The sequence below is a fragment of the Salmo salar genome, chromosome ssa13 (assembly GCF_905237065.1).
Source record: "Salmo salar chromosome ssa13, Ssal_v3.1, whole genome shotgun sequence".
NCBI lineage: Eukaryota > Metazoa > Chordata > Actinopteri > Salmoniformes > Salmonidae > Salmo > Salmo salar.
Window position 1 is genome coordinate 38,582,270 of NC_059454.1, and position 144,179 is coordinate 38,726,448.

The 144,179-nt window shown below is 42.4% G+C and overlaps 3 protein-coding genes and 3 pseudogenes across 4 annotated transcripts; 2 read left to right on the forward strand and 4 right to left on the reverse strand.

Moving 5' to 3' along the window:
- Positions 1-43,298: 43,298 nt before the first annotated feature.
- Positions 43,299-52,377, reverse strand: LOC106567147 (caspase-9). 2 transcript variants are annotated; one of them, XM_014136108.2, is made up of 11 exons: positions 52,294-52,377; positions 50,355-50,520; positions 49,960-50,164; positions 49,730-49,855; positions 49,581-49,645; positions 49,135-49,311; positions 48,948-49,037; positions 48,702-48,849; positions 45,640-45,831; positions 45,393-45,502; positions 43,299-45,240 (listed from the first exon to the last, which is right to left on the reverse strand). In XM_014136108.2, the coding sequence occupies exons 2-11, from the start codon at positions 50,484-50,486 to the stop codon at positions 45,115-45,117; spliced, it is 1,371 nt and encodes a 456-aa protein (XP_013991583.1). In that variant the 5' UTR covers positions 50,487-50,520; positions 52,294-52,377; the 3' UTR covers positions 43,299-45,114. The 2 variants fall into 2 exon arrangements, with proteins under 2 accessions (XP_013991583.1, XP_013991584.1); XM_014136109.2 differs by having other exon boundaries at positions 50,355-50,582; positions 52,294-52,364.
- A 49-nt stretch (positions 52,378-52,426) lies between these two features.
- Positions 52,427-58,790, forward strand: LOC106567146 (dnaJ homolog subfamily C member 16). Its single transcript, XM_014136107.2, has 15 exons — positions 52,427-52,609; positions 52,931-53,119; positions 53,247-53,313; positions 53,438-53,762; positions 53,978-54,162; positions 54,253-54,357; positions 54,725-54,883; positions 55,131-55,261; positions 55,387-55,570; positions 55,827-56,009; positions 56,213-56,289; positions 56,387-56,467; positions 56,564-56,653; positions 56,825-56,995; positions 57,203-58,790. The coding sequence occupies exons 2-15, from the start codon at positions 52,941-52,943 to the stop codon at positions 57,657-57,659; spliced, it is 2,394 nt and encodes a 797-aa protein (XP_013991582.1). The 5' UTR covers positions 52,427-52,609; positions 52,931-52,940; the 3' UTR covers positions 57,660-58,790.
- Positions 58,791-69,639: 10,849 nt separating this feature from the next.
- LOC123726156 (serine/threonine-protein kinase PINK1, mitochondrial-like) lies at positions 69,640-73,384 on the reverse strand (annotated as a pseudogene).
- Positions 73,385-79,044: 5,660 nt separating this feature from the next.
- On the reverse strand, positions 79,045-82,954 carry LOC123726140 (cytidine deaminase-like; annotated as a pseudogene).
- A 1,233-nt stretch (positions 82,955-84,187) lies between these two features.
- On the reverse strand, positions 84,188-92,733 carry LOC123726157 (trypsin-2-like; annotated as a pseudogene).
- A 9,038-nt stretch (positions 92,734-101,771) lies between these two features.
- LOC106567328 (trypsin) lies at positions 101,772-108,025 on the forward strand. Its single transcript, XM_045692754.1, has 5 exons — positions 101,772-101,787; positions 101,973-102,132; positions 105,066-105,207; positions 106,801-107,067; positions 107,352-108,025. Exons 1-5 carry the CDS (start codon positions 101,772-101,774, stop codon positions 107,520-107,522), a joined length of 756 nt encoding a protein of 251 aa, XP_045548710.1. The 3' UTR covers positions 107,523-108,025.
- Positions 108,026-144,179: the final 36,154 nt, after the last annotated feature.

The following is a 144,179-nucleotide window of genomic DNA, read 5'->3' on the forward strand; positions in this document are numbered from 1 at the left end:
GTGAGAAACACTGTTATTCCACACCTATTACACTGACTGAGAAACACTGTTATTCACACCTATTACACTGACTGAGAAACACTGTTATTCACACCTATTACACTGACTGAGAAACACTGTTATTCCACACCTATTACACTGACTGAGAAACACTGTTATTCCATACCTATTACACTGACTGAGAAACACTGTTATTCCATACCTATTACACTGACTGAGAAACACTGTTATTCCACACCTATTACACTGACTGAGAAACACTGTTATTCACACCTACTACACTGACTGAGAAACACTGTTATTCACACCTATTACACTGACTGAGAAACACTGTTATTCCACACCTATTACACTGACTGAGAAACACTCTTATTCTACACCTATTACACTGACTGAGAAACACGGTTATTCCATACCTATTACACTGACTGAGAAACACTGTTATTCCATACCTATTACACTGACTGAGAAACACTGTTATTCCATACCTATTACACTGACTGAGAAACACTGTTATTCCATACCTATTACACTGACTGAGAAACACTGTTATTCACACCTATTACACTGACTGAGAAATACTGTTATTCCACACCTATTACACTGACTGAGAAATACTGTTATTCCACACCTATTACACTGACTGAGGCGAACAGGAGCAGCACAGGAGACAGACAGAGAGAGAGAGACGTCCACTGGTGATGTTTGACAATGATATAAAAATAAGATATCAAAATAAATAAAGAGAGTCGCACAGTCTCTGTATACATACAGTTGAAGTCGGAAGTTTACATACACTTAGGCTGGAGTCATTAAAACTATTTCAACCACTCCACAAATTTCTTGTTAACAAACTTTAGTTTTGGCAAGTCGGTTAGGACATCTACTTTGCATGACAAGTAATTTTTCCAACAATTGTTCACAGATAGATTATTTCACTTATAATTCACTGTATCACAATTCCAGTGGGTCAGAAGTTTACATACACTAAGTTGACTGTGCCTTTAAACAGCTTGGAAAATTCCAGAAAATTATGTCATGGCTTTAGAAGCTTCTGATAGGCTAATTGACATCATTTGAGTCAATTGGAGGTGTATCTGTGGATGTATTTCAAGGCCTACCTTCAAACTCAGTGCCTCTTTGCTTGACATCATGAGAAAATCAAAAGAAATCAGCCAAGACCTCAGAAAAAGAATAGTAGAACTCCACAAGTGTGGTTCATCCTTGCAATTTATAAAACGCCTGAAGGTGCCACATTCATCTGTACAAACAGTAGTACGCAAGTATAAACACCATGGGACCACGCAGCCATCATACTGCTCAGGAAGGAGACGCGTTCTGTCTCCTAGAGATGAACGTACTTTGGTGAGAAAAGTGCAAATCAATCCCAGAACAACAGCAAAGGACCTTGTGAAGATGCTGGAGGAAACAGGTACAAAAGTATCTATATCCACAGTAAAACCAGTCCTATATCGACATAACCTGAAAGGCCGCTCAGCAAGAAAGAAGCCACTGCTCCAAAACCGCCATAAAAAAGCCAGACTACGGTTTGCAACTGCACATGGGGACGAAGATCATACTTTTTGGAGAAATGTCCTTTTGTCTGATGAAACAAAAATAGAACTGTCCGGCCATAATGACCATCGTTATGTTTGGAGGAAAAAGGGGGAGGCTTGTAAGCCGAAGAGCACCATCCCAACCGTGAAGTACGGGGGTGGCAGCATCAAGTTGTGAGGGTGCTTTGGTGCAGGAAGGACTGGTGCACTTCACAAAATAGATGTCATCATGAGGGTGGAAAATTATGTGGATATATTAAAGCAACATCTCACGACATCAGTCAGGAAGTGAAACCTTAGTCACAAATGGATCTTCCAAATGGACATTGACCCCAAGCATACTTCCAAAGTTGTGGCAAAATGGCTTAAGGACAACAAAGTCAAGGTATTGGATTAGCCATCACAAAGCCCTGATCTCAATCCTATAGAAAATATTTGGGCAGAACTGAAAAAGTGTGTGCGAGCAAGGAGGCCTACAAACCTGACTCAATTACACCAGCTCTGTCAGGAGGAATGGGCCAAAATTCACCCAACTTATTGTGGGAAGCTTGTGGAAGGCTACCCGAAACGTTTGGCCCAAGTTAAACAATTTAAAGGCAATGCTACCAAATACTAATTGAGTGAATGTAAACTTCTGACCCACTGGGAATGTGACGAAAGAAATAAAAGCTGAAATAAATCATTCTCTCTACTATTATTCTGACATTTCACATTCTTAAAATAAAGTGGTGATCCTAACTGACCTAAGACAGAGAATTTTTACAAGGATTAAATGTCAGGAATTGTGGAAAAACGGAGTTTAAATGTATTTGGCTGTATGTAAAGGTGTATGTAAACTTCCGACTTCAACTGTATAAAATGCCAGTGATTTATTGGGTAAAACACCAACGGGAAGAAGGCACAGTGATACTGAAACATTGGTGTTTCACCCAATAAATTACTGGAAGCTTATATAGAGTGTGCGATTCTCTTTGTTTTGATAGCGTCCAGTTTATTCTCCGTTAGTCAGTGCTTTAGCTCCAGCTTTTTATTGACAATGGGAGTATGACAACATGATGACTCTGTGCCTGAGTGTGTGTGTCTGTGTAAATGCATGTGCATTTCCTGTGTACGCTTAGCCCCTTGAACAAAGTGGTGGGGGGATTGACAAACTGCCACTTGTACCATTAAACCGCAGGCTGAGACCCTCTTGGATAAAGAGGATGATGAGAGAAGCCCCTCTGCTCTCTACAGAGCTCTACACAGGGTCCAATACAAAGTGATGATGGGACAGGAAGGAAGCATACGAGCCTCTTTCAACAGACAACAACTCTCTGACAACTAGCTACAGTATTATCTATTTTCACTGTTCCATACAGACATTGACACAAACAGGATCACAATATTTCTAAATGGTAAGAGGGTTAGGGAGAGAGAATTTGTGTGTGTAAATGAGTGTGACCACATAGTGAGCTCTCACCGGCGGGTGTTTTAGTGTATGGGCAGTGTGTGTGTGTGTGTGTGGGGGGGGGGGTCCATTGTTGAGATAAAATGAACAGAAATATTAGAAACACTACATTCTGACTGCATTACTCAGAATGACTTCAATCTTCCCCCAGGCCATTCATTCTCTCCTACATACAGGATGCCATGCATGCTAACAGCCCCCCCCAAACTACACATTTTGCCAAAGGGCGGAGACAAGTTTAGCAATTTTATAAGAAATGTCATGCAATTCTACAAATTTTGCCAACACTTAAGCCATGTAAATGATAACTTAGTGAGAGTGACAAACAAAAGTGTATCTTAGTGACTGACATAACAAGAGAAAAACTGCTGGTGCACAACCACATTTTGAAATTGCACCTTGTGCATTCTACTATTCTCATTAAATTGAGTTCCCCCCCAAATCGTTTTTTGCTTCTGCCTGGAGCCAGCCCTGCATGCTACAATAAGTCACCACTCCCACAGGCATTCCAGTGTGTACCAGGCCCAGTATTTCTCTCTAGACACACTTGACTAACTTCTTGGAAGTGTCCAGAGTCAGGCCCAGATTAGCTGATCGTCATGTTGGACACAGCCTATAATCTCCTAGTAGTGTGAGGAGGTACTTTGTTGCCTATGTAGAGCTGGGTGATATGGACAAAAATCCATATTGCGATAAATTGCCTGAATTGATAACAAGTTTTTTTTATGATCCTTTAAACTACTACTAGTTTCATGTTGTAGCCATCAATTGTCCCATTAACAATCACCCATATTGCAAACCTATTTCATTTCCAACTTCACATTTCTGTAGTATAGGCTACTTAGTGTAATGAGCTATATCAGCAATGTGCCTGCGATAAGTGATTGGTATGGTTGGAGTCGACAATTTTTGGTTTATCGACCCAGCTCAAAGCCAATGTACAGCCCCTGGTTTGAAGTCCACCATGTGTTTCACATTACATCTACTTAACAAGTCATTGCGGGTAGCGCCTTCTGCCTCTGACCTTTAATGTACAATCTTGTATTTTTCATATTTGCTGCATATATTGACTGTATGCCTGAATAACATGAAATAGGCTGATCAAATGGGAAGTGTTCCAAAAAATGATCAAGGGAAACAAAACAAGAACACAGTTGTAATTGAAATGGTAACTATTGAGAGTATGAAAAGCTCAGACTGTAAACAATCTGCATGTAATTTAGCATTCATGCTAGGTGTGTGCAACCCTTTATTGTTCTTTAACCACGGCTGATTGAGTTAAAACAAGAGAAAACTATGGCCCTATATTGTGCCAGTTTTCCCTGTAGTTTTTCCACACAAGGCCCTGGGAGGAACACTGTTAAAACGACTTCTGCCTCAGCCTGCCAAGCAGAGACTTCAGCCTTGCAAGGGCAGCGCTCCGCTCCACAGTGTGCCACACACACACACACACACACACACACACACACACACACACACACACACACACACACACACACACACACACACACACACACACACACACACACACACACACACACACACACACACACACACACACACACACACACACACCTCTTTATTTACACCACAGCTATTGTTCAGGAAGGCATGTCAAAAGAAGTGCCTGGCTTGTATGGACTTGCAAGGTGAGACTGCTGCAGCAGCAGAGCTATGCAAGTGAGGAGAGAAAGGAGATATCCAAACCACAATTAGAGGGAGGGTGTGATTAGAAATGAAAAAATGTTTGGCTGCTCCGTGTCTTGCTGGGCTGGGGAGATGCTTTTCTCTTTTTCCCCAGGGACAAAAGGAACAGTGGAGTAAGCCAAAGGAGGGGAAAGAATAACACACATGTACACACATGTACAAAGAGACAGACAAATTCTAACAAAAACATTTTGTAGATGAAACATACATACAGAGAGCCAAGTATGGAATACTTATAAAAACAGAGAAACTCCATCTGGGAAGTGAGGCTCTGTGAAATTAAAGATGCTGGACTGGCAAGCAGGCTTTTGCAATTATTCCTGTGACAAATGTAGCCTAAAATACGTATTGGTTAACTGGCAACTCTACAATTTGAAGCACATCTCACCTTCCTTTACTGTATATGAAAACACTAACAGCCATGCTGCAATATCGTAATTGACTCAGAGTGGTGTTTTTGGAGCCAAAGGACCTACTCTGTTACAAGTGGCTGGCAACACAGAGACCAGAGGTCACTGTCAGACACCACCCTAATTAAAACATCTAAAACCAGGAGAACCATTTTCAACCTTGATGATAGCAGAATCATGAGACACTGAGTACATATTATTAACATATTATGTATAGTGAACAAGGCATTGGAAAGACCCAAGCTGATATGTATTTTTCCCCCATGTGTCACGACTTCTACCGAAGGTGGCTCCTCTCCCTGTTCAGGCGGTGCTCGGCGTCGCCGGTCTACTAGCTGCCACCGATCCTTTTTCCTTTTCGTTTGGTTTTGTCTGTCTTGTGTGTTTCACCTGTTTTGAGTTTTGGTTCATTAGTGGGTTATTTATTCTCGCACTACCAGTTTGGGTTCGTGCGGGATTGTTTTGTTTTACCTGTTGTGGTTTTGGGTTGCGTTGTATTTTCTGTGTCTTTATGTGGACAGGCGCTCTTTCTGGACTGCGTTCCGGACCTTTTTGGTGGACTCTATTTCGGGTCATGTGCCTGTTCATTTTGGTTGGACTCAGGAATAAACGTTCTTCTCTTGCATATTTGGTCTCCTGCGCCTGACTTCACCCCCCCCCCACCTCTCCTAGGGAGATCTGACAGAATCCCGCACCCGTTATATGGAGTCAGCAGGAGCAGACGCGCCCCTCCCATCCATGGAGGAGCGTGTCTTACAGCATACAGCCGTGCTACACCGTCTGGGGACGGGCATGGATCAAGTGTTGGCGAGTATGGAGAGATGGGAGAGGAGCGGTCTCCCTACCCCGTCGTCAGCCATTCCCCAGCCTGCACCACCACCATCTCCGACGGCGTCCAGCCCCAGCGGGATTCGGCTCGCGCTCCCGAGGGAGTACGATGGAACGGCTGCCGGATGTAAGGGGTTCCTGCTCCAGTTGGAGCTTTACTTGGCGACCATTCACCCGACTCCCTCGGGAGAGGAGAGCGTTAACGTCCTCGTCTCCTGCCTTTCGGGTAAAGCCCTGGAGTGGGCCAATGCGGTCTGGGAGGGTCCAGATTCAGCGAGGGACCATTACCCAGAGTTCACACGCGCCGCGCATGTGTCTCTGGTGCGCAAGGTGCTTAGGCGACTGTTGGAGCATGACCTGTACATCAAGGCCGAGAAATGTGTGTTCTCCAAACAAGCCGTCTCTTTTCTGGGGTATCGCATTTCCACATCTGGGGTGGTGATGGAGTGTGACCGCATTTCGGCCGTGCATAATTGGCCGACTCCGACCACGGTAAAGGAGGTGCAGCGGTTTTTAGGGTTTGCCAATTACTACCGAAGGTTTATCCGGGGTTTTGGGCAGGTGGCTGCTCCCATTACCTCACTGTTGAAGGGGGGGCCGGTGTGTTTGAGGTGGTCGGCGGAGGCGGACAGAGCTTTTGGTCGTCTGAAGACTCTGTTTACCGATGCTCCAGTGCTGGTGCATCCGGACCCCTCTTTGCCATTCATAGTGGAGGTGGACGCGTCCGAGGCTGGTGTTGGAGCCGTGCTATCACAGCGCTCGGGCATGCCCCCGAAGCTTCGCCCCTGCGCTTTCTTTTCAAGGAAGCTCAGTCCGGCGGAGCGAAACTATGATGTGGGGGACAGGGAGTTGCTGGCTGTGGTAAAAGCTCTGAAGGTGTGGAGACATTGGCTAGAGGGGGCACAACACTCTTTTCTCATCTGGACTGACCACCGTAATCTGGAGTACATCCGGGCGGCGAGGAGACTGAATCGTCATCAGGCTAGATGGGCGATGTTTTTCACCAGATTCCGTTTCACCATCTCTTATAGACCAGGTTCCCGTAACGCTAAGGCCGACACACTGTCTCGTCTCTATGATACCGAGGAGCGGTCCATCGATCCCACTCCCATACCACCGGCCTCTTGTCTGATGGCACCGGTGGTATGGGAGGTGGACGCGGACATCGAGCGGGCGTCACAGTTAGAACCTACTCCACCACAGTGTCCTGTGGGTCGGAGGTACGTCCCGCTTGGTGTTCGCGATAGATTGATCAGGTGGGCACACACGCTACCCTCCTCTGGTCATCTGGGTATTGAGCGGATGGTGCGGGGTCTTAGAGGGAAGTACTGGTGGCCCACATTGGCAAGGGACGTGAGGGTTTATGTCTCCTCCTGCTCGGTGTGCGCTCAGTGTAAGGCTCCTAGACACCTGGAACTATACTGAACAAAAATATAAAAGCGCAACAAGCAATAATTTCAGCGATTTTACTGAGTTACAGTTCATATAAGGAAATCAGTAAATTTAAATAAATTCATTAAGCCCTAATCTTTGGATTTCACATGACTGGGCAGCGGCTGTCAAGTCCTGACCAGCAGAGGGCGTAATTGTGTTAGTTTTGGTCAGGATGTGGCAGGGGTTTTGTGTGTTAAGTGTTGTGTTGGTGATTGGACTCCCAATTGAAGGCAGGTGTGTTGAGTTGCCTTTGATTGGGAGTCCTATATAGGAGTGTGTGTTTTTCTTTGGGGTTGTGGGTAGTTGTTCTTGCACTGCGTTTAGTGTGCCTGCAAGACTGTTCCTGTCGTGTGTATTGTTTTTTGTCCGGTGGATGCTTTACTCTTTTTTTTAATTAAAATATGAGTATCCACATTCCCGCTGCGCCTTGGTCTTCTCTCCAGTACGACACATGTGACAGCGGCACACATGACTGGGCCTATGGTATGGCATAGGCCCACCCACTCGGGAGACAGGCCCACCCAGTGGGGAGCCAGGCCCAGCCAATCAGAATGACTTTTTTCCCCACAATAGGGCTTTATTACAGACAGAAATATTCCTCAGTTTCATCAGCTGTCCGGGTGGCTGGTCTCAGATGATCCCGAAGGTGAAGAAGACGGATGTGGAGGTCCTGGGCTTACATGGTTAGACGTGGTCTGCAGTTGTGAGGCTGGTTGGACGTACTGCCAAATTCTCTAAAACGATGTTGGAGGCGGTTTATGGTAGAGAAATTAACATTAAATTCTCTGGCAACAGCTTTGGTGGATATTCCTGCAGTCAGCATGCCAATTAAACGCTCCCTCAACACTTGAGACATCTGCAGCATTGTGTTGTGTGAAAAAACAGCATATTTTATAGTGGACTTTTATTGTCCCCAGCACAAGGTGCACTTGTGTAATGATCATACTCTTTAATCAGCTTCTTGATATGCCACACCTGTCAGGTAGATGGATTATCTTGGCAAATGATAAATGCTCACTAACAGGGATGTAAACAAATTTGTGCACAAAATTTGAGAGAAATAAGCTTTTTTTGCAAATGGAACATTTCTGGGATTTTTTATTTCAGCTCATGAAACATAGGACCAACACTTTACATGTTGCGTTTATATTTTTGTTCAGTACAGTTGACAGGACAGAGATACAGTAACAGAAAATATAGGCCAGGGGTAGGCAACTAGATTCCGGAACATAATTATAATCATTGTACACTGCAAATTGACCGCAACTAAGGCCCAAGTTTTTTTTGCTAAAGTCCTGGTGATTTTAGTATTTTATTACCAAAACTGAAATCCTAAAAACTCTGGGGGGCACCAAAAAAATCACAGGCCGCCTGTTGCCGACCCCTGGTATAGGCTAATCCATGTGTCAAACACAAGGCCCGTGGGCCGAATTCAACATTTGACACATTTCTATCCGGTCCAAGCAATGATTTGGGTTGTGAATTCATTTTGGCCTGCTTCCATACAGCCCGCCGTGCGCTCCACTAAAAGTCACAGCAAGCACTGCCAACATGCTGCACACCAAACGGCAGTGCATTGCCACACACATACACCCCTTGTCCCAGACCCATACACACAACCACACACGAGTCAGCCAGTGCTCTGTATCATATCATCACTAATGGCACTGACCCAATCTTCTACCAGACCAAAACCTGCAACAAAACACCATGCAAAGGAGAAACATGTAGGCCTATTACAGCAACATTTAAGCAGGAGCCTTTGCTGGCTACTCAACTACAAGACATTTTGAGTGCAACATACATTGCTGTATGTTGCACTCAAAATGTCTTGTAGTTGAGTAGAAATACTTTTTGATTAGGTTCGCAGCACATTATGCACGTCGGCAAGCATACCTGCAAAGGCTGGACAAACATTATTGATCTCTTCTTTTGTTTTAATATGTTCAAAATCCAATATAAATCATCCTACGTACATAAGTGGACATTACAAAGGGCCATATTTAAAAAAAATAAAAACATGGCCAGTTTGAGCCATTTCTAATGGACGTTTTTTTGGTAAAAAAACAAACATAACAGGCTATGTTTGGCCCACTTACATCTTGTGTTTTTTTAATATGGCCCTTGTGCTGATTGAGTGACACCCCTGGGCTGATTACCCTGAATGGAAAACATCTAAAGTATATGTTACAGAGGTAGGCAGATATTCCATCTAGTAACAGTAGATTGTAACTGTCACGCCTGCTCCCGCTCTACCCCCCGGCTCTCGAGGGCGCCAGGCTGCCCTGCTTTACGCACACCTGCCTTCCCTCGTCACGCGCATCAGCAATATTGGACTCACCTGGACTCAATCACCTGTTTATTACCTCCCCTATATTTGTCAGTTCCCCAGCTCTGTTCCCCTGCTGCTGCATTGATTGTCATTTATCTTTGTGTTTCCCAGTTCTGACGCTGTTCCCGTCCTGTTGCGTGTCCGTTCCAAATTAAATGTCAACTCCCCGTACCTGCTTCTCTTCTGCAGCTTCGTTCCTTTCAGTAACTGTAATCTGTGGGTGTGTAGATTGAGTGGGATGGAGCACATTCCAAGACAACTTTCCTTCCTTGACTGTGAGTGTGAGAGATGGCCCCCCAGATGGCACCTTCAGCTCCCACACCCCCTCCCTTCAATTATCACCACAGCAGGGGTACCACCAGGGTACCTCTCTCCAAAGAATACCAAGGCCTCTCCTCAGTCTAAACCCCCACTGTCAATGACCGAGGTGGCTGAGACAACACTCCACAACTGTCAAAACAACCTAGTGAGACAGATTGACACACTTATCAGTCCACTGTTAAGATCAGGATTCAGACCTATTCTGGATATTATTCACAGATTATGGCCACCATAATGTTATGCGTTACTGCTTCGGCCTACTATCAAAAATAACCCACTGACGTTGCCAACCTGAGCTGACCCCAAAACTCAAAAAATGAATCACCTTGACTTAAAAAAAAACAAAGCACGAAAAAGCATTTTTATGCGTCTAAAAATAGCGCTCCATTTCCGGTAAGGAGCTTTAGATAGTGACCCAGCAGGCCTCCAGGAGACAGCGGCAGCATCCCAAAGAGCACCCTATTCCCTACATTTTGTACCTCTTTTGGGTCCTGTTCAAAAGTAGTCCCCTGCATAGGGAATATGGTGCCATTAGGGATGCAGACTGATCCTCCCTGACCGTGTCCAGTTCCCTCAGACGACAGCTGGGACAGCGAGGTGCTGAATGAGGTGGTAGTCTGGCAGCTCACAGGGGAAGAGTAGCTAGGGTTATTTATAACGGGATGGAAGAGCTCCTAGCCCCAGGAACACCACACTGTGTCATTTAAGAAGCCCCCATAACATTTCCTTCCCCTGGATAACTCCTGACTGCCAGGCTCTGTCAGCCTACCAAAGGAAGGGATCAATAGCTTCGTAATGTAAAAGGACTGACTCACTGATTGACGCTTGGCTAGGTTTCAAGTACCTAGTGCTGAATACTAGTGAAAAGGCCAAATATATTTTATTCAAGGATTATGGACATCATTCTATAATCAGACAAAGTATAGGATGTATCTTACAATTTGTGTTCATGGTTGTCAACAATAATAAGCAGCAAAGTTAAAAACACTTTCATTCAAATATTCACTCAAGATCTATTTGAATTCATCACAGATCTTCAGAAGATAGCAATAGCACCACAATTCTCTGCTGGATGGTCTACGCTTCTCATGGTGTGTTTAAGCCAAGTAAGTCAAGCTCTGATATAGACAGCTCATCTGATTTCAAGCTCTGCAGGCCAGGAGGAGTTATGAAGGAAGTAGCGGCAGCTGTTTGATGACTCTGATAAAGCTCTGGTTTCTCACACCAGCAGCAGCACCAGCAGCAGCGGCAGCTTTACATTTAACCTCCACTCTGGCTCTCATTTTCGCCTCAGGAGCAGCTAGTCTGACACTACCTGTTGCCTCAGCCAAGCCAGCTCACACTGTGCCACGGACCACCAGGTCAAAAGGAATTAAATGAGTTAACTCACAGCCTTCTGAGTCTTACCATAGGAAATGTCTCATTCTCATAGAAAAAAATCTTTGCAAAGCAGGAATAGCAAAGAAATGTCAAGAAAACTGTAAAGTCAAATTACATATTTTAGTGCAAAACCTGAACATTCTCAAAAATGACCTTGTTTACAAAGTTTTGTGAGAGATTGTGAGGTAAAAGATAAGTCTAAAACTAGAAGATATCAGTCCTACATCAACTTTTTCTTTGCTAAACTGGTCAGTGTAAACGGGAAAGAACATCCTCACGGCCAGGGGTAATTTCACATTGCAAAGCCACTTCCAGCCAGTTCCCAACTTCACAAGGTATTGCTATTTGGGACGGCTATCTCATAATTAACTGGGAATTGGCAGGGCACCACCGTGGTGAAGCTTTTGGAATGTCGAGCGAGCAGTGAGCAACGACAACATGCCGATGCCGAGCATGTCAGACCACAAGTTCAACCTTTTTGTTTGGTAACCTAATACACTCCTTTTCAGCGAGGATCACAACAAAAACCTCATGCTAACAGGACAGGCCACAGAGCTTTGTGGGGGCCCCATCTGCAATTCAAAGACGCAATGCTCTTTCTACTTGAGACCTTGCAGTAGAGATTTCAACAGACTGACAAACATGGTCATTAGTTATCTTCTGTTGAGGGATATACAGTAGGCATTATCAGTCGATAAACAGTACATAAGATGACGAGAGTAATGTCCAGATGTTTTATGTAGCAACGTTGAGCATGACACAGAAGAGGTTATAAAGACTCATGTTGACAATATCATCAAAGGCCTGGGGGATGGAGAGAGGGGAGAAGAAGTATCCAAAGGTTATTCACTCCTTTCAAAAGCCTGCTCCATCCTCTACTCTGGAAATTACCTAACAGCTGTTTTATTTAGCCTGTGCTCTGTGGGAAAGGCAACACTGGGATGAGAGGAGACAAGACGACTTGGGAGGGAAATAAGATCTGGCTCGACACACACACACACCACAACGAAATATATCCTTGGGCCTGAGGTCAACTTCCATTACAAACCCCAGGAACAACAATAAGGAGAGAGTTTACAAATGGATGTCTTGTAACTTTTAAATGACTACCACAAGTCAAAGAAGTCTGCATTTTCAGAAAACCTTCCCTGTTTATGAGAATGAACATGTCCTAGCCATGTGCTCATCAATAATTACAGTCCATCGAAAGTTCCCAGAGGGGATTTCTGACAGAAAAGTCTGGACATCTCTAATGGATGATGTCTCAGTGGATGATCATCTGATACCTTGGAGTTGGTTAAGGTTTACATTACATTCTGATGATAGTGCCTCTTTGGCATCAGGCCTACAGTACACATGGTTGTCATTCCCTGTACGTGTCTGTCACTTTGATTGGTTCCCATCACTGTTGATTTGCAGTGCTGGTGTTATTTATTCAAATATCAGTCCAGTAATTGTATTAGAGGGCTAGAGGATGAATCACTGAACCACCATCCTGTTCTAAATGACAATATGAGTTACCACCATGGGATACTACAAAAACCCTGCAGGTAAGAAAGTAAGCAACCCATTCCTTGGAGAGGGACGTGACTGTCTGTAGACTGCGGCGCAAACTTTGACTTTGGTTGAATGAGTCATGCATAGAAGAAGAATAAGTCTCAAAAGACTTTGGTAAACCTTTTGAAATGCCATCAAGAAGCGGTACCACATACAACAGGCTAAGGGAAAGAGAAGTCATCTCGTCCAGTGACAAAAATGTCACACAACACACAGATCTGACTGAAACTGACTGGAGCTATTCTGGAGCTATTTTGAATGCAATGCAGTCTCCTTTGTCGAGATTATTATTCACTTATTAAATCAACACAGGACAAAAATGATTTCAGGGCAGGACCTATCCTTTGCATACTGTAGCCTAACGTAACAACAGTCATGACTCATGACAAACAATGCAATGATAAATGTCTGCAGCTGTTTCCACATTACAATGTGTGTTTTGGCAGGAACATCATAAGTCAACTCCACATCAGCGAACTAAGGTAACGGCACCAGTTAATTAATCACGTCACCAGGCAGCAAAGGTGTTTCATACAGACCAACCAGCATGTTACACAATCCATTTTCCATTCAAATCTGAATTTAAGTAGTATGCACTTTCCTTACCTTCTAACCAATTAGGCAAAAGCTGTGTTCCAAAATGCCTACTTGTGTTCTATCTAGAGCGTATAGCGAGTACGGAAGTCAACTGTCTTTTTTTTCAAGTGCAATTCCAAACATAATAACTCGAAAAGGCAAGTATGCACTAAGTTTACTGGAACTTCTATAAGCGTACTTGGGAGATCTGGAAAACAATGCATGCATGGGAGCATACTTTTTTGTTCCCTTCGCCGGGGAGGCTATCCCATAACACCTTGCGAAGCTAACTTTCTTCTCGCCACTATCCCCTACCCTCTTGTGTTGCATATCAATAAAATGTTTTTAATAATGAAATTACCAATTAAAAGTAAATGACAACTTGATCAAGGCTATGCATATGCAAAACTGTTAACAAAACCATTGCACATTAACAAAGGGAGCTGTGGCTCTCAGCAACTTGAACCAGCACTGACATTTTAGCAGTGAGGTTCATTTCTCCCCCTTGGCCTTAGGTTTCTGCTCTGTTCTCCACAGATTGAAGCACATCCCACCCCATCACCCAGGCAGTTTTAAAGATCTTGGGAGCCTCCTGTCCAACAGAAAAATCCCCCTGTCCCAAGAGTTTATTCAGCAGTGTGCTACATCACTGTTTGATGTAGATCCACATATGTTATTCTCTATCATGCAGAATGGTCAGCTCATTTTAACATATAAAGCTCATTCTGAAATACAGATGTGGGTGATTTCTGCCCCAGGGTACCGCATGTGTGCACATTTTTATTCCTACCCGGCACAAACCCCATGTTCAACTATTCATGGTCTACAGTTCAGACCACAATTAGTTGAATGAGGTGTTAGTGAAGGGCTGGAACAAAAACCTGTAAAGCCCTGTCCTGTATATAAAAAACCTGTGGCTGTCATGACAAAATGTGTCCTTATGTACTGAACAAGCTTTTGAACGTCCATCTCCTTAATGTCCCTCACTTGGGGATGCACATATTTTTATTCTATTCAACTGAGCCATTTACTCTATGTTCGTATTATCTTGTATCATTTCTTATTGTTGTTGTATTGTCGAGAAGGAACCTGCAAGTAAGCAATTAGTTGGAGCATGTGTATACTATATTAATAAAACTTGAAACTTGACTTTGGTACAATGTGCTATGTTCTAAGGATTCATGAACAGATACAGGAAAACCAATAAAAGGGTTAATAGTTATAAAAAAGGACAAATGTTCTCCCCACTGTTCTGGTTTTGAGGATTGGGCATCTAGGGGTTGCAGTTCATCTGTCTAATCCCCTGCAAGGAGAGAGAAAGGCGTTAACAAACATTGACGTATGATAAAGGAGAACATTGGTGTATTTATTAAATGTTATATATATATTCCTGTTTGAGATGCATGCATATAATTCAATTGGACATGTTCTCCTTTATCATATGTCAGTGTTTGTTTGTATCCAATGCATTTAGCTTACATTAGGATGAAGTAGCCTTCTAATCTAGTTGTACCGCATCATATTGCCTATCAATATTAGTTATCAATGCAGAAGGTGAACATAGAAGCAAGCTATGTTGAACACCAGTGTCATTTAATAATATGCGCGGGTGTTCTAGTTGGACGAATTTATCACAATGCAAGCCTATAAATTGCAAAAAAAATGCTGGCAGTCCTAATGCAACGCAATAATAGTTTCACAATGAAACATCACTATTCTGGCTATTTATCATTCTTGAACGGTAAGCAAAATAGCTTACTTCGCTATTTCAAATATGTTTAGCTTCAGCCTCTGTACAATACATAAAAGCTTACCTGTCCTACGTCCACAACGATGTAGCAGCAGACCAAGCACTTTGTGAAAGGAGGATCCTACATAAAATGATTAAGGCCACTCCTGTGTGTACTTGTGTGCATAATTGACTGTCAGAAGTGAACACAATGAAAGCTTTGAACATGAAAATGTTTCTCAGCTACTTCAGAACAATAGTCAACACATCAGTGTATTCTGTAAAAGTCGGCCTCCTTGTTGCAACTACAGCTTCGCTATACAGAATTCCAGTGTATGATGCTGTGTGCAGATTAAGTTTATTCAAAAATGTTTTCGTTAATAAAGCCTCCCTACAGCCTATTTTTGCAAAACCGTTTCCCATTTCCCAGAACCAAAGACATTGTCATCTTTACATAGCAGCCTGCCGTAGGCTACAGTAAGGAGCACACAGCTGCTCTGAAATCCTCAAACCTTGCCATTTGAGGTCATTCCACACTAAAGAAACATGCTTTACAAAAACTCCAGTTGAAAAGAGTGGGACACAAAGCCAGCCAACGGTTGCGCAGCACTTCGGGACACCCACTCCCATACTCTTCACACACAAGTGGACTCCAGGAATATTTAAATAGGTCATGCTTTCTCTTTGCTGTTCATTAGAGCATGCATAAGTATTGGGCACATTAATAAGAATTCAGAAGGCTGTATTAAAACATGAATCATTTATAATATATATTTTTTTTTAACGGAATAAAAAAATTGCAGCAGAGAACTTTTCAACAAGTGATTAGTGTCATGACGCATATCCACCCTTGCTAGCCGTGTGACCCTAAGCTTGGGGCTAACAAGAACTTTCCAGGGTTTGGTATTTCCATGTTTTACTATTTAAGGAAGTGATTTACTTTCCTCGATCCGATTTGTGATCATTTGAGAATAATGGTGGCAAGTCTTCTTTATTTATATTTTATTTAACCAGGAAGGCCCTTGAGATGCGCCCAAAAACACCACCAGTAGTCTCTTTAAAACCATGAACCAACGTAAAGCAGGAAAAATGTGAACATTCCTGAGGCCAATTATATGGGTTCAGCATGTGAGAAGGGATCAGGTGCACACTTTGTCTGCATGAAATGCTTTGTCTCTGATTGGCTCTCCTCGGCTCTATTCTCTGGTTTAAATCCTTGGATTTAGACTACCCCTGTCACCCACTGACAAAGGATCAAGGAGCTGGCCACTCGTGGACCGACGGACCACAGGATTATCTCTTCTAGAGGCTGGGTCAGAGACGAGAGGAGAAGGGTCTGTCTGGATGAGAATCCTGGGGATATGAAGGTTGGATTTCACCCTTTGACGGGGGCAGTTAGGGAAGATGGTCTTCTACAGGTCTGACTCTACTCAAAAATAACCATACAGGTCATTATATTCTAACAAACTTTGACATTCTAGGCTGGAGTCCTGAGTTGAGCATAACTTGAACTTTTGCATAAATATATTGAAGCCAATGGGAGATTTACATAAACATACACTACCGTTCAAAAGTTTGGGGTCACTTAGAAATGTCCTTGTTTTTGAAAGAAAAGCACATTTTTGGTCCATAAAAATAACATCAAATTGATCAGAAATACAGTGTAGACATTGTTAATGTTGTAAATTACTATTGTAGCTGGAAACGGCTGATTTTTTGTGGAATATCTACGTAGGCATACAGGAGCTATTCTGGTTAGAGCATTCTGGCTCTAACCAGAATAGAAAGAGGAGTGGGAGGCCCCGGTGCACAACTGAGCAAGAGGACAAGTACATTAGAGTGTCTAGTTTGAGAAACAGACCCCTCACAAGTCCTCAACTGGCAGCTTCATTAAATAGTACCTGCAAAACACCAGTCTCAACCATAACAGTGAAGAGGCGACTCCTGGATGCTGGCCTTCTAGGCAGAGTTGCAAAGAAAAAGCCATATTACATTTACATTTACATTTAAGTCATTTAGCAGACGCTCTTATCCAGAGCGACTTACAAATTGGTGCATTCACCTTATGATATCCAGTGGAACAACCACTTTACAATAGTGCATCTAAATCTTTTAAGGGGGGGGGGTTAGAAGGATTACTTTATCCTATCCTAGGTATTCCTTAAAGAGGTGGGGTTTCAGGTGTCTCCGGAAGGTGGTGATTGACTCCGCTGTCCTGGCGTCGTGAGGGAGCTTGTTCCACCATTGGGGTGCCAGAGCAGCGAACAGTTTTGACTGGGCTGAGCGGGAACTGTGCTTCCTCAGAGGTAGGGGGCCAGCAGGCCAGAGGTGGATGAACGCAGTGCCCTTGTTTGGGTGTAGGGCCTGATCAGAGCCTGAAGGTATGGAGGTGCCGTTCCCTTCACAGCTCCGTAGGCAATCACCATGGTCTTGTAGCGGATGCGAGCATCAACTGGAAGCCAGTGGAGAGAGCGGAGGAGCGGGGTGACGTGAGAGAACTTGGGAAGGTTGAACACCAGACGGGCTGCGGCGTTCTGGATGAGTTGTAGGGGTTTAATGGCACAGGCAGGGAGCCCAGCCAACAGCGAGTTGCAGTAATCCAGACGAGAGATGACAAGTGCCTGGATTAGGACCTGCACCGCTTCCTGTGTGAGGCAGGGTCGTACTCTGCGAATGTTGTAGAGCATGAACCTACAGGATCGGGTCACCGCCTTGATGTTAGTGGAGAACGACAGGGTGTTGTCCAGGATCACGCCAAGGTTCTTAGCACTCTGGGAGGAGGACACAAGGGAGTTGTCAACCGTGATGGCGAGATCATGGAACGGGCAGTCCTTCCCCGGGAGGAAGAGCAGCTCCGTCTTGCCGAGGTTCAGCTTGAGGTGGTGATCCGTCATCCACACTGATATGTCTGACAGACATGCAGAGATGCGATTCGCCGCCTGGTTATCAGAAGGGGGAAAGGAGAAGATTAATTGTGTGTCGTCTGCATAGCAATGATAGGAGAGACCATGTGAGGATATGACAGAGCCAAGTGACTTGGTGTATAGCGAGAATAGGAGAGGGCCTAGAACAGAGCCCTGGGGGACACCAGTGGTGAGAGCGCATGGTGCGGAGACAGATTCTCGCCACGCCACCTGGTAGGAGCGACTTGTCAGGTAGGATGCAATCCAAGCGTGGGCCGCGCCGGAGATGCCCAACTCGGAGAGGGTGGAGAGGAGGATCTGATGGTTCACAGTATCAAAGGCAGCAGATAGGTCTAGAAGGATGAGAGCAGAGGAGAGAGAGTTAGCTTTAGCAGTGCGGAGAGCCTCCGTGACACAGAGAAGAGCAGTCTCAGTTGAATGCCCAGTCTTGAAACCTGACTGATTAGGATCAAGAAGGTCATTCTGAGAGAGATAGCAGGAGAGCTGGCCAAGGACGGCACGTTCAAGAGTTTTGGAGAGAAAAGAAAGAAGGGATACTGGTCTGTAGTTGTTGACATCGGAGGGATCGAGTGTAGGTTTTTTTCAGAAGGGGTGCAACTCTCGCTCTCTTGAAGACGGAAGGGACGTAGCCAGCGGTCAAGGATGAGTTGATGAGCGAGGTGAGGTAGGGGAGAAGGTCTCCGGAAATGGTCTGGAGAAGAGAGGAGGGGATAGGGTCAAGTGGGCAGGTTGTTGGGCGGCCGGCCGTCACAAGACGCGAGATTTCATCTGGAGAGAGAGGGGAGAAAGAGGTCAAAGCACAGGGTAGGGCAGTGTGAGCAGGACCAGCGGTGTCGTTTGACTTAGCAAACGAGGATCGGATATCGTCAACCTTCTTTTCAAAATGGTTGACGAAGTCATCCGCAGAGAGGGAGGAGGGGGGGAGGGGGAGGAGGATTCAGGAGGGAGGAGAAGGTAGCAAAGAGCTTCCTAGGGTTAGAGGCAGATGCTTGGAATTTAGAGTGGTAGAAAGTGGCTTTAGCAGCAGAGACAGAAGAGGAGAATGTAGAGAGGAGGGAGTGAAAGGATGCCAGGTCCGCAGGGAGGCGAGTTTTCCTCCATTTCCGCTCCGCTGCCCGGAGCCCTGTTCTGTGAGCTCGTAGTGAGTCGTCGAGCCACGGAGCAGGAGGGGAGGACCGAGCCGGCCTGGAGGATAGGGGACAGAGAAAATCAAAGGATGCAGAAAGGGAGGAGAGGAGGGTTAAGGAGGCAGAATCAGGAGATAGGTTGGAGAAGGTTTGAGCAGAGGGAAGAGATGATAGGGTGGAAGAGGAGAGAGTAGCGGGAGAGAGAGAGCGAAGGTTGGGACGGCGCAATACCATCCGAGTAGGGGCAGAGTGAGAAGTGTTGGATGAGAGCAAGAGGGAAAAGGATACAAGGTAGTGGTCGGAGATTTGGAGGGGAGTTGCAATGAGATTAGTGGAAGAACAGCATCTAGTAAAGATGAGGTCAAGCGTATTGCCTGCCTTGTGAGTAGGGGGGAAGGTGAGAGGGTGAGGTCAAAAGAGGAGAGGAGTGGAAAGAAGGAGGCAGAGAGGAATGAGTCAAAGGTAGACGTGGGGAGGTTAAAGTCACCCAGAACTGTGAGAGGTGAGCCATCTTCAGGAAAGGAACTTATCAAGGCGTCAAGCTCATTGATGAACTCTCCAAGGGAACCTGGAGGGCGATAAATGATAAGGATGTTAAAGCTTGAAAGGGCTGGTAACTGTGACAGCATGGAATTCAAATGAGGAGATGGACAGATGGGTCAGGGGAGAAAGAGAGAATGTCCACTTGGGAGAGATGAGGATTCCAGTGCCACCACCCCGCTGGCTCGATGCTCTAGGGGTATGCGAGAACACGTGGGCAGACGAAGAGAGAGCAGTAGGATATCATATCTCAGACTGGCCATGGACAAGATGGACAAAAGAACACAGACACTGGACAGAGGAACTCTGCCTAGAAGGCCAGCATCCTTTAGTCGCCTCTTCACTGTTGACGTTGAGACTGGTGTTTTGCGGGTACTATTTGAAATGGTTCCTCCTCCATATCATAACACATGATCATAGCACCTTTTGCATGTATATAAAGTATAGTACCGTACACACAAGGATATGATGGACACCTCTTGCTGAGTCACTAAAATATACATTCCTCTTGTGGGACTTAACAAGAGCAATAACATGACTAAAAGTAGAGTAAACTTTGAACAGGTTTTAGCAGATGTTTCAACAGTAGGACATTCAGAAACAAGAATTCCATCGCACTGTTGTAATACCTCCAAGAACTCCATGCAGAAACAACTCCGGAACTCCTGGCCAAGTGTGGGGTTGGAATGGAAGACGCAGACAGCGTTTTAAATAGCAACCTATTCCCTACATAGTGGACTACTTTTGACCAGAACCCATAGGGCTCTGATCAAAAGTAGTGCACTATATCGGTAATAGGGTGTCATGTGGGACTTAGCCAGACAGTGGATAAGCAGGTTGTGCTGTCTGTGAGACTGAGAGTGCAGGATGGAGATATGGTTATGAATGAGAGCTAGGGGGAAAGCTGTTAGACTGCAGATTAGACTGGGGACAGCAGGCCAGCCAAGGTCAACATGGGATGTCTACTATGTCATATATTATTTTATTTGGCAGCAGTCCAATTTAATATCTGACTTATTACTATGCCAGCTATATACCCCTTGCTAAAACATACAACTACTGCATTGAATTTACAGTTTTCATATCAATATTAATTTGGGTGTGTTTGTATTCATTAAAAGGCCATTTTTGTGAAGATGCCAGTCTTCTGAGAGAATATCTCCATTCTCTCCCGGCTCTTCCTCCCTGCTTTTCAGATATAGTCCTAGTCTCTCAGAAAAAGGCCTTCAGTATTACACACAACAGAAACACCAAGACAACACATCAGGCTATTGACTGTATAACCACATTACTTGAGACAATTGAGACATGGATTGTGTATGTGTGCCAATCAGAGGGTGAATGTGTAAGACAAAAAATGTAAGTGCCTTTGAACGGGGTATGGTAGTAGGTAGGTGTGTGCCGAGTAGTCGGACAAAAGAAGTATCGTAACGGATATGGGCAATTTTATGGATACGATTATGATACAAGTATTTTTTTTTATTATCTGCTGCTCTGATTGGATAGAGTGAAGCTGTATTTCTCCTTCTAATTTCACTGGATCACTTTCTCGCATGTTTTCGGTCTGATCATTTAGATTGCTGCTGCCTGCTACTATGATACATCACATGAAGAGGACATTTGCTACCAAGCTATCAATGTGCATCATATCTAACAAGTTGGGCAAGGTTAGGAAAAAAAGATGAAACGCTAATTCACTTTCTGACTGAGTGACAGCAAACTTGGATGCCCACTGCAATTGAGGACACACATACACACCATTAATATGGAGTTGGTCCTCCGTTTGCTGCTATAACAGCCTTTACTCTTCTGGGAAGGCTTTCCACTAGATGTTGAAACATTGCTGCGGGGACTTGCTTCCATTCAGCCACAAGAGCATTAATGAGGTCGGGCAATTATGTTGAGTGATTAGGCCTGGCTCGCAGTCAGCATTCCAATTCATCCCATAGGTGTTCGATGGGGTTGAGGTCAGGGCTCTGTGCAGGCCAGTCAAGTTCTTCCACACCGATCTCGACAAACCATTTCTGCATGGACCTCGCTTAGTGCACAGGGGCATTGACATGCCTTTCCCAAACTGTTGCCAAAAAATTGGAAGCACAGAATCGTCTACAATGTCATTGTATGCTGTAGCGTTAAGATTTCCATTCACTGGAACTAAGGGGCCTAGCCCATACCATGAAAAACAGCCCCAGACAATTATTCCTCCTCCACTAAACTTTACAGTTGGCACTATGCATTAGGGCAGGAAGCATTCATCTAAAACTCAAAGATTAGGCCTATTCAAATCCAGGTAGGCTTAAGCCGCTTTCCTCCTATTCAGAAGCGCAGATGCAACCTAGTCTGACTGAAGGTGGCAGAAGCGGAAACCTTCCAAAATATTTAAGTATAATGGTGTGTGAAACTAATGAGCAATAATCCCACCATTAAGAAACTCGAACCACAAACCACACTTTAGGGTTCATCGCTACAGATGTGCAATAAAGCTGACATTCTAGCCAAGAGAGGGATCTGCTGTAAAACGAGCCTCTGAAAGTCTGCTTCTGTGCTCTGCCCCGGTGTAATGTGCTGCTCATTACAATTAGCTAGCCCACATAGGAGCTGGACATGAAAGAGTGCAGTTGACCAGAAAGTCGGGTCAATTTAACAGGAAACCACATCCCATGTCTTAACTGCTATCCCCCAACGTTGGCACATATTCAACGTTGATCATAATTATGTACCTAGTGTGGTGTACCTAACAGTTTTCTCTCCTTGGATATTTTCTTCCAATCTAAAAAGGATTACAAGAGGATGAAACGTGTACATACAGTACTTACAGGGAGCATATAGGGGTAAGCGCAAAAAGCCTGGGTAGATTACTAATAACGTTAAATCCCAGAGAAGTGTACCCTTACTGGAAACAGCGAACAACATTATGGTATTTATGTGGATTACACAACAGACCAACAGGCTGCCATCTCACTGCCAAGAAATAAACACACTCTGAACATCTCTTCAGTCCGCCACCATTTGACAGAAACATTTCACATCACCTATCCTTTTCATTCAAACACTTGGTATAATTTAAAAGGGGCATTGCAGACTTTGCGCACCAACACCAACTGCTTCTTCGCCCCTTACCTAGACATCTGTTTGCCAGAGGTTTATGCAACAATACAAGAAAGCCGGAGGCCCATTGCTGGGCCCATTCATTGAGAGCAGATGTGAAGCCTCCATTTCCTACTATAATAAGATGTAATTACAGGAATGGGAGGATCTGGGTGTCCGTGAAAACATCTCCCGAGCTCTGGATTGCAATCAGTCAGACAAGTCAGGTAGACTAGAAAGCAGTGAAACTAACTACAGACAGACACATCTGTCTGTTCTTATGTGACTCACAGGCATTATTATCACCCAGACAAGCCCTCATCATGAGCCAGTTCACGATCTTTCTTAAAGGAAAATGACTCAAAAGAGTCATCTTTCAGCCTAGACTTTCACAATACTATTTTAATAAAAAGTGTCACTTTTTTATATTTTCCCTGTAATTTCTCTGGCAAGCATTTCCTTACAACCCAAATATATGAGCAAACATTCTCTTGACATGATTCTGGCAGTGTTGGGGATTGGACCAGGAGGGGCAGCAGGAGAGGAGAGAGAACAGAGCTGACTGGTTTTAAGAGACATCACACTCTGGTCTGGGCTGATCAGAGTATGAAAACTCTGAGCCTGCCCTCCCCCTGTCTGTCTCATCTGGCCTTAAAAAAACAAATATGCATGAAAAAACAGCTTTGCCCTGCATTATTCTGTTATGTCTGTAAATCTCCCCTTGATGCAATCTTTTACATTAGTTCTGCACAAGGGAACCCTAACCCCTGCCTGGTGAAATAACAGCGCTGTGCCCACAGTGGGCAAGGCTTGTGTCTGTGCCAGGCAATCTGACTGCAGTCTCACATCTGTGCCAAATTGCTACCACTTTTCCACCCCTTGTGCCCAACGAAAGGGCCAGAAAGGGCAGACAAGGCCAGAATAGAGGCCCAGCGGGAGTAGTTCTGGTGGGGATTGGGGAAAGTCTGCCCCCCCCCCCCGGTACAACTGGAACGGCCTCCTCCAGAGGCCCTCCAGCAAGTTGACATAAATCACAAACTCTCACAGTTAAGGGAAGAACCATTTAATTACCCATTTAAAAGCAATAATTGCTTGACTTGGCTAGAGGGGCTGTTAGCTGAGTGAATTCGAACTGTGAAGCCTCTAAAGGTCTACAGTAGATGGTTGTGGGAAGTTTAGAATTGATAAACAAGAGCTGACTGGACACATAGATTACATTGAACTGAAACATTAGACTCAGACATGAAACATTAAGCAGGTCTTTCTAGAAATCCATGTGTTAACTATATTCTCTAATAAACAAACATAGGATTCCAAGACTCAAAACTGTAGTAACAACAATGACATCATAGTTGTTAATTATGAATAAAAAGCATGTGTTAGAATGAGTTGCAGCTGCTGTGCCCACAAGCCCATGGTTCTCATTGTGTTTACCATCAACGGTGTTCACTTCGACAGAGAAAGGCAAGCAGGCCAACCGCCCACGTGCTTCCAATAAACTTCTGGTGGGACTCTGCCATCATTTTTTACATTTTAATCATTTAGCAGACGCTCTTATCCAGAGCGACTTACAGTAAGTAGTGAGTGCATACATTTCATACCTTTAAAAAAAATATATATCTCCGTACTGGTCCCCCGTGGGAATCGAACCCACAACCCTGGCATTGCAAACACCATGCTCTACCAACTGAGCCACACGGGACCAAAAGATCATTATTACTAACCTGCTAAGGTACAACTGAATCTTGTAATGAGTAAAGCACAACTTTAGTGTTTTAGCCTGTTGTGTCATTCTGGGAAGATTCACAGAGGTAGGCTATATTTACTGAGAACATCTGCTCAAGTCTTAGCACTGAAATATGAAATAATGAAGCCCTTAGAGTCATAACTCGTGATAAAAAACTTCTGAAAGCTGTGTAAATTTAACCTACAGGTATGTTATCTTAATTGGATCACTCTGTTGTCGCTGAGAATTTTCCTGCGCAGGAGAAAATGCAAATTGTAGTGTATCCAAGGTTTAAAAAGGCTTCTAAAAGTTTGTAATTTCCACTTTAACATTGCAGACTTCATTTTCCCTAATGGAAAATGTATCAACCCCTACAAAATGTTCCTTTCATTATAATCCACATAGTAATTCGCATTTCATGTTGTTGCAGGATTATTTTCCTGATGTAAAAAATAAAAACTTGATAAAGGGCCTCATTGCCAAAACCCCAAAGTATCGCTTTAAGATAGATTATCTATAGGCAGGCAGAGTGTGTTTGGGTGATACTACGCAGCCTAGTCCCAGCATGAATCAACAGATGGTTAGGGTGTAGAGAAAATAACATATAACCCCTTTAGTCTGCAAGCCACAGAAATTCCCCTCATGACTGGTAGTCAGTACTGGGTAAACCGTTCCTAAATATATAGCCAATTGTGCCCAACTTCAGTGCACACGATAGAATGTCCCAAAAACGTAATGTTAGTTGGGGCTTATGTTGGTGATTATTTTCATTAGATGTGTTTGCCTATAATATTTTCATGAACGTAAAGAAAAACGTAGGTATGAAATAATTCAGTCCAATGACTTGACAGTCTCCAATGGACACATTTGACATTAGGGAAAGTCAGTCGTACAACTGAATGCCTTCAACTGAAATATGTCTTCCGCATTTAACCCAAACCCTCTGACTCGGAGAGGTGTGAGGGGGCTGCCTTAATCGACATCCACGTCGTCGGCGTTAACTGGGTTAACTGCCTTGCTCAGGGGCAGAACAACAGATTTTTACCTTGTCAGCTCAGGGATTCAATCCAGCAACCTTTCGGTTACTGGCCCAACGCTCTAATCACTAGGCTACCTGCCGCCGCATAGTGAGTAGAACATGTCTAACAAGCATGGATCAATGGTCATGATTCTGATCTAATGAATTTTTGTATTTCTTTTTTTATTTCACCTTTATTTAACTAAGCAAGAAGAAGAGGAAGAGGAAGCACTCGGCCACACACAGGATCCACATTACATCCTTACCCACAACTTCCTCCAGTAGCCTGTGGGAGACACACTCCATCCAGTCTAAATAACAATAACAGCCCACCTTACAAGGAAAACTTGACATTGGCCTGAACCTCAGAGACGTTACTAGTTAGTAGGCACATATGTTTGCCAAGTGGAAGAGGAAATAAAATGTTATTGGTCACATACACATATTTAGCAGACACAAATCTCAAATTAAAAGGCTGGAATTAAGAAATTCATAAATATTAGGATGAGCAATGTCGGAGTGGCAATGACTAGAATACAGCAGGATACAGTGTATACCTATGAAATTAGAAAAACAGTATGTAAATATTATTAAAGTGACCAGTGTTCCATTATAAAGGTGACCAGTGATTCCATGTCTATGTACATAGGGCAGCATCCTCTAAGGTGCAGGGTTGAGTAACCGGGTGGTAGCCGGTTAGACACAGTGACTAAGTTCAGGGCAGGGTACTGGACGGAGGCTGGCTATTGATGGCTATTTAACAGTCAGATGTCCTTGAAATAGAAGCTCTTTTTCAGTCTTTCGGTCCCAGCTTTGATGCACCTGTACTATATCTTTTTGGCCTTCCTGTGACATTGGGTGCTGTAGGTGTCCTGGAAGGTAGGCAGTGCGCCCCTAGGGATGCGTTGGAGAGGCCGCACCACCCTCTGGAGTGCCCAGCAGTTGTGGGCGGTGCAGTTGCTGTACCAGGCGGTGATTCAGCCCGACAGAATGCTTTCAATGGTGCATCTGTAAAAGTTTGTGAGGGTATTAGGGACCAAGCTGAATTTCTTCAGCCTCCTGAGGTTGAAGAGGTGCTGTTGCGCCTTCTTCACCACAATGTCTGTGTGGGTGGACCATTTCAGATTGTCAGTGATGTGTACACCAAGGAATTGGAAGCTTTTCACCTTCTTTACTGCGGTCTCAACGATGTGGATTGGGGCGTGCTCCCTCTGCGATCTCCTGAAGTCCACGATCAGCTCCTTTGTTTTGTTGACGTTGAGGGAGAGGTTATTTTCCTGGCACCACTCCACCAGGGCCCTCACCTCCTCCCTGTAGGCTGTCTCGTCATTGTCGGTAATCAGGACTACTACTATTGTGTAGTCTGCAAACTTGATGATTGAGTTGGAGGCGTGCATGGCCACGCAGTCATGGGTGAACAAGGAGTACAGGGGGGGGCTGAACACGCACCCTTGAAGGCTGAGCTGCATTATTTGCAGACAAAATTTTACTATATCTAGACAAAGAATCTCAATCGCTCCAAATGCATTGAAGATCATAGATAAATTCAGCTTCATCTCAAGTTATAAAATGAATCTAACCAAATCAGACCTAGTGCCTCAAGACCCCGATGGAGGATTCCATCTCTACTTACGGAATCCCAATCTTTTCCCATTTTAAATATTTGGGAGTAGATATATTTCCTTCTTTAGATAAAACCATTGCCAGAAACTTTAACAGAACTCTAAAATCATTTCAATCCGACCTCAGTAAATGGAATAAAAACCCAATAGCTTAAACCGGCAGAATATCTATTGTCAAAATGAATATATTGCCACGGCTGAATTTCTGTAGTTCAGTTCATTTTATGGCAAGGTAAAAGATCCCGGATAAAATGTATACTTTTACAAAGAGGGAAAGATGTAGGAGGACTATCCGTACCAAACTTTAAATTGTATTTCGAGGCTTTATCAATTCGTCCCATCCTAAATTGGTTTAGACATGATTCTTCTGACCCCTGGCTGAGTATAGAGAGAAATATGGTGCCTCCTACTGCCCTGGATGAGGTGGACTTTACTGATATATCCCTTAAACAATGTAAACTACGCTTTGGTCCTACATAGTTTATATTTGGCGCAAAATTGAAAGGCAATGTAACTGGGAATCAAAATGGCATACCCATACTCACATATTTCACAATAACGCATTGTGATCTGGAGGGCGGCTTTTTCGATCCCCCTAATGGTCTACATGTGGAATCCGGACCCTTACCGATATCATGGACAGTAATGGTTTGAGAACATTCCAACATTTCAAAGATACATACGCATTACCAAGCAACTCCTTGTTTCTATATTTACAAGTTAGATCAGCTATGCTGGCCTATGGAGTTCGTTGGGAAACACAACTACCTAAACATCCAATGATATGATTTATAAATATATTGAACAAAAATATAAACGCAACATGCAACAATTTCATTGATTTTACTGAGTTACAGCTCATATGAAGAAATCAGTCAGTTGAAATGAATTCATTAGGCACTTATCTATGGATTTCACAAGACTGGGAATACAGATATGCATCTGTTGCTCACAGATACCTTAAAAAAAATGGGCCTCACAATGGGCCTCAAGATCTCGTCACTGTATTTTTGTGCATTCAAATGCAGTTGTGTTCGTTGTCCATAGCTTATACTGTACCTGCACATACCATAACCTCACCATGGGGCACTTTGTTCACAACTGTTGACAGCAAACCGCTCGCCCACACGATGCCATACAAGTGGTCTGCGGTTCTGAGGCCGGTTGGATGTACTGCCAAATCCTCTAAAACGACGTTGGAGGCGGCTTATGGTAGAGAAATGAACATTCAATTCACTTGCAACAGCTCTGGTGGACATTCCTGCGGTCAGCATGCCAATTGCACACTCCCTCAAAACTTGAGACATCTGTGCCATTGTGTTGTGTGACAAAACTGCACATTTTAGAGTGGCCATTTTTCTCCCCCAGCACAAGGTGCATCTGTGTGCATGCTGTTTAATCAGCTTCTTGATATGCCACACATGTCACAGGGATGGATTATCTTGGTAAAGAAGAAATGCTCACTAACAGGGATGTAATTAAATTTGTGCATAAAATTTGAGAGAAATACTCTTTTTGTGCGTATGGAACATTTCTGGGATCTTTTATTTCAGCTCATGAAACATGGGACCAACACTTTACATGTTGCATTTATATTTTTGTTCAGTGTAAATTATATGGGCTCCCTAAAGGACAATGTTTGGAAAGCTCATATTCTGAGCTAGTCATTACAAAAGTATGGTCCACAGATCTAACAACAAAAGTCTACCAGTAGAGGGTAACACAAAGGTGGGGCATCGGGATTCCTTCTATAAGTTGTTTTTCTAATGATGGAGATATAGTTTATTACAATTGTTGCATTACTAAAGAACATTTGCTATGAAGAGCATTCATGGTATAATGTGGGCAGCCTCGTTTTGAAGTACAGTAGCCTTGAAAAAAATCTCCTTTTAATTTAAATATATTGACACAAAGAAGTATGAGTAGACCTCTCATATCGAATCACTACAAAATAATATCCAGCAGACTGCCATCAGCAGCAGTACTCTCAGTCTTAACTGATGCATAATGTCTCTCTCATTCATTTATTCCACATTTCTTCATCTCTGGCCAACAGATGCAGGCCAAATTCCAGTCCGATACTCTGGAATTCATGCTCACTGATATTCTCTTTTCATTACATTAGCTAACACAGTGAGTGGTTATCATTTGGTTCAAATTAAGGGTTTTTCCATGACAAGATAATTTGGCTAATGCCGATGGAACCTGCTGAATGAACGCTAGGCTAACAAACCTGTATGGAAAATATTATCTGACTGGGTTGAAGCTGTGATGGAAATCAAAATATCACATGCGGCCCTTCAGAGGGAACTATTAACAGTGAAGTATGTAGTTCTGGCGAGGTTTGGCACTATGGGGTCCTAGGCAATTAATTAATTTCCAGGTTAAGACTTACATGGTCCCACTATGCAGCTTTGACTGTGACCATACAGTATATAAAAATCTCTCAACAGTCGACAGTTCAGTTCTGTTTGCTTCATGTTTCCACAGATCACAGCAACTGAGTTTCAACTTTTCTTCTGAGAACGAGATTGAATACTTGGAATGATGGTGCGGTGGGTTTGTGCATGTTCACTCTACATAAGGAGATTATGGGAAAGCGGGGAGCACTATAAACCGTGTTTTGAGTCCACAGATAAGGACGCCTGAGAGGAAAAACAGGCATGATTGAAGATCTTGGGGATTTTCTAATCCAAACACACTTCAGAGAGCAGATAGTTCCAGGGAAGAGAAGAAAAACAACACATAGGGTTACTGCTATGGCTATGTAGCCTAGGCCCTATAGGACAGGACAGACAGGAATGGTCTGACTGCAATGCGCCCCGCATGGCACAGGAAAGCCTGAATAAACTTTTACTCCGGGGAAGTGGGGCTTGACATGTCCTGCAGATAAATCCAGGTGTCATTTCCCCCAACAGGACGATGTGTCAGCACCAGAGTGGCCCCGTTCTGTTCTGTAGACAATCACAAACAACTAACCACCACACCAAACAATGGTCTGCTAGTTGAAGAAAAAAAATGAAATCCTAAATCCCAACCCTCTGTCGCCTGTTGCTCTAAAGATACCTCATGATGAGACCAATCACTTAGCCAGATTTCCTCCCTGGTTTCTCAGGATGCACCAGAGAGTGCTGTGAGTAGCAAGGCTCAAGCCACTAGTTTTTCTATTTCTATGTTGGGGTTGATCTCCAATTGGAGGCAGCTGGTCCTCGTTGCCTCTAATTGGAGATCATATTTAAGTAGGGGTTTTTCTTCCTGGGTTTTGTGGGTGATTCATTTTTGAGTAGTGTGATTTCGCTCTGCATCACGGTTTGTTGTTTCAAGCATTTGGTGTATTGCAACGTTTCACGGATTAATAAAGATGTGGAACTACGAACACGCCGCGCCTTGGTCCGATCCTTTAAACAGCCGTGACACACGCCCACCCGGTAATACACACCTCTTTGCCATATGTTGGCTGTATTTGAGAAGTGGATCATCTATTTGTCAACTAATTGCCTCTTTACCAATTGCTTTCAAAATAGAAACTGACAATATTCACACGATTACCTGTGCAAACCACCTTTTCTCCTGGACTTTACTATCAGGAAAATGTATGAAACGATGTCTCAAAAGGACAGGGGTATCGCTGGAAATCGTTGACATGGGACAAAACTGTTTTGACCCATGTGTTTATCAAAGTTTATATATCAACCGGGAATTAAATGCACTGACATGGCAACTACATGACAAGAGAGAAGCAAAAATGGTCTACTTGCAGTATGTGTTCCCCTTGGTGGGATAGAAAATTGTTGATGTTTGATTAGACTATAAAGTAAGGGCCTCCTGAGTGGCGCAGCGGTGTAAGGCACTGCATCGCAGTGTTGCGGTGTCACTACAACCTGTAGTCCCATATGGCGCTGCACAATTAGCCCCTTTTACTCCCCAATTTTGTGATTACAATCTTGTCTCATCGAGTCACGCGTCCTCTGAAACATGACTCGCCACGCTTCACTTCTTAACACCCGCTCTTAATCTTGAAGCCAGCTGCACCAATGTGTCGGAGGAAACACCGTACAACTGAAGACAGCTTGCAGGCGTAACAAGGAATTCGCTAGAGCGCGATGAGCCAAGTAAAGCCCTCCCCCGGCCAAACCCTCCCCTAACCCGGACGACGTTGGGCCAATTGTGTGCCACCTATGGGACTCCCGGTCACAGCCGGTTGTGACACAGCCTGGAACTGCAGTGACACAACCCCAGGCTGCAGTGACGCCGCAAAACACTGCGATGCAGTGCCTTAGACCGCTGCGCCACTCGGGAGGCCCCTCTAACGATATATTCTATCAATATAAAAACAAAACATATAAAAAAGGTCCATATGGGGTTTAAAAACCTTGGCATGTGTAATTTCAAGGAAGAAAAAATAAATGTAACATTCAATTGAATATCAGAAGTCCCCCCAAAATGCCTAGATTACATTAGATTTTCGGTCTCTCATTATAGAGTACAATTGTTTAAGTGCTGTAATACAGTCAATATTTGATGGATTCTTTTTTATAAATAAAAAGTTGAGTATCTTACTCCATTCTGCAGCTGTTACATTTATCAGAACTTAATTTTTTTTAACCTTTTATCAATTTTGATGACCGTTGCTACTGTGAGTTAAGTCACACAGGGTGAAAATCACACTCAGGTGGCTTGGAGATGCAGCCAAAGAGAAAGGCTGTAGTGAGCACAGTGTAATTTAGTACAGCACATCCTACTGTGGCTTAACCCAGCGTTTTCCGAACTATGGGGTCACGACCCCATGTGGGGTCACTTGATTTGAAAATGAAGGTCACGTGAGAAACTCTGAAATAAAATGTTAAACATCATTTCCCTCTACAATGCCCACAAGCCTCGATAGAACAGTGTACATGACCAGAGACTAAATCAGACTGGGGGAATAAGAACATCATCAATGATTGTTATTATCCACAAAGAAGATCATAAAAAAATATTACATGATGATGTTTTGAACTTTCCAATACCTTTCTGATGCATTTCAGTCACTTCAAACCATACTTCCTATCGATTTAAATACTGTCAAAAGTACTGTCAGACTGATTTGTAATAGATTGTCATAGCCCCAATTACATCACTTTTTTTACATGGTGAGGCCGCACATTTAAAAAAAAAAAAAATGGGGTCGAGGGACAAAAAAGTTTGGTAACCCTTAGCTTAACTAAAACCCTAATCCCACTACAGAGGCTGGTGGGGGGTGCTATAGGAGGACGGGCTCATTGTAATGGCTAGAATGGAACGGTATCAAACACATCAAACATATGGAAACCACATGTTTGATTCTGTGCCATTTATTCAATTTCAGCAATTACAATGAGCCTGTCCTCCTATAACATCTCCAACCAGCCTCCTCTGCCCCACTAGTACCCCACACAAGGCAAATACATAGAAAGCAAAAGTGAAATTACATATAACACAAGGTATATTCTGTAGAGTCTAGGGGGAAAGAGAGAGCGACAGAGAGAGAGAAAGAGAGAGAGTGGTTGAATTGTCCATTCTCATAGGAAGGCTGTTGACATGCGAACTCCGAGCAGAATCCTGCTGGCCTCTCAGGGGTTTATCTCCTAGCTGCTCTCGCCAGTCTAGTGGGCTGTGTAGGCTAAGAGAGAGGCTGAGAGGGGTTCAGAGCAGAGGCCCTGGGTGCTGACTGGAGAACTGAACACTACCAGGCACAGGGCTACAGGGCTACACAGAGGCAAACTGAGACATATTTTGGCAGGGGCTTCAAAAGATACCTGTTTGCCAACAGTGCACTAGCACTGTACATTACAGTTACTGTGTCCTGGCTGCGTCCATTAGGTCAACTGTACTGGGTCAGGCGCAAGCTCTATTTGGATTTTGCATCCAAGTAGACACAACTGTATCCAGCAGACCTTTTTATAAAGTATCACTTTTTACAGGTAGGATAAAATGACAAAGTTGTCACTCACAGTATCAACAGAGGCCCACGAACCCAGTAAAAAAGGAAAAAACATAACCAGAAGTTACAAGTCTTTTCTCTCTCTTAATTATGTTCCTTTTGCAGTGAGGCAAAATGACCCAAGGGCAGTGAAATAGCCTTTGCCCGTTTCCTCAATAAACATCAATGATTTAATAACACCCAGGGAGAATGTGCATTTTACTGGAGACAGAAAAAAAAAGTATTGATAAAACAGAAATTTTCTTCTCGGGACAGGCAGGGGCTTGTCTGACATTGAAGGAAAGGACAGCATGGGCCTTTTAGTCTCTGTTCAGTGGTTTGGGAATCACCAAATAAGGAAGCGGAATTGTAATCAACAAACCACAGGATGGCAGGGTCACTAGGAGTTAAAAAAGGGTTAGGTTAAAAAAGAACAATACTTTCTTAATAATATACTTTTGACAACAAAATAGAGGCTTCAAGCACATCATTTCTTTAGCCAAAGAAGCCTTGGTAAATAGGGTAACTAACCCACTTCAATGTTGCAGAGAAGTCTACAACCAGGGAGTAGGAACCATACATAACAATGCATTAACTCCTCTGGACAATAAGGAGGGCATTCAAATGGCTTAACGTTAATGCAAGGGGAAAAGACAATGAGGGAGATTCTAAAGAACACAGACGACGATAAAGAGCCTTCAAAGGGAGAAAATGTCATACAGTTAACTTAGCATTTCAATGAATCTCCAATAAGTGCAGGCCAAGAGACAGGCAGCCGGGAGAGAAAGTCTACCAGCAAAATATGAAGTATGTTTCCCAAATGGCACCTTATTTCCTATGTAGTGGGAAACATAGGGCTCTGGTCAAAAGCAGTGCACTATAGGGAATAGGGTGCCATTTGGGACAAAGGGGAATAGTTTCCCCCGCTGAGGCCTCCGGCCAGTGGGTGACCTTGTCATGAACTCAACTGGCTCTCTGACTGACATACATAGTTCCATAAAAGAGGTATGAGGAAGAATCCATCCAGACTAAAGCTTATTCACTCAAGCTGAATCCCCCACTAAACAGTTACTGGCATCAGGTGTATTAGACTTCACATTGGACTGTTTATGTCTGGAAGGACTTCTTAGAGGCCATTCCCACTGGGCACACCAGGTAATTTTAACGTGGAAATGTGGGTAATATTTGGTTGAAATGATTGATCAATGAGATTTCAATCTTTATTCACCCACTTGAAAAGAGTTGAATTCCCAATGGGTCATCACTATGCTTTCAACCACCTAAAAGCACAATCAAATTCCAATGGAAAAACAATGTCAAATCTTTTGATTAGTTGTCATTTAATGTGTTATCACTGCACTTTCAACCATTTAAAAGCACAACTGTCACGTCCTGACCCTTGTTAGAGGTCATTTTCCATAGTAGAGTGGTCAGTGCGTGACAGGTGGGTGTTTTGGGTGGTTTTGGTTTTCTGTTTCTATGTGGGGTTTTCTAGATTTCTATTTCTATGTTTTGTTTTCTATGTTTTGGCCAGGTATGGTTTCCAATCAGAGGCAGCTGTCTATCGTTGTCTCTGATTGGAAGCCATACTTAGGCAGCCTGTTTTTCATGTGTGGGTGTGGGTAGTTGTTTTCCGTTTAGTCAAGTGTACCTTATGGAACTGTTGTCGGTCATTTGTTGTTTTGTTGAAGTGTTTTTTTCATTAAAGAAAAGAATGAGCACTATTCACGCTGCGCCTTGGTCTCCTTTAGACGACCCTTGTTACAACAACAAAGTTCAAATGGAAATACAATTTCAGATATTTTGTATTTATACAACAAATTCCAGTTTGTCTACAAATTAATAATTTATATGTTGGATTTAGGTCTCCATCTCTACCAAGAATCAAAGAAAAAGAATTGGACTAAATAAAATCTAACTTTATTTAAAGTACATATAAAGTTTGATTTGATTATGTCTTATTCATTAACAAGCTGGAATTAAAGCCAGACTAAGTCAGTGGCACAGATGGAACTATCCAAGCAGAAGATACATCTCCTTCAAATGCTGATATTTGGTTGCATTTACAACCAAACACAATTCAACATGCAGTTTGTTGGATTCATGTCTCCAGCTCAACCAAAAATCTAAGTTAAAGAATAGGACTAAATCTAATCTAATCAAATTTGTAATGCACTTTAAATAACGTCCGATTTGATTTAGTCCTATTCTTTAACTTAGATGTTTAGTTGAGCTTGAGATGTGAATCCAACACATTCATGATTAACTTGAAGAGTCAATTTGAAATCAACCAAAGCTTGAAACCCTAGGCCTATATGTATTGCCTATTTTTAGTTGAACCCTGGGTTGAATTGAATCCCAGCAGCTGTTGATGACTTTGCAAATACTATATAGGCCTAAATAGTATCATTGACGATACTATTTAATTTGCTCTTTTAAACCTACCCTTTAGAATGACTTCAATAGCAACAGTGAATATATTTAGTTATAAAGAGGTCTCTGAATAATCATTCTCACAATAGCACATGGGTAGTAGTCAGTGACAAATATAAAAGCTAGGCCTTGTTAAAACCCTGGACGGGAGACCAAATGAATAGCTATAGATCAACTCTCCAGTAGGAGGTGCTGCCCAGCCTTGTTTATTTTTATATAGTGGATATAACGTTGAAGATCTGATATTTCAAATGTACAAAAATTCTACATATTTCATTCAAGGTTTGTCTATGTTGAAATTGGCTACAATGATAACAAAATCCTGTGGTTGAAATTTCACCCTTAATCCAATGTATTTTCCACATAAATTCCACGTCACAATACACTGACAAATTACATTGAAACAACGTTGATTCAACCATTTTGTGCCCAGTGGGTTGACACCATGGACATTTATATTTTAGGATAATTGTAGCCCTTGTCCTACACTTAAAACATAGGTCATGGGTCAGCCAAGATCTAACATAACTCCACGAGGGATGAAGAGAGCAAGATTTTTGTCACAGCAACATACTGAAGTGTGACATAATAGTTTTGGATGATGCGTGTTCCAAAAAAAAGAGCCTAGCAAAGATCTAGGGGAGAGAGAATAGGGAGGGATGAAGAAAGAAGGGGAAACAGGGTTTTTTAGGGTCTCCCGTTGCATCAGGCAAGGTGGCACTAGGAGAGGAGCAGGCTATGCTGCTTCTGCTCATGTCAGCACATGCTCAGTCCTGCTGTACCAGCTGAGGTGCAGCTGTGTTTGGAGTCTGCCCTTCCGCCTGACACGGATGCGACACACATGAAAGCGAAGCACACGTTCCCCATAACAACCACAACCGCAAAGCACACTGCATTGTGAATAAAAAATATAAGAGGTTTGTTTGTAGAGCGGCGTGACAAAACAAAGCATTTTCTGCTTTATTAACTGTGAGTGCCAAATACTCTGCGCACAAACACTATTTTCATGCTCTCCGACGAATGAGTAAGAATGGTGGGAGAGAATGAATACATTGTAAAATTAGATGCTTGAGGCTTCAGAATCAACTTGAAACAAGATGAAGAGTACAATTTTGCATGGGAACCCTGAATGGGAATGTGTACCCCCAAGGCACAGGGCAAACTCTGGTGTGAATAAATCATGAAGAGGCCCATACTGTGAACTATGAAAAAAGAGTCCTAACCTCTGTGGCCTCTGGTCCACCCAGGCCCCATTTGTCACACCTCACTTCTACTGCAGTGTAAATAAATGCTGCCTCCACTACCTATAGTGCCTGCTGCACTCCATATGTGCACCTCCATGTGTGTGTATGTATGTGTGTGCATGTGTTTGCGTGTGTGTGTGTGTGTGTGCGCCTAAATATGTTTGAGGAGGCCTGGGCAAGCCAGCCACTTCAGGATAGCATTGTCCTCGGAGACAAGATGGCCTCCTTTGCCTCCTGGGGGCAGAACTAAGTCAACAATGCAATGTTTGTCAAGCCAAGTCTTCACCCAATTAGCTCAAATTCTTGAGGCCCAACTTTCTAAACTGCTGTTTGCACTGCAGTGCACCAGGGACCCTGGGTGGGGGCCTTATTGTGTGAATCTTGACTGCTGTGCAGTGAACAACAGGTAGCTAGCCAATAGAAAACGTATTATTGCTAATCAGTTTCAGGTGTCTCTATTTTTGATAGAATATAGAAAACTGGGTGAGCAGGCAAAAAGATGAAACACGGTAAATCACTGAGCCGTTGATATTCACTCACTGAAATACTGTATGTGGTCATTTTGGCTTTGGATCCATGCATCTAAATCTCAACACAGAGACAGATCTGGGGTGACAAAGCAGCAGCACACAGAAACAGACTAAATCGCTTACTTAATATACCACATGGCCTGACACAAAGCATGGCCTGACACCCTGGACTGTATCACTAGCTATATCAAGATGTTACATAAGAGTTAGAAGGGGATCGTTTTACAGGATTAAAAAAGAACAAGTTTATGACAATGGACATACAGGCTGTATATGGGCTCAGAAATCCAGGGCAACCTCCCCCTTACACACAACGACCAATGAAGTCAGGGGACACTTGTGGCATTCTATACCGGGACGGAGGGCTCACAGAGCCAAAATAGTCAGCAGTGCTCACGGTTCTGATGTCAGACAACCAGAAAACAAGGCGGCCTCCAAACTCCAAACTGCTCGTATTATCATGAGAAGGACAGGGTGTCAGGATCATAGAGACATGCCATGTTCTATATCTATGGTCAGGACAGGCAGAGAACAAGATTAGAAACCCTGGCCCTGAGTCGACTACCCTGGACAGATGCTGGTGGCTTCATCAGTGTGTTAACAATAAAACCCTTTCACTTAAATTATCCCCAACATAAGATATTGCTGGATAATGGCAGGATGAGAGGAGTTGATTGAGTTGTTCAACTGTTATGAGCTATTTTATTGACTTTTATTGACATTAACCAGGTTTCCATCCAACCTTTTTATGCGAGTTAAGTACATGTCAGATAAAAAAAAATGTAATGACACTGCCTGGTGGAAACAGAACATTTGTCAGTAAACTTTCCAAATGTCGACAAAACAAAATATGCTATGCGGGATCTTTTTGTCTGTAAAATTAATTATGCGAGAAATGTCGGTGGAAACGCTTTTACGCTCAAATATTTATATAATAACCATTACATCGAAGTAAACTTGCAGTCACACGATGACATGTTGTGTGACCCTTCCACTACGACTCGTCGGGAAACAATGCAGTTTAGTAGGCTATAGATGAAATAAATTATGATGAACTTCACAGGGTTGTGAAAGTGAAAGTTGATGATCTTGAGGATCCTTTACAGAAAATATCAAGGGTCTTATTCTGGTGACATGATCATTGATGCTTGGCTTTTGTCCATAATAATCTCATCATATATGTAGGCTATACCTGCACTGTATCTGCGGGCAGTTGACTAGAGCGCACGTGCCAATACCATTGTGGACACACTCGCTATATAACGCAAACATTATTTTGTGAGAAACCATCAGTAGAGTTGAAAATGCAATGGAAACCCATTTAACTTTTTTATTTTTTTATTTGGTACATTGGAATTTAATATATTATGACATCAAGCACAGCCTTTTATCTGCAACAAGTCGAGTGAAGGGGGCCCTATACTAACATCAATACGTGTGCTTAATTGAATCAAGTGTCAAGCCTGTCACAGTGCAGAGTCAAAACGCTAGAAACAGATACAGCTCCTTGTCCCAGATAATTCAATTATGCTGCTATTGTCATCGAGGTTACTTGTAAAACTATGGAGGCCATCTGCCATTACCAACAAGCAGTTGAGTCAACATGTATCAGATTCTTGCCAAATGGAGACCCCAAAAATAAGTTGATCTTTGATAGCGATTGATGATATGCTTGAAAAATGCACCCGAAACAGAATAACCACATACTTCAGCCAATTGGACATGACAACAACCACACTTTCCATTATCGTCATGTAAACCACAGGACTTACAGTGGGCTCTTCTGAAAAGGCTTCACTTTTGATCAAATTAAAAACAGAGTAGTAGCAGACAGACAGGCAGACAGAGACAGATGTTTCTGTTAGAGAACAAATAGGCGAGAAACCAGACATGATCTCGGCTATAGTCTAGTAATTATTCTCATAATGTTGGATAAAATGACATCTCTTACAATTCACATCACTTGAATGCAGGGCCAGGCTACATCTTATGCGTTAGCCTTATGATCCAAGGACTGTGAAGCTCTGTCTGAAGAGATATTCATAGACCACTTTGAATGAATCGAAAACATTGTCACTAGCACAAGGTCTTTATCAAGTTGAAAAGTACACTGATGAATATTTATACAAGAACAAGTGGCATGATCAAAGTATATTGACACAATGAAGATATGTTATAGACACCAGTATTTCCCCCAAGATGCTGTTACCGTTGATTTTATTGCACAGTCACTGATAAGCAACCAATTCTAGATGCGGACCAGTTTCTTTCACTACCATTCCATCATTGTTTTATGTAGCCCTAGGTTACCTTTATTGTCTGCAGCTACCACCTATAATTTAATAAACGTAATAATCCGTTCCTTCTGGGTACCAAGTGAATTAAATTAGCTACCATTGCATCATTTTGCAAATAATGGAATTATGGTCAAATATTGCCAATTTTCCTGAAGTGTTTCAAGTGAAGTGAGTGTGATTCAGACATAAGTTTGAGAAAGTTTTAAAGCATGTAGACGCCAGATAGGCTATGAATAGACTGTTTCTATGGACAGAATTAGATCAGCTCTATTCCACTAGAGATTCTAGTTTGTCACATTACTTTTTACAGCATCTTTATGAAAAGTATAATTAGTGTGTGGAGAATTATATATGTTCAACTATGGTATATGTAAAAACACTTGAACTGAAACACTCAAGAAACAAATAGCCAACACGTTTCTTATTTTGTAATAACGTTTTGAAAAGAATTAACTACGTTTCTTTTCTTTGGGAAATAAATAAGGTTGCTGTGCGTGCAACGGTGTGAGCACTAGAGCAGATGATCTACAAAAGCTTGTTCCCCAGAAATAAATTAAACTTCAAAATAAAAGTATGCAAAAAATAACTTACATTCACCAGATGACAGGTAAATATCAACGAGACGATAAGTCCAGAGACCTTGTGGATCCGCGTGCCCATGTTCCACCAACCCAGCACAGGCTGCAAATGCTGGGGAAAGGAAAATCAAGGTCTTTCACTTCTGGCCACTGAAGTAATATAAAGGTGCACCTCTACACTTTCTACGTCCCACACGCGGTGGGACTTCATCAACAGAAAATTATCCCTTTGTGCGTTTTGTTATGGAAACAGAACAAAAATATTTATCAAAAGTGCCGTGAAATAGATAGATCGGTTTGCGTCACTTCGGACCCACTGTCCTTTGCACTCAAAACTTCGACTTGTAATGCGAGCGCAAGTCAGTGAGTCACTGGGAAGTCTGACGCTATTGAGACACACGAGCCACTTCCCTGCATAAAAGACGGAATGGAATTCAGGGAGTGCTGCTGATAGGCAGTCTTAATCACTCCGTGAGGAGACGCTACACAGAACATATTTAGCGTTACAGTTTTAAAACAACCACATTGGTTCAAAATGTGTTTTAGGCTACAAAGTTAAAAGAACAAATTGAATTGGATCATAAATTGGATTTAATGTATAGATTAATACTTATGCATAATTACGTTAAATGTCTCACCAATTTAAAATCCACTCGGATGCAAATGTACTTTTTCCTAATCACTTGACTGGTCACAGAACGATGCCCTCTTGGCATGTATTTTAGATCTACTCTCATGCCCGCCAAAGACGTGTGGCTCGCTTTTGTCATGCATAACCACCATCCAAACCAAAAGTGGTTTGGGGGAAGAGCTGTTTTGATACTACGCGATGTGGATCACTTTACCTTTAAAGCATTAACTATTCCAGTTGAAATTACTGTAGTCTGTAGGCCTATGTGGAAAGTTTGCACCAGTGGTTTAGACCTACCTTGATGCTGGTGAAGTCTGCACATCGGCGCCCTCTGTTGATCTCAAATCAGTTGCCCTTGAATCAATTGCCCTTGTGGCCCATCATGAAGGCTTGATGACGTTTCTCCACTGCATATCAGATAACGAATTAATGTGATTAACAGTACATTACAAACATACTATTCTTCATGAAATCAATACACAAAACCATAATTAAGCAAGTACTTTTCGAAAATGATAATAGTGTAAGCCTAGAGTAACAATTTAACAATAACTGAAAAAAATTGTGTTACTGGACACCATTGCAAACAAAAAGAGACTTGCTCTAACAGTTCGAGCCTACAGATTAACTATTAAGTCTAATAACCTTTAGGCCTGAAGCAAGTAGGCCAGGTCTGGGTATTTTCAACCCCATGCTCCATCCCCTGAACACTTACAGAGAGAGCATTTACTGACAGTGGATTTATGTTTGTGCTCATTTATATCCACAATTGGTACAAAGAACGCCTCCATCTCAAGAGTTCACACTGAGCAGCTGCTGTCAATTAAGAGTTTAACACTGGCATTTCAGTTGCAGCTTGTTCCACTATGTTTCCACTCCTTCTCAAAGGCTGCAACAGCACTGATTAACAGAAGAGATATGTGTAGTTACATAGGCATGCATGGTACAGTGTAAGTACAGTGTAATACGATGTAACTACACTATAATTGCATTATATCTGCATGTAATGCATATGCATTAGTCAGGGTAATGTGGAACCAAAGTTACATGGAATTCAGGTGCTAAAGTTGCATTGCACGCCACCGTTATATGAACACAAAAATACATACTGTAAATTGTGATCGGCTCTAGGGTTAGAGCTGGCTCCTCTGCTCTTCCTTGGCTTTTCACCTGCCCCAGTTCCTAGGACGATGAAAGCGGTGTGCAGGATGAGAGACTACAGGCTCGTCCGTAGTGCATGCGAGGCACACTGGACCCACTCCAATTTTCCTACCGCTCCAACAGATCCACAGAACATGCCATTTCCATCGCTATTCACATGGCATGACATCTGGACAAGAGTAACGCCTACAGTATCAGTCAAAAGTTTGGACACACCTACTAATTCAAGGGTTTTTCTTATCTTTAATATTTTCTACATTGTACAATAATAGTGAAGACATCAGAACTATGAAATAACACATACGGAATCATGTAGTAACCAAACAAAGTGATAAAGCGGGGGCACTGCGTTCATCCACCTCTGGCCTGCTCGCCTCCCTACCTCTGAGGAAGCACAGTTCCCGCTCAGCCCAGTCAAAACTGTTCGCTGCTCTGGCACCCCAATGGTGGAACAAGCTCCCTCACGACGCCAGGACAGCGGAGTCAATCACCACCTTCCGGAGACACCTGAAACCCCACCTCTTTAAGGAATACCTGGGATAGGATAAAGTAATCCTTCTAACCCCCCTTAAAAGCTTTAGATGCACTATTGTAAAGTGGTTGTTCCACTGGATATTATAAGGTGAATGCACCAATTTGTAAGTCGCTCTGGATAAGAGCGTCTGCTAAATGACTTAAATGTAAATGTATAAACAAATCAAAATATATTTTTATATTTGAGATTCTTCAAAGTAGCCACCCTTTGCCTAAGTTCCTCAGCATCCACAACCACAAGGCTCTCCAGTGGGTGATGAAGACGGACCGTGATCCCACCCATCCAGGACATCAACTCGAAACGGTGCCTGAGGACAGCATCATCAAGGACCCCTCAAACCCCAGCCACAAGCTGTTCACTCCCTTACCGTCGGGCAGATGGTATTGGAGCATGAGGACTGATACCAACAGGCTCAGAGACAGTTTCTACCTACTAGCCATCAGACTGCTGAACACTTGAACTGACCACCTGCTCTGATTCTCCATAGCTTAGCACACATGTACTCACTCACACAGGCTTGCTGCTACCAGACGTGTATTTACTATTGCTAATAATGCACAATTTAAACACCCCAATCCCCCCTTCCCCAAAGCACGTGTACATATTGGACCACACATTGTGCCTTTCTGTATTATACTTATGTTAAAATGTTTATTATATTCTACTGCCTTTGACTTTATGTTTGTGATTGTATCTTTTATTATTTCTTATTGTTGTTGCATTGTCAAGAAGGAACCTGCAAGTAACCATTTTATTGTTCAGTGTATACCATGTGTATACTGTACATACGACTAATAAAACTTGAAAGGACTGTTCCTGGATACTACCAAGGTGTGGTGGTCTTATCTGGCGCTTTTACAGTCGCCGAAGCGTCACCCAGGCGGGTGATACACTTTGGGGAGTTGACGATCCAGCCTACCTACAGAGATGAGCTGAACATCGTAGAGGAAGAGCTCTTGTGGCCTGACTGACATTTCTCCTGGCTGTAGGCCTACTATCTATGCTCCCCCACCTCAAGCAACTGCTTTTCCATACTGCCTCGATGCCTTATCATCTTAAACTGTGCAAGCCAAACACCCAATAATCTGCCATCTGTTTTTGTGTTTGTTTGTATTGAAAAGCACTATATAAAAGAAATATATTATTATTCTCTTGGATTCAAGAATCACAAAGGATTATTTGTGTTGCGGGACTCAATCCACAATGGTGTGATTTGGAATATAAATGAAAATCATCCAGCATTACAGATGGGTTTTTATGTATTGTGGACCACAGATCGGGAAACACTGTTTGGTGTCATAGAGTCAGATGTTGAGGATTTGGTCTGTGTATGGTATGTACACAGACCAAATCCTCAACATCTGACTCACAGACTCCATCTATTGGACACTTACCATTATATCCTTCAACTTCTACTGTGTGAAGTATTCAAATGTAATAGAGACATTGGCAGTACTATATTTATATCTAGGTGTGAATTCTTTCCCCAAGAAGCTCTCTCCTCTAGTGCAGCCAAATGTGCATGGCTTCCAGCCAAGATACTCCAATGATAGATTCTAGCGTTTGCATCGTTAGATTCGGGCAATGGACAACTGAGCTAAAAATGACAATTGACTAAGGCTACAGACATAGTGAGTCAGTCAACTCTACAGTATCTCATTAAATTGAGTGAATGCAACGGTAACCTTCAAATTAAAAAAACTGTGTAGAAAGACAACCAGAACAGAGCATTACACAATTACATTTGGACATCACAACGTTCAGCTATAGTACATTAATAACCATTCACTAAACACCCATTCACCTAAAACTAAATCACTCAAGATGAAAACAACATATTATAAACAATAGATGTTCTGGTTAAAAGTAAAGGTCGTCAAATCAAATCAAATATATTTATAAAGTCCTTTTTACATCAGCAGAAAGTGGTTATTCAGAAACCCAGCCTAAACCCCAAACAGCAAGAAATGCAGAAGCACGGTGGCTAGGAAAAACTCCCTAGAAAGGCAGGAACATAGGAAGAAACCTAGCTAGCAACCAGCCTCTGCGGGGTAGGCCAGTCCTCTTCTAGCTGTGCCAGGTGGTGTTTATAAGAGTACATGGCCATTAAGGCCAAATCGTTGTTCAAATGTTCATAGATGACCAGCAGGGTCAAATAATAATCACAGTGGTTATAGAGGGTGCAGTACCGATTCATATTTTGCAGAGCGCTTCAAGGAAAACCATTGGTTTTTACTGATTACAATGTTTTTGATTGTCACAAAGACGTTGCAATCTTGTAAGAGAAAACATTGAGTGTAAAAACAAGAAAATAAATAACATTTTAAAAGAACAAACATACAATTCCAATCTTGGTCCTTTTGTTCACATATCCAAATAAACATTGATAGAGGATATTTTTTTTAATGGCACATGAAGAGACAAATATTTCCTGAGAGTGCTGTCATGCCTGGATTGGTCTCTGGCAGGGTGGGACTTGAAAGTAGAGAAGTTTGCGTAGAAAGTTAAAGGAACCAGGCATCTGTTTGTAGAGGCCTTTGGCTGAGTTTTGTGAAACTTCATGGTTTACCTGACCACAAACAAAAACATTGATAGCTTCATAAGAGAATATCCTTACTGCCGTTCAAAATAAAAATACAGCTTTATAATACCATTTTTTTTAAACTATAAATTAACTGTATTGTCATTTTTTTTTTACAATATTAAAAACAACAAACTCACCATCATTAACATGGTGACCAGGTCATTAGCGGCAGCATTGTCTTCTAAGATGTTATCCAGTGTTTCTACATACCAGGAGCCAGCTTGTGTATCTCTCCAGGAGACGTAACCTGTTCAAGTCACACAGACAAACAGCCATCAGGGCGACAGGCATACTAATGACACTTTCTTGCGATTGATCACCACAAATAAGTATTGTATTTGAGAGCAACACCCCCCCCCCACACACACACACACACACACACACCTGGGAAGGTGGAGTAGGACACCAGTATGTCGCTAGGTGTGGGCAGTGTGGCCCTAGTGTCTGGCTCATCAGACGGAGTGCTCAGAGAGTCACTGCTGGAGGACATGGGCATGGCGTCCGTCTGGTCATCTGTTCCTCCAATACAAGGCTTATCCTCGTCAGGAGTCACCTCAAAGCCTGTGTCTCTCTCACCTGCCAGACCACAACGCATAGAACATTATACAAGTTATATCAAATGTATTATCTTTATTAGAGATATAGATCATGAACGTAATAGACATAGTAACATCCCATCTACAGTACCAGTCAAAAGTTGACACAGCTACTCCTTCCAGAGTTTCTTTATTTTTACTATTTTCTACATTGTACAATAATAGTGAAGACATCAAAACTATGAAATACCACATATGGAATCATGTAGTAACCCCCCCCCAAAAAAGTGTTAAACAAATCAAAATATATTTTACATTTGAGATTCTTCAAAAAGCCACCCGTTCCCTTGATGACAGCTTTACACTCTTGGCAATCTCTCAACCAGCTTCATGAGGTAAACAGGTGTGTGTGTTTAAAGTTAATTTGTGGAATTTCTTTCCTTCTTAAAACTTCTTATGGCTGGAATCTCGTTTGCGGGATCGATATGACAACAGCCAGTGAAAGTGCAGGGCGCCAAATTCAAAACAACAAAAATCTCATAATTAAAATTCCTCAAACATACAAGTATTATACACTATTTTAAAGCTTTACTTCTTGTTAATCCAGCCACAGTGTCTGATTTCAAAAAGGCTTTACGGCGAAAGTAAACCATATGATTTTGTTAGGTCAGCGCCTATACACAGAAAAACAGCCATTTTCCAGCCAAAGAGAGGAGTCACAAAAAGCAGAAATAGAGATAAAATGAATCACTAACCTTTGATGATCTTCATCAGATGACACTCATAGGACTTCATGTTACACAATACATGTATGTTTTGTTCAATAAAGTTCATATTTATATCCAAAAATCTCAGTTTACATTGGCGCGTTATGTTCAGTAATGTTTTGCCTCCAAAACATCCGGTGATTTTGCAGGGAGCCACATCAATTTACAGAAATACTCATCATAAATGTTGATGAAAGTGTTATAACTTCAGATAAACTTCTCCTTAATGCAACCGCTGTGTCAGATTTCAAAAAAGCTTTACCGAAAAAGCACACCATGCAATAATCTGAGTACTGCGCTCAGACACAAAAACATGCCATACAATATATCCACCATGTTGGAGTCAACAAGAGTCAGAAATAGCATTATAAATTTTCACTTACCTTTGATGATCTTCATCAGAATGCACTCCCAGGAATCCCAGTTCCACAGTAAATGTTTGTTTTGTTCGATAAAGTCCATCCTTTATGTCCAAATACCTCCTTTTTGTTCGCGCCTTCAGTTCACAAATCCAAATTCACGACATGCAGGTCAGACGAAAACGAAAAAAATTCCATTACAGTTCGTAGAAACATGTCAAACGATGTATAGAATCAATCTTTAGGATGTTTTTATCATAAATCTGCAATAAAGTTTCAACCGGAGAAATCCTTTGTCTTCAGAAATGCAATGGAACTGAGCTTCCTCTCACGTGAGCATGCATGGCTGAGGCTCATGCCCTGCTGGCAGTCCTCTCACGCAATGAGCTCTTATTCTCCCCCACTTCACAGTAGAAGCCTCAAACAAGGTTCTAAATACTGTTGACATCTAGTGGAAGCCTTAGGAAGTGCAAAATGACCCCACAGACACTGTAGTTTGGATAGGCAATCACTTGAAAAACTACAAACCACTTCCTGTTTGGATTTTTTCTCAGGTTTATGCCAACCATATGAGTTCTGTTATACTCACGATCATCATTCAAACAGTTTTAGAAACTTCAGAGTGTTTTCTAGCCAAATCTACTAATAATATGCATATCTTAGTTTCTGGGAGTGAGTAGCAGGCAGTTTACTCTGGGCATGTCAGTCATCCAAGCTACTCAATACTGCCACCATCCATAAGAAGTTAATGCCTTTGAGCCAATCAGTTTGAGCCAACAGAAAATAGCCCTATTTGGTAAAAGACCAAGTCCATATTATGGCAAGAACAGCTCAAATAAGCAAAGAGAAACAGCATGAAGTTCAGTCAATCCAGGAAAATTTCAAGAACTTTCAACGTTTTTTCAAGTGCAGTCCCAAAACCATCAAGCACTATTATGAAACTGGCCCTCATGAGGCCCGCCACAGGAAAGGAAGACCCAGAGTTACCTCTGCTGCAGAGGATACGTTTATAAGGTCTTTGTGAGACGCAGAGTAGGTGAACGGAAGATCTCTGCATGTGTGGTTTGCACCTTGAAGCATGGAGGAGGTGGTGTGGGGGTGATTTGTTGGTGACACTGTCAGTGTAAGGGCTATTTGACCAAGAAGGAGAGCGATTGAATGCTGTGTCAGATGACCTGGCCTCCACAATCACCCGACCTCAACCCAACTGAGATGGTTTGGGATGAGTTGGACCGCAGATTGAAGGAAAAGCAGCCAACAAGTGCTCAGCATATGTGGGAACTCCTTCAAAACTGTTGGAAAAGCATTTCAGGTGAAGCTGGTTGAGAGAATGTCAAAATGTCAAAAGTGTGCAAAGCTCTCATCAAGGCAAAGGGTGGCTACTTTGAACAATCTCAAATATAAAATATATTTAGATTTGTTTAACACTTTTTGGTTACTCCATATGTGCTATTTCATAGTTTTGATGTCTTTACTTTGTAGAAAATAGTACAAATAAAGAAAAAACCTTGAATGAGCAGGCATGTCCAAACTTTTGACTGGTACTGTACATATTAGTATCCTAGCCTGTACTCCAGCAGTTCTAGGTTTCTCAAACGTAAATCCGGGGTGGTGACTGGCAGAGCGAGACTGGTTTCCCCAAAATATTTCCTCCACTGTTGGAGATGTAACCCAGTGTACAGACTAGTATTACAACACATTTATAACACTATTGTTACAGTGCTGCATAAGCAGTACTAAGCGATCACTAAGCATAAGAAACTCCTACAGCGAAGTTGTCTTACCTCCCCCACAGGCCTGGATAAAGAAGAGCTTGGGCTTGCCCTGTAGGGAAGGGCAGTTCTGACCATTGAGGTAGTTTGTGATGAGCTGAACTGGGACATTGGGCCCGTCCACTCCATGCACTGCACCAGGGAAGCGATTGTGACTTACCTAAAGAAATATGCAATGAAATAACATTATGAATCTCCTGAAAGTCAAACCTTTCTACTTTCTATGCATTTGAAAAAAGGATAGAAGGAGTCTCTTACCTCCGTCCCATGTGATAACATGATCACCACACAACAATCATATTGTGAATGATCCTTCTTGGACAAAGCTGATAGCTCCTGCCTTATTTGCTGAAATATAGTTATTAATGTAAGCATTAGATCATTAGGCCAGTATCTAAGTTAAACATGAATAAATATAAAGGAGAGTAGCTGAGGAAATCCTCACCTTCTGTTTCAGGTTTCTCTTGACAAGGACAATAAAGTTAAGGGATTTAAATCTTCTCTCCAGTTTGTCGCAGTCTATGTTGGACCCTGTGCGGTTATTCAGCTCTGACTGAGGCTCAAAATCGACATTGTTTATGATCAGGCAGTGTCCACAGGGGCTGGCATCCATCTTATAACTCTGAGAGAACATGAAAGAAAAGCATGCATTGATGCCACAGTATATCCAAACTATAAAATTAGGGAACTGGTTACACTCAAATTTAGACTTGTTGCAATCTTGACGAGGCAAGATACAGTATGTGGATTTATATAACATAATATGTGTAGTTAAATTCAACAGAATTGAGATACAACAACTCCGCTGGAGAGTACTGTCGATAACCACAATGGGGAACGGATGCTACATTTAGCCTATAGTACATAGAGCCAAAAGGCAAGATAACTTACCTGAATACTGCTGTCACGTCTAACTCTTCCTGGTGCCCTGGGTTTTCCAAACTCCCTTTCAGGGGCTGTAATAAACATCACCACTTTTATACTTGAATATTCAGAGACATATGTCAAAGTACTTACAGAAAATTGTTGTGATCACTTACATAAACTGGGAGTGGTAGGCGTAGGCAAAGGCCTAACTGGTTGACTTGGATAGACAGGGGTAATAGGCAAAGGCCTAACTGGTTGACTTGGATAGACAGGGGTTACTACAGTGTCCATATGAGAGTCTGTCAAAATAGAGCAAAATCCAAAGCAAATATGAACATTTCAGTAGTATGGACCGACATTGCAATGAATCACAGATTATATTTAACCACATAGGCATACTTACAAACTGGCAAAGGCCTAACGACTGGCCGGACATGGACAGGCAGAGGTAGAGGCTGGCTCTGTGGTTCCCCCGCCAAGAGGAGATCTGGTAGGCTGTGCTGCCCTTTCTCACGAAGGCACTCTATTAAAGCTGGGAATGCCCGACTCCCACGAGTCTCCAGGTCTCGAACCAACTGTCTGGCTTGGTCTCGTCTGGTTCCTGATCTCTGAAATTGAGGAACAAGGCATGGGCTTGTGAGAACTGAAAGTAGCATATGATACTTGATTAGAATTCCAGACTTCGCTGTGTGCAAAAGCATGGGAATGAGGATAGCCTAATCATGATGATGTCTATCATGAATCGGGATTCTTGCAAGACAGACAATAATAGTCAAGAAGAATAGTGTCACACCTTACCTTTATCTCGTCGATCATGTCTTGAGTAAAGATTCCTTTTGACAGAAGTCCATCATACATATCTGATGGGTTCAGGTCTCTCACGAGATTGACCCTATTGCGTTGGAGAATCCTTTTGTGTCTCTCCTCCATTTTGTAGGCTTATATGAGGCATGAAACAGGAGCTCTGCAATGATTATGTGGCAGAGAAGAGAAATGACCAAACCAGTGCCACTTCCATAAGTGTTCCTAAAAATATATGTATTTACATGGTAGTTACAAAGACAATCCCAGTACTATGAAATATTAATGAGCAATACAAACAGCAAACAGGCAGAGAAGACAAAGATCACTTTATTGTTCAATTGTACACAAGGTTAAAAGGAAATTCGACTTCCGCGTTATCCCAAACCTTCCGAAAGACACACAAACATAAGTTGGAGAGGTTAGAGCAGAGGGTAGCCATACTGTGGGGCCCGTTGATCAGTTGTGGGGGTTAACGGCCTTGCTTAAGGGCACAATGGCAGGAGATGGGATCTAGGATTTCTATAATGCAGGTGCAAACTCACTTCTCACTTATTTATTCCCCGGCAGACCCAGGAATCGAACTGGCTGCCTCGCGAAAAACGGTGAAAATGTACCTGCCTAAGACATTCATAGTCGCTAACTACCTTTAGCGCCTATTGACGATAGTATCTTCTAGCCGAAGTCGTTTTGTTAAGAACCCCAACGCTCGTTCTGAATGTTAAAACGCATGTCTTGCAGGATGGTTTTGGAAACATAAGAAAAGCATCTTTAAATAAAAAAAATGGAAGAATTCAAAATTAAAGAATACAATTTTTTTTTTTAAAATAGCTTTCTAGGGTTAGGGTTCTCACATGGCCATATTTCCATGTTACAGTGCTTGTTCATGGAAAACAGACGGAAGACAGAGCCAATAGCTATTGAGTCTCCAAACACCTAATCAAATCAAAGTTTATTTGTCACGTGCGCCAAATACAACAGGTGTAGACCTTACAGTGAAATGCTTACTTACAGGCTCTAACCAATAGTGTGAAAAAAAAGTTGTGTGTGTGTGTATGTATGTATGTGTGTGTGTGTTTGTGTGTGTGTAGGTAAGTAAAGAAATAGAACAACAGTAAAAAGACATTTGAAAATAAGAGTAGCAAGGCTATATACAGACACTGGTTAGTCAGGCTTATTGAGTTAGTATGTACATGTAGGTATGGTTAAAGTGACTATGCATATATGATGAACAGAGAGTAGCAGTAGCGTAAAAAGAGGGGTTGGCATATGTGTAAATGGAAGACGTTCACAATGTTGTCACTGAAAAATACTGTGTTAAAACCAGTTTATACAGTGTGAGTGTGCTAGTAAGTTTATATTTTGCATTTGTGAAATGTTATATTTTGATGTGATTTGAAAGCAGATGGTTTTATGTTTCTAGAACAGTACCGCAATTGAGAATCGATTCATGTTTAGATGGAGTATTTGTCTGTTTTGGTTGTCAGAGCCAATTCGCCTCTAAACTGAACATGTAAGGTCCTTGTACTAATGAGTAACGTTAGGTCCTTTAGTCCATTATTGGACTAGTTAGTACCTGCCTTTCTATAACCATCTAAATATGGTATTATGGACATAGAAATATAATTAATTCAAACGTTATGATTATAGACACATTAATGGGTCCAACACGTACTTTGAGCACATTTTTAGCAGTTGTTCCTCAATTAAACTCATTAGAAAAGTCAATTTAAACGTTCTGTACCATTCGCAAACAGGCTAGCTAGCTACATAATGAAACGACATTGACCAGGGCTAAAGTAATGTTACACGGAAGTCTTGAGCTGAGTTTCAAAATACAGAATATGTATACATATTTAACTGTATACATCTAGTATACAGTTGTAAATTAGAATACAAATAACACACTAAATAGTGGTGATAAATATATATTTACCTGCTCCGTGTGATCTCCTCACAGACTTAAACCTTTCTATTTCACCACCGACTTCCTTGTTTACATCACACATCTTCGTGATTGATGGACTGTAATAGACTCCCATTCCCACAATGCTTGTCGGTGTATCTGGTCCCTCCTTCACACTGGATGCAGTCCCAGCAGGTTATCATTTACGGAGGAGAGATAACGTTAGAGAGCTCGGATGATGCTTCAAATTACACATTTTCCATGCTTTTCATTCGCAGAAAAGCAGTGACAGAGACATTTTAGATGAATGTGACAGAAGAACAGTTGATCCAACCAGATTCTTGAGGTGCGTGTATGCTTTTCAACAAGCTAGCCTAGATAGCTAGCAAGCTCTCTATTATAAATTGATTGCATAGCAATGTGGTGATTCAAGTCAATGGCAATGTAATGCATGTGTTCTGTTTTAAATCTTCACATGTGGCAATTATAATGCCATTGCCTGCTAAATGCTGTGTTTAGATGGTTATTTTAGTCTGTGTATATTTCATAGGTTGCCCTTTGGCATTCAATCTCCCTTTTACCGATACAGATTCATTTGCCTAACCTTAGCTAGACATCCCATCAGGGAGATATGTTCTATCTGACTGTCTTTGTTGGTGCTTTCCAGACAAAAACACATGGCAAGAAGAACAAGGATGTTTTTGACATTTCCTGGTATAGTGGTTGTCTGTCTGCATCTTCTGGGTGGCTCAATGGAGACAGCCAATGAAGTAGACCCATACAAGATTCTTGGAGTGACCAAAAGTGCAAGTCAAGCTGAAATCAAGAAAGTGTACAAGCGCCTAGTTAGGGAATGGTAAGAACATCTTTAACTGACCCTTTCTCTTCTGGGTGTGGACTCAGTGGATATATTTAGCATTAAGACGATTGACCCTGTTTACAAAATACATGGCCAGTGATGCATGGTCCTTTATTTCTGTAAGGCATCCGGACAAAAACAAAAACGAAGGCGCTGAAGATATGTTCATCAAGATTACCAAATCGTATGAGGTAAGAGAGTATCCAATATTTGCCAACATTAAAACCTCAGCAGTTTACTGTAAATGCATTATTCAGAAGGGAAGGCTCCACCCTCTGGTAACCATATGCATCTGCTTTCTATCCAAACTCTAAGATATTATCCAATGAGGAGAAGAGAACCAACTATGACCGGTATGGCCAGACTGATGACACCCAGCCGTATGGTCATGGTCACTACGGTCACCGCCACGACCACTTCTACTTCGACGAGTCCTTCTTCCACTTCCCATTCAACAATAAGGGCAACCGGGAGTTTGCCGACAGCAAGTACGCTCTGCACTTCAACCAGTATGTGAATGACGTGGTGCCTGACAGCTATAAGAGACCGTACCTGATCAAAATCACATCCGACTGGTGTTTCAGCTGTATCCACATTGAACCGGTCTGGAAAGAGGTTGTGTTGGAGCTGGAAGCCTTGGGTAGGAACATTTTGAAATGCATTACACAAATGAAAATGACTCAGCGACTTCACCTTCCACATGACAGTGTGTTACATTTACATTACATGCTAGTCATTTAGCAGATACTCTTATCCCGAGCGACATACAATCAGTGCATTCAACTAAAGTAGGTAAAATAACCATACCGAGACTTGGTTTGGCTGATTGTGTTCAACTAGTGTGTTATGTCTTAGGTGTGGGGATTGGTGTGGTGGACGTTGGTTATGAGAGACGTCTGGCCAATCACCTCGGTGCTCACCGCACCCCATCCATACTGGGGGTCATCAACGGGAAAGTGACCTTCTTCCACTACGCTGTGGTGAAGGAGCACCTGAGGCAGTTTGTGGAGGACCTGCTCCCTCAGAGACTGGTTGAGAAGGTAAAATTACATGTTTTTGGCAGATTTGTTTTCTGACTCACCATTGTTGGCATCTCAGCAATTATGTTTACAAAAAATAAAATGTTTCAGGTTACAGACAGGAACGACTTTCAATTCCTGAACAGCTGGCATGAGCAGAACAAGCCGCACGTGCTTCTGTTTGACCAAGTGCCTGTAGTTCCACTCTTGTACAAGGTAAGCCATTGTCCAGATCAGGCCTGGGCAATTCCAGTCCTCGGGGTCCTGATTGGTGTCACACGTCTCCCCCATCCCTAGCAAACACAGCTGATTTAAACTAATTGCATTTTTAAATGAAGATCATGATTAGTTGATTATTGGAGTCAGGTGTGTTAGCTGGGGCTGGGGCAAAAGTGTGACACCAATCAGGCCCCCGAGATCGGGAGTTGCCCTGGTCTAGATTAGTAAGTCTGGCATCAGTTTTAACCACCACTGAGAGCGCTGTTCTGACTAACTATTATTTACTTCCTTCCGGAGCATAGACCATTGACAACAGCTTTCTAATACTTGCTTACAGTTTAGTTTTTTCTCCTATATTTTTTAGCTGACTGCTTTCGCCTATAAGGATTATGTTCAGTTTGGATACGTGGACCAGGGCCTGTCAGAGACTGCGAACCTACTGAAGCAGTTCAACATCAACACCTACGCCCCCACCATGCTGGTCTTTAAGGAGAGTACAGACAAGCCTGCAGACATTATACAGGTAGATACTAGACGGTTTACTAGACTCGACTACTGTGGATCCTCTTACTTTTCCACCAGACCGCTTGATTGAATAATTAAATAGCATTTGAATTGCCTGAGTAGTATCTGAGGTATTACTGACATATTATCTGTATTACTGACATATTATCTGTATTACTGACATATTATTGATTATATTTAGAGACGCTGATTAGAGACAAGGCATTTCATGCCATTGATACCTATGTGTCGTTGTTCTCCTCTAGGCTAAAGGGATGAAAAAACAAATCATTGATGAATTTATAACGAACAATAAGTTTCTCCTCGTCCCTCGACTGGTGAACCAGAAACTGTTTGATGAACTTTGCCCTGTGAAGCAGTTCCACCGACGCAGGAAGTAAGCTTATGCTTTTTATTTCCTTTTTGGCTCAAGTCTATGTCTATTTTTAAACATACTGTTTATGAACAGCCAGTTTACATGATTACACTTTTGCATCATATTCCCAAACATCTGTCTTTTAGGTACTGTGTTCTACTGATCACTGGTGATGAGGAGTCCTATACCATAGGAAACCAGGCCTTCCTCACATTTGCCTCTACCAACACTCTGGAGGTGGTGAGGTTTGCCTACGTCTACCAAAGATTGCAACAATCACTGTGTGATATTCTGCTGAAGACTAAGGACAGCACACCTCCACCACCACAGGTAAGTGTATGCTAACATAGCTGTAGTGGCGACTGTAGAGTGCCATATTAAATATGAACTTTGTTAATGTGATCTCCTTGGATTTATCTTAAGAGGACTGCAATTCAGTTTTTGAGAGCTTATGGTAGAAGTGTAATGAGCTACAGCCACTCATCCTCTCTCTCTGTTATAATGTATCACAAGGTAAAATCACCTTTCCCTAATACTATAAGCTCATGTGGATGTGTGTGTCTGCCTGGGTGCGCTTGCTCGGCAGGTGTTCATCTTGGAGCGTCGTAACCCAGCAGGGAAGGTCCTGTACAAGGAGGTGGCGGGTGGTTGGAATGGTACTGATGAGGATAAACAACGTCTGCTGGATGAGCTGGAGAGGCTGCAGAAAGACCCCTCCATCCTCAACTACGACGCCATGCTGCCAGAGCTCAACAATGAGTTTGCCTCTGTAAATTGAGTTCCACAGTATTATCCTCATTAGAAAGGCTGGCCTACTTAAGTCTCGGCAGAGCAAGGGTAATGATGTAGTAATTAGTACTGTGTCCAGAGATAAGGTATTTGATCAAATGTTCTTTTATGGCATTCCAAATCTGCAATGGTTTTTAATATAATGGATAATACAGTAGAAGTAAATGTATATATATTTTCCAGATGTTTCTTATTCGATGGATCTATACAGCATATGATTACATTTCTGAAATCCTTGATGATATTCTTCATAATAATTGGTAAGTTATCTTTTATTCAAAATTGTAGGTATGTATTTGGGAGCGGACAACATAATGAGAAAAGGACATAATCAATGAGTGTAATATGTTTCTGCAGGCGTGAGATGATGCCCCTCCTGTCGTTGATATTCTCTGCCTTATTCATCCTGTTTGGCACTGTGGTGGTTCAGGCCTTCAGGTAAAATGGAGGAACAGTGTGATTCTGCTACTCAAACACATTACCTTGAGGGAAACTGTTTGTTTAGGCTTACCGTTCTGCTTTGTGGGATTTCAGTGACTCTAGTGAAGATGGAAAATCCAAACCAAAGGCAAAAGAAGGAACTAAGACAGAAAATGGGTCACCGGGTAGCAGCAGCACCTCAAGGCAAGACACCATTTTTTATTTTAAGCTATATTGAAAATATTCAAGCTGTGACTAAAATATGATGTTTTGGTTTAACTATCTGACATATTTTAGGGATTAAATTTTGCCTTTCGCTTTCAATAAATGAAAAGGAGTGGTTCAGTGGTTCTGCTTTTTATTTTAATTTTATAGTCGCCCACCGAAGAAGAACTTTGTGGAGGTGACGGAGCTGACAGACATCACGTACACCAGTAACCTGGTGAAGCTGAGACCAGGCCACATGAACGTGGTACTGGTGCTCACTGATGCCACCAAGAACGTCTTACTCAGCAAGTTCGCCAAAGAAGTCTACTCTTTCACCGGGTGAGGGCAGGATATGATCCCACATGGTCTGGTGCTTGAGGTGAAATAGACATACATTGAATGATGTATGTTCTGTGCTTATAACATGAATATTTATAGGCGAGTGGTATGGTGAACACAACTGCCGTTTTTATATTCACATTATAAATGCTTATACGTGTTTAAAGGGTTACCAACATATCATGTCTTCTCCTCTTGCCACTACAGGAGCCTGACTCTGCACTTTTCCTTCCTGAACGTGGACAAGCACAGTGCATGGATGGAAACACTGTTGGAGTTTGCCCAGGACGCCATGCAGATAGACACCGAAGAGGATGACTGTGCCCGCCACAAGATAGACTACACAGGCTATGTGCTGGCACTCAACGGCCATAAGAAGTACCTCTGCCTCTTCAAGCCTGTCTACACCGGGGAGGAAGGCGGGTCCTCCGAGGAGGAAGGGCCTGGGGGCGCCACTGGGGGAGGGAAGAGGTCTAGGTCCGGGTCCAAGGACGACCACCCACCACGCAGGTCTACGCCCAGGTCCCGCTCCACCGCCACACTGCAGATCCACCACAAACTGGACCGCCTGGGGCTGTGGATGGAGAGGCTTATGGAGGGAACTCTGCCCCGGTACTACATTCCTGGCTGGCCGGGCCTGGACAAGATCACAGGCCCCAAATAGAAATCGTGTCAATTACTTATACTTTACGTTGTGAAAAAATATCCCCAAAAAGATATGCTTGGAAGTTTGAGATGCATTGCATGCACACATCCCAAGTTAGGATACAGGCCTAAATGGACACGTACCAAAGCTATCTGTGTTTAAAAGCCAAGACGACACCGAGGTATCCTCATGGCTGTGTTCAGGGGGCGGAGGCTACTGTATGTTTTGAGTGATTGCACTAGGACATGGTTTGAAGAAATTACTTTCAATAGGCAGGTTGGCTTGGCTCATTGCGTCAACTGTACTACATTTATCTGCCATCATGTTCTGCTGGAGTTCTGCTGCCTTTTTTGCACTTGAAATATTTATTTGTTACGGAAGTACTTCTAAAAGTAGGTTCAGTAAAAGAGGGAGGGTACAGAATATGGTGGATCTCAAAGCAACAACCGTTGAACAATTCCTAGATTGCTTTCCCTTTCGGATCCCTTTCTCTGCATGCTGTCATTAGTTAGCTACCTAGTTCTAATATCTACTGCTGTTACAACCTCTAGATGAGCTAACTGAATCACTGTGGTCATAAGTAGACTCCTGCCTTTTTATAACCGTCATCCATCATTATTCAAATATCTAATCTATCAGATTGTGCTTTGATAATAGCTTCACTGTCCCAATGGTGATTGGTCAGTACTGTGAATAGAGATGCATGTCTCTACTGGATCTATTTTCTTCACCATTTTGACCTCACTCTAAAAAAAATCTGATTTATTCTTGTGCAATATATATTGTAACTACAATGCCTTCCATTTATCCTTGGCTGCTAATATTTCATGTTCTTATTCATGTAGAAATGGGCTATTTAAAAAAAGTCTATAACGTTATACTTTAGCTTTTTGTTACATGACCAAGCTTTTTGCATTTGTCTATTTCCCTTTATTGCTGCTCTTGCTAGTATCGCTGTTCTTTATTAGGCTTTACGTATCGTCCTCTTGGCCTTCGCCAGAGCTTTTTTAGTTTTACAACAGAACTTGGCCAGTGGCTTCATGTAGCAATGATATAGTGTACAGTGGCTTGCGAAAATATTCACCCCCCCTCCCTTGGCATTTTTCATATTTTCTTGCCTTACAACCTGGAATTAAAATAGATTTTTTGGGGGGCGTTGTATCATTTGATTTACATGCCTACCACTTTGAAGATGCAAAATATTTTTTATTGTGAAACAAACAAGAAATAAGACCAAAAAAAAAAGGAAAACTTGAGCATGCATAACTATTCACCCCCCCCCCAAAGTCAATACTTTGTAGAGGCACCTTTTGCAGCAATTACAGCTGCAAGTCTTTTGGGGTATGTCTCTATAAGCTTGGCACATCTAGCCACTGGGATTTTTGCCCATTCTTCAAGGCAAAACTGCTCTAGCTCCTTCAAATTGGATGGGTTCCGCTGGTGTACAGCAATCTTTAAGTCATACCACAGATTCTCAATTGGATTGAGGTCTGGGCTTTGACTAGGCCATTCCAAGACATTTAAATGTTTCCCCTTAAACCACTCGAGTGTTGCTTTAGCAGTATGCTTATTGTCATTGTCCTGCTGGAAAGGGAATCTCTGTCCCAGTCTCAAATCTCTGGAAGACTGAAACAGGTTTCCCCTCAAGAATTTCCCTGTATTTAGCATCATCCATCATTCCTTCAATTCTGACCAGTTTCTCAGTCCCTGCTGATGAAAAACATCCCCACAGCATGATGCTGCCACCACCATGCTTCACTGTGGGGATAGTGTTCTCGGGGTGATGAGGTGTTGGGTTTGCGGCAGACATTTTCCTTGATGGCCAAAAAGCTCAATTTTAGTCTCATCTGACCAGAGTACCTTCTTCCGCATGCCTTTTGGCGAACACTAAATGTGTTTGCTTATTTTTTTCTTTAAGCAATGCTTTTTTCTGGCCACTCTTCCGTAAAGCCCAGCTCTGTGGAGTGTACGGCTTAAAGTGGTCCTATGGACAGATACTCCAATCTCCGTTGTGGAGCTTTGCAGCTCCTCCAGGGTTATCTTTGGTCTCTTTGTTGCCTCTCTGATTAATGCCCTCCTTGCCTGGTCCGTGAGTTTGGTGGGCGGCCATCTTTTGGCAGGTTTGTTGTGGTGCCGTGGGATGTTCAAAGTTTCTGATATTTTTTTTTAACCCAACCCTGATCTGTACTTCTCCACAACTTTGTCCCTGACCTGTTTGGAGAGCTCATTGGTCTTCATGGTGCCGCTTGCTTAGTGGTGTTGCAGACTCTGGGGCCTTTCAGAACAGGTGTATATATATTCTGAGATCATGTGACAGATCATGTGCCACTTAGATTGCACACAGGTGGACTTTATTTGACTAATTATGTGACTTCTGAAGGTAATTGGTTGCACCAGATCTTATTTAGGGGCTTCATCGCAAAGGGGGTGAATACATATGCACACACCACTTTTCCATTTTTCAAATCTTTTTCCAATTCTTTTTTCAACATTTTTTTGAAACAAGCCTTTTTTTTTCACTTCACCAATTTGGACTATTTTGTGTATGTCCAGGTTGTAATGCAACAAAATAGGAAAAACGCCAAGGGGGATGAATACTTTTGCAAAGCACTGTGTGTTGGAGAATGGACAACATTTCATGCGACATTATCTGATCTATTTTGAAATAAAAAACGAAACTTTATTGTGCTTAACCCAAATTAATTTACAAACAAACTAATATTGCTGTCATGACAATAGTTTAGTTGGATTTGGAAATGCTGTACATGTTCTACCACGTCATCTGTACATATATTAACATACTGTAATATATCAAATATTTGTTGTTTTTAGATGGATTTATTATAATAATGTGGTCATATCATTCATCAATACTGTTGTTTTGTTCCATTATAAACATGTTTTTGTTACAAAATTACTATAGTACAATGTTGACTAAATAAATTAATCTGATGTTTCACATGTCTCAAAGGTTCTGCTACAGTGCATATCCTCTTGCTGTGTGTAATACATGCTTTACGTTCATATGTTGCCAAGAGAAATTATATTCATTTGTATTTCTCAGCTTTATCAGTATCCTTGTTTGGCATTATATGGTCACACCGAGGGATTATTTTACCTTTGATTGTATTGTTGTTTGTACCTCAGGCGGCTGAAGAAATTCAGCTTGCCCCCCCCCCCAAGCCACGGACTAACTCTGCTACCGTCCAACAGATGGAGACAGTACAGGTGCGTCAGAGCTGGAAGTAGAAGCCTAAGTGTTGTTGACCATTAGTTTAGTGGTATGGTAAGGGGAAAATAATAAAGGAAAATATATTTAAAAAATAATATATTTAAAATAATATTTATAAAAAATATATGGGGGATTACATATTATGCTGACAATTACATTGATAGAAGCCACAATCTATTTGCAATATTAAAGCTGATTCACCCCGTTATAGAGAAAGTAAATGACTGGACACTCTGTTTCACGCTATTTAAATACTGTATTCTCGTGACCGCTCATTCTAATATTTCTACTACTGTACATTGTTACACCCTGATCTGTTTCATCTGTCTTTGTGATTGTCTCCACCCCCCTCAAGGTGTCGCCCATCTTCCCCATTATCCCCAGTGTATTTGTACATGTGTTCTCTGTATGTTGCCAGTTCGTTTTGTTTCTTGAAAGCTACCAGCGTTTGTTTGCCTGCCCGTACTAGAAATAAACTTGTTTCTTCAACACTGTCTGCATCTGGGTCATACCTGAAACCTGATAGTACGAACTGGCCATGACTGACCCAGCAGACTTGGACCAGCTCTGCAATGCCCTCTCCTCCCAAGGAGCCACCATTGGAAGGCACAAGGAGTTGCTTCGTGGACTTATGGAAGGGTTCCAGACCTTGGCCGAACGCCATGACTGAGCGTTTAACACATTGCTGGAGCAATTCCGTGGGTTGTCTGTTAGGCAGCCTACCACAATGGTGATCTCCCAGCCTACCCCAGTGTCCCGAGAACCCCGCTTACCTCTTCCGGAGTGCTACGCTGGAGATCCCGGAACCTGCTGGGCTTTTCTCTCCCAGTGCTCCCTCATTTACGAGCTGCATTCTTCTTCTTTCCCCTCGGACGGCTCGAGGATAGCGTACATCATAACGCTGATGTCCGGGAGGGCGCTCTCCTGGGCCACTGCGGTGTGGGAGCAACAATCTGCCGTCTGCCTCAGTCTGGAGGAGTTTGTGGAGGAGGTTTGGAAGGTGTTTGATTCTCCGTTGTCGGGGAGAGAAGCTTCTCTTTCTGGAGAAAAAGGACAAAACCCTTCACCTGTGCATCGACTACCGGTGTCTCCACGACATCACGGTGAAGAACCGCTATCCGCTACCTCTCAACTCCTCAGCCTTCGAGCCACTCCAGGGGGCCACCGTGTTCTCCAAGCCGGACCTACGGAACACCTACCACGTGGTGCGGATACGGAAGGGGACGAGTGGAAGACTGCCTTCAACACAGCCAGTGTTCACTACGAGTATCTGGTCGTGCCATTTGGCCTTACAAACGCCGTGTTCCAGGCTCTGGTTAATGATGTTCTCCTCGACATGTTGAACTGGTTCATCTTTGTCTACCTCGATGACATCCTCGTCTTCTCCCACTCCACCCAAGAACACGTGCTCCACGTCCGACAGGTTCTCCAACACCTCCTGGAGAACCAGCTTTTTGTAAAAGCAGAGAAGTGCGAATTCCATCGCTTCACCATCCCCTTTCTGGGTTACATCATTGCTGCAGGGAGTGTACAGATGGATCACGGGAAAGTGAGAGCGTGGTGGATTATCCCCAGCCTACATCCAGAGTACAGCTGCAACATTTCCTGGGATTCGCCAACTTTTATCAACACTTTATCCGGGGCTACAGCACCCTGACTTCCCCGCTGTCTGCACTCACCTCTCCCAAGGTTCTGTTCACGTGGTCCCCAGCTGCTGACCGGGCGTTTCGGGATCTCAAACACTGCTTCACCACAGCTCCCATCTTGGTTCATCCTGACCCGTCCCGCCAGTTCGTGGTAGAGGCCGATGCTTCGGATGCTGGAGTGGGGGCTGCTCTCTCCCAGCGGTCTGCCCTGGATCTGAAGTTACATCCCTGCACCTTCCTCTCCCACCGCCTCAACGCCATGGAGAGGAACTACAATGTGGGGAATCGTGAGTTCTCGCGATGAAGATGGCATTGGAGGAGTGAAGGCACAGGCTGGAGGGGGCGGAACGTCCTTTCATTGTGTGGACCGACCACAAGAACCTGGAACATCTCCGCACCGCCAAGCACCTCAATTCCAGGCAAGCTAGGTCAGCCCTACTGTTCACCCGGTTCTACTTCTCCCTTCCGTACCGCCAAATTACAAGAATGTCAAGCCGGATGCGCTGTCACGCCGCTATAGTCCCACGGCTACTACCCTGGAACCTGAGACCATCCTTCCCACCTCGTGCCTAGCGACGGCACACAGCTGGGGGATAGGGAAGCAGGTTCGTGAGGCGCACCATTCCCAGCCGAACCCCGGATGTTTGTTCCTGATGCAGTCCGCTCCTTGGTCCTGGTCCTCTCCTCCAGGCTTGCCTGCCACCCGGGCTCTCGTTGGACACTGGCTTTTGTGCGACAATGCTTTTGGTGGCCTACCATGGTTCCTGATGTCTCCGCATTCATCGCCGCTTACAAGGTCTGTGCACAGAACAAGACTCCTTGGCAAACTCCGGCTGGTCTCTTCCAACCTCTGCCTGTCCCTCACCATCCCTGGTCTCACATCTCCCTGGACTTTGTCACGGGTCTCCCCCGTCTGATGGCAACATCGCCATCCTGACTGTAGTGGATCGGTTTTCCATTGCCACCCACTTCATTGCTCTCTCCAAGCTACAGCCCAGCTCATGGTGGAGCACTTCCGGGTCCATGGACTGCCAGAAGACATGGTCTCCGACCGGGGTCCTCAGTTCTCGTCCCAGTTCTGGAAGGTGTTCTGCACCCGCATTGGGTCATCGGCCAGCCTGTCCTCCAGGTCCCATCCCCAGTCCAACGGCCAGTCGGAGTGAGCCAACCAGGACCTAGAAACTACTCTGCGCTGCCTGGGCTCCGCAAACCCCACCACCTGGAGCCAGCAGCTTGTGTGGGTCAAATATGCCAGCAACACCCTTCCCTGTTCTTCCACGGGCCTATCACCCTTTGAGTGTTCCCTGTGGTATTAGACCCACTCTTCCCTGAACAAGAAGAAGAGGTCGGCATACCTTCTGCCCAGATGTTTGTCCGCCGCTGTCGTCTTACCTGGAGGAGAGCCCGGTCGGCCCCCCTCAAGACCACCTCCAGGTATCGACGACAAGCGGATCGTCACCGGACCCCGGCTCCCCTGTATCGTTTCGGGCAGAAGGTATGACTGTCCACCCGGGATCTGTCTGTCCGGGTGGGTCCCGCAAACTCTCCCCTCGGTTTATCGGCCCTTTTCCCATCTCCAAGGTCATTAGCCCCTTTTTAGTTTGTCTTCTGTTGCCCCGTACCCTCTGTATACATCCCACCTTCCATGTGTCAAGAGGGAAACCCATGTCTCACAGCCCGTTGTCTCCTGTTTCCATCTTCCCCATTATCCCCAGTGTATTTATTCCTGTGTTCTCTATTTGTCTGTTGCCAGTTCATGTTGTTTCATGAAACCTACCAGCGTTTGTTCCCTTGCTCCTGTCTGTTCTTGCTCCTGTTTTCTAGTCATTCTCGGTTTTGACCGTTCTGCCTGCCCTGACCCTGAGCCTGCCTGCCGTTCTATACCTTGCCCCACCTCACTGGATTACTGACCCCTGCCTGCCCTGACCCTGAGACTGCCTGCCCCTGTACTAGAAATAAACTTTTGTTTCTTCGACACTATCTGCATCTGGGTCATACTTGAAAGCTGATATACATTGTTTTTTAATTACACTATAAGTGAGTGTTGCCAAAATGATTTATGTTTTGGAATGTTTTTGTTCTGCACAGGCTTCTTTCTTTTCACTCTGTCAATTAGGTTGGTAGTGTAACTACAATTCTGTTTTTCAATGCTGTTTTCTCCTATCACAGCCATTAAACTGTAAATGTTTTAAGGTCACTATTTGCCTCATGGTGAAATCCCTGAGATGGTTCCTTCCACTCCGGCAACTGAGTTAGGAAGGACGACTGTATATTTGTAGTGACTGTATGTTTTGATTTACCATCCAAAGTTTTTAATGAATGACTTCATCATGCTCAAAGCGATATTCAATGTCTGCTTTTTATTTTATGTTTACCCATCTATGTCACGTTGTATAAATGATTGGAGACAGGCGCAGGGATATGTAATAGGGTGTTTTAAAACTCCACCCAAAAATACAACATGACATGGGGACGAAGCCCAAAACAAACATCTATGCAAAAACACAGGGATGTAACCCAAACAAAAGAGCGAGCTTAAACCTCTAATAAATACATGGGATGAGACCCGTAATAACAATACATGGGACGAGACCTGTAATAATAAGTGCACAACAATACACGGGACGTGACCCGTAATAACGAGTACACAATACACTCAGCACGAAAGCCGAATCCACAAAGCACAGGTATTCACAAGACCAACGGACATGGGAATAATAACCGACAAAACAATGGTGAACAGAGGGCACATATATACAATTACTAATCAGGGGGAATGGGAACCAGGTGTGCATAATGAAACAGTTCAGTGACGCCTAGAAGCCGGTGACGTAGGCCTCCGGAGCTGGTGCACGGAATGAGCAGCAGTACCGGGGGAATCCGTGACAATCTAACAATAGGTGCCCTTCTTTGCGAGGCATTGGAAAACCTCACTTTTCTTTGTGGTTGAATCTGTGTTTGAAATTCACTGCTCGACTGAGGGTATAGAGATGAGGTAGTTATTCAAAAATCATTTAAAACACTATTATTTCACACAGAGGGTGTCCATGCAACCTAATATGTGATTTGTTAAGTACATTTGTACTCCTGAACTTGAATACTTATTGACTCAAGACATATCAGCTATGAATGTTTTATTAATTTGTAAAAATGACTAAAAACAGAATTCCACTATGACATTATGAGGCATTGTGTGGAGGGCAATAATAAAACAAATCTACATTTTAATCAATTTTAAAGTCAGGCTGTAACACAGGAAAATGTGGAAGAGGTCAAGGGGTGTGAATAGTTTCGAAGGATCTGTATTTTTAACTATTGTTAATGTTTGTGTCGCCCTAGGTGAGGAAGACACACACAATGAAGTGTGTACCTGTCCTCGGCTCCACTCGTAGGCTTCAGCTGAGTAGCGTGTTCCACACAGCTCTATCTGGACAACCCTCTTGCAGTCCAGCAGGCCCTTCTCCTCACAACGTCTGAAGGGGGTCCCGGGCCAATCTTGGGCATCCACATGGATGAGACCCACATGGGCGTGTCTGACAAACACAGGACACAAATGTACTGTTTCACAGAAATAGATTCAGCCTAGTCCTGCATAAAAAAAATGTGCTCAACAGAGAGGTGTTGAAGCACTTTTTAGTCCAGGACTAGGCTTACTCTGTGTCCGGGAAACCGGCCCTGAAAGTATTCTAGTTGTTCTGGCATATGAAAAATGCAAGCTTACTAGTACAATACTTATTTCTCAGCAACTGCTTGGAGAATACGGTATGCTATGGTGTGATCACCACCTGTTTAAAAAAACGTAGCCTATACAGTTAAACATTACAACAAATGGATCTTGAGTGCTTCGTGTCAAAACATTATAACAGTAAACTTTGTCCTGCAACTGTCAGGAAGGTTCATTCGACATTAGCCTAAATGTGTGATGAGGAGAAAGACGAAGCAGGTGTTGTTTTGAGGCACATCTGTAAGGTAAACTGAACACTGCTGAACTGCACTTAGTAGGCCTTTGCTATAATGTCCAAAATCACTTTCCTCACATCTCAGATTGCATAGTGCAGAAAAGGGGGCTCCTCCTCACCAATAGCAAGATGGATAAAGCCCGTGGCCAGGATTGTACGGTAGGCCTCATACACGTTGACGTCCCCAATATCAGCCACCATCAGAGACTCATAGGGGACTGCCCGGGTGCCACTGTTGTAGGCCCTCATCATGGCAGACCCTGCTCTGATCTGACGATGGTCAAATCTGTAAAGAACCATGCATTGTTTTACTTTTATATAACATTGGTTGTAACAAGCACAATTTGTTTGACACAAGTGAGAAAGTTACAGATGCACAAATATCATACCCCCCCAAAAATGCTACCCCCCAAACATCCCCTGTTATTGTAATTGTGAGAGGTTAGCATGTCTTGGGGGTATGATATGTGTGTCTAACTCTCACTCATCATTATTCACGATTCATTCAGAATTATCGGAAACCATGGTAGCATCCACATTTAATGTGAAAGTGTTTAGAAACATTCTATTCTTATTTACAATAAAAGTGACTCCAAAATGGCACAATATATTATTTACCATTAATTTCTATTGGGTACAAAATAATCTGAAATCACCAAAACAAACAGCAAATGCATCCAAGAAGTTGTAGAGTCACAAGCTTGATGTAGTCATTGCGTGCTATGAATATGGGATCAAATACTGAACTTTTTACTACTTTAATACACAAGTGATGAACCGCCCTGACCTGAGAGAGACGGTTTGTTTCTCTATGTGGTTAGGTCAGGGTGTGGGGTGGGGTGGGCATTCTATGGTGTCTTTGTTTTGAGCCGAGTATGGTTCCTAATCAGAGGCAGCTGTCTATCGTTGTCTCTGATTAGGAATCATACTTAGGCAGCCTTTCCCCACCTGTAGTTGTGGGATCTTATTTTTGTACTGCTTGTTAAGCCTACAAGACGTGACGGTCGTGATCATTGTTTATGCTTTTTGTTTGTAGTGTTCTGAGGTAAAATAAAATATCTGATGAACACTTACCACGCTGCGCTTTGGTCCACTCCTTTTGACGATCGTGACAGAAGATCCCACCACCAAAGGACCAAGCAGTGTGGGCCGATGGACTGGACCTGGGAGGAAATCCTGGATGGGGCAGGACCCTGGACAAGGCTTGGGGAGTATTGCCGCCCGCAGGAGGAGATAGAGGCGGCGAAAGTGGAACGGCAATACTGGGAGGAACAGGCAAGGAAACCACGGAAGCCCAAGAGGCAGCGCCAAAAACATTTTTTTGGGGGTGGGCACACGGGGAGATTGGCGAAATCGGGGTTGAGACCTGAGCCAACTCCCCGTGCTTACCGTGGGGAGTGAGTGACCGAGCAAGCACCGTGTAATGCGGTGATGCGCACTGTGTCGCCAGTGTGTACTCACAGCCCGGTGCGCTCGGTACCAGCTCCTCACCGTTGCCGTGCTAGAGTTGGCCGTCAGCCAGGAAGAAGTGCGCCGGCTCAGCGTATCTGGTCTCCAGTGCGTCTCTATGGCCCAGGTTATCCTGCGCCTGCTCTACGCACGGTTCCCCCCGTTCACCAGCACAGCACAGTTCGTCCTGTACCAGCGCCCCACCCTTGCTGGGCTACAGTGACCATCCAGCCAGGACGGGGTGTGCCAGCCCTGAGCTCCAGACCTCCGGTGCGCCTCCATGGCTCAGTGTGCCCTGTGCCTGCTCTGCGCACCCAGTCTCCTGTGCGTCTCCCCAGTCCGGTGAGACCGGTTCCAGCTCCACGTAGGAAGCCTCCAGTGATGATCAATAGTCCGAAGCCTCCAGTGATAATCCATGGCCCGGAGCCTGTAGGGATGATCCATGGCACGAAGCCTCCAGTGATGACCCATGGCACGAAGCCTCCAGTGATAATCCATGGCCCAGAGCCTCCAGTGATGATCCATGGCACAAGGCCTCCAGTGATGATCCATGGCGCGGAACCTGTATTGACGATCCATGGCCCGGAGCCTGCAGCGACGGTCTCCAGTCCGGAGCCTCCAGCGACGGCCTCCAGTCCGGAGCCTCCAGCGACGCTCCGCAGCCCGGAGTCTCCAGCGACGCTCCGCAGCCCGGAGCCTCCAGCGACGCTCCGCAGCCCGGAGCCTCCAGCGACGCTCCGCAGCCCGGAGCCTCCAGCGACGCTCCGCAGCCCGGAGCCTCCAGCGACGGCCTGCAGCCCCCGAGTCTTCAGCGACGGCCTGCAGCCCAGAGTCTTCAGCGGCGGTCGGCAGTTCAGAGCCTCCGGCGATGACCCACGGTCTGGTTCCTCCGGTGACACAGAAGAGGGGGGGTCAGCAGGCGGTGTGGGGGCTACGCCCCGAACCAGAGCCGCCACCAAGTATAGATGCCCACCCGAACCCTCCCCTGTAGGTTCAGGTTTGCGGCCGGGAGTCCGCACCTTTGGGGGGGGGTACTGTCACGCCCTGACCTGAGAGAGATGGTTTGTTTCTCTATGTGGTTAGGTCAGGGTGTGGGTTGGGCATTCTATGGTGTCTATTTCTTTGTTTTGAGCCGAGTATGGTTCCTAATCAGAGGCAGCTGTCTATCGTTGTCTCTGATTAGGAATCATACTTAGGCAGCCTTTCCCCACCTGTAGTTGTGTGATCTTATTTTTGTACTGCTTGTTAAGCCTACAAGACGTGACGGTCGTTATCATTGTTTATTCTTTTTGTTTGTAGTGTTCTGAGGTATAATATACGATAAACACTTGCTGCGCTTTGGTCCACTCCTTTTGACGATCGTGACAAGTGAATTTGTCTCAATACTTTTGCTCCCCTAAAATGGGGGGACTATGTACAAAAAGTGCTGTAATTTCGGAACAGTTTACCTGATATGCATGAAAATACCCTCAAATTAAAGCTGACAGTCTTTAACCTTACAGTCATTGTATCATTTCAAAACCAAAGTGCTGGAGTACAGAGCTAAAACAACAAAAGTGTCACTGTCCCAATACTTTTGGAGCGCAATGTATTTGTTTCCTGAAAGCTCTACACACATGGGTGGAAATGGGGAGAGAAACTATTTTGACATTATTATTATTTTCCTTTTTAAGGTAAATTCAATGATTTTATATTGGTGGGTTCCCACAACTTCACAGAGTGACTTTTCTATTCCATTTCCACCACAATCGGAGGTCTTCCAGGTTCACGTTCGACATGAAGCACCTCTGTACTGTACCTCTGCCTCTTCCAAGCTCCCACTGGGCCTGCAGCCTCTCAGGAGCAGACTGGCACAGCAGCCAAACAGCTAACATCTTCATACCAGCGCTGTCCGGATTGGCCAGGGCCCGCCTTCCCCAGAGGCTGAGATGCAGCATGTTGGCAGCCACTCTGGCACTGGGGCACTGCAGAGAAACAACAATATGAGCATAATATGAGTCTTGGATTCAGGGCATATCTCTGATACCTCTGATAATGTAATGGATTTGCATACTAAGCACCAAACCCTTATTTACTGAACGGAATACTGAATTCATCTTTAATACCTTGCATACCCTTCAATGAAGTAAAGGTTTGAAAATCCTAGTTAGACTCCTACCTTATTGGGGATCCTTTGCATGAGCAGCCTGACCACTATTTAAAAAAAATGTTCTTTATTTATCTAGGCAAGTCAGTTAAGAAGAAATTCTTATTTACAATGACAGCCTACCGGGGAGCTGACTTGTTTAGAGGCAGAACGACAGATTTTTACCTTGTCAGCTCGGGGATTTGATCTAGCAACCTTTCAGTTACTGACCCAATGCTCCAACCACTAGGCTACCTGCCGCCCCGAGCTGCATGTCAGCACACACACTGGCAGGTAGGGCAGGGAGCTGCTTCTCCTGGAAACTCTTGCTTGCCAGGCCCCCTGCTCCATAGAACAGGTTGGCCTGGCCAAATATCTCATAGGAAATGGCACTGACAGCCCTGGCATCTGCCTTGCTGTAATTGATTACCACTCCCTGGCTTGGAACTGCAGTGGCCACCTTTGGAGAGACCAAAGATGAAAAGATGTTCAGCAACTCCTGGTAGAACAATCGAAGTTTGCTTAAAAAATTGATAGATAGAAAGGGTTTATAGAAGGTATAGCTGACCCCATTTAGTCGACTGGTCGACTGTTTGGTCGATAGGCTGTTGGTTGACTGAGATGTTTTTAGTCGAGCAGTCGCAAATATACAGTATGTTTTAGTTTTTTTATGGCACACGGACACCTGTCTGATTCACGCCTGTCTCAGTGGACTAATCCATTGCGGAGGCCACGGGGATGGCACACCAGTATCACCAGTAGTACATTTACCGTTCTTATCTACAATGTCTGTTTGGGTACTAGAGTTTCTGTTAATGCATTCAATATATTATTATTACAGTATTTTACCATTCTCATTGTCAGAGTGGACACGGTGTTTGCGGACCGTACAACCTAGGCTGCGCTTGTGAGGAATACGTTTTGGTTTATTTCATTCCATTTACGAGTTTTGTTTATAGCGCTCCTATCAATGTTGAGTAAGGAAGTGCACCTGATTGTGCATAGAATTAGGCCTAGGCTAACTGGCCTGCACGCAAATGTAGGCCTATAAATGTGCCCATTTGGGGATCTGATTGAGAAATATGAAGTCATTTTTTCTTCACCTCAAACAGCAGGTAAACAAAGTCTGGTTTTACATATATTGAGAATGACAACAGTTCCTCAACGTTTCTCTTTCGATAACTCCTCGCGTGAAAGGGGAGGGGGGGATGTCATGCTCTGTTCCGGTGGAAAGTCATAAAATAGGCCTACCTGATTACTTCTTATCATTTGCACAAATAGTTTACAGCTGTGTCTGCCTGGAGCTCACTGGCACAGGAAACTCGGAGGGCCAAGAATATTTTATACAATGTTGCAAGTTTGCTAGTGCCAGCTTCAGGCCGGACCAAGTTGATAGTTGATACAATGTTTCACGGTCCTTGCAGACATGCCATGCGTAGCCATTGTGATTTATACGATATTAATATTATATAATTTTTGTATTTTACCCCCTTTTTTCTCCACAATTTCGATCTTGTCTCATCGGTGCAACTCCCCAACGCGCTCGGGAGGCAAAGGTCGAGTCATGCGTCCTCTGAAACATGACCTGCCAAACCACGCCTCTTAACACCCGTCCTCTTAACACGGAAGCCACCCGCACCAAGGTGTCAGAGGAAACACCGTACAATGGGCAACCGAAGTCAGCTTTTAGGCATCCAGCCTGCCACAAGGAGTCGCTAGAACGCGATCGAACAAGGACATCCCGGCCGGCCAAACCCTCCCCTAACCCGGACGACGCTGGGCCAATTGTGCGCCGCCTCACCAGTCTCTCGGTCACAGCCGGCTGTAACACAGCCTGGGATCGAACCCAGTTCTGTAGTGACACCTTAAGCACTACGATGCAGTGCCTTAGACCGCTGCACCACTAGGGAGGTCCCTCTGGCTCCCTTTTGAGTCATTTGTTTGTCTTAATTATTTGATCACAGTGTGCTTAAAGCAGAAGACAAGCTCAATAGCCTACATATAGTTGATTTTAATAAAACACATAGGGTGTGTCCATATAAGGAAAAATGCACCTTTTAAAATTTCAACCAATCGATTGGTCGAAACAACAGATGTGTCTCGGTCGACCAAGATTTTTTTTAGTCGGGGACAGCCCTAATAGAAGGGCTTGTTGTTTTGAATGTTCAGGTTGTGTTATTGCATTTCTCTGAGGATGATTACCTTAGGTGCCATCAGGCAGGAGTTGCCATATTTGTTCACCCATATAGAGTTGAAGGGCAGCTGTAGACTGGAGTCTTTCTGATCCAAGCAGCAGCCAAAGTCAGTGATAACCAGCTGGGGGCAGCCATCTGCACAATAAAGATATTAAATAACAATATGATTACTCAATGTTGGTTGAAATGAAGAAGAGGTCCAGCAGCTGCAGCACCATCAGAGAGCCCTCTCTCCTGCTGGGCACGTTCACCTCCAGGTAATGACGCAGGGTGTACGGGTAACTATGGAAACAGGGGGAGGAGAGGTTAGATCAGTATACTCTGGGGTGGGTGAACATAGAGTTGGACGAATCTGGACATAATACATAATGGGCCGGTTTCCCGGACACAGATTAAGCCTAATCCTGGACTAAAAAAAACAAATGCTTTTTAGTCCAGGCTTCATCTGGGGCTGGGAAACAGACCCCAAGACATTGAGATAAAGCTGGAGGATGGATGGATGGAGGAGAATGATCCTTACTTCTTCATGACCAGGAGCAGAGTACGGTTGTTGCCCAGGCCCTCAGGTTTGAGTCTGGCAGGACATCAGGGTACTTTCCTGGGCACTGGGTAGAGGGGGTACGTCCGCTGTGAACGGCCGGAACACCCTGATCACATTGGGTTGGCCAGACACGTCCCCAAAATACCTGCAAAACTAACCAACAGCTGTTCAGTCAATAGAAATCAACTTGAAAGGCACTCTTGATTGCGTGCCAAAACTCAGTTTTATGTTCAGTCAATCTTTGAGAGACAAACTCAAAATATGTTGGGCTCTTCTGTGTCTATTGAAAGTAAGTTGATGCTGTGACTGATTGCTGTTACTAACCCGTTTAATGCAATCTGTTCCTCTTTTTCCTGTTTCATAGTGAGAGGGCCTGCAGGGACCAGCTCCTGAGACATGGGTCTCAGAATAGCCTTGCTTGATGAACCAGCCTGCAGGGGAACAGGGAATACAATCTTATTATTATGCCAATTGCATGCTGAACATAGCTAGTATTCTATAGTAATATTTGAAAACCAAAAGTAACACACACTCCATGTGCCCCAATAATCTGTCCTTACTTGTTGTAAGAACAGGCTATACAGAGTTTCCCCCATATTTCTTCTACCACTCCTTTTTTTTTATCCATGACGTTCATGATATCTGAATATGGCTGTGCAATTAAATAAACAAAAATTATTTTGACAATTGTATTATTATTTTATTGTACTACATGTCGTACTTCCTTTTGGTAGTTCAGAAATTGTAGATAGAACTTGTAGACAGTGACAATTTTAGCATGTACATTTTGGTGGGGCAAAAAAAAAAGTGGGATGCATGCCATCAAAGCCACTACACAACACAACACTGAACAATACATTAATTGCACTATACCACTGCACACCTTGCTTTCAGCGGAGCCTTGTCTGACAGCGAAACAGTTCATTCAGCCTCATTTACTGCCTTTTAAAAAAACAGAGCTGATATGGCTGACTTGCTTAAAGAAATGTGGTTTCTACTGACAATTGAGATGTACAAACTATGGCATAAGGGGACGACAAGCGGATAGAGCCACTCTGTAATTTCGATTAAGACATTAATGAGCGAACTAGGACGGATGTAGTCGATGCAACTATTTGTTCAGCACTTTTGAAAAGTACGGCAACAGAATTCAGAACATGGGTGGTTCTTATAGTATTCTCCTTGTACACTAAGTCAGAACCGTAGGATACATTTCTCAAAAACAGACTATAGGCTACATGTGCACCACCAAGTCAGATCAGTAGGTGAAATTAAGAGGTGAAAATAGACCAAATTATTAGGGTGAGGCACATGGACTACTAACAGCTAACTACACAACATACACTTAGTATTACTTTCTTAGCTACAGTATACATATCTACCTGGCATATAACGTAATTTATGCAGCAGCATACAATACATTTTTGGACTCACCTTGTTGTGCTGTGCTCACTTGAACAGGAGGGTGGTGCGGTGGTCCTTCGTGGGCAAATTTTCTCATCAAAGTCTGGCATTTTCTGGATTTATGGTGCTTCAAGACAACTGGGAACTCGCGAAAAAAAGGTTGAATCATGATGACGTCAGTGATCTTCAGGTTGTAGCTCTAGAAAGAGGCTCGAGTTCACGACTTACATTTCCGAGTTGGATGGAAGTTCAAAACATATTTTCCCAGTCGTAGCTCGTTTTTCCCGGGTTCCCAGTTGTCTTGAACTCACTAGTCAGATTTTGCAGTTCCGAGTTAGCAGTTGTTTTGAGCGCTGCACAAATCACACTTCATTGACAACATGTCCAACGTTGAATGTTTATAATTTTAAACTAGGAAAAGAGACCCTTAATCTTAGACTTGGGAAAATTGCCACAGCCACTCCACTGAATAGCAGGCTAATGATTGCTTTGAAATGCTTGCAGTTAGCCACTGATTCCTTCCAAACCCCTCATTGCTGAATTTGCGATTTCCAACTCGATGAGCACCGATACATTTTATCTATAATTTCTCCTCATTATTTCTCTTCATATGACAAGGATTAAAAAGGATTTGCCAGTAGATTGTCGACTTGATTCATGATGATGACTGCTAGCTAAGATTTTGAAAGTATGATGTTGACAGTCCAATCAAAGCTACTATAGATATAACGTGATTTGACATCAATCAATCAATCAAATGTATTTATAAAGCCCTTCTTACATCAGCTGATGTCACAAAGTGCTGTACAGAAACCCAGCCTAAAACCCCAAACAGCAAGCAATGCAGGTGTAGAAGCACAGTGGCTAGGAAAAACTCCCTAGAAAGGCCAGAATCTAGGAAGAAACCTAGAGAGGAACCAGGCTATGAGGGGTGGCCAGTCCTCTTCTGGCTGTGCCGGGTGGAGATTATAACAGAACATGGCCAGAAGATGTTCAAATGTTCATAGATGACCAGCAGGGTCAATTAATAACCAATTTGGGTTTCCAATCTCTCCAAAAGAATGTGGTGATCGATGGTATCAAAAGCAGCACTAAGGTCTAGGATCACAAGGACAGATGCAGAACCTCGGTCTGACGCCATTAAAAGGTCATTTACCACCTTCACAAGTGCAGTCTCAGTGCTATGGTGGGGTCTAAAACCAGACTGAAGCGTTTCATATACATTGTTTGTCTTCAGGAATGCAGTGAGTTGCTGTGCAACAGCTTTTTCAAAACATTTTTAAAGGAAAGGGATTCAATATAGGCTGATATTTTTTATATTTTCTGGGTCAAGGTTTGGCTTTTTCAAGAGAGGCTTTATTACTGCCACTTTTAGTGAGTTTGGTACACATCTGGTGGACAGAGAGCCGTTTATTATGTTCAACATAGGAGACATAATTTTTTCTGTCGCCAATGACCTTGAGCCTTCTTGGATGGGCATTTCTAATGTAACTCTATGACAGCACCCAAGGGGCTAGAATTTTAGAACTCTACCCTTAGACTTGGCGGTGACGTAGTGTCCCCATGAGTGTCAGAAGACTGAGCCAATCACGGCGCAACACGCCGTATTTTCTGCTGGCTTTCCCCACCACCACAGAAAGCACTGAGCTAGGCTGAAACACCTGCATTTTGGAGCTGCCTTTCTCAAGAAAAAAAAAAGACCATGTTTGTATGTGGCTTTATTAACTCAGTGTTATATTTTTTTTTACATTGTTTGCGAACTGATATGTGACACATATTAATGCCAAAATAACATGCAAAACAGGCAATCCCAAATAAATGTGGGTTTCATAACAGGTGGGACAGCCTAAATGACGGGTCTCCACTGCTTGTAGATCAACTTGTAGCTATTAAAAATATTGCCTAGTCAGACCATTACTCTGTCCAGCTATCTGATAGGCGTTATTAGAGAATTTTTGGCCAACATTATTAACTTGTCGATACTTCCTCAATTCCCAACTTGGAAGACAACCAATGTCTTCTAAACGTCCATGTCTAGTTGCATGGGTTTTGTTTGCATTTACAAAATGCTCTGTTATTAAATTAAATCAATGTTTTTCTCCAGCAATGTGTACATCACCATCTTGTCTATTTAAATCTTAACTCATTGATTGAGATTGGTGTGTATTTTCTAAATTTAAACAAACCCCCTGCAACTAGACATGCATGTTATTTGTCACATGCGCCAAATACAACAGATGTAGACCTTACAGTGAAATGCTTACTTACCAACAATGCTTTACAAAGTTTTAAGAAAAACAGGTGTTAAGTAAAAATAGATAAGGGGGATTAGTCTTTGTCGTGCCCTCTTCACGACTGTCTTAGTGTGTTTGGACCATGATAGTTTGTTGGTGATGTGGACACCAAGGAACTTGAAGCTCCCAACCTGCTCCACTGCAGCCCCGTCGATGAGAATGGGGGTGTGCTCGGTCCTCCTTTTCCTGTAGTTCACAATCATCTCCTTTGTCTTGATCACGTTGAGGGAGAGGTTGTTGTCCTGGCACCACACAGCCAGGTCTCTGACCTCCCTATAGGCTGTCTCATCGTTGTTGGTGATCAGGCCTACCACTATTGTCTCATCGGCAAACTTGATGATGGTGTTGGAGTCATGCCTGGCCATGCAGTCATGAGTGAACAGGGAGTACAGGAGGGGACTGAGGACACATCCCTGAGGTGCCCCCGTGTTGAGGATCAGCATGGCAGATGTGTTGATACCTACCCTTACCACTTAGGGGCAGCCCGTCAGGAAGTCCAGGATCCAGTTGCAGAGGGAGGTGTTTAGTCCCAGGGTCCTTAGCTTAGTGATGAGCTTTGGGGGCGCTATGGTGTTGAACGCTGAGCTGTAGTCAGGGAGTAGCATTCTCACATAGGTGTTCCTTTTGTCCAGGTGTGAAATGGCAGTGTTGAGTGCTTCAGAGATTGCATCATCTGTAGATATGTTGGGGCGGTATGCTAAATGGACTGGGTTTAGGGTTTCTGGGATAATGGTGTTGATGTGAGCCATGACCAGCCTTTCAAAGCACTTCATGGCTACCGACGTGAGTGCTACGTGTCGGTAGTCATTTAGGCAGGTTACCTTAGTGTTCTTGGGAACAGGGACGATGGTGGTCTGCTTGAAACAAGTTGGTATTACAGACTCAGTCAGGGAGAGGTTGAAAATGTCAGTGAAGACACTTGACAGTTGGTCAGTGCATGCTCGGCGTACACGTCCTGGTAATCCATTATGCCCTGAGGCCTTGTGAATGTTGACCTGTTTAAAGGTCTTACTCTGATGCTTTTATGCATGCTTCAGTGTTACTTGCCTCGAAGCGAGCATAGAAGTAATTTAGCTCATCTGGTAGGCTCGTGTCACTGGGCAGCTCGCGGCTGTACTTCCCTTTGTAGTCTGTAATGGTTTGCAAGCCCTGCCACATCCGACGAGCATCAGAGTTGGTATAGTACAATTCGATCTTAGTCCTGTATTGACTCTTTGCCTGTTTGATGATTCGTCGGAGGGCATAGCGGGATTTCTTATAAGCTTCTTATAAGCTTCTTATAAGAGTCCCGCTCCTTGAAAGCGGCAGCTCTACCCTTTAGCTCAGTGCGGATGTTGCCTGTAATCCATGGCTTCTGGTTGGGGTACGTACGTACGGTCACTGTGGGGACGATGTCATCGATGGACTTATTGACTGTCAGTGACTGATGTGGTGTACTCCTCAATGCCATCGGCATCTCTGTACTATGCCAAACAGTGCCTATCTAATAACACCTTTCAGACAGTTGGAACAGATTTATGTTATGACTAGGCAATATTATTTTTATAGCTACAAGTTGATCTACAAGTTCTACAATTTCTGAACTATCAAAAGGAAGTATGACATTTAGTATGACCTTAAATCTGCTAGTTAATCAACTTTCTGCCTAGCTAAGACTTAACTCCAGTGTTCGATCCATTACAGTGATCTTAATATTGAGCTAGGCTATAACTTACTACAGCTTTTTTTATTTTATATATTTTTTTTACAGCTATTTGCTGCGTAAAGCCATGTTGTTATTTACCTGGATTTCCTGGCATGTCGCAGCACTACATTTGTCGTTCGATCAAACCCGCCCCAGACCAAAAGCACCACTTTGTTTCTTGGCGAGCCATTGCTCCTTAACCTCTTCAATCCACCAGACTGCAGCTGCGCAGCAAATATCACTCAACAACGTGTGGAAATATCGGTACCGAACTGGTAGGAAAGTTTGAGGCTGAACAGTGTGGGCTGGTTGTCTTACACGAAGACGCTCACCTTGGAACTGTGCTGTAAGTCAGCCTGCAGGTTTTAGGAGACCTAACGGGAAAACTGACCGTTCCAACTCCACCCCACTGCTGATGGCATGTTTTACAGACATGCTTTACCAATAAAGCAATGTTTATACTCTCTCCATCAGTCCTCGTCGTTCATAAGATACACAAGGACAAATCGTTATGTAAACAAACTAGAACATACAGAGGCATCCTTGTTACTGTCACCGGACGTTCTTTTTTACTTGACCTGTTTTAGAATTAAAGAGGCAATTAAAGTGCGACAATTACAATTTTACTGGCGTCAGGAAAATATGCAAATAGGCCTAAAAACGATTTAAACTTTACACAATTGTCCTAAGGCACTTTAATATTCTTGAGTAATACTGTACATAAAGTATTTTTTAACATTGATACTTCAAACACTTCCAATCATGCACATACAAATAATAATGTGAATGTGAGCTGTGTAGCAAAATATAATTTGATGTTTTCTACTGTATTTCAAACACTTGTTAGAAAACACATTGAGGCATTTTCCTAATTTCTGAGACACAAGTCAATATCCACTGGCATTATTCAACTAATAAATTGTGTAGTAATCCTATTGGAAGTCTAACATTCTTCATGTATGTGGTTAGGGGTTATTGACATTTCATGGACTTGTAATGCTGTTATGAATGATTCTTGTTTTTCCTCTTGTCTTGTGAATACTACTATGACGCATTCTGTGTAGTGAATGTTGTCTTTTTCTTCAGGCCTTCAGGTCCAAATGACACAGGAAGCAGATCTTCTACAGTCATTTCCACATAAGACCCACCAGGCTTGGATAGGTACACAGACCACTGATCACCAAACTACAAGGGAAAAGTTAGTTGGATTACTTGAGGTTGTTCCATTATAGTTGAATGGCTTTGTGATGTTCCATTCATTTTAAATCCACCGTAGATGTAGGTTTCCTGGATTAGACCTTGGTTCCATTCTCAATGCAGTCTTTCCCTTTCCATTTGAATTCAATAACTTTTTGACTGTACCCATTTTGATTTTAACAAAACTTTTCATACATGTTTCCTCATGGAAGAAGTGGTCAGAAAGTTACTTTTTGGTCCTGAATGCCAAAACATTCACAAAATAAATGGGCTCAAAGTTGACCCATTTTGCATACCCCACCATACCATGAGTCATCCATGTCTTCATCACTGGAAAAGATCAATGGTTGAGTTTGAAATAATTTAAAAGCTTACAAACAGCGTTGTCAAACTATTTTGTAATTTCTTGACATTTTTTTAAATAAATTGTATTTTTTTAACAAAATTATAAAATAGTTTTACAAAACTGTTTGTAAGCTTTTAAATTAGATCAATCTCAAACGTTTATCTTTTCCAGTGATGATGAAAACATAGATGACTCATGGTATGGTGGGGTATGCAAAATAGGTGAATGCTAGTATCTTCCTCTCTTGAATGTTTTGGCATTCAGCTCCAGAAAGTCACTTTCTGAGCACTTCTACAACAAGCAAATATCTATGGAATGTTTTGGTGTGGTCAAAAAGTGATTGAATAAAAGTGGTTTTACCATGCGATCATTCACAGAATATTGACAGATCCAAGTTGTATAAATAATTTACTTACCTCTTGCATGAACTGTCTGCAACCTCCACATGGTTATATGAACTGGTCTTCCAGGTCACTACAAAATCAATCATATCATTAGCAACATTACCCGCAATGGTGATTTTCAGTACCGTGTGTTAACCAATATTTTATGTTGACAATAATACAGTGTAGTAGTATTTAAACACTTCAGGGAGATCACTTGATAGGAGTAGAATGTTTTAACCATCTACACACTCTGAGGGGCAGCAGAACCCAGTGAACTCGAACAATTTCATATAAAAGTGTTATGTAGTCTGATGAACTCAACAAGACGAAATATAACTGAATCAATAATTATTTTGGATCAACTGTTGTTTACTCGGAAACAAGGCAAAGTTCAGGAATACTGCACCTGGCAATGGCAATAGCCTTAAAACGTATGTATCCCTCGGAAACAGCTTTTGCAATAGTTGTTCTCTCTGCACAGAGGCCAAGGTTGTAGCATGCATTTTCGACATTGCATCCTGTTAAGAAAAAAGGAGGATACTTTAGTTAATGTTTTCTGTGTTCGTAAGAGCTCCTGGAATCTCTGGAATGGTATCAAATCAAATACAGAACACATGTCTTCATCCTTAACACTATAAAAGTATTTTAATGAATCTCAATGATCATTCTTGATTCAGATAACACTTAGAGGGTTAAATGTGATGCTGCTAAGTGCAGTCTGACTGTCATATTGTCACGTCCTGACCAGTAAAAGGGGTTATTTGTCATTGTAGTTTGGTCATTGCGTGGCAGGGGGTGTTTGTTTTGTGTGTTTCGGTGTTTTTGGTTTAGGTTCTATGTTTTCTATTTCTATGTTTAAATCTAGTTTTCTATTTCTATGTTGGGTTTTTGGTAGGACCTCCAATTAGCGTCAGCTGGTTGTCGTAGCCTCTAATTGGAGGCCATATTTAGTTGAGATTTGTTTCATTTGTGTTTTGTGGGTGGTTATTTTCTGTATAGCCTGTGTGGCTTATGGAACTGTTTTTTGTCGTACGTTTATTTTGTTTAAGTGGTTTCATCAAATAAATTAAGAAGATGAGCACTTTACCCGCTGCACCTTGGTCCAATCCTTACGACGCCCATGACACATATATTGTTATTGACTTTTCATATTGTATGACCTGCACTAAACAGGAATGTAAATAATCAGGAATGTAGATAATCTGTATATTTGTATATCTCTGGACTAGTCATACAGGCAGATTTTTTTTTTACGTTGACATTTTAGTCATTTAGCAGATGCTCTTGTCCAGCAATAAGCGACTTACAGGAGCAGTTAGGGTTAAGTGCTTTGCTCAAGGGCACATAGACAGATTTTCACCTTTTGACCTTTCGGTTACTGGCCCGTTGCTGTTAACCGCTAGGCTACCTGCCTCACCTGACCCACCCTCCACCCCTCTCTGACAGGATTAACCATAAACAATCTAAATGCTAATGTATAAAAAAAAACTAAACCAAAAAATTAAACAGAAAACTATAAAACAAGTTAGTCTCGACCAGGCCATTGTTATATCATTCAAAGCAAAACAGGATAAAAACAGTATTAAAACAAGGTTTAGACCTACTTAAAACATTTTTTGGAATAGAACAGAAGAGTTAGTTCTGTAGAATGCCTTCGGTGCAAAATATACATGAGGATGGATTCTTACTTTCAAGTAAAGAAAATCAAGGCTGTGTCCACAGTGGACAAGAAGTTTGATTTACCAAGCCTTTACTCTACTGAGGACTTGCATTGCAATCACTTAACATTGCAGTGCCAATGAATGCAACAAATGTAACATTGCCTTGGTCTTAACAACCAATGTCATAATATCAATACTAATGATTACTAAGTGCACAGTGAAATCAAAACATTGGCACCACTGACCAACCTGCACAATAGTCAACATTGTGAGAAATGAATCTAACACCTAATACTTTTTCTTGGTCAAAAAGTAGGAGCATATTAAAAACACAAAAAAATGAAGTATTCTGTCTGTGCAGTAGTTCAACAGACACAGGAGTTTTTGATAGGAAGCATGTTTTACCAATATTGAATCAGGAAAATGCTGTTTGTATCCACTGATGGTGGCCAGACCAGCCACTCTGACAACAATAAACTTTAGAACTTATTATTCTCCTTTTAGTAACTATACAGAAGGCACATATTTTAATTCATTGTTCATAACAATGATATGAGCAGTCATGACTGCGCTGTAGGGCTTTATTCTAGCAATCTGAAGAGTTAAAGCAATACGCAACATACTGTACCAAATAAATCAAAGGAACCATTTTATCAGCCCCCAAACCATGTATTATTATTATATTATTTGTAAGCCCCTCACCTGTGAAAACGGTTCCATCATGTGCCAACAGGGCTGCCCCCACCCGGAACTTGCTGTAGGGACAGTAGGCAAACTCTTTGGCCCCCTGGGACTGGTAAATAAGAGGTTTAATCCAATCCTCATCCTCTTCTTCACTCGAGTGATTGCTGGCTTCTGTGTCTGCTTCGTCGACCCTGAGCTCATTGATCCTCAGGTCTGTCATAAAAACACTTTCTTTGTCAGTGTCTGTGTTGTATCTGTGTCAGTGTGAGAGTGTGTTGAGAGAGAGTTAAGAGGTAGACATAGAGAGTGGATTGATTGAAAGCTGTAGATAAAAAAAGCAGGTTTTTAAGAGCCACTTGAAGTGGTGCTGTGTGTTTGGTGCCTACGATATCTGTAAAGACATCATTTCAAATCAAATCAAACCTTATTTGCCACATACGCCGAGTACAACAAGTGTAGACTTTACCATGAAATGCTTACTTACAAGCCCTTAACCAACAGTGCAGTTCAAGAAGAAGAAAATATTTACCAAGTAGGCTAAAATAACAAGTAATAATAAAAAGTAACACAATAAGAATAACAATAACGAGGCTATATACAGGGGCACCGGTACCGAGTTAGTGTGCAGGGGTACAGTCTAATGGCTTGGAGGTAGAAGCTGTTGAGGAGCCTTTTGGTCCTAGACTTGGCACTTGGGTACCGCTTGCCATGCGGTAGCAGAGAAAAAAATCTATAACTTGGGTGACTGGAGTCTGACAATTTTATGGGATTTCCTCTGACACCGTCTATTATATAGGTCCTGGATGGCAGGAAGCTTGGCCCCAGTGATGTATTGGGCCGTTCGCACTACCCTCTGTAGCGCCTTACTGTCAGATGCCGAGCAGTTGCCATAACAGGCAGTGATGCAACTGGTCAGGATGCTCTCGATGGTGCAGCTGTAAAACCTTTTGAGGATCTGGGGGCCCATGCCAAATCTTTTCAGTCTCCTGAGGGGGAAAAGTTTTTTTTGTGCCCTCTTCACGATTGTCTTGGTATGTTTGGACCATGATAGTACGTTGGTGATGTGGACACCAAGGAACTTGAAACTCTCGACCAGCTCCACTAAAGCCCCGTCGATGTTAATGGGGGCCTGTCCGGCCCGCCTTTTCCTGTAGTCCACGATCAGCTCCTTTGTCTTGCTCACATTGAGGAAGAGGTTGTTGTCCTGGCACCACACTGCCAGGTCTCTGACCTCCTCCCTATAGGCCGTCTCATCGTTGTCAGTGATCAGGCCTACCACTGTTGTGTAGTCAGCAAACTTAATGATGGTGTTGGAGTCGTGTTTGGCCACGCAGTCGTGGGTGAACAGGGAATACAGGAGGGTACTAAGTACATACTAAGTTTTTGCTTGTAAGCAGGAATCAGTGTCCAAAGCAGTTCATCAGAAATTAATAATAAAATGAAGAATTTGTGGTTTGGCATGGGGCTGTTCGACACAGAACTACATGGGATCTTTGTGCTATCCCATACAATTGCTTCTGTGTTTGCCCTCTACTCAGAGCCAGGACCATATATTTAGAGTGTTGGACCAACTTTTAAACATTCAGTTACATAGCAATATAGAAATATTTCCCATGTAATGTTAATGGGGTGCTAACATGATTGCCATAGAATGTTTGTAGCATCATGTAAATTAACATAATGCAGAAACCTCAATGGCCCAGCTCTCTATAAGTACATGACTCTGCTCAGAGTCACAGCCACTGCTCTTGTTCATATGGTTTCAAACTGTGGCAAGCAGGGGTGGAATAGGATTAATTTAGGAACCACTCTCATCCCTGTGTGAGCCATCTTTCTGGGACGTTTGTCTTGATTCAGTTGGTGGGGTTGTCATTGTTTCTCACTTTAGTGTAGACTCCTGGGAAGTAAGGGTTGGCACGGCTGATTCCCCATGAGACAATGCCTTCTAAGTTTCCATTGCAGATAAGGAGTTTGCCCGAGTCGCCCTTGTGGAGGAAATTAATTAATTACATGCTATGCATTTTAATTAGACATACTATGCTGTTTTTACTTAGAGAATTGTCCATTGCTAAACAGTACCTGTCAACATTTTGGACACACCTACTCATTCAAGAGTTTTTATTTATTTTACTATTTTCTACATTGTAGAATAGTAGTGAAGACATCAAAACTATGAAATAACACATATGGAATCATGTAGTAATCAAAAAAGTGTTAAACAAATCAAAATATAATTCATATTTGAGATTTTTCAAAGTAGCCACCCTTTGCCTTGATGACAGCTTTGCATACTCTTGGCATTCTCTCAACCAGCTTCATGAGTAGACACCTTGAAATGCATTTCATTTAAAAGGTGTGCCTTGTTAAAAGTTCATTTGTGGAATTTATTTCCTTCTTAATGCATTTGAGCCAATCAGTTGTGTGACAGGTTAGGGCTGGTATACAGAAAATAACCCTATTTGATAAAATACCAAGTCCATATTATGGCAAGAACAGCTCAAATAAGCAAACAGAAATAACAGTCCGCCATTACATTAAGACATGAAGGTCAGTCAATCTAGAAAATGTCAAGTTTCTTCAAGTGCAGTCGCAAAAACCGTCAAGCGCTATGATGAAACTAGCTCTCACGAGGACCGCCACAGGAAAGGAAGACCCAAAGTTACCTCTACTGCAGAGGATAAGTTCATTAGAGTTAACTGCACCTCAGATTAAAGCCCAAATAAATGCTTCACAGAGTTCAATAACAGACACATCTCAACATCAACTGTTCAGAGGAGAATCAGGCCTTCATTGTCGAATTGCTGCAAAGACACCACTACAAAAGAAAAACAATAAGAAGAAAAGACTTGCTTGGGCCAAGAAACACGAGCAATGGACATTAGACCGGTGGAAATCTGTCCAAATTTGCGATTTTTGCTTCCAACCACCGTGTCTTTGTGAGACGCAGAGTAGGTGTACAGATGATCTCCACATGTGTGGTTCCCACCGTGAAGCATGGAGGAGGAGGCTTGAAGGTGTGGGGGTGCTTTGCTGGTGACACTGTCAGTGATTTATTTAGAATCGAAGACACACTTAACTAGCATGGCTACCACAGCATTCTGCGGCGATACACCATCCCATCTGGTTTGTGCTTAGTGGGACTATCATTTGTTTTTTAACAGGACATTGACCCAAAACATACCTCCAGGCTGTGTAAGGTTCATTTGACCAAGAAGGAGCATGATGGGAGTGCTGCATCAGATGACCAGACCTCCACAATCACCAGACCTCAACCCAATTGAAATGGTTTGGGATGAGTTGGACCGATGAGTGAAGGAAAAGCAGCCAACAAGTGCTCAGCATATGTGGGAACTCCTTCAAGACTGTGGAAAAGCATAACCTCATGAAGCTGGTTGAGAGAATGCCAAGAGTGTGCAAAGCTGTCATCAAAGCAAAGGGTGGCTACTTTGAAGAATCTAAAATCTAAAATATATTTTGATTTGTTTAACACTTTTTTATTTACTACATGTTTCCATATGTGTTATTTCATCATTTTGATGTCTTCACTATTATTATACAATGTAGAAAATAGTAAAAATAAAGAAAAACCCTTGAATTAGTAGGTGTGTCCAAACTTTTGACTGGTACTGTATGTTAATATTTTTTGCTGATGCAGGCTTGTCTTCTGTGACTTAGTCGTAAGTCTGGGTGTACAGATAAGAGCCGTTTGGGTGCAACCGCAGTATGTGACATCCTGTTTTCACAATCTACAGGAATTTAGCTGTGTGGAAACATGCAGGAAGGAACATACAATGGTGTCACAAAAAGAGCCGTGTTGAATAGACCAAACTGCAGCGGGAATATGGATGCTCATGTTTTAATTCAAAAAAGGAGTAACGCATCCACTGGAAAACAATATACACGACAGGCACAGTTTTGCAGGCACACAACACGCAGTGCAAAAACAACTACCCACGAAAACCAAACAAACACACACCTACTTATGGGACTCCCAATCAGAGGCAACTAGAAACACCTGCCTCCAATTGAGAGTCCAGCACCCAAAACTACACATAGAAAAACAAACCTAGAACCTATACCAAACTAATACACCCCACTACACCACACACAAAACCCCATAATACAAAACAAATATACCTCTGCCACGTCCTGACCAAATATAATAGAAATAATACCTAAATATTGGTCAGGACGTGACATTACTCCCTAAAGGTGCAGACCCCGGAATGCACCTTAAAAGAAAAACACAATAAATCCCCATTACCCCAACAAAACCAAAAAGCAATACCCCCTAAACAATAAGGGAGGGAAGGGAGGGTGGCTGCCGTCAACGACGGCACTGTGCTACACCCTCCCTCCCCAACCCACCTATCCTGGAGGTGGCTCCGGTGCAGGACGTGGACCCTGCTCCACCCTCGGCGTCGCTCACTTCGGTGGAGCCGATAGCTGCGCCAGGCAGACGGACCCCTCGGGCCGGGCCGGAGGACAGGAGGGCCCCTCGGGCCGGGGGACAGGAGGGCCCCTCGGGCCGGGGGACAGGAGGGCCCCTCGGGCCGGGCGACAGGAGGGCCCCTCGGGCCGGGGGACAGGAGGGCCCCTCGGGCCGGGCCGGAGAGCAGGAGGGCCCCTCGGGCCGGGCCGGAGGGCAGGAGGGCCCCTCGGGCCGGGCCGGAGGGCAGGAGGGCCCCTCGGGCCGGGCCGGAGGGCAGGAGGGCCCCTCGGGCCGGACCGGAGGGCAGGAGGACCACTCGGGCCGGACCGGAGGGCAGGAGGACCACTCGGGCCGGACCGGAGGGCAGGAGGACCACTCGGGCCGGACCGGAGGGCAGGAGGACCACTCGGGCTGGACCGGAGGGCAGGAGGACCACTCGGGCTGATCCTGACAGGCCGGGCACCTCTGGCAGAACCGGGCAGTCTGGCCACCCTGGCAGTTCAGGGCAGTCTGGCCACCCTGGCAGTTCAGGGCAGTCTGGCCACCCTGGCAGTTCAGGGCAGTCTGGCCACTCCGGCAGTTCAGGGCAGTCTGGCCACTCCGGCAGTTCAGGGCAGTCTGGCCACTCCGGCAGTTCAGGGCAGTCTGGCCACTCCGGCAGTTCAGGGCAGTCTGGCCACTCCGGCAGTTCAGGGCAGTCTGGCCTCTCTGGCGACTGTTGACTGGCGGGCAGCTCTGACGACTGTTGACTGGCGGGCAGCTCTGACGACGGTTGACTGGCGGGCAGCTCTGACGACTGTTGACTGGCGGGCAGCTCTGACGACTGTTGACTGGCGGGCAGCTCTGACGACTGTTGACTGGCGGGCAGCTCTGACGACTGTTGACTGGCGGGCAGCTCTGACGACTGTTGACTGGCGGGCAGCTCTGGTGATGGTTGACTGGCGGGCAGCACTGACGACTGTTGACTGGCGGGCAGCTCTGGTGACTGTTGACTGGCGAGGCTGGGTTGACACACTAGACTCCTGATGCGTGGGGCTGGTATAGGACGTGCCAGCCTGGAGACACGCACCTCCATGCTAGTGCGTCTGGCGGGAAACACCGGACCGAAAGGGCGCACTGGCGGTCTTGAGCGCAGGGTTGGCATCACCCCTTCCGGCTCGATGCCTACTTCGCCCTGGCACATGCGGGCGCTGGTACCTTGCCTACCGGCCTGAAAATCCCAGGCCTCACCACAGCCCCAACCCCAAAGCACGGGACCTGTCCAGTCTGCCCTACAAGGGTACGGGGAGCTGGCCTGGGGCTGTAATCTCGCCCCGCCAAATAGCCCTTGTGCCCCCCCTAAAAAATTCTTGGGGCTGCCTCCAACATTCCTCCCTCACTTGCCTCTGTCCTCTTCTCCGCTGCTTGGTCCTTTGGTGGTGGGTAGTTCTGTCACAAAAAGAGCCGTGTTGAATAGACCAAACTGCAGCGGGAATATGGATGCTCATGTTTTAATTCAAAAAGGAGTAACGCATCCACTGGAAAACAATATACACGACAGGCACAGTTTTGCAGGCACACAACACGCAGTGCAAAAACAACTACCCACGAAAACCAAACAAACACACACCTACTTATGGGACTCCCAATCAGAGGCAACTAGAAACACCTGCCTCCAATTGAGAGTCCAGCACCCAAAACTACACATAGAAAAACAAACCTAGAACCTATACCAAACTAATACACCCCACTACACCACACACAAAACCCCATAATACAAAACAAATATACCTCTGCCACGTCCTGACCAAATATAATAGAAATAATACCTAAATATTGGTCAGGACGTGACAAATGGTGGCAACGTCAGCTATCTTAATCTGCACAGACAAGCTAAATCACATTTTACACTGTTCTGTCCCTGTTTCCACACATTTGATAAACTGTCACGTAGACAGATAAGAGGATCTACTTTCTATAAAAGGAGAGAGACAACTGTTCGTTGAGCATTTTAACTGTGCACTGTGAGTGGATTGTTGAACTACCGTAATTTCCGGACTATAAGCCGTTACTTTTTTCCCACGCTTTGAACCTTGCGGCTTAAACAATGACGCGGCTAATATATGGATTTTTCCCGCTTTCACATTTTTTTATTTTTTAAAAACACATTCTGTGATGTGCTCAGTTTTTGGGCGGCATGAAGCTTTCATTAGACCAATGAAATTGCCGAACGGGTTAAGGTCAAACAACTTTTTTGTTTACTGTTTAGATTAAATCGAGCGCGCTCAAACTTCCCATCATTCTGATTACGGTAGTCATTTTGTCACCCTCATCATGGCAAAGACACGGAGAAATGCATATGATGCAGCTTTCAAGTTGAAGGCGATTGATCTGGCTGTTGGAAAAGGAAATAGAGCTGCTGCACGGGAGCTTGGTCTAGAGCAATGATTTTCTTGGTAGGCTACTGTTTACTGCTATTTTTTTATTTTTTGTTACAAGCCGTGTTTCGTTAAAGCCTATTTATTTTTGTTACAAGCTGTGTTTCATTAAAGCTTGTAAAAAAAAAAAAATATTTAATTCAGTGGGTGCAGCTTATATTCAGGTGTGCTTAATAGTCCGGAAATTACGGTACTCCATTTTTTTGCAAATCTTATAATAAAGTTGTTGTTTGAAAGAATCTGCAGTCTCTCTTCCTAAAGAATTTCTATCATACTCTGTAGAACAATAACACAAAAGACACAATAGTGAACAAAAGCTTTGGTCCTTTAGTTACTTCTGACCAACTGCCTCCGCTCAAACTCGAGCCAAGAACTGACCCTCTCCATCTGCAAAGGATGCAGCATTCAAAGACTTGGCCTCAATTAGTTGACCTGACATGTCATGATACGGTATATTGAATGTTTGTTTGTTTCTTTTTTGCTTATAAAGCGCTTTGAGATGTCTATTATGAAAAGCGCTATAGAAGTTTAATACATTCATATGATTATTTTATTATTAAGAGATCATAGCATATCCTATGACCTGGAGACCAGTATCTGATTTCCTTTATCTGAACACATACATTTCCCTAATCCAAACTGTAAATATCCCCATTGGCTCTGGCCCAGTTTTTAAGGGCCACACCCTATTATTCACACCAGTCACATCTTGTGACAGATGTTAAAGATTTGGTTCTGAGTGCCGAGATTAGGCTTTACCTGACAGGAGTCCTTGCCACCAAAGTGGGTCCTACCGCACATCATGTTGTCTATGGTCCTCCAGTAGCAGCAGCAGCAGTAGTAGCAGTAGTAGCAGTAGCAGCAGCAGTAGTAGTAGTAGTGGCAGTAAGGTCTACACATCCGCAGCACAGGGGACAGGTAGTAGCTGTAGATACGGGTGATGCCCCAGCCACTCACCGTACAGGTGGTGTACCCTTGGAGACCAGGGGTGTTGTCTTCTGGCAGTGCGGCAGGCTGAACGTAGGCATAGAGCTGGGCTCGCTCACTAAGCTAGAACACACACAACCCTAGCAAAGGCACACAATCAGATGCTGACCAATCAGAAAGCAGGGATCAACAGGAGCAGAGTGAAGTTATGGGTTTTAGTGTATAGGCTGCAGTAGTATCTGAAGTTGCGCAGTGAGCAGACTAACTGAAATATAAAGTACAAACAACAGTAATAAGCATTATTGTAAGTGGTATGCCTGTGTGGGTATTGAAACATCTCTAGCTCATGGTGGTGAAACGTTAAAATAAAGTCTCTTACCGTGATGAGCATGATGTTGTTGTTGAAGTACTGCGGCTGTAGTGATAGAAAAACAAAACACTTTCATTTCACTTTAGGACCAATAGAATTGTCCAAAACCCGTTCGAGCTAAGATGAATCCACCCAAATATGCTATTGTGTACACTGTACGCTGTTATCCATCACTCTCCCATAATTGTAGTCAGTACTCACGGTTTCCAGCAGTGGGCAGCAGACACCCACCTACTTGGGTCGGATGAGTGTGGCTCCACGGTAGTGGTCCCTGTTACGCCTGGTACTTGATAGAATATGGCTGGACCTCCTGGCCTCTGATGATTCTCTTTGTAAGTGTCTCTGTGGATTTGAATGAGAGGACAGTTATTCATCTAAATTGGTAAACTGGTTTACACAGATTCGTACACGGGCGTACATTAAAATCCGATATGGATACACTAATTGAACAGAAGGCTGAAAAAGGAATACACGAGGCCTGATTGATGATTCTGTTCAAGGCTCTGTGGGTCTCATTACAAAAACGATGTAAATTATGAAACCGGTGTAAACTGTATGCATTAATTACACAAAATCACTAACCTTCTGGATATTGGCAGCAACTGTACTTTAAATTGTCATACTATTTTAATGTACAAACATCATGTTTTTCACCTACAATGTACCTTATGCTGTGTATACAAAACATTAGGATCAGCTTTATTGAGTTGCACCCCCTTTTGCCTTCAGAACAGCCTCAATTCATCGGGGCATGTGTCGAAAGTGTTCCACAGGGATGTTGGCTCATGTTGACTCCAATGCAAATTGGCTGGATGTCCTTTGGGTGGTGGAACATTCTTGATACACACTAGAAATGTTGAGTATGAAACCTAGCAGCGTTGCAGTTCTTGACTCACTCAAAATGGTGCGCCTGGCACCCACTACCATACTCTGTTTTTAAATATTTTGTCTTGCCCATTCACCCTCTGAAGGGCACACAAACACGATCCACGTCTCAATTGTCTCAAGGCTTAAAGGGATACTTTGGGATTTTGATGACTGGAGGTCTATGGGTATCTGCTTTGCGCTAATGCTAGTTAGCATTGGCTCACGAAACTACCTCAAACCTACTTCATACTGGACCCCCGAGACATAACAATGCTATCCAAGAGTTAATCTGATGCCGGAGAAGTAGATAAAGAGCCTCATTGCAAAAATCCTGAAGTATCCCTTTAAAAATACTTATTTAACCTCTACAGGATCAGTGTGCCCCCCAAGGGACTGTTGAGCTAACATAGGATAATGTGATTAGCATGAGGTTGTAAGTAAAAAAAAAAAATTCATCCCAGGACATAGACATATTTGATATGGGCAGAAAGCTTAAATTCTTGTTAATCTAACTGCACTGTCCAATTTACAGTAGCTGTTACAGTGAAATAATACCATGCTATTGTTATAGGAGAGTGCACAATTATGAACTTGAAAATGTATTAATAAACCAATTAGGCACGTTTGGGCAGTCTTGATACAACATCAAGACTGCCCAGATGAACAGATATGCAATGGGTCATTGGATCAGTCTAAAACGTTGCACTGCTGCCATCTAGTGGCCAAAAACTAAACTGCGCTTGGGCTGGATAATACATTATGGCCTTTCTCTTTCATTTCAAAGATGATGGTACAAAAATAAATATTAATCTTTTTTTCTTTGTATTATCTTTTACCAGATCTAATGTGTTATATTCTCCTACATTAATTTGCACCTACATTAATTTGCACCATTGAGAGCATCCTGACCGGTTGCATTACCACCTGGAATGGCAACTGCTCGGCATCTGATCGGAAGGCACTGCAGAGGCCAAGCTTCTTGACATCCTGGACCTATATACTAGGCGGTGTCAGAGGAAGGCCCAAACATTTGTCAAAGACTCCAGTCACCCAATTCATAGACTGTTCTCTCTGCTACCGCACGGCAAGCGGTACCAGAGCGCAAACTCTAGGACCAAAAGGCTCCTTAACACCTTCTAACCCAAGCCATAAGACTGCTGAACTACTAAACTGATCAAATGGCCCCCCGGAGTATTTACATTTTTACACTGCTGCTACTTGCTGTTTATTATCTATGCATAGTCACAAATTACCTTAATTAACCTGTACCCCGCATATTGACTCGGTACCAATCGCCTGTATATAGCCTGGTTATTGTTATGTACAATTATTGTGTTACCTATTGATTGATTCGATTTTTTTTAACTTTAGTTTATTTAGTAAATATTTTATTAACTCTATTTCTTGAACTGCATTGTTGGTTAATAAGGGCTTGTAAGTAATATTTCACGGTAAGGTCTACACCTGTTGTATTTGGCGCATGTGACAAATACAATTTGATTTGATTTGATTTCACTGTACTGCTTTACACCTGCTGAATGTCGTGCATGTGACAACAAAACGTTGAAACTAAAAATGTTAGTCTGATCATGTAAGTTGTTGTGTTGTACACTGTTCAGTGGAAATGGACTACAGGGACTTCAAAGGTCAAAATAACCTTTTCTAATAGACCTGACACCCTTGTTGATGACGATAAAATGTCACATACAAAGGTTATTCAGGGCTGGACTTACGGTTAATCACAGCTCTTTTTGCATTAGATTTGTTTGCAGACTACAGCCTGCACACAAACAGGCACACTCACGCATACAGAAGTATTTACATTTCAGAGTACTCTATTTGCTATTTGTACTCTGCTCAAAACAATGGAGTTGATCAGGCTGTTGATTGTGGCCTGTGGAACATTGTCCCACTCCTCTTCGATGGCTGTACGAAGTTGCTGGATGTTGTCGGAAACTGGAAAACGTTGTCATACACATCAATCCAGAGCATCCCAAACATGCTCAATGGGTGACATGTCTGGTGAGTATCCAGGCCATGGAAGAATTGGGACATTTTTATGTGGTCTGCATGTGGTCTGCGGTTGTGAAGCCGGTTGGACGTACTGCCAAATTCTCTTAAACAACGTTGGAGGTGGCTTATGGTAGAGAAATTAACATTACATTCTCTGGCAACAGCTCTGGTGGACATTCATGGAGTCAGCATGCCAATTGCACGCTCCCTCAAAACTTGAGACATCCATACATTTTAGAATGGCATTTTATTGTCCCCAGCACAAGGTGCACCTGTGTAATGATCATGCTGTTTAATCAGCTTCTTGATATGCCATATCTGTCAAGCGGATAGTGATCTTGGCAAATGAGAAATGCTCACTCACAGAGATGTAAACAAATTTGTGCACAACTTTTGAGAGAAATAAGCTTTTTGTTTGTATGGAACATTTCTGGGCTCTTTTATTTCAGCTCATGAAACATTGGACCAACACTTTACATGTTATATTTTTGTTCAGTTTATATTGGCACCCTTGACAGATGGAATGGCTCATAGCAGCAGGAGCCTACAGTATATCCTATTTCTGAAGCGTGGGGCAGCTGGATGTACAAGTACACCACCTGGACAGGATGCTAGTCTATCGCAGGGCCAAGATAACTGCCCACAAATGCTTATTGTAGCCATCAATGAGCTTGCTGCACTTTTCTACTGCAAGCTTGGCCCTCTGTTGAGCTGCAAACTGCTCCAATTCTGCAAAGTTTGAGGGGTGACTTCAACCAACTGCTGCTTTCAATGTGATTCAGACCTGCACTCAACGTTGGCCACTACAGAACATACAGTATCGCCATTTCTTCTTGAACCATTCCTGGGTGTTTTAACGTGTTTGGGGTAATTGTCCTGCTGAAAGACGCATACTCTTCGGAGACCCAGTTGTTGGATACTAGGTTGAACATTGGAGTCCAAAACACCTTGATTTCATGATGTCTTGCACACGTTTAAGGGCCCCAGTACCAGAGGCAGCAACCCCACAGCATCATTGATCCTCCCACATGTTTGATGCAAGGGTGTTCTTTTCTTTGAATATTTCATTTGGAACCAAATAAAACATTCAAAGAATTGTAAACCTAAGTTTCAAAAAGGAAAATTGTTTGTGTAATGTTGAAAATCCAATAAAATGGTATGGGAGACCAAAATATTATTTCAATGTCAAGTGATTTTTGAAGAAATGTGGAATTATTGAATTTATATACTTGTCCACTATAGTTAGAGTGTCATTGTGATAACCGTTTACATTGTTGTCTGATCCCATCTCTGATTCTATATTCCACACCTTGATAGGAAAATTACCAAGAGACAGAAACAGTTTTGTAGGTCAATTCTAAGCCAACTCTTTTGTTACTCACAAATACACGGAGGACTGAGGAGTTGTACTATGAATATACTTGTTGCAAACCAGGCCTGAGTTCCTGAATGAACAAGCCTATTGACACAAATTGACAAAACAACATCTGACAGTTCCCTATAGCACTCATCACTGCTGTGACTGTAACGCAGATTAACCTCTCCATCCCTATACAGTATGTTATTAAGCCACTCGCTACTTGCTATCAGTCACTCTTCTGCTTGATGGTTGTGACCAAGGAGCAGTGGTGGAAAAAGTATTAAATTGTCATACTTGAGTAAAAGTAAATATATCTTAATAGAAAATGTCTCAAGTAAAAGTAAAAGTCGCCCAGTAAAGTACTACTTGAGTAAAAGTCTACAATTATCTTGTTTTTAAGTATGGTGGTGGAAAAAGTACTCAATTGTCATACTTGAGTAAAAGTAAAAAGTAAAAGTAAATGCTATACATCCAATTCCTTATATTAAGCACACAAGACCGGCACAATTATTTAAATTTTTCGGACAGCCAGGGGCACACTCGGACATCATTTACAAACATGGTATTTGTGTTTAATGAGTTCATCAGATCGGATTCAGTAGTGATGATGACAACGCGTTATATTGTTAGGTGCGTGAATTGGATCATAATTCTGTCTTGCCTGAGCATTCAAATTGTAACGAGTACTTTTTGGTGTCAGGGAAAATATATGGAGTAAAAAGTACATATTTGCTTAAGGAATATAGTGGAGTAAAAGTAGAAGTTGTCAAAATGTAAATAGTACGGTAAAGTACCAACCACAAAAAACGACTTAGTACTTTAAAGTATTTTTACTTAAGTACTTTACACCACTACCAAGGACTGTGATTTACTAATGGCTGTTGAGGTGGTCCAAGGGCAGACAGTGGCTCATGACTCTGCTTTATATACGGGCCTTTGTAGCACCCTGTTCCAATTATGCTCTTACGGTAAATTGGGTTTATTAAGGTCATGTTCATCTTTTCCTGAAAGGAAAAGTAGAGCGTGTCACATTACTGTGTATATCACACTATTTGCAATTCAACAGTATACGTTTGCAATATTTTCCACATATTCAGAAATGAAATAATCGACATTTTGAAGAAAGCATTATGCAGTACATTATGCAAAAGCATGTTCTTTCCTGGTTGCCAATGTGTTAGTGAGATCACATTATTATATAGATACATTGTGTGAAATGATATACAGTCATGACTCTGTATATAAAATTATTGTATTTTTCCAGAAGGATATGTTACAGAATAAAGGATATATAGAATACTGTATGCACATGTTAGGGTGTAATCAACTTTCTAAGATTTAATATAATTTGTCCTAATGTAGATCAAGATAAACACAAAACATTTCTGGATTACAGTATATGTAAGAAGGAATTAACAGAGTATTTATGTTTGACCTTTTTAGATTCCGGAACTGGAATTTAGTGAGCGCATGGTCCACTGATATCTATCTGGTACATAAACTTAAATAACAGACACCTGAGCTGGACTGTAAGGTAAATTCATCTCGATATCAAATATTGTTACAGGTCAGGGGTTAAAACAGTGAGGTCACCGTCAGACAGACAGGCAGGATTAGGGTAAATTCCACTGAAATTCCAGTTCATTTTCTTTACAAAAAGGAAAATTGGAATTTCAGTTTTACTTCTTGAATTGACTGAATTAATATGGTATTGACCCCAATTATCCATGACCCCAGGGATATGAAGATGGGGTAATGCCCTTGCACCGTGGAAAAACAGCTTTGGTCAGCACCCAGAGGATGAGCAGCAGAGAGAAGGAGGGAGGGAGGATGCTTGCTGTGTCAGACAGTGTCAGATGCAAATTAGCTGGCTGAGGGCCATTAGCTGGCTGAGGTCAGGAGGCCCACCAGGAGAAGGTGGCACTGGTGAGAGAGAAAGAGAGAGGGAGACAAAGAGAGAGAGAGAAATACAGAGAGAGAGGGTGCGTAAAATGGCACTATGAGCCCTGTCAATGCTCTGTGCTCCATTTTTAATGATACCCTAGCCAGGCCTGTTGGGAAGATGTACTGGGCCAAGCCTGAGGCAGTACACTGCTGCGGCTCAGTCAAACGGTAGTCAATCACTCCAGACAGTAGAGATCAATAAGAAAAGGCACAATAATGATGAAGAGCTGAGAAACCTCACTCTTCACTCTCTTTTTCATTAAGACATGAAGTCGACCCATTTCTCATACACATTGGTGGTACAGCCCATTTCTCATACACATTGGTGGTAGAGCCCATTTCTCATACACATTGGTAGTGCTTTGGCTGTAAAACGCTCACCAGGGGCGATCTTATGGTAAGACAGTGTATTGCATTTAGGCCCTAGACAAAACGCATAGCAGGTTGCTGCATTTATTCAGAATGTTTACACCTACACCAGTGTGTTGAACATTTTACAAAAACACATTTACTTGAAGAACAATGCAGATGCAAAGTTTGATATCAGAATGACGGCACAGACAGCACAAACCGTAATTTTGTTACACAACTTTGCAGCTGCGCTGTTCTTCAAGTAAATTGATTTTTGTAAAATGTTCCGTGGAAATTGTTAAAATTAGTCTTTGTGCATAGAATTGTATGATTTGTTTAACTTTGCAATCATTGATTTTATGTTTGGCATATATTTTAAAGTGAAAAATCTGAGTCTCAGCGTCACTCTGTTTCCGTGGAAATTGCCCCTTTGTCCCTGGGAAACTAGAGAAAAACATCTCCCCAGCCCAGCAGCAATCAGCAGCCTAACATTTCTTCCTTTCTAATCATTAGAAAAGACTGAAAAGGTCACAGTACAGGTTATGCCAGGGGGTGTAGGCTTTACATTGCTGCTGCTGCTTCAGTTACAGTGCATTCGGAAAGTATTCAGACCCCTTGACTTTTTCTACATTTTGTTACATTACAGCCTTATTCTAAAATTGATTCAATTCAATGTGTTCCTCATCACTCTACACACAATACACCATAATGACAAAGTGAAAACAGATTTTTTTTTAAACGTTTGCAAATGTTATACAAATAAAAAACAGAAATACCTTATAAGTATTCAGACCCTTTGTATGAGACTTGAAATTGTGCCCCAATTTCCATTGATCATCCGTGAGATGTTTCTCCAACTTGATTGGAGTCCACCTGTGGTAAATTCAATTGATTGGACATGATTTGGAAAGGCACATACCTGTCTATATAAGGTCCCACAGTTGACAGTGCATGTCAGAGCAAAAACCAAGCCATGAGGTTGAAGGAATTATCCGTAGTGCTCCGAGACAGGATTGTGTGGAGGAACAGATCTGGGAAAGGGTACCAAAACATTACGGCAGCATTGAAGGTCCCTAAGAACACAGTGGCATCCATCATTCCTAGATCTGGCCACCTGGCCAAACTGAGCAATCGGGGGAGAAGGGCCTTGGTTAGGGAGGTGACCAAGAACCTGATGGTCACTCTGACAGAGCTCCAGAGCTCCTCTGTGGAGATGGGAGAACCTTCCAGAAGGACAACCATGACTTCAGCACTCCACCAATCAGGCTTTTATGGTAGAGTGGCCAGATTGAAGACACTCCTCAGTAAAAGGCACATGACAGCCCGCTTGGAGTTTGCCAAAAGTAAGATTCTCTGGCCTGATAAAACCAAGTTTAAACTCTTTGGCCTGAATGCCAAGTGTCACGTCTGGAGGAAACCAGGCACCATCCCTATGGTGAAGCATGGTGGTGGCAGCATCATGCTGTGGGGATGTTTTTCAGCGGCAGGGACTGGGAGACTAGTCAGGATCTAGTCCTGAGCTACAGGCCTTCCCTGTAGCTCAGTTGGTAGAGCATGGGATTTGCAACGCATGGTGTTTGCAACGCCAGGGTTGTGGGTTCGATTCCCACGGGTGGCCAGCACAGGAAAAAAAAACTAAAAAAAAACGTATGAAATGTATGCATTCACTACTGTAAGTTGCGCTGGATAAGAGTGTCTGCTAAATGACTAAAATGTAAAAAATGAGGATCGAGGGAAAGATGAACAGAGCAAAGTACAGAGAGATCCTTGATGAAAACCTGCTCCAGAGTGCTCAGGACCTCAGACTGGAGCGAAGGTTCACCTTCCAACAGGACATCGACCCTAAGCACACAGCCAAGACAACACAGGAGTGGCTTCAGTCTCTGAAGGTCCTTAAGTCGCCCAGCTAGAGTCCAGTCTTGAACCTGATCGAACATCTCTGGACAGACCTGAAAATAACTGTGTAGTGACGCTCCACATCCAACCTGACAGAGCTTGAGAGGATCTGCAGAGAAAAATCTCCCCAAATACAGGTGTGCCAAGCTTGTAGCGTCATTCCCAAGAAGTCTCGAGGCTGTAATCGCTGTCAAAGGTACTTCAACAAAGTACTGAGTAAAGGGTCTGAGTACTTATGTAATTTTTTTAAATAAATGTGCAAACATTTCTATAAACCTGTTTTTGCTTTCATTATGGGATATTGTGTGTAGCTTGATAAAAAACAACAACAACAATTTAATTCATTTTAGAATAAGGCTGTAATGTAAACAAAATGTGGAAAAAGTCAAAGGGTCTGAATACTTTCCGAATGCACTGTATATATTGTTTCAGGACGACAGGGTGGCCATGGAAACGGACATCGGAACTAAGAAACCTGAGAATACTGTTGAGTTCCGAGATCCATTCACCTTAAGATTGGATTAGTGTAGCACAGGTCAAGGTGAACGTCTCTGTCCGGCCTCTCCTTTGTTTCAACATGGACCTGCCTTCAGTTTTACTATGTATACTTCTGGAAGTCCTTGCTGTGCGCTGTAAGCAAATGTTTCATTTTCTATTTTCTGGTTAATTTACTGTTGTAGTACGTGGCTGCGCTTGGATGACTAGTCCGTTGAATGCTGATTTTATGATTGAATGTGAAAAGACGAAGGTAAAAAAAAGTAGAAAGGATTATAGTAGAATTTGCTCATTGTTAGTCATAATATCATAAGCTTTAACAGTTTTTCTATGTTCTGTATTTATTTTTTCTGATGTCATATACCCCTTGGGACTATCTTTTTGACAATTATTTGTCACTGTCATTTTTATCTAGAGAGGATTATTGCTACAGTTGATTTGTTTGTAATTAGGAATCCTAATTTAGAAATGAAATCACTTTGACAGTTATGGCTGAGGTCCAAAGTGGGAAGAGTCATTTATCGCAAATGTCAGGCTCACTCTCATCTGAAAAGCCAAGTTAGGATGTCGGACTTATTTGTCTGACCAAACAATTATTGACAAGCTACGTTTTCACCCAAACACTCCCGAGGTGATTTTCTTCTAATACTATTTTTAGCTTCTTTAACAGATGCTCAATAATGCATTTTTACTCTAGCAATTTTTTTCACATATCAATTACAGGAAAGAGGCATTGTATGTATCCAAGTTCCAAAGTGCATTTCAGTTATACCTTTGGATTGAAAAACTATGGAAGCAACGCATGTTTATTAAACCATGGAACTTCAAGGTAGTTTCAGATTAGTGTCTTCAAACACATGCTCTCTGTGCCTTATAGTTCTTGTTCATTATGTGTTGGTTCCCTAGGTCTTAGTTCCATAGACTTACATATATCATTAACGTGCTAGTTCTCATACTATGTTCTCATACTGTGGTAGACAGGACATAGTCATCATCCATTTCAAGCACATACTGTACCTGAATAAGGGTGCAGTCTATGCAGCTTGGCATTTACTGAGATGACTCCTGTACTGGAGGCAGCTCTGCGGAGTGTTCACTAGCTGGCAGAGCCACAAAGTCATAAAATCTGGTTTTAAACCTAACCTTAACACTAACCTTAACCACACTGCTATTCCTAATGCCTAACCCTAACCTTAAATGATGACCAAAAAGCACATTTTTGTTTCCATGAATTTTGACAATATAGCCAATTCTGACTTTGCAGCTCACCCATTACACTTATATTTGACGTTTTAATAATTTATTAGACGCTCTTCTCCAGAGCATTCATCTTAAGATAGCTAGATGGGACAACCACATACCATGTGGCAGAAACCACTCAGTTCTGCCTCCAGGGCAAGACTCATGACAATGAACGTTAACCAGTGGAGTCTATTCTGTGCTGGGTCATATTGTATAGGGTTACCTTTCCTGCTGCTTCTTACACGGAACTGTCTAATTATAGCATGGGACAGGATCAATATCCAGGAACCAAATGGAGCATTGGCTTTCATCCCATAGAGAGATCTCAGTTCCTGTCTGGTCTCTACCCACTGGGCACAGACGTCATTTCAACATCTAGTTTTGATTTATATTTGGTTGAGTTGCCAACTAATGTGAATTCAACGTGAAATCAACAAAAAATGTCACCATGTCATTGGATTTAGGTTGAAACTCCCTTACATTGAAGACTTTTGCAAATCCAATCAGTTTTCGACGTTGATTCAACGTCACCACGTTGATTTCTTTAGTTGAAATGATGTGGAAACAATGTTGTTTCAACCAGTTTTTTGCCCAGTGGGTGGTGCTCAAACCTGGGTTTTCTGTGTGTTAACATTATTAAATGCATACTGTACCTAGACTGTGTCCTAGACAATTTCCCCTCCTAGGACAATACAAAAAGACAAAAAGGTGGCAAGTATGATGCAGATAAACTTTAGTTAAGGTAGTACATGGACCTTAGTTCCCTCAGGAAAAATAACGTTTATTGTATCCTATCCTATCTTATCCTCTCCTATACATGATGAGTAAACAGACAACAGTAAAATGAGGGATGTTACTCTGAAACAGTCTTCGCAAGATGCTTTATATGTATAGATATTCACAGAAACAGCACAAGCAAAACAAAGCATGTCATGGAAAATAAGATCCAATCCAGGTCAAATTCAATATTGTCCCCCAAAACATGTTACCAACATGAGAGGCGACACTCTATAATGGCCACAGTGAAACGTGATTGATATTGACTCTGATTCTGTGCACGCCTGAGATTGGATTTTATTGATCTGTACAGCATCTGTGCCATAAAACCCTATGATGTTGTCTTTATGAGGTGTGTGCTGCCACAGTAACTGTTACAACCGTATGTGATTGTGTTGTGTACTATATGCTTATGTTTTTTTATTTTTATATCACAGGCCAGGAGCTGATACAAGGGCGTATAGTGGGAGGATATGCCCCTGCACCCCATTCCATCAAATACCTTGTATCAATACAGTCAACTAGAGGACAACACTTTTGTGGAGGATCCTTGATAAATAAATACTGGGTGCTCACAGCAGCACATTGTACTATAGGGTAAGTTCATTTTCATGTCCTTGTTTTGTCATTATTTGACCCCCCCCCCTACTTTCTGTAATAGTAAGCTTTACATATGCATACAGTATGTATGTCACAAGTGCAAACCTGATCTAACCAGACTAAATTAACCAGGTCAGATATGATATAGTATACAGCATTACTCATTCTATAACTTAGTATTGATGGGAAATTATGTAGCTACGGTGGCCTCAAAAGTACAGTATTCAGGAACTGGGAAACAATATAATAGACTCATTGACACAGGGCAGCTCGACTTGACATCCATAAGAGTGTGTTTGTGGGTGTGTGTAAGTCAAGTCCATTAGCAGGTCCATGGACAGGTATCAGATTGTCCCAGCTGAAACGTATCAAGGCTGAGAGCAAGTGCCTGAAAGCGATACAGGCACGAAGCTCACAATGAGTGGTTTTGTGCCGTGATTCTGTGGCACAGCAATCTGACTCAAGCATCCCAGGGCCCAGAGGCTAATCGACGTACTTACATACTGTACTGTACTGACACCAAAACACAGAAGCTTTTGTTCGGGAAAGTGAATTTACACATTAACCCAAAAGGCAAGATTTATGTCTGTACATTTTTATGCATATTACATTTTTTTAAGAATAGAATCTAGGACAGATATTGTGATGCAAGCTATTACGGCTGAGCGACCTTTGCGACACTTTTTTGGGGTAACACGTTACTGTGGGTGTCGTTATGCATGCATTCATTAAGGCTTTATAACAGCTATATAACACATTTTAATATTTGTCATAAGCTGTCATAAGTACTTTTAAATAGTTATGAGTCACAGTATGAGATGTTCTAAAACCGGTTATAATGGGTGTTAAAAATGACCGTTCGTCCTGTTGTCATATGCTCTGTCAACTGCTAATAAAAACTGCTATTACATCGTCTGCATGACAACTCATGCTACATAAGAGTCAAGATACCAGATTTTGTAACAGGGTGTTATGTAATTTACCAACCAGTATTACATTGAACGTAATGATGGGCGTCATAACCATGTCATATGGTGTGCACGGACAAGTACATTTTCATAAATTTTTAGATGTTATAAAACAGTTATGAGTGTGCTAATACACACAGGATGAGTTGAGAATATCACAAGTCTTGACAATTCAAAGGATCTCCAAGAGAAATGTGCAAATGGGAGCACAGATGTACTTAATACCAACAGCTTGCCAAAAAAACATTAAAATGTTGAAACTAAATGGATAACAAAACCAACTTTGCATGGGACACAACAGGATTTGTGACAGCTGTGAAAAAGGAATATTTGCAAGCTACAGTAACAATGACTGCTATATTATGAAAAAATGGCTTGTTAATCAGGTAATTGAGTAGTTAGTTTATGTTGCAATAGAGAGAAATAATAAGGGTGTCTTTTTGTAGGCACTAATGGAGGCTAACTCCGCTATGGCTCGTTGGGAAAAGATTATGGGGAAATTAATCGTTTTTTTGTAAGGTTTTGGATAAATGCTGAAAATAAGGTCTGTGTTAAACTAACTGTCAGAGAAATGGAACTACAACTAGCTAAAACTAAATCAAATTATTTTTGACGTATATCCCAAAACCCCATTATTTTCTCCATTAATTTCCCCCACAGGAATGGCTAATGAACCAGAGGTAGAAAATGCTAACTCATTTAGTTTTTTTAGGACTACAAGCTGGTGAGCTTTATTGCAGCATTTCGCTGACCCACCGACGGCTAGCTATCTAGCAATCTGCTAGCGCTAGCTAGCTAACTTTACTAGCTACAGGTGGAGTTAAAAAACTCTGTAGCACATTACACATTAACATTCTCTTTCAGTTTAAACACAATTACCTTTTCATGTTAATACACATTATTTAACTCAAGCAAAGTAACATTATTGTTAACCATGTTATTTTCTGTAGCTAGTGCCACATGAGCCAATATCTCTTCTCCTATCTTATTTCCCACCTTTCTTCTGATTTCAGCAATATGATTCGCTGGCACGAGAGCTCTCAATAACATTTCATTGGATCTCCAAACTGTCCATGAAATTTCAGCTATGTGATTCGCTGACACAAAGCAGATCCAATGAAAAGTTATTAAGAGCCCTTCGGTCAGATAATCATATCGATGAAATCGGAAGAAGGGTCAAAAGAAGGGTTCCTACTTATTTGAATTTAATGAGTTAGCCACCATGCTAGAGTGGCTAATGCCTAGGAATGCTAAATGTTGCATATCACGTTCAGCCAATCACGCTGCAGCAGTCTGTTGTTTACCCCTGGCTGAATGCGGAGCGCAACATTAGCTACTCCAGCATGGTGATGGAAAATGGTGTTTCAAAAAGAAAGTATGCATATTTTCATCATTTTCTTCCCGCCTTCTTGCCATTAAATTGAGTTAAGGAGGAAATTGACGCCTTTGCAGCCTGAATGGACATGAACAGTCATTTTTAACACATCACATACTGTGACTCTTAAATTGCACCCAGAATAATTTATAAGGATAATTTAGTTGCTTATGGTAGCCTGCAGTTCCCAGGTTGGCCTTAAATTTGAGTTACCAAATGAGAGGGGGCAGCACTGAGCTAGACTGCAACGTTACTTCCTGGAGTAGCTCAAACTGTGCATATTACGTCTCCCTGAGACACAATCCATTTGGCTTCAATGCGCTATTGAGTCTTCACATGGGATTAAATGGTGTCACGTGATTTATGGCTTTGTCCATTCATATATATAGTCATTGGCAAAGTGTTACCCTAATTAGTTAAAAACTATGTTGGTTGAGCTACAGTTATGCTCCGGTGGAATGAAAAATACTGCTGAACAGTAATTTCCTCCAGTTTGTCAACACATATGATAAGGCCTACTGTGTATATCCATGGTTGGCTCTGCATTAACTTGGAAGTAAATACAAATATGTCTCTTTCCTTTACAGGGTGGAACAAATTATGATAGTAGCAGGAGACTATTCAGTAAGCATGTATGAAGGGACAGAACAGTTCTTCATACCCCAGCTCTTAATACCCCACCCCCAGTACAACAAGATTACAAACAACGCAGACATTATGCTTATCAAGGTAAAAGAGAGGAAGAAATACTAGTAATATCTGTAGTATCTAGGTAGGTAGTATACTATACCAATTGTACCACCCTTTGCCTTGATGACAGCTTTGCACACACTTGGCATTCTCTCAACCAGGAATGGAATGCTTTTCCAACAGTCTTGAAGGAGTTCCCACATATGCAGAGCACTTGTTGGCTGCTTTTCCTTCACTCTGCGGTCCAACTCATCCCAAACCATCTCAATTGCGTTAAGGTCGACTAATTGTAGAGGCCAGGTCATCTGATGCAGCACTCCATCACTCTCCTTCTTGGTCAAATAACCCTTACACAGCCTGGAGGTGTGTTGGGTCATTGTCCTGTTGAAAAACAAATGATAGTTCCACTAAGCACAAACCAGATGGGATGGCGTATCACTGCAGAATGCTGTGGTAGCCTTGCTGGTTAAGTGTGACTTGAATTCTAAATCAATCATTGACAGTGTAACCAGCAAAGCACCCCCACACCATCACACCTCCTCCTCCATGCTTCACGGTGGGAACCACAAATGCGGAGATCATCTGTTCACCTACTCCGCATCTCTCAAACACACAATGGTTGGAACCAAAAATCTCAAATGTGGACTCATTATACCAAAGGACAGATTTCCACCGGTTTAATGTCCATTGATCATGTTTCTTGGCCCAATCAAGTCTCTTCTTCTTATTTGTGTCCTTTAGTAGTGGTTTCTTTGCAGCAATTCGACCATGAAGGCCTAATTCACGCAGTATCCTCTGAACAGTTGATGTTGAGATGTGTCTGTTACTTGAACTCTGTGAAGCATTTATTTGGGCTGGTAACGCTAATGAACTTATCCTCCAGCAGAGGTAACTCTGGGTCTTCCTTTCCTGTGGTGGTCCTCCTGTGAGCCAGTTTCATCATAGAACTTGATGGTTTTTGCAACTGCACTTGAAGAAACTTTCAAAGTTCTTGAAATGTTCTGGATTGACTGACCTTCATGTCTTTTAATTAAGGTAATGATGGACTGTCATTTCTCTTTGGTTATTTGAGCTGTTCTTGGCATATTATGGATTTGGTCTTTTACCAAATAGGTCTATCTTCTGTATACCACCCCTACCTTGTCACAAGACAACTGATTGACTCAAATGCATTAAGAAGGAAAGAAATTCCACAAATGAACTTTTAACAAGGCACACCTTGTTAATTGAAATGTATTCCAGGTTACTACCTCATGAAACTGGTTGAGAGAATGCCAAGAGTGTGCAAAGCTTCCATCTTGGCAAAGGGTGGCTATTTGAAGAATCTAAAATATATTTTGATTTGTTTAACACTTTTTTGGTTACTATATGATTCCATATGTGTTATTTCATAGTTTTGATGTCTTCACTATTATTCTACAATGTAGAAAATATTAAAAACAAAGAAAAACCCTTGAATGAGTAGGTGTGTCCAAACATTTGACTGGTACTGTACTTTTTCACTCAAGGCTTAGTTAAATGTCATCATTAGGTGTTTTATTACTCTTTGAAGGCCTTGGTAAAGGACAGAATTTTTTTTCTTCAAACCTAACCTGACCCACATTTCCTGTATCTGTCTCCATCTCTTTTCAGCTGAAAGCTCCAGTGTACCTGAATAGCTATGTGTCCATCGCTCCACTGCCCCGCCAGAGTGCCTCGGTGGCAGAGGGGCAATTATGCAGGGTGTCAGGCTGGGGGTTCACCAGCTCTAGTGGGGGACAGATACCCTCCTCCCTGCGCACAGTCAAACTTCCCATCGTCTCCACAGCCAAATGCAACAGCAGTGAGTCTTTCAATGGGAACATCACATCCACCATGATCTGTGCAGGCTACAGCGCTGGCAGAAAGGACGCGTGTAAGGTAGGACCCACGCTATAGTCACTAGGATAGGGTTTTACGATTTCTAATGCTATGGGTCGGATTATACCTAATACTAGACTAAAAAGCATGTTTAATACATATTTTCCATTGAGCATGGCTGTTAGTCGAGGGAGTAGGTTTAAGCTTGGTCCGTCAAACATGCCTTAAATCTTTAGGATATCTCGAAAAATCGAATTTGGCATCCAAATATTGATTGCCATTGCACACGGTATCAAGGATTTTGTGTCTCTAAACTCCAGGCTTTTGTCTGTCTGTTGTTTCAGGGAGATTCTGGGGGCCCACTGGTGTGTGAAGGTCGGATCTATGGTGTGGTTTCCTGGGGGATGGGCTGTGCCGATGCCAAGTATCCAGGAGTCTACACTGCTGTGTCAAAGTATCGCAGGTGGATAGACCGGACCATATTCAGCTACAACGGACGCTGCAGCAAGTATTAGAATCAAGTGTTTCTGTCTGAAACACTACCCTTATCTTGAACTTGAAACATTTCAGAGAGCTTGATGTGAAACACGTCAAATTTGGGGATAAAAAGTCTCCCAGTTTCATGTAGCTTTTCATTACTTTTATTTGTGTATATTGATTAGATTTATAAAAAATTGATAGAAACAGATAATTGACCATTCCCAACATGTTCTTGCAGTACAGTATGTTGCTACTTTTAGTCCCCTAGCAATGCTATTCCACAAAGCAACATGAAGAACAACTGATAAAATATAAATAATTTCAACAATAAAACATTTATTTAACCAGAGATGTAATGCCATGTTAACATGGTTAAGTTTATATGAAGACCAGTGTTATCAACCAGATAAGCATAAACTTGAATTAAGCAACTTCAAGTCTGAGAGGTGAGTGCATGTATATTTAGACTACATAGAATAGATCAATAATTGTGAAATTGTAAGTGTGTTATAAAAAACTGAAGTGAACTGTATGTTTTCCTTGTTTTATATAATACATAACTACCAATTCAAGGTGGACTGGTTTTATTTTCACAATTTGTATTACAAGGGTGTCATCCAGATTTAATTGAGGAATCAAATTCTGGACAGTCATATTTACAAAAAACATTGTGGAGTAGAACTGTTATCAACTTCCAAAGTTGCCGAACAAATATCCCAGCTGTACCCATAATTGTATTTATTTATTTAACCCTTATTTTACCAGGTAAGTTGACAGAGAACACATTCTCATTTAGCAACAAACTGGGTAATAGTTACAGGGGAGAGGAATGAGCCAATTAGAAGCTGGGGTTGATTAGGTGGCCATGATGATATGAGGGCCAGTGTCACGTCCTGACCATGGTAAGCTGTTATTTTCTATGGTAGAGTAGGTCAGGGCGTGACAGGGGGGTTTATTCTATGTGTTCTGTTTCTATGTTCTTAGGTTCTAGTTTTTGTATTTCTATGTTGGTTTGTTTGGGACATCTCGAATTAGAGGCAGCTGGTCCTCGTTGTCTCTAATTGGAGATCATACTTAAGTAGGGGTTTTTCTTCCTGGCTTTTGTGGGTGATTATTTTTGACTAGTGTTTGTTTCTCTGCACCTTGGTCCTCTCCTTTTGACAGCCGTGACAGCCAGATTGGAAATGTAGCCAAGACACCAGGGTTAACACCCCTACTCTTGTCTGCTCATTGGTGGTGATCATCAACAAATCAGCTTGAATGCTGATGTTTTGATATTCATCTCTAGCCCTGAGACTTCTTGTTAATACTATTGAATTACTCAGCGAATTCTCAGGCTACAAGATTAATTTAACTAAATCAGAGGCTATGCCACTTGGTAGTCTTCCCTCTGTACCTATTACCTCTCCCCCCCTTTCCTTTTAAATGGTCTCCCTCAGGTTTTACATATCTGGGTATATTTGTAACTTCTAAATTCCAGCAAATGTACAAAGCCAATTTTGTTTCCCTGTTTGATACAATAAGACAGGATCTGGAGCGCTGGAACTGTCTTCCGATTTCATGGTTGGTTAGAATAAACATTTGACCTGGACTACTTTACCCAATCCAAATGATCCCAGTCTTACTTTCCAATAACGTAATAAACAATTTAAGTGGCTGGTTAAGTTCCCTCATATGGAGTAAACACAAGCCAAGACTTGACAATATTGCAGCTGCCAGGTTCTATGGGCGTCTTGGATCTTCCCAATATTAGGTTTTTATCAGTGGTGTGCCCACTGATGTTTTATTTCTGACTGGATCACAAATGATGACTCCTCTATTTGGTTAGATATTGAGACTTCTTTTTCAAAATACCCCTTGCAGGATATTTTATTTTTCAGAAGGTTAAAGCCTGTAAAAGATCACTGCAATAATCCCATTACACTGAACACACTCAAAGCATGAAGGTCAGTTCAATGTTTTTTGGGAAAGTCCAAACTAACCTCTGCTCTTATCCCAATTCTTAACAACCCAGATTTTCTACCAGGATTGCTGGATGCTGACTTTAACATTTCGCTTAATAAGGGCATAGGCAGACTACATTTCTTATTCGCTGATAAGATTTTAATTTCATTTGAGCAGATGGTTGAGAAATATTGACTTCCAAAGCAGGACTTTTTTCACTTTCTACAAGCAAGACATTATAACTTGAAGATCACCACCTTAATTGGCAACCCTGATGTGTCTATCATTGAAATAATGCTATTTTTCTCACAAAGAGAAATGTTTGTAAGTTTATTTTATGATGCTTTGAGGTCCTTTTCTACTGTTGACACACAGAGGGTCAAGTGAGTGTGGGAGAAAGAATTGTCTGTTACTACCGACGAGGAGATGTGGGAGGACATTTGGAGATACATGTATGCAAAAGCAATATCTATCTGTAGTCGTACTAGAGCAATCCAATTAAGTATAATACACAGATTGCATATAACCACAAATCGCAAAACATCCTTTTACAGTAGATTCATGACAAGGTCCCTTCTATTAAGGATTGGATAAGATACTATTTGAATGGGTGCCATTGAAATATCTGACATGTACATTCAATTCTAAAACAGATCAGTTCAACAAAGTGTGGGAACCTTATTTACATGACCTAGAACTTAATTTATCAGCTATTATGCTGCATCGATTTTCTTAGAAGGGTGGTTGTTTACTTTTCGCTGGATTACACCCTACGTTCCATGTGTTGGACCTGATTCCTTTATTTAAACTGAGCTTTTGTGTTTACTTTCTGTCTGTATGTTCATTTAATATATACCTTTTTTCTTTGTTATTCTTGTTTTATCTTTGTTACTATATCTCTTAATATGGGAGAAAATTGTGATATTCCAATAGAAATACTGTTACAAAAAAAGAAAACACCCCTACTCTTATGATAATTGACATGGGATCTTTAAGGAACACAGAGAGTCAGGACACCCGTTTAACATCCCATCTGAAAGACAGCACCTTACATAGGGCAATGTCCCAAATCACTGCCCTGGGGCATTGGGATATTTTTTTTTTAGACCAGAGGAAAGAATGCCTCCTACTGGCCCTCCTATTCCAGCGGCATCTGGTCTCCCACCCAGGGACTGACCAGGCCCAACCCTGCTTAGCTTCAGCGGCAAGCCAGCAGTGGTACGCAGGGTGGTATATTCAGTAATACACTGGGAGTGGGTTAATTACAGAAATAAAATTCAGTGAAACATGGCTACCCAGCTCGTTAGGGATGTGCATCAATCTTCATTACTCGTTTTCTGAGATACAACAGCGTCCTTATGTAGCTAACCATGTGATTCAAAATTAAGTCGGCAGTTGCTCAACAGCACGACTGCACTAATTTCTGTCTCAAACATTTGTACAGTAACCCTCATCTATACTTCATCCGGATATCACGGCCACTCTGTTTGCTTAAGGTCACCATCTTTAATAATATGGTTGTAGATGGTGCTCTTTGCTTGATGAATTACCTCAAGACTGGGGTGGAACCCTAATGAAATATGCATAGAGTCAGGCTTGGCTCTGCACTGCAATTTCTTCTAATGTAATGACTAAGACTTTAATAGATTCCCTCACCCTGCCTGGCGGAAGTGTAAACACTCAACAAAACAGCTGTGATTCCAGGAAGGACCCGCCTGCCTCTCCTAGAGACTGCCTTAACACCTTGGAGAATATGTACAGAATCGAGCAACTCCTGATAGCGCTAGGCGTATCACAACAGAATGAATAGTTGATAGCCTGCTTAATGGGCCTCTCTGGTTTCACTGCTGTTGGCCAGGCGTCATATAATATGATTGACATGTTTCTTGGCCTTTTTAAAACTTTGCAAGTGGTTACAAAAGAGTATTTACCATTGTGCCACTGCCATCTTTAGAATGGGTCTACAGGGTATATCTAACGTATCATCTGACATTTGACCATTTTAGTTTGCCATATAACATTAACCTCAAAGAAATGTTTTTGTTGTGTTTGTTCGTTGAATAAAGAGTATAGTAGGCTATCGATTCTGGCACAGACAAACAAGGAATCCCAGGGGAAAGGGCTTTGTGACTGCGAAGACAAAGCTTGTTATATAGTTTGGGGAATGAAAATGGACTTCCATAAACTAGGCCAGGCAGTAATATCCATATTTCCATAACTGATGTGTTGGATCATTTTTTTTACATTACATCCTATGTGAGAGATTTGTGACAGAGATTTGTGACATACACATATATACAAAAGTATGTGGACACCCCTTCAAATGAGTGGATTTGGCTATTTCAGCCACACGCCACACCCACAGCCATGCAATCTCCATAGACAAACATTGGCAGTAGAAAGGCCTTACTGAAGAGCTCGGTGACTTTCAATGTGGCATTGTTATGGGTTGCCACCTTTCCAACAAGTCAGTTCGTCAAATTTCTGCCATGCTAGAGCTTACCCGGTCAACTGGAAGTGCTGTTATTGTGAAGTGGAAACGTCTAGGAACAACAACGGCTCAACCCGAGAAGTGGTAGGCAGAACGGGACACAGAACGGGACAACTGAATGCTGAAGTGCGTAGCACGTAAAATTGTCTGTCATCTGTTGCAACACTAACTATCGAGTTCCAAACTGCCTCTGGAAGCAACGTCAGCACAAAAACTGTTCGTCGGAGCTTCATGAAATGGATTTCCATGGCCCAGCAGCCGCACACAATAATAAGATCACTTTGCGCAATGCCAAGAGTGGTGTAAAGCTCAGCAGTGGAAGCGTGTTCTCTTGAGTGATGAACCCCGCTTCACCATCTGGTAGTCAGACAGACAAATCTGGGTTTGACAGATGCCAGAAGAACGCATAGTGCCAACTGTAAAGTTTGTTGGAGAGCCTCCCGAGTGGCGCAGCGGCCTAAGGCACTGCATTGCGATGCTTGAGGCTTCACTATAGCCCCGGCTTCGATCCCAAGCTTTGTCACATCTGGCTGTGACCGGGAGACCCATGAGGCGGTGCACAAATGGCCCATTGTCATCCTGGTTAGGGGAGGGTTTGGCCGGCTGGGATGTCCTTGTCCCATTGCGCTCTAGTGACTCCTTGTGGTAGGCTGGGTACCTGCAAGCTGATTTCAGTTGGCAGCTGTTCTGTGTTTCCTCCAACACATTGGTGTGGCTGACTTCTGGGTTCAACAAGAAGTGCGGCTTGGCAGGGTCGTGTTTCAGAGGACGCATGGCTCTTGACCTTTGACTCTCCTGAGTCTGTACAGGGGTTGCATTGATGGGACAAGACTGTAACTACCAATTGGGGAGAAAAAGGGGTAAAAGTACAAACAACATCAACAAAAAAGTATAGTGGAGGAATAATGGTCTGGGGCTGTTATTCATGGTCCATGCTCCTTAGTTTCAGAAAAATCTTGCGAGATTGGTGTGGAACAATTTACACAGAGCCCTGACCTCAACCCGTTCAACATCTTTGGGATGATTTGGAAAGCCCCGAGCCAGGCCTAATCGCCAAACATCCCTGCCTGACCAAACTAATGCTCTTGTGGCTGAATGGAAGCAAGTCTCTGCAGCAATGTTCCAAAATCTATCGGAGGGCCTTCCCAGAAGAGTGGAGGTTGTTATAGCAGCAAAGGGAAGACAAACTCCATATTCATGCCCATGATTTTGGAATGAGATGTTAGACGAGCAGATGTCCACATAATTTTGGTAATGTGTATATATATTATTGTATACAGTACCAGTCAAACGTTTGGACACACCTACTCATTCAAGGGTTTTTCTTTATTTTTTACTATTTTCTACATTGTAGAATAATAGTGAAAACATCAAAACTATGAAATAACATATATGGAATCATGTAGTAACCCCAAAAATGGTTAAACAAATCAAAATATATTTTATATTTGAGAATCTTCAAAGTAGCCACCCTTTGCCTTGATGACAGCTTTGCACACGGCCAAACCCATTCAGCTTCATGAGGAATGCTTTTCCAACAGTCTTGAAGGAGTTCCCACATATGCTGAGCACTTGTTGGCTGCTTTTCCTTCACTCTGTGGTCCAACTCATCCCAAACCATCTCAATTGGGTTAAGGTTGACTGATTGTAGAGCCCCCCCCCCTTTAAAAGATTTAGATGCACTATTGTAAAGTGGTTGTTCCACTGGATATCATAAGGTGAATGCACCAATTTGTAAGTCACTCTGGATAAGAGTGTCTGCTAAATGACTTAACCTGTTAGGGCTAGGGGGCAGTATTGACACGGCCGGATAAAAAACGTACCCGATTTAATCTGGTTACTACTCCTGCCCAGTAACTAGAATATGCATATAATTATTGGCTTTGGATAGAAAACACCCTAAAGTTTCTAAAACTGTTTGAATGGTGTCTGTGAGTATAACAGAACTCAAATGGCAGGCCAAAACCTGAGAAGATTCCATGCAGGAAGTGGCCTGTCTGACAAGTTGTGTTTCATCTTGGCTCTTTTTATTGAAGACTGAGGATCTTTGCTCTAACGTGACACTTCCTACGGCTCCCATAGGCTCTCAGAGCCCGGGAAAAAGCTGAACGATATCGAGGCAGCCTCTGGCTGAAACACATTATCGCTTTTGGCAAGTGGCCGATCAGAGTACTATGGGCTTAGGCGCGTGCCCGAGTCGACCCCATGCTTTATTTTCTTTCGTCTGTTTACCTAAACGCAGATTCCCGGTCGGAATATTATCGCTTTTTTATGAGAAAAATTGCATAAAAATTGATTTTAAACAGCGGTTGACATGCTTCGAAGTACGGTAATGGTATATTTAGAATTTTTTTGTCACGAATTGCGCCATGCTCGTCACCCTTATTTACCCTTTCGGATAGTGTCTTGAACGCACGAACAAAACGCCGCTGTGTGGATATAACTATGGATTATTTTGAACCAAACCAACATTTGTTATTGAAGTAGAAGTCCTGGGAGTGCATTCTGACGAAGACAGCAAAGGTAATAACATTTTTCTTATAGTAAATCTGACTTTGGTGAGTGCTAAACTTGCTGGGTGTCTAAATAGCTAGCCCTGTGATGCCGGGCTATCTACTGAGAATATTGCAAAATGTGCTTTCACCGAAAAGCTATTTTAAAATCGGACATATCGAGTGCATAGAGGAGTTCTGTATCTATAATTCTTAAAATAATTGTTATGCTTTTTGTGAACGTTTATCGTGAGTAATTTAGTAAATTCACCGGCAGTGTTCGGTGGGAATGCTAGTCACATGCTAGTCACATGCTAATGTGAAAAGCTGGTTTTTGATATAAATATGAACTTGATTGAACAAAACATGCATGTATTGTATAACATAATGTCCTAGGGTTGTCATCTGATGAAGATCATCAAAGGTTAGTGCTGCATTTAGCTGTGGTTTGGGTTTATGTGACATTATATGCTAGCTTGAAAAATGGGTGTCTGATTATTTCTGGCTGGGTACTCTGCTGACATAATCTAATGTTTTGCCTTTGTTGTAATGCCTTTTTGAAATCGGACAGTGTGGTTAGATTAACGAGAGTCTTGTCTTTAAAATGGTGTAAAATAGTCATATGTTTGAAAAATTGAAGTTTTTGCATTTTTGAGGTTTTTGAATAACGCGCCACGGGATTACACTGGCTGTTACGTAGGTGGGACGATTTGGTGCCACCTACCCTAGAGAGGTTAAATGTAAATGTAAATGTTCTGATGCAGCACTCCATCACTCTCCTACTTGGTCAAATAACCCTTACACAGCCTTGAGGTGTGTTTTGGGTCATTGCCCTGTTGAAAAACAAACTATAGTCCCACTAAGCACAAACCAGATGGGATGGCGTATCGCTGCAGAATGCTGTGGTAGCCATGCTGGTTAAGTGTGCCTTGAATTCTAAATAAATCATTGACAGTGTCACCAGCAAAGCACCCGCACACCATCACACCACCTCCTCCATGCTTCACGGTGGGAACCACACATGCAAAGATCATCTGTTCACATACTCTGCGTCTCAAAAAGACATGGCCGTTGGAACCAAAAATCTCAAATGTGGACTCGTCAGACCAAAGGACAGATTTCCACCGGTTTAATGTCCATTGCTCATGTTTCTTGGCCCAAGCAAGTCTATTCTTCTTATTTGTGTCCTTTAGTAGTGGTTTCTTTGCAGCAATTCACCATGAAGGCCTGATTCACGCAGTCTCCTCTGAACATTTGATGTTGAGATGTGTCTGTTACTTGAACTCTGTGAGGTGCAATCTGAGGTGCAGTTAATTGCTGATTTCTGAGGCTGGTAACTCTAATGAACTTATACTCTGAAGCAGAGATTACTCTGAGTATTCCTTTCCTGTGGCGGTCCTCATGAGTGCCAGTTTCATCATTGCAGTTGATGGTTTTTGCAACTGCACTTAACGAAACTTTCAAAGTTCTTGAAATTTTCCTTATTGACTGACCTTCATGTCTTAAAGTAATGATGGACTGTCATTTCTCTTTACTTATTTGAGCTGTTCTTGCCATAATATGGACTTGGTCTTTTACCAAATAGCAGTATCTTCTGTATACGACACCAACCTTGTCACACCACAACAAATGCATTAAGAAAATCTGCAAATTAACTTTTAACAAGGCACACCTGTTAATTGAAATGCATTCCAGATGACTACCTCATGAAGCTGGTTGAGAGAATGCCAAGATTGTGCAAAGCTGTCATCAAGGCAAAGGGTGGCTACTTTGAAGAATCTAAAATCTAAAATATATTTTGATTTGTTTAACACTTTTTTGGTTACTACATGATTCCATATGTGTTATTTCATAGTTTTGATCTCTTCACTATTATTCTACAATGTGTAAAATAGTCAAAATAAAGAAAAACCCTTGAATGAGTAGACGTGTCTAAACATTTGACTGGTACTATATATATATATATATATATCCTCATATCCATGGTCTTACATTTTTAGAAAGCAGTATGTTATTCAATTGTTTTATCTTATCTTTAACTCTGCATTGTTGCTTTGAATAAGTAAGCATTCCACTGTTCGTCTACACCCGCTGTCTACGAAGCATGCAATAAATAAATTGTTGTTTGATTTAAAGCAGCATAGCCTAATTGATGACCGCAATAGATGCCACTGAGAACCACAACAGAGGACACTTTTATCTGCTACTCACAGGTGTCCAGAGAGGTTAAATTCGAAGGATAATTGAATCAGTTATGACGTTACCATTAATGGATAACAAACGTTTTAACTGATTAAATTATCCTCTACAGTTCAGACTGTCATTAATACAGAAACATACCACTCAGAGTCAATTCTCCTGCCAAGATACAAACAGAGACAAAGCGATCCATTAGCTAATGTAGAAACATAAGTCATAGCTCCTGTATGGTTGAGAAGAACAGAACAGATTCCTCCAGTTAATAGTTGTCCTATCTCATAATTGGTCTGACAGACAGTCTCAAGCGTTTACAGCCAGTCAGCACTGAAACCAATTACCACTCAAATGATTGAGAGAGAAATCTAATCGACTCAAAATCAAATAAAAAATCAAATCACATGCTTGGTAAACAACAGGTGTAGACTTACAGTGAAATGCTTACTTACGGGCCCTTCCCAACAATGCAGAGAGAAAAAACATATCAACAATAGAAAAATAATAGCAGAGGAATAAATACACACTGGGTAGCCTAGCGATGACTTAGCTATACAGGGGGTACCAGTGCCGAGTTGCTATGCAGGGGTACGAGGTAGCGTAGCCTAGTGGTTAGAGTGTTGGACTAATAATCGAAAGATTGCGAGATCGAATCCCTGAGCCGACAAGGTACAAATCTGTCGTTCTGCCCCTGAATTTGTTCTTAACTGACTTGCCTAGTTAAATATAGGTAAAAATAAATAAATTGAGATACAGTTGGAGGTTTACATACACATTTGCCAAATACATTTAAACTCAGTTTTTCACAATTCCTGACATTTAATCCTAGTAAAAATTCCCTGTTTTAGGTCAGTTAGGATCACTTTATTTTAAGAATGTGAAATGTCAGAATAATAGTAGAGAGAGTGATTTATTTCAGCTTTTATTTCTTTCGTCACATTCCCAGTGGGTCAGAAGTTTACATTCACTCAATTAGTATTTGGTAGCATTGCCTTTAAATTGTTTAACTTGGGTCAAACGTTTTGTGTAGCCTTCCACAAGCTTCCCACAATACGTTGGGTGAATTTTGGCCCATTCCTCCTGACAGAGCTGGTGTAACTGAATCAGGTTTGTAGGCCTCCTTGCTCGCACACACTTTTTCAATTCTGCCCAAATATTTTCTATAGGATTAAGTTCAGGGCTTTGTGATGGCCACTCCAATACCTTGACTTTGTTGTCCTTAAGCCATTTTGCCACAACTTTGGAAGTATGCTTGGGGTCATTGTCCATTTGGAAGACCCATTTGCAACCAAGCTTTAACTTCCTGACTGATGTCTTGAGATGTTGCTTCAATATAGCCACATCATTTTCCTCCCTCATGATGCCATCTATTTTGTGAAGTGCACCAGTCCCTCCTGCAGCAAAGCACCCCCACAACTTGATGCTGCCACCCCTGTGCTTCACGGTTGGGATGGTGTTCTTCGGCTTGCAAGCCTCCCCCTTTTTCCTCCAAACATAACGATGGTCATTATGGACAAACAGTTGTATTTTTTTTCATCAGACCAGAGGACACTTCTCCAAAAAGTACGATCTATGTCCTCATGTGCATTTGCAAACCGTAGTCTGGCTTTTTTATGGCGGTTTTGGAGCAGTGGCTTCTTCCTTACTGAGTGGCCTTTCAGGTCATGTCGATATAGGACTGGTTTTACTGTGGATATAGATACTTTTGTATTTGTTTCCTCCAGCATCTTCACAAGGTCTTTGCTGTTGTTCTGGGATTGATTTGCACTTTTCGCACCAAAGTACATTCATCTCTAGGAGACAGAACGCGTCTCCTTCCTGAGCGGTATGACGGCTGCATGGTCCCATGGTGTTTATACATGCGTACTATTGTTTGTACAGATGAACGTGGTACCTTCAGGCATTTGGAAATTGCTCCTAAGGATGAACCAGACTTGTGAAGGTCTACAATTTTTTTGTTGAGGTCCTGGCTGATTTCTTTTGATTTTCCCATGATGTCAAGCAAAGAGGCACTGAGTTTGAAGGTAGGCCTTGGAATACATCCACAGGTACATCTCCAATTGACTCAAATGCTGTCAATTAGCCTAACAGAAGCTTCTAAAGCCATGACATAATTTTCTGGAATTTTCCAAGCTGTTTAAAGGCACAGTCAACTTAGTGTAGTAAATTTCTGACCCACTGTAATTGTGATACAGTGAATTATAAGTGAAATAATCTGTCTGTAAACAATTGTTGGAAAAATGATTTGTGTCATGCACAAAGTAGATGTCCTCACTGACTTGCCAAAACTATAGTTTGTTCACAAGAAATTTGTGGAGTGGTTGAAAAACGAGTTTTAATGACTCCAACCTAAGTGTATATAAACTTCCGACTTCAACTGTATGTACATATAGGTAGGGATAAAGTGACTAGGCAAGAGGATAGATAATAGACAACTGGAGAAAAGCTACAGTCGCAGAAATGTGGCTAAATTGAGACTAATAGCTCAAACGCGGAGTACTGTCAGTTTTGGCAGTGTGCACCCTGGAGAGCACAGATGTACATTAAAACCCGGTGACATTTATAAGGCCTGTAAAACACTGCTAGAAGACAAGGAGAGGGGAAATGATGTGTCCTTTCCAGGGGCAGGGAGGGACACGCATTTGTCAGATGATGAAATACATTCCCTACTCTCTGTAATTGAGCCTAGTCATAATAAATGTGCCACATCCTCACCTTCCCATCTGAGATGGACTAGTACTGTGAAGGGAGGGAACTTCATATTGTCATTGCTTTATATTGTACATTGATTTGGAATTTGAGTGAAGGAACATAACTGTCCTATGTTGATCCTGGATTGTTGTTCAGCTGTGTTGATACCGAATCATCATTAAGATGGCAACAGCATATTGTAAATGCATGTATACCGCAGTGGAGGCTGGTGATGGGAGAACGGCTCATATTAATGGCTGGAATGGAGTAGATGGAATAGAATGAAACACGTGGAAACTAAATGTATTTCATTCCATTTGATTTGTTCCCTTGCAGCCATTACTATGAGCCGGCCTCCCCTCAGGAGCTCCACCGGTTGTATGCTGTGAGTGTAGGTGTATTTCATACCTGTATGGATGTTCGTTGTAAATTCTAATCTCTTAATTTATTATGCAATCTCCTCTTCTGGAAAACCAGGACATCTGCTTAGCTACAGTACAGCTAATTGACCCCTCGCTAAGCCTCAGAATTGTAGGCAACCAATCATAGTGCTCCAATGGATAGCAACTGTTGTCAAATCCAACATCTCGGACAAGCTCACATTTGAAACACATGAAATCCATTGAGGGCATTACAAAAACTGAGAGTTTTAATCCAAAACCCAATTTTTTAAATGGCTAAATAATTCTACAGTGCACCAGGGGTACTTGCTACTGTGATTACTGAAATGCCAAGCCTGTTGATGGAGTATTTTTCTAATCTGAAATGGTACTTTTGTTACATTGTTTGCTAGCTCATCTGGTTAGCTAGCTCTCAGTCTTATTGACCACCCAATGTTGCTAACGCTAACTTGTTTTTTCGAAATGTATGTTAGCTAGCTAAGTTAGCCATGTTATGAATACAACTCTTCAATGCTGTCGACATCAGGATACGATTTAACTGCACTAGTTTGCCCCAAAAGTGGTTAGTGACTTTGGCTGCCTGCTGACAGTGTATTCAGAGCCATCTAGTGGCTAGCCATAATACAACCTTCATTTTTAACAGGTTCCTGTGAATCAATTGTAATGACGGTTTCAAGTTTTTAATGTCACGTGCACAAGTACAGTGAAATGCCTTAATTGCAAGCTCTAAACCTAACAATGACGTAATCAATATCAATGTAGTACTAAAAATAATATAAGATAGAACAAAAACACACAAGACATAAAAACAAGATACATTTCGTGAAAATAAAGTAAAAATGAACACCAAAAGAATCACAAAATAGAAAAGTTGTGTCGGAGCTCGAAAACGTACAGTACGGCGCCATCTCGTTGTAGTCAGTCCACCACAACATACCCGAGACTCTCCTGATTAACAGGGAAGGGTGCATTTGCGGCCTGCAATTCGGGGCGTTCTTGCATGTGGGCATTGCTGCATCTGCAGGAACCACTCTTTATACTTCAATTGGTACATTTTTAAGTTTGCCCGGGGGTTGCTCGAAGGGAGACGTTCATGCAGGAACCAATGGGTTGCTCAAGGGTGGGTGTTAATGTAAGAACCAATGGGATGCTCGAGGAAAGGTTAAGATCATTGCGAGGGGATTTCGCCAGTGGTTAGAAGTGCAAATTGGGCTTCTCAGGAAAATGTTGTCCGAGGTTGCAACAGTAATAACTAAGGGAGGCTTAAAGGAAATTAATTCTATACGATTGTAGATGGGTTCAGACTGGATGTAAAGTAAAATGTTCAGTTGTCCCTGTTGAGGGAAATGATGAGCATGAATACAGTGAGGGGGAGAAAGATGAAAGGGTAATTAGGCCCTACTCCACAATGTCTGTTTTCCTGAAGCGGCCAGAGTGCAGTGTTTCAGTATCCAAAATTACCATAGTTCATGCAGATGAGGCACAGACAGTAGACACAACGTGGTGTATCATCTCTTCTCTATGCCTCTCTCTCTCTCTCTCTCTCTCTCCCTTTCTCGCTCTCTCTCTGACAGGGTGAAGATCAGGAAATGATTGAGGTGATTCAGATGAGGTGATGAATCAGTCTACTGAAATCACTCATCCTCCAGTTCCATATTTTCAGACTGCATCATAACACTTCTTTACATTAAGCTGCTCACGTACCTGTGCCCAATGCTGCTACTATTGTAATACCATTGTACTACACAGGTATAAGAACATGTTACCCATGTTACCCATATATCTTTATTTTATAGAGACTATAAGCAACAATGGGACAATACGCTTTCAGGCACATTGGCCGTTCCTTTCATTTTTCGCCTCTTGTCTTGTCCTTTTTAGTGGATTAGGGAGAAACTGGAGCACTTTAATCATGGTTCCTATAGTAACTTAACTTAGAGCTGCTGCCATCAAAGTGATGGGCGGCTTTGTTCTCCGGCGGAGAAATTGCTCATAACAGCCCTTCTTGATGCACATCTGATTGGAGCCAAACTAACACACACTGACACACTCCCCACCCCCACAACCAACAGCAACACGCCCTGCTGAAAACTCATGTCACAAATGTTTTACAGCAACTTTGTTCTCACCTACGGCCTTTAATGCTCCAATACACATCTGATGTTGCAGGCGTATATGCATTTGTTCATACCTGCTATAATGCGTAAAGTTTGATTTTTGTGTCATGTGTTGGTTTCATCTCGTCTGGAATAGAGAGCAGTGACTAATTAGGAGTGTTGATGCTAATTTACAACTTGATTATGAATATGAATGCGTGTCACTTGAATCTCACAGTGTGATGGGCGACAGTCAGATGGATGATGGGAGATAGGGGGAGAGAGTGAGGAGAGAGAGAACTCTTAAAAAATAGATTAGAAAAAAACAGCATCTTCAATGAGAGACAGTGAGAAAGAGAGCGAGAGAGAGAGAGCGAGCGAGTGAGAGAGAGAGAGGAAAAGCGAGAGTGATTAACACTAAAAACAAGCCCACATGATGGTGTTAACTAGTGATGACAGGCTTGTCATGTTTGAATGTGAGTAGCTGTCGTTTCAATACCTCAATTAACACGCCTCAACAGTCTCCTGTCTACGTAAATTGAGATTTGGGGAATGTGTGCGATCCAGTTATGTGTGATGCATGATGACGGTGGACTGAGGCAACATCATGACCCTAAAAATACTGTTAATTTGTGTAAAGACTATTAATGAAGCTTTTGATATGATGACTTCAGCGTAGATGTCACGGCATTGCCTGAAGTACTGAGAAGATCATGGGTCTTCTGTTATAACAGCAGCAAGCAAGTTCTAGGGCACCAATTCTGGCTTTGAAAATGGCAAATGATTTGAAATGAATGATTTTCAGCAGTGAAAATGTTGTGGTAAACAAACTGACCTAAAATGTTCCTACATCACCCATGTGATGTTACTGATGGAACTGAAATTGAGTGAGGACAGAAAGACACTTGCATGATAATTGTTTTTTCAGTTAGTCTTTCTCCCTTCTCTGCTTAACATTAATGTCGTCACTCAAAATAGACCATAATCACACTTCCTGGGAGGAATAAAGAAAAAAGAAAATAACTGAATAACTCTAAAGCAGTCACGAATAGGGGAGTGTGAGAGGTTTTGACACCGGCTGGTGAGTGTGCGGTGAATTGGCTCTGAACTTCCTGTTTGAAGTTGAGTCACTCAGACAGAATCTTAAATAGACAGGGCAAACAGCCTGAATGTTCAATGCAGGCAGCACCCAAAGGAAATCAACTTTAAACGCTCTTTAAGTCCCAATGGATAAAAGCCTGGTGAGATAATACAAATGTGTGTTCCTCTTGCCCTGGCTTGGATCACACTCAGAGTATGACCTTTGCATTCTAACTTGTTGCAACAAAACAAAGGATGTTAGAGGAACATTTGAATTGTTAGGAATTATGATGACATTGTTCTTTGATCCAGACATGAAAAAAACTGCAAAGCTTCTGGGACTTTGTCAGGCAACAGTGCAAACACAGTAAGCTCCAAAATCCATGACTTTAAAACTAAGACGATGCATATAAAAGGGACATAATCCTTGTAAATCCAGTAAGATTTACAGCTCAACTGTCATAATCGTGTATGTAGGTGGCAGGGAAGTCAGGCGCAGGAGAAACCAAATTGGTTAAACTGGAGTATTTAATAATAAAAAACAAACTCCAAAACCAAAGTACAAAAATAACATGGGTAAAAATAACCCGTCGCACACCGATACAAAATACACATGTACATAACATCACAAACAATCACCGACAAGGACATGAGGGTTAAATACACAACATGTAATTAATGGGATTGGAAACAGGTGTGTAAGAAGACAAGACAAAACCAATGGAAACTGAAAAACTGATCAATGATGGCTAGAAGACCGGTGACGTCGACCGCCGAGCACCACTCGAACAAGGAGGGGCATCGACTTCAGCAGAAGTCTTGACATCAACAACTGTTCCACTGACATTTCTAGAACAGGTAGGTTGAAGAACTGGGTTCAAATACTTGCACACAGATACTTTTCAAGTATTTAAAACCCAGGTCTGGTACTGTATGTAGTGATCCAATAGAACAGAGATATTTCCTCCTCAGTGCCCCTCAGCAGACAGAGAGAGAGCACTTCCAGCTAAAGATGTGTGACAGATAGATCACATCTCATCAGTATTCACAAGGCCAACCTCGGTGCAGGATGCTGCTCTCTGTCTGTCACTTATCACGACGATCAATAGGAAAGAGAATACCGGATGGGATATTGGAGTACACCAGCCATCGTGATCCAAACCACCTCCCATCCAATTCAACACAGAAGTATGGGCTGGGGGTGGGAGGGGAGCTACGAGCCCGGAGGTGGGGCAGGACGGGAGGGGAGCTACGAGCCTGGGGGGCCCTGGGGTGGTGTAGAGCTGCTGTTTAATGGAGTTTATGTTATGTTAGAGAGGGAACAGGAAGAGAGTGATCTTATTGCGAGGCTATGTAGACGTGTCGACGTGCACCTTGTGGGACCCGAGCACTTAGACAGAGGATGTCTACTGTCAAAGGGGCCCTGGGGAAGAATCTGAAATATAGACTGTTTATTTTATATGTCAACACTGATGGCAAGTCACTTACCACTGTAGCCGTCTACTGCTACTTTGGAGTTATCCAACCTATGGCTTACACTGGCAAAATGACCATTAGAACATTTAGTCATGATACAATTCACAAATAAAATCTATTAGTTAATATGGGAGTTCATGAAGGCCTCTGCGCTACAGCAACAAACACAAATAGGAGGGGTGTTTGACAGCAATGATGAAAATCCAACAAATGGGCTTATAAAAATTTAAAAATTAAAAAAAAAAGACTAATTTGAGGCAGAACTAGTCCTTTTGGAAGTTTTTCTTGGTGCCCCTTTTGTTGTATGTTAGTTAACATGTTATGCTTAGTAGCACGTCATATTAAACCTGGTTGGCCAATATCCTCTTGAATGACTTTTATCCCTTTCATCGTCTAACAACATGGGGTATGGACCTATCCATTGCCATGTAAGCAATACCCAGTTTTATTCATTAGTGGTTTGGGGCTTCATAGATTATTACATAACTCAACCCTCAGACCAACTGTCACCAACTGCCTCTAGTTCCTACCAGCCTATGTCCTGGCACACAACCAAACAAAATGTTGCTATGCAGATTCACTTAGCTTGTTCAAACAAGAGACCATTAGACCATTCTGAAAAACAACTTTGACTGACAATGGATGGAATTTCATCTCTATAACAACATCGATGTGTTTTCTGCGCGTTAGTTCTCATGGCAATACAGTAGTGCAATTCAGTCAATCAATACAGGAGGGGTCAAAACTGTTGACAATCAACGCTCATATACAGTAATTAAAAATAATATATATAATAGTTTGATATTGAAATGTTATCAATCATAGACAATTCTTGTAATTTAAAGGGACCTGATAAGTTTGACAACAAGTGCACTACAGTAGCAGCATGGCCAGAACTGCCTCCTCTCAAACTGCAGGCTAATGATACCATTATTGTCAGCCACTAGTTAGGAATAATGAGTCCTTTTAGGAAGACAGAATAACCCTTCTCTTAAATCTCAGTCTCTCCACCCACACAATACAGAATGTGATACAGAGGACTGTTGACACACTAGCTGGGATCATGATGAAGTTATTGATCCTGGATCGTGATTTAGCTGTGTTGATCCTGGATTGTCATTTAGCTGTGTTGATCCTGGATCATCATTTAGCTGTGTTGATCCTGAATTGTCATTTAGCTGTGTTGATCCTGGATTGTCATTTAGCTGTGTTGATCCTGGATTGTCATTTAGCTGTGTTGATCCTGGATTGTCATTTAGCTGTGTTGATCCTGGATTGTCATTTAGCTGTGTTGATCCTGGAATGTCATTTAGCTGTGTTGATCCTGGATCATCATTTAGCTGTGTTGATCCTGGATCGTCATTCATTTTTGCTGATAATCAATGTTGTGTGAAACACCAGTTCAAGAAAGTGAAATCTCTCATATACTCATGGACCTGCCCTTAAAGAGGCAGTGTTAGGTATTACAGTCTCTCACAACTAGAAAATATGGCTATTCTGAGAACCAACAAGTGACCAGCAGACCATTGAATCATCCAGCGTGACCAATGATCGGTTGATTTATCCAGGCCCCTGGCAACCGAAGGCACCTCTCTCCCTCTCTAATTGTTTTATCTGAAAAGCTGTTGGTAGGCCACAGAGAGGCTTTTTAAATGGCACATTGTACACTAGGTTAAATTCTGCTGGTTCAGCTAAGAGTCCCGTGTTAATACACTTGTAAGCAAGGCTAATGCCGAAATATTGTAAAATATTGCTTATGCTGTGCACCTTAACACAGGGCTGGGGTGCACCCTCCTTTAAGCATCTTACTCTGCAACTGATTCACAGTTTCTGTCTAAAAGAAAACACATTTTTTCTGAGTTTGAGGAAAAATGCAAAGAGCATAACTGCATTTTGCCAAGCCTTTTAATTCAACTTCAAGGCCATTGTAATGCATATTCGTAATAATTTAATATGGTGAGAGCAGACACCATTCTCTCATACAATTCCCAGTTGTAGACTCTGCTTTCTGAACATTTTATATTCTACCCACACTTCTCTGTACACCGCACCCATATTAACAGATAATTATTAATGAAAAGGGCCTATTGTGTCAGGCTTAAATGAGCTTGATTGTGATGTCCTTTGGCACTGGATCGATATGTTGCAAGCTATCCGGTGCATATTATCTCACAGGGTAGAATCCCCCATTCCCCATCTTCTCAGAGCCAATTGAAGATGGCTTGCTTTTCTCTCTATTATATAGAATAATCTCTCACTCTCTCTGTTTCGCTTTCTCTCTTTCTCTCTCTCTTTCCCACTTACTCTCTCGTTCCCGCTTTTTCTCTCTCTCTCCTTCTCTCTCTCTCGTTCCTTCTCTTTTTCTCTCTCTTTCCTTCTCTTTCTCTCTCTCTCTCTTTCCTTCTCTTTCTCTCTCTCTCTCTCTCTTTCCTTCTCTATCGCTCTCTCTCTTTCTTTCTCTCTCTCTCTATCCTTCTCCTTCTCTCTCTCGTACCTTCTCTTTCACTCTCTCTCCTTCCTTCTCTTTTGCTCTCTCTCTCTTTCCTTCTCTTTCTCTCTCTCTTTCCTTCTCTTTCTCTCTCTCTCACTGCCTTTCACTTTCTCTTCTTTATGACCTTTATTTTAGACAGAATTCTCCAGAAACATTACTCTTAGAAAGATAAAACATCAATACTGTTCTGGCCCGGTACCCATTCCATATTATAAATAGGGTTTATCATCTGGACGAGAAAGACCATACATCAGCACAACAAGACAAAGTCAATTTCAAAGGCACAACTTAAAACTTTATTCCAACTTCTATATAGTTGGCCTTATAGCAACTTCGTGTGGAAGGACGGGTCGTCTGCCCCCGTTTCATTAGAAAAAATAGACATACAGTTCATTCGGAAAGTATTCAAACCCTTTGACTTTTTCCACATTTTGTTACCTTACAGCCTTATTCTAAAATTGATTAAATTGTTTCCCCCCTCATCATTCCACACACAATACCCCATGATGACAGAGCAAAAACAGATTTTTAGACATTTTTGCACATTTATAGAAAATTTTAAAACTGAAATATCACATTTAAATACTATAAGTATTCAGACCCTTTACTCAGCACTTTGTTGAAGCTCCTTGGCAGCGATTACAGCCTCGAGTCTTCTTGGGTGTGATGCTACAAGCTTGGCACACCTGTATTTGGGAAGTTTCTTCCATTCTTCTCTGCAGATCAAGCTCTATCAGGTTGGATGGGAGCATCGCTGCACAGCTATTTTCATGTCTCTCCAGAGATGTTCGATCGGGTTCAAGTCTGGGCTCAGGCTGGGCCACTCAAGGATGGTTATCCTGCTTGAAGCTTCTCCCATCTCCACAGAGGAACTCTGGAGCTCTGCCAGATTGACCATCAGGTTCTTGGTCACCTCCCTGAAAAGGCCCTTCTCCCCCGATTGCTCAGTTTGGCCGGGCGGCCAGCTCTAGGATGAGTCTTTGTGGTTCCAAACTTCTTCCATTTAAGAATGATGGAGGCCACTGTGTTCTTGGGGACCTATAATATTATTGAAATGTTTTGGTACCCTTCCCCAGATCTGTGCCTCCACACAATCCTGTCTCGGAGCTCTACGGACAATTCCTTCTACTTCATGGTTTGGTTTTTGCTCTAACATGCACTGTCAACTGTGGAACCTTGTATAGACAGGTGTGTGCATTTCCAAATCATGTCCAGTCAATTGAATTTACCACCGGTGGACTCCAATCAAGTTGGAGAAACAAACAAGGATGATCAATGGAAACAGGATGCACCTGAGCTCAATTTCGAGTCTCATGGCAAAGGGTCTGAATACTTATGTAAATAAGGTATTTCTGTTTTTTATTTATTTTTAATAAATTTGCTAAAATGTCTAAAAACCTGTTTTTGCTTTGTCATTATGGGGTATTGTGTGTAGATTGATGAGGAACAAATTCAATTTAATCCATTTTAGAATAAGGCAGTAACGTAACAAAATGCAGATAAAGGGAAGGGGTCTGAATACTTTACGAATGCACTGTATATCAAACAACAGAAGGACAGTGACATCCTGTCATGGGATTCATGGTTAAATAACTTTACTCATGTTGGATTTGATTTGATAATCTTTCTATTGGTAAATTAACTGGACTGCTAGCTGTTTGCTTTTTTAATGTGTGTACTATGTAGAGGAAAGAACCTATTCCAATAGAGATAAAAATAGTTGTATTTCCCAGAAAACTCTTGTTTCTGCCGATATCTTTAGATACTGTATGTCAAGGTGCATACCCAGACCCTGAAGGGAGCATCTAACCACTCTGCTGACATTTCCCAATAGTCTTTGGTGGAATGGATAATAAAGCGCGAGAAAAAAAACCTGTACTGTTTACAGTAAAGTGGGCAATATCGTGATGGACTTTCCTGGATTGTGTTTCGTGGGTGTTTATATTGTGTCTCTGTAGGTCAATACAACTGAAGCACACATTAAATATGTTTGTTTGAGAGAGAGAGACAAGGGTAGTGTGTGTGTGCACATAATCATGTGTGTGTGTGTGCACAAGCGCGTGTGTGTGTACGTGGGAGAAGAAAATTGCAAACAATTTCTCTTTTTCCTCCATGTGGTACAGTAATGTCTCACTTGGGTTCCTCCGCTCTGATTGCTCATTTTCCACCTGGTGCCTTTTAATGTGGAAGGCCATCCTCTGAGGTAATTGTTGAAATGCCATAGCGTGCCATTACTCTATTTGCTCTAGTAGATCACAAAAGTGAGAGCGTAGCATATAGTGGTACTCCTGTGTTTTTTTAGCACAGCAGCACAGCAGCACAGCAGCACAACAAATATATTTGATCAGTCTAGAACATTTTTATACACATTTATGCAGTTCTCACAGTGGAACAAAAAACAGAAAAGTGTATTATTTACAATTTGATCCGTTGTGCTGTACCGTTGTGCTCCATTCTTTGTATTTACAAATGAGTATATTGTTTTCATATACTGTACCCTTGTTCAGCTTATGTTGACATAGCCTACATAATTTAACTGTAAATCTTAAAGATCCACCACCATACTTTACAGTAGGTATGGGGTTCTTTTTATCATATGCATCTTTGTTTTGATGCAAAAACCCACCACTGGTGTGATGGCCGAAGAGCTCTATTTTCATGTCCTCCAACAAATGTAAACGCCTGGAGTTTGCTAAACGGCATTGGCACTTGGATTGGAACCAGCGCTTGATCAGATGACATGAAAATAGAGCTCTTTGACCACGCACACCAGCTGTGGGTTGCATCAAAAGAAAGACGCATATGCACAAAAAAAACATACCTCCTGGTCTAAGATCCCTCCCAATGTGTTCTTCAACCTCATAAAATATTTTTTAAAAGGTTCAGTGCCATTCTTCTCTCAAGGTGAGGTAATGAAAGGCATTGAAAACAGGGGTGCCAATTATTTTGACCCATATCTTTTTGAGAAAAAAAGTATTACTTGTTAAACAAAATCTGTATTAGCAATTGTATTAGAATTGTATTACTATAAAATAATATAATTTTCCAATTTCTTTGAGCATACAATATAACTCAGCATAAGTATTTTTTGCTTTATCAAGGGTGTCAGTAATTTTGGAACTGACAAGCATTTCGCTACACCCACAATTACATCTGCTGAAAATGTTTATGTGACCAATACAATTTGATTTGATTTGATGTAGGCCAAAGCCTTATTCAAACACAAACACATCCACTGTCACGTCCTGACCATAGTAAGATGTTATTTTCTATGGTAGAGTAGGTCAGGGTGTGACAGGAGGTGTTTTGTGTTTTGTATTTCTATGTTCTTAGGTTCTAGTTTTTGTATTTCTATGTTGGTTTGTTTGAGATGATCTCCAATTAGAGGCAGCTGGTCCTCGTTGTCTCTAATTGGAGATCATACTTAAGTAGGGGTTTTTCTTCCTGGGTTTTGTGGGTGATTATTTTTGACTAGTGTTTGTTTCTCCTCTGCGTCATGATTTGTTGTTTTGTCTATTTCAGTTATTTGATGTATTGCATAGTTTCACAGAGTAAATGAAAATGTGGAACGCTGCACCTTGGTCCTCTCCTTTTGACAGCTGTGACATCCACATGAATTTGAATGTCAAGTATCAATAAAAATGGCAGCCGTTGCAGGAATGTCATAAATCACCATAGTCTGCACCACAGTATGTCAACAGTATATCAACTCTGTTGTCGGCTCCAAAATCAAATCAAATGTATTTATATAGCCCTTCTTACATCAGCTGATATATCAAAGTGCTGTACAGAAACCCAGCCTAAAACCCCAAACAGCAAGTGATGCAGGTGTAGAAGCACGGTGGCAAGGAAAAACTCCCTAGAAAGGCCAAAACCTAGGAAGAAACCTAGAGAGGAACCAGGCTATGGAGGGGTGGCCAGTCCTCTTTTGGCTGTGCCAGAAGCAATAACAATGCAATGCTGTACACATATCTCACCAATGAGGTGAGTCAGTATGCAGTATTCAATTGGCAAGAAATACACAGCCTAAAATGGGTTACTTTGGGTGAAGAAACCAAAGACTGTTGATGCAGCTCCATCTGAATATTTCATGCGATTAAAGGGATTGTTCTCAGCTAGCTTCCAGCTGTGCTGTTGTTATGCACGCATATATCGGCTGTGTAAATTACATTATTTAGTCACAGCCAGGAGACGATGAGAGTCAGACAATCAAGAACAGCTACTCTCTGAAAGTTGTTTATTCAGCTTTGTCAACAAGCCAAGGTTCATAAATCTATAATTCTGCTTTGGGAAGCATCTCTAGTGTTGCTTTATTCATGTACAAGACACTAAAGAGCTAGCGGTTTGTCCTTGTTCCAGTCCATTTATGTAGTAATATCACATATGGTCAATTCCTCTCTCATCTTTTCTATTTTATGGTTGATTTTCTGGTTTAAATAGATCTGATTGAGATCTTGTAACTTCTTCAATATTCAATATCGATTAGCAATATACAGTAATATAGTAATTTAGATCCAACCTAATGAAAATGGGTTGGCAATTACAGAAACTTGGGAGACGCCAGACATGTAAAGATATTGGTAATGGTGCATTCATATTTGGAGGCACAAAATGTAATAATAATAATTGCAATCATTGTCTATCACCACAGGAAATGAGAATGAGTTCATTCATTTCATTATAATTTTTCATTAGGGGTTTTCATCATGAGCAAACCCCAGTGAGGCTGCTGAGTAACAAGCATACTAATGGGGAAGTATCTCGAGCTGAGAACGAAAAAAGAAACAATCCCAGCTCTGCATAATTTCTCTGTTGTCTTGTTTGATAGGTTGTATATGAATGCTTTGGGAGGAAGGCAGAGACAATTGCTGTCTGGACTATTTGTTCTTAGCTTGGAGTCTGACAGACCATCATTAAGTGCCCTTTGAACAGACACTTCCCATAAACTCTCCTTGGTTACTTACCTCTAAGTGATGACGTTCCCTCTGCTCAGGAGTCTCATTGGTACTAAGATGTAGGTCCAGCAGATGTCTGCCAACACATATTATCAGAGAGAACAGAACTTATATTTTAGGAGTTCTACAACTGCACAGAGTGGTCAGCATGTAATATTTAAAATAATCTTGTTCTTAGGCAGCCAAAAAACAGAATTACGAGACTGCCACTGGATACAGTGTGGAGAAATATCAGAAACAGTGTGTGCTTAGAAATGGCGTGATTTGATTAGCATTGGCCAGTGCTACGACTCCCAGAGGACTGTGGATCTAGAACACCGCCTCACATCCTTTGAGAGATCAAATAGTTCTGTCTGTGGTCTCACTCTCTGCAGGTGAATGCAGTGTAATTCTCTGGTGGCCTAATAAATGGAATAGATTGAATGATTACCACATCCATGTAAGGTCTGCATTCACTCCACTGTGTGACCTCATTTTAGAACACAATCAGAACCATGACTAACCTTATTCTAGAACAGAGCTATGACTAACCTAATTCTAGAACAGAGCTATGACTAACCTAATTCTAGAACAGAGCTATGACTAACCTAATTCTAGAACAGAGCTATGACTAACCCATCTATACTGTTGGCAAGTGAAGTCACAATATGATGAATGTATCAGACTATTAATTTTTTTCGATGAGAGATGAATGATGAACTGCGTCAAGTGAGGGAAGGAGGGAGGAAAGCCATAGCGTGTGTGGGAAATCTACACTATGCTGTGCCTTTTACGACGAGGTATTGTATATAATACAGTGCCTTGTGATTTATCCTGTTGTCTTGGACATCTAATTTAATACCCCTTTGTAATTTTTATTGGATAATAAATTAGCCACAGCACGTATAAACTATTTTGTTCTGCGTCATCAGGCTCTAGCGTTGTTCTCGCAGAACTGACAGATCAGATATTTCTAGGTCAAACGTTGATCTTTGTAGGTCAAACGTTCACTTCTATAGAGACCTATTATCCCGGGACCAGACCATGACATGAATTTTGTTCAAGGATAGCTTGAGGTGATATGCCTGAATGTCTGGGGCGAAGCTAATGAAGACCCAATACCCAGATGCTTTTCAGACACTCCAATCGGTCCTAGAGCAGAGCAGGGGCTGAACAGAGCAGAACAGAGCAAATCTGGCCTGAGTTAGGGGGATCATTCTGCCTCTGTGAGCTGTGTGAGAGTGGTCATGGCTCTAAGCGCTTGGCAGTGCAGACTGGCCCTTGACAACCACATTGTTTAAAGCTTCATGAGATTACCCCAGCCATAACTGCTGTGCGGGTGTGATATTAGTTGCTGGATGGATTTACAGCAGGTGGGGTGGAGGCTGAGCCTGAAGTGGGAGCCTGTGTCTGTGGGCTGAACTGAATTGAAGTGGGCCTTCGTCTGTCTGTCTCTCCTGGGGCAGGTTCTTGGACTTCAGACAGGTCTGTTTATACCAGCAGAGCAGAGGGAATATCAGGCAGGGAAATAGCATTTAGTCCCTATTGTGAAGGTCTGCACCACTTTTATATCAGAGAGTGTTTTCTCCCATTGAGGTCTACACCACTGTTAAACCAGAGAAGGGTGGCAGCAGAGGTGAAGGCCCTGTGGTGATGAACCTCCACTAAGCAATCACATTTTTTAAAGGCTCTCGTTACACTAAGGAAAGTGCAACCAGGTGTGTTGTAAATCCTATTGTTTTCAATTTGTTTGGCTCGGGACCCCATTTAAAAGGAAACAGCGCTCATTAAGAGCCAATTAGTGGGTGCGGCCAACACACCTGAACACACAACAAGATAGAGGATAGAGAGAGCTTTGTTGACACTGAGAATGGAATTTATATGTGACCCGTTTCAAGAAACTAGGCGTATGTTGCACGTCACAACTTCACAGGAGAGGCACTTTAAAATATTTGTTTTATTTGTATCAAAATACTTTTTTGGGCGGAAATGCCTTCTGGAACATGTTAACTTTCATGTGCCTTAATAACAAACGTGTATGCCATCTGTAAATATGAATACAATTGTTAAATTACGAGCCTAGTTGGTTTAGCCACAGAAAAAGCCAGGAACCTTCCCGCTAGCCATGATTGGCTGGGATAATGGATGGGCTGGACATGCTGGGAGATGAGTTTGGATTGGTTCGCCATATCACACACTTCTGTCTATAACAAGAGCTACTCAGTATGTGTAGATAATCCTTTCTACAGTGGCTTTTTTTAGAGATACAATGTTAGCCATGAAAAGCTGCAAAGTGTTGCTACTGCTCTCAACAACATTGCCGCCCTGAATTAAGAAGGCACTATTGACAAAGATCAGTGGGAAAATGTTGTGATGGACTACTTTCCGCACACAGTCAGTGAACTGGAGTGATTTGACACAACGGGCCAAACTAGCTCTAGCTAGCTACAAACAAAATGGAAAAGACACGCTGCCGTGAAGCGTTCATCCATGTGTACGAGTAAGAGTCTAGCTACATTTTCAGATATTATAAGTTTCTAATTTTGTAAGAAAGTTGTTTCATTGCAAGTTGAAGCATAGTGTTTGCTAGCTAGCGAACGTTAGCTTGCTGGCTCGCTAGCTAATGTTACGTGTATGATCTGTATAGTAATATTATTCGAATCAGAAAGCCATTTGCAACCTAGTTGGTTAGCTTGAGCTACCTGCAGATTCATACCACAGCTATGACAATGTTTGTTTTGGTAGTAGTATGAGTTGGGATTATGCCAGTTCATTGTTTAGCTAGCTAGCTATGTCTAAACAAAAGACTACACTATGCCAGATGATTACATGACCCATCAAGTTAGCCAGGTGTGTCTGGGGGTGATTACAGCCATCTATTGTATTTCATGAACATGTGTACATGTCTAGACAATAGTGACCCACTTAGCTAGATGTGGCTGAGGGGGGTTATAGCATTTCTTTCACATGACCCATCAATTTAGACAATATAAAATATTTGCATCTGGACACTATTTTTGATATTGCTACTATGCAAATATGCAAGTAGCCATTTCACTGTACTAATTACTTCTTCTGTTTCCTGTGCATGTGACAAATAAACATTGTTTTTATTTTATATAGCGTGTGTTTACCAGAGACGGTACTGTGAAGAACAACATGACCTGCACCAAAGCCAAATGAGCATATAGGCCAAGGACTTGATAAAGTGTATTTTTACCTGCCGTTTTTCCTTATTGTAAGCTACTACTTTCGCCACTTTTAGTCATGAAGTCTTTGGTTGTTTACTACACTCTATTTAGCACATGGCCTCACATGTGAATCCTTAAAGTGATGGGTGGGGCTTAAGAGGGTGTGAACGATGCTGAATAGGTGTAGACAATGAAGAGCTCTCGAGTAGATGCACCAAAACGTTCAAGGGCCATTTTCTCAAAAGAAGTGTTACAAATTTATCAACTTTTAAAGAAGAATTACTTTCCCATTATTCCTCTACTGCAGTGTATGATAAAACATTTCGTAACTCTGAGTCTGCACTTTCATCCAATGTTAAAAAAAAAAACACAATTTCAAATGTTGCTACATCGAGGCGGCCATGTACTAAACAACCAAAGATTTCAAGCCTAAGGCTGGTTTATACTACGGGTCTATTCGTAAATTAAATCTGGAGTGCTAGAGTGTGCTCTCGGCATTCGTAAACTCAGAGCATTGTCAGATTGTTCGTTTGTAAATTCAGAGCGTTTCGATCTCGGAGTGTTCAGACAGCACACTCGACTCTCTGGCCGAGGAGCAGGGTTGATCCGAGCATTCTGACCTCACAACGGCAGTCAAGCATCCAAGCTAACTGGCTAACACTGGCTAGTTTGCTAGCTATGTCCAGACACAAACGAGAGAACAGCTCACCCTGACCATTTTACTCGCCCTAGCAGAGCTGGTTAACCAGAGGGTTGGTGACTGCAACTGTGCTGCTGGCAACAATTTAATTACGCTTTTTTTGCCAACGTTTACTGACACCAGCCAATTCAACGGGTGTTGAGCATTCGTAAATTTGCCAGTTATTCTGCATTCTGGCACACTCAGACGAGAGGGTTCTGAAATCAGAATAGAGAGCGAATTTACCAACTACGTCTATCGACAGTTGTCACATAAACATTCTATTGAAATGGGTACTTGCATAGTGGAGTCTTTTGTTTAGACGTAGCTAGCTAGCTAAACAACTAACCATAATCCCAACTCATAACGTTACTACCCTGCATGAATCTGCAGGTAGCTAACCAACCAGGTTCAATGTTAGCTAGTTAACATTAGCCTATAACTTGCAATGCAAATGGCTCTGAGATACGAATAATATTACTACACAGATCATACAGTAATGTTAGCTAGCTAGCTACAGTGTAATTTCAATTGATTTTTATTTTGATTTCATGTAATGGACATACACAAAATAGTTCAAATTGGTGAAGTGAAATGAAAAAAATGACTTGTTTAAAATAATTCAAAAAAATGAAAAACGGAAAAGTGGTGTGTGCATGTGTATTCACACCCTTTGCTATGAAGCCCCTAAATAAGATCTGGTGCAACCAATTACCTTCAGAAGTCACATAATGAGTTAAATAAAGTCCCACCTGTGTGCAATCTAAGTGTCACATGATCTGTCACATGATCTCATTATATATACACCGGTTCTGAAAGGCCCCAGAGTCTGCAACACTACTAAGCAAGGGGCACCACCCAGTAAGCGGCACCATGAAGACCAAGGTGCTCTCCAAATAGGTCAGGGACAAAGTTGTGGAGAAGTACAGATCAGGATTGGGTTATAAAAAATATCTGAAACTTTGAACATCACACTGAGCACCATTAAATCCATTATTAAAGAATGGATATGGCACCACAACAAACTTGCCAAGAGAGGGCCGCCCACCAAAACTCACAGACCAGGCAAGGAGGGCATTAATCAAAGAGGCAACAAAGAGACCAGCTGAAAAGCTCCACAACGGAGATAGGAGTATCTGTCCATACGACCACTTTAAGTCGTACACTCCACAGAGCTGGGCTTTACGGAAGAGTGGCCAGAAAAAAACATTGCTTAAAGAAAAAAATAAGCAAACCCATTTGGTGTTCACCAAAAGGCATGTGAGAGACTCCCCAAACATATGGAAGAAGGTTCTCTGGTCAGATGAGACTAAAATTGAGCTTTTTGGCCATCAAGGAAAACGCTATGTCTGGGGCAAAACAACACCTCTCATCACCCCAAGAATACCATACCCACAGCGAGCATGGTGGTGGCAGCATCATGCTGTGGGGGTGTTTTTCATCGGCAGGGACTGAGAAACTGGTCAGAATTGAAGGAATGATGGATGGCGCTAAATTCACGGAAATTCTTGAGGGAAACCTCTTTCAGTCGTGCAGAGATTTGAGACTGGGACAGAGGTTCACCTTCCAGCAGGACAATGACCCTAAGCATACTGCTAAAGCAGCACTTGAGTGGTTTAAGGGGAAACATTTAAATGTCTTGGAATGGCCTAGTCAAAGCCCAGACCTCAATCCAATTGAGAATCTGTGGTATGACTTAAAGATTGCTGTACACCAGCGGAACCTGTCCAACTTGAAGGAGCTGGAGCAGTTTTGCCTTGAAGAATGGGCAAAAATCCCAGTGGCTAGATGTGCCAAGCTTATAGAGAGATACCCCAAGAGACTTGCAGCTGTAATTGCTGCAAAAGGTGCCTCTACAAAGTATTGACTTTTTGAAGGTGTATAATTATGCACGCTCAAGTTTTCAGTTTTTTTTGTCTTATTTCGTTTCTGTTTCACAATGAAAAATATTTAGCATCTTCAAAGTGGTAGGCATGTTGTGTAAATCAAATGATATAAATCCCCCCAAAAATGAATTTTAATTCCAGGTTGTAAGGCAACAAAATAGGAAAAATGCCAAGGGGGGTGAATACTTTCGCAAGCCACTGTAACAGCACACTAAAACTTGAAATGAAAACGTCTTTCTGACAAAATTAGAAACGTGTAATATCTGAAAATGTAGCTAGACTCTCTTACCCGTATACATGGATGGACACTTCTCCCTCTCTGTCATGGATGCCATGGTTGCCCTTAGTTTGAAGATGTAATCTGAAGACAGGTGTTTTCTTTTCAACTCTGTCTGCATATTTACAATCAAACACCAGAATTGTCTCCATATCCTTAGTTATCATACTCTAATTCCACTGATTTCATAACTCGGTCCTCCAGAAAGTGGAGAGGAACACTTATGCATTTCTACTACGCGATTTCTTTCAAAAAAGCTGCGTTAGAAAGGATTACACATACTGACCAGCTCATGTTATAGACAGAAGCATGCTACATGGCAGACCAATCCGAACTCATCTCTCGGCAGGTCCAGCCCATTCATTATCTCAGCCAATCATGTGTATCGAACACATTTACCGGGACATCCTCAGGTTTCCTGCAACATTCAATTAAAATGTTAGATCACATTAATGTCAAACCAGGAATGGTGCAAGGTGATAATTATAGAAGATGGTAGACGTATTATGATCTGTCAAGATCATGTAGGAATTTTCACTTAGAACACAGGCTATGTTATAATGCTACAATTGTAAGGGCATTACACAGACAAGCCTCCATGACGTCTCCAATATGAATCAATTCACTTCTGCCCCTCACTTCACATAATGTATCTTAAAAATGCAATATTTTGCCAGGGTGTGCATCTAAAATGTCAGATTATTCCCCATATACTGCACAAATTTTAACCTGGTCAAAGGAAGTGCAATATATAGGGAATTAGAGTGCCATTTCGGACATACAATGGTCTTTTTTTATGTAGTAGCCTATAAACAAACCCACATCCACTATCCCGTTATTGGGGACTAATAGTGCCCTTCTTCCTACCTTTGCCACTTCAATAGAGATTTGCGTCTCACCTAATGGAAAGCTGAGGCAGGTTCATGGCTGGATATTTACAGCTGCTCCAGTCCACTATTTACATACTTTATTGTCTATCAGGTGAGCAGAGGAGGAAGCCATTTGCTGTTCGACCCTCAGTGGAGAGAGAGGCTGACCTCTAACTTAGGTTAGAGACCAGTCACCTAACATACTAATCTGTAGTAGCAATGGGAGCCCCATGGAACTACACAGCATACTGTATGATTGGAAAGCAGAGAAGAGAAATGGTGGTCGCCAGACACAAATGTATCTACTTACAGTATCTATTACATTTACTGTATAGCATATGATGTATGAAAATGGCGCCGTAGAAGAAGGCAGGCGTTTTAAGTGTCCCCAACCGATTTAGTTTTTTGTTCGTTTATTTGCCTTATTTTTTAACTTATTTTGTACATAATGTTGCCGCTACCATCGCTTATGACCGAAAATAACTTCTGGATATTGGGACTGCGATTACTCACCACGAACTGGCAGAAACCTTTTGTTCCTTTAACAAGTTTGACGATCCCGACGAGAATGATATACTGCTTTCTCGGGAACAGGCCCAGATACCCATGATTTGCGTGAAGAGGAAGCAGAGAAAAAGGGACAGGAGAGCGGGCTGCCTTCTGAGAATTCGTAAGCGATTGAATAAACCCCAACTTCCTTCCATTCTGCTAGCAAACATGCAATCTTTGGAGAATAAAATCGATAACCTACGCGCAAGATTAAACTACCAACAGGACATTCAAAACTGTAATATCTTACGCTTCACAGAGTTGTGGCTGAACGACGACACTATCAACATACAGCTGGCTGGTTATACGCTGTTCCTGGCAGGATTGAACAGTGGAGTCTGGTAAGACAAGGGGCGCAGGCTATGTATTTTTGTAAATGACAGCTGGTGCACGATATCTAAGGAAGTCTCAAGCTATTGCTCGCCTGAGGTAGAGTATCTCATGATAAGCTGTAGACCACACTATCTACCTAGAGAGTTTTCGTCTGTATTTTTTGTAGCTGTTTACATACCCCCACAGTCAGAGGCTGGCACTAAGACAGCATTGAATGAGCTGTATTAAGCCATAAGCAAACAAGACAATGCACACCCAGAGGCGGCGCTCCTAGTAGCCGGGGACTTTAATGCAGGGAAACTTAAATCCGTTTTAACAAATTTCTATCAGCATGTTAAATGTGCAACCAGAGTGAAAAAACTCTGGACCACCTTTACTCCACACACAGAGACGCATACAAAGCTCTCCCTCGCCCTCCATTTGGCAAATCTGACCATTATTCTATCCTCCTGATTCCTGCTTAAACGCAAAAATGTAAACAGGAAGCACCAGTGACTAGATCAATAAAAAAGTGGTCAGATGAAGCAGATGCTAAGCTACAGAACTGTTTTGCTAGCACAGACTATAACATGTTCCGGGATTCTTCCGATGGAATTGAGGAGTACACCACATCAGTCATTGGCTTCATCATTAAGTGCATTGATGATGTCGTCCCCACAGTGACCGCACATACAGTACATACCCCAAACAGAAGCCATGGATTACAGGCAACTTCGCACTTAGCTAAAGGCTAGAGATGCCGCTTTCAAGGAGCGGGACTCTAACCCGGATGCTTATACGAAATCCCGCTATGCCCTCCGATGAACCATCAAACAGGCAAAGAGTCAATACAGGACTAAGATCGAATCGTACTACACCAGCTCTGACGCTCGTCAGATGTGGCAAGGCTTGCAAACCATTTCAGACTACAAAAAGAAGCACAGCAGAGAGCTGCCCAGTGACACGAGCCTACCAGATGAGCTAAACTACTTCTATGCTCGCTTTTTAGGCAAATAACACTGAAGCATGCATGAGAGCACCAGCTGTTCCAGAAGACTGTGTGATCACACTCTCCGCAGCCGATGTGCGTAAGACCTTTAAACAGGTCAACATTCACAAGGCCGCAGGGCCAGATGGATTACCAGGATGTCTACTGCGAGCATGCACTGACCAACTGGCAATTGTCTTCACTGACATTTTCAACCTTTCCCTGTCCGAGTCTGTAATACCAACATGTTTCAAGCAGACAACCACAGTGCCTGTGCTCAAGAACACTAAGGTAACCTGCCTAAATGACTACTGACCCATAGCATTCATGTCTGAAGTGCTTTGAAAGGCTGGTCATGGCTCCATATCAACACAATTATCCCAGAAACCCTAGACCCACTCCAATTTCCCCCAACAGATCCACAGATGATGCAATCTCTATTGCACTCCACACTGCCCTTTCATTGATGACAGTTCAGTGTTCAACACCATAGTGCCCTCAAAGCTCATCAATAAGCCAAGGACCCTGGGACTAAACACCTCCCTCTGCAACTGGATCCTGGACTTCCTAAAGGGGCGCCCACAGGTGGCAAGGGTAGGTAACAACACATCCACCACGCTGATCCTCAACACGGGGCCCCTCAAGGGGGCGTGCTCAGTCCGCTCCTGTACTCCCTGTTCACTCATGACACAACAGTGGTAGGCCTGATCACCGACAACAACGAGACAGCCTATAGGGAGGAGGTCAGAGACCTGGCCGTGTGGTGCCAGGACAACAACCTCTCCCTCAACATGATCAAGACAAAGGAGATGATTGTAGACTGCAGGAAAAAGAGGACCAAGCACGCCCCCATTCTCGTTGACAGGGTTGCAGTAGAGTATCACCAACAAACTAACATGGTCCAAGCACACCAAGACAGTCGTGAAGAGGTCACGACAAAACCTATTCCCCCTCAGGAGACTGAAAAGATTTGGCATGGGTCCTCAGATCCTAAAAAGGTTCTACAGCTGCACCATCGAGAGCATCCTGACTGGTTGCATCACTGCCTGGTATGGCAACTGCTCGGCCTCCGACCGCAAGGCACTACAAAGGGTAGTGCGAACGGCCCAGTACATCACTGGGGCCAAGCCTCCTGCCATCCAGGACCTCTATACCAGGTGGTGTCAGGGGAAGGCCCTAAAAATTGTCAAAGACTCCAGCCACTGTAGTCATAGACTGTTCACTCTGCTACCGCACAGCAAGTCTAGATCAAAGAGGCTTCTAAACAGCTTCTACCCCCAAGCCATAAGTCTCCTGAACACCTAATCAATGGCTACCCAGACTATTTGCATTGCCCCCCCCCTATTACACTGCTGCTACTTTCTGTTGCTGTCATCTATGCATAGTCACTTTAATAACTCTACCTACATGTACATATTACCTCAACTAACCGGTGCCCCCGCACACTGACTCTGTACCGGTACTCCCCTTTTATATTGTCTCGCTATTGTTATTTTCTTATTTTACTGCTGCTCTTTAATTACTTGTTACTTTTATTTCTTATTCTTATTCGTATTTTTTAAATTGCATTGTTGGTTAGGGGCTCGTAAGTAAGCATTTCACTGTAAGGTCTACACCTGTTGTATTCAACGTATTTGACTAATACAATTTGATTTGGTTTGATTACAAGGACAATTCATAGTGACCAACATCTCAGAATCAGAAGTAAAAGTGGGGAAGTTAGCCTAGAGGCTCATTTTCCTCTCTAGTCCCTTGACAGAGTAAATAAATATTGATAGCTAGTAGCTAGAAAACAGTCTGTCTGGTGTGATATACGTCTCGAATAACCCTGGTTGTTATTAGATACTCACAGGACATCCCTCCTCCAGAAAACCTATGTTCCTGGGATGTTAATGAAGACATGGTTGTGGTCTGGTGTGCTGAGCAGTTATTTTTTTCCAGTTTAATGTCTTGTTAGTGGCACATCTCACTACGCTCAGCCTCCCAGTCCCTCCCAAATGTGATTTGAGGTGATTGTTTTCTCAGTGCATCATCGAGACGCTCCCAGAAAGCAATAAAGTGACAGAAAACACAGCAGTATTACAGGAAAGGAACATCATGTCCCAGTCTATTCCTCACAGATGGGCAGTAAAAAGTCTCATGAAAATATACAGTTTAGTCCATGTGATTATAGGATGGAGTCTTGGATGTTGTATTGTGTCCGGAGCCAGGTTGCATTGAATTTTGACAAGCCAGTGTGATCATTTTAATGAAGCACGTTATAGTTTATGTTTGAAAACGTATACAATACAGTGAGTCGATGAAATCACATAGTGTCCATGTTTCAGTAAAGTAGGAGGCTGTGGTTGGATTTAGTCCTATCAGGACGAATAGCTCTTCGAAGCAGAGAGAGATAGAGACAGTATTTTATTCAGCATTTTATTCAGCATCAACAGATGTTAACTTTTTACCTTTCAGCAATTGCAGTCGCAGATTGAGGTCATGGGTGGTCAGTGATTTAAATAACCCTGGCCAAGAACATTCCTCGGATCTCATTCTCAAATTCCAGCAGATTCTCCAGCAGTATCACTCTCTTAACAGTCTTGTGACAGATGTTAACGTTTAAATGTTAACCAAAAATAATAGCTAGCCAAAGCATAAGCAATATTTGGCTTCTGGGTGTAATGTAGACGCAGGAGGCAGGGGCAGATGGTGAGTTCAATAATAACAAACATGGAGAATTACAAAACAAGAGAAGTGTCTGGACATGAAAACTAAACCAATACCTCCTGAAGAGTGATGCTAGTGCTATATAAAGGGGAAGTAATCAAGGTAGTGATGGAGTCCAGGTGGGCCTCATGATGGGGTGCAGGTGTGCGTAATGACTAATGAGGGTTGCCAGGTGTGCGTAATGATGGGTTGCCAGGACTGGTGGTTAGTAGACCGGTGATGCCGGAGAGGGGGAGCGGAAGTAGAAGATGGAATTCTCGGATGATGCTGGGATCTAGAATGTCATCCACCGGAACCCAGCACCGCTCCTCTGGACCGTACCCCTCCCAGTAGTACATTATGTAAAGCCCTGTTCAGTGACTTTACTATCCTTGAGATGTTTCTACAACTGGATTGGAGTCCACCTGTGGTAAATTCAATTGATTGGACCTGATTTGGAAAGGCAAACACCTGTCTATATAATGTCCAACAATTGACAGTGGATGTCAGAGCAAAAACCAAGCCATGAGGTCGAAAGAATTGTCCGTAGAGCTCCGAGACAGGATTGTGTCAAGGCACAGATCTAGGGAAGGGTACCAAAACATTTCTGCAGCATTGAAGGTCCCCAAGAACACAGTGGCCTCCATCATTCTTAAATGAAAGAAGTTTGGAACCACCAAGACTCTTCCTGGCTGCCCGGCCAAACTGAAAAATCGTGGGAGAAGGGCCTTTTCAGGGAGGTAACCAAGAACCCAATTGTCACTCTGACAGAGCTCCAGAGTTCCTCTGTGGAGATGGGAGAACCTTCCGGAAGGTCAACCATTTCTGCAGTACTCCACCAATCAGGCCTTTATGGTAGAGGGCCAGACGGAAGCCACTCCTTAGTAAAAGGCACATGACAGTCAGCTTGGAGTTCGCCAAAAGGCACCTAGAGACTCTCAGACCATGAGAAGCAAGATTCTCT

Bases quoted from the DNA above. Each gene is read 5' to 3' on its own strand.
- LOC106567147 (XM_014136108.2), bottom strand. From the start codon at position 50,486: ATGGAGGAGAGACACAAAAGGATTCTCCAACGCAATAGGGTCAATCTC. The intron at 50,165-50,354 runs GTAAGGTGTGAC...CCTCAATTTCAG, and splicing joins ACATGATCGACGAGATAAAG to AGATCAGGAACCAGACGAGA. The intron at 45,241-45,392 runs GTGAGTTTGTTG...GTTTGTGGTCAG, and splicing joins TGGTCACCATGTTAATGATG to GTAAACCATGAAGTTTCACA.
- LOC106567146 (XM_014136107.2), top strand. From the start codon at position 52,941: ATGGCAAGAAGAACAAGGATGTTTTTGACATTTCCTGGTATAGTGGTT. The intron at 54,163-54,252 runs GTAAAATTACAT...AAAATGTTTCAG, and splicing joins CTCAGAGACTGGTTGAGAAG to GTTACAGACAGGAACGACTT. The intron at 56,468-56,563 runs GTAAAATGGAGG...GTGGGATTTCAG, and splicing joins GTGGTGGTTCAGGCCTTCAG to TGACTCTAGTGAAGATGGAA.
- LOC106567328 (XM_045692754.1), top strand. The intron at 102,133-105,065 runs GTAAGTTCATTT...TTTCCTTTACAG, and splicing joins GCAGCACATTGTACTATAGG to GGTGGAACAAATTATGATAG. The intron at 105,208-106,800 runs GTAAAAGAGAGG...ATCTCTTTTCAG, and splicing joins CAGACATTATGCTTATCAAG to CTGAAAGCTCCAGTGTACCT.